The following is a 140228-nucleotide window of genomic DNA, read 5'->3' as shown; positions in this document are numbered from 1 at the left end:
AAACTTAAGGAAAAACTATTTCACTATGAGGGTGACAGAGCACTGGAACAGGCTGCCCAGTTGTGGAGTCTCCTTCTCTGGAGGTTTTCAAAACCCACCTGGACATGTTCCTGTGTGACCTTGATCTAGGTGGAGCTGTTTTTAGCGGGGGGGTGGACTAGATGATCTCTAAATGGTCCTTTCCAACCCCTGCCATTCTATGATTCTTTTGCTGCTTAGTTTCCCCCAAAACTGGATGTGCTAAAGCCTTTCGAAAGTTCAAATGGGCAGTATAAATCAGATCACCTTTACTCTGTTACTTTTCAAAGATGTCAAAGAGGTTTGTAAACTACTGGGACTCTGCTTTACAGAAGCTGCTTTGATACTTTCCACGTAGACTGATCTAGATCATATTTATCCAAGTTCATGTCCTGTAAGAGGTTTCTGGTCCTCAGAAGTTCAAAATTTTGATTTGGGTTATAGTGATCTGTTTGATTGCTACAAAATTCCTTCTAAGCTGCTGTTCTTTTACAGATTTTCTTGTGCTGCACTTTTACTAGGGTCACAGCCAAGTGCTGCATGCATCCCTTATAAAACCAATATTCTAAAACAGGAATGGACTGATCCTTCTTCCTTTCTAAGAGCTGTAAATACTACTGTCATGACACTCACCTGGTAACACACTTGTCTTGCAACACTGACCTCAGTAGACTTACAATATACCTACTCTGTCCCTGCCAACATCTTCTGCAAACACCAAACAGCTCTCCTATACACGTACTGCTCCACTTCTTGGAGTGGGACATTCCTCTCCTGAGCAGTGCAGCAATAAGAAAAAGGGTCTGAACATTCAAATGTGTAAATCCTAGCCTACATGGAAGGTGTATATCATGTAGTTACAGTACTCAATGGATTACAATACTGAATTGTGTATTGTTTATTTGATCTGGCATACAGCAGAAAGCTTGCTTAATATAGAGTCTTATCCCACTACAGAGCTCTGCAACTCAGCCAAGATCTTTCCATGCTCTTCTTGTTGAAATCATACCTTTCTCATTATTCAGCTCTGTGTTTTGCTTGCACTCCTGCTACTTTTCAGTGCCGACTCCGGCACTCTGATCAACATCAGCCTGGAGGGGAATTGTTAGTCATGTGTGGCTGAAGCTGAGATAATAAGCTTCCTTCCTAGTCCTTAGCCTCCCTTATACTCTTGGTGGAACTCCTAATATGCCTACATGGAAAATGACAGTATCGTTGTTATCCCCTGAAGGTTCACACTCAGTTGTCAGATGCTTGTGCCGACAGGAACCTTAAGTAAATACAGACTTTTTTGTTATGGAGTGAATATTGAGAGATTCTACCAGGTTGGACCACCACAATTTCAGTTTCAATATGGACTCACGATGAAGTCTCAGAGGTTATCTTTTTGGTTCTTGCAGATATCTTGCTGGGAACGTGGCAATGTGGCCTAATGGTGAATCCAAATAAAAACACACAAAAGGTAAACTTTACTGGTGCATGATGTTCATTTTCCTGTAGAAAATGAACGCAAAATAATGAGATTTCCCAGTCTATATAACTCTATTGCATGGATTTCCAAATGCAATGAAGTCAGTTTTAGTCTTTCATGTTTTATTAATGCATTGTAGCTAAGTAAAATGACTAATAAACTGGCACTGTAAAGAACTGGATAGAGCCATTCTGAAGACTGAATAATAACTAACCATTCATTTACAAAGTTCCCTCTAGCAGTTTTCAGTACACATAGAATTAAAATGATGGGACTCCTGAAGTAGGTTCATGCTACTTTGCACCAAAGATGCTACTTAGGTGCACAAATTCACTTCAGCATCTTCTGTCTCATTTCTGCATAGGGAAAAGGAAGAAAAATGGTTACTTTGCCCAGATTATCACAACAAAGTCAATACTGGACCCAGAATTAAAAAACATTGAAAGTCTTGCTGTCACTTCCTAATCATTAGTCACCATTCTGCAGCAAATTAAAAAGGAAGACAGTTAAAAAGTAAAAGATCTCCAAAAACTGTTTTGAGGGGTTCTTTCCTTATAAATCTACTCTTTCATTCTAGTTCCTCTTTATAAAAGGACTAAAGAGAGGGCATTTCCTGAAATAAGGGAAAACTAGACAGAAGCACTCATAGATCTGTGTGTTTTCCCAGTGAGGACAGAAAATTCACACATATTATCACTTCATCTGCTCTGATGAGACAACACTGATCGCCACTATTTTCATTTCTACTGAAAATTAACAGAGAGAAACCATATGCACTACTTCCTTTTCTAAGCAAGGCACATTTGTATTGAATCCAGCTACTAGCCTTCATGACTGTTCACTGAAGCAAGTTTTAATGCTACATGATGAAATAAGTAAATTGCTCATTAGAGAGAATCTAAAGGATTTCACCAGGCCTCTCAGCAAAGCAGTGGCAGGCCAGGATCTAAAATACAGTATTTCCTAATTCCTTATCCCATAATCAGTCCATTGGAACAAGCTATTTCTCTCCACTTGTGCTTATTCAAGACTGCCTCTTAAAACCAAAGTCCAGCTGTTGTCACTGAGAAACTGAACTGAAAGCATCTTTTGTGAGGCATTTCCCTAAAGGCATTCCAAAACATCTTTTTTTTTTTTTTTTTTGGTCACTAAACCTCTTCTACCAGCTGCCACAACCACTGAAACTGGAATGACCCACTTCAGTCTCCATCTGATATAAATGTTCTAAGTAGATAACTCAGACAAAAGAGAAATCTCAGGCTGGAACTTTATGACTAGATAGTCTCATTTGTTTTTTTTCCTTTCAATGTGTATGGGATAATAATGCAGTATACAAGAGACCATATTGCATTATTCAGAGTGCTTTATTCATCTTTGATTCCTGTGCTTCTGATACTGTACATTGGCAAGTATATGGCTAGGAACTGGAAGTTTGCATAAGACAAATAGAACAAAAGGAATTAAAAAAAAAAAACAAACAAAACCAAACAAGGAGACAAGGTAGGAGGCACCACTGTTTCAAGGTTGTTTTGCATTCCACATCAATAACAATGAACAACCTCCAAGGCAAACTCAGCAAAGGTCTCTGAGCCCCCATCAACAGCCACTGGGTGTCTCTGCTCCTTGCCAGCTAGATGCACTGTGAGCCACTTCTGTGGGTGACCATCAAAGACTAAATCCTGTGCATGTTGATATGAAAGTTGATATGAAGACACAAAAACTGACAGCCTTCCTGAGGTAATAAAATGAGGATCCTCAAAGCCTGGGTAGCCTTTGTGGAACTGAAACATGCTGCAGTCAATGGAAATAATGATGTTAAAAGTCAGTTATTATCTTTTTGCCCTTGACAGAGGTCAGTCTGGAAATGCTAGAGGTAAGCGTGTGTTTCCCAGAAGAAATGGCAGCACATGCATGATGGATTTATGTTTGTAATTCCAATAATTCTGCTGTCTTGAATTAAACCCTAATTGTACTGTGCCTCACTGATGATTTAGAGCATTTGATTTACCAATCTTATTTTACTCTTCCTGTAATTTTACCTCTTGGATCAGATCTTGCCAGCAGGTTTCCATTACTAAAATAGGTGAGTTTTTTAAATAGCGCAATTGCAAGTCATCATCATGAATCAGTCTTCACAACTCATCTGAGCACTCTATGTTCTTGCAATGTCGTGTGTCAGGGTTCTGCCATGGAGATAACCCCCGATCTGTGTGGCTGCCAGCTTCTCATTCCTTTATCGATTCTGCCCTGTTTACTGTAATTGAGTTTGTATACTCACCTTGTTCTTCAGTATTTAAATGCCCATCAGAGAAAGAAAAAAGAGACAGAGCAGGGATTTCCACTTCTCATCACCTCTCAGCAGAAGAGGGTGCTGTGTAACACTGATTAAAAGAGATGCTTTAGCGACTGAGGCAGTTAAACTGAGGATTGCCTACTGAAGTATCAAACAATGTACTACTCGCACATCAGCAGGTAAGTGTAGGAAGAGGTTTATATTCTTTATTTTCCACTGGATGGGGAAGGGAAAGGAATAATCTGCAATTTTCCAGCACTGATGCATCTGTTCCAAGCTGTCCATGTCAAAACAAGTCTTAAAGGGAAATTTTTGTTTGTTTTATTATACAGGGCTGTTGAGAGGCTCCAGTCACTGTTTTGAAATGTTTGCATGTTTAAAATCCAGCTTCACCTTCAATTTAGTATGGACTCAAGGATATTTATGTGTTTGCAGATACGTGTTTAAGGACTGTGTCCTTAGCTGACAGGCAGCTAATGACCCTGTCACTTCTGTGCTATCCCTACTGTACCTAAATGTCCCCAGTCTTGAGTGGAGTGGTAGTTTTATTCCCTAATAAACCATGTCATAGGGCTTTTTAACTCTAGTTTGAACCAGACCCTGCTGCTTGCCAGATGCTGCTCTGCCTATCCCAGAACAAGACAGCAGCAAACCAGTGGCTGTGTTTGGTTGCTGCTGATAGCTGTGCAACCAAATTAAGCAACTGCCTGCTCGGGGCTGTCTGCTGCTAATGGCAGTAAGAAATTTTCATTCTGCAAAATCATTCCTGTAATGGTTCCTAGAAAAGCAAAAAAATCTCACTTTGAAAGCTTCCAGAATTTAGCATAATGATTGCTCTGACAATCTCAAGTAACACCATGCATACACTGTACTGGATTAAAGTATTTCGTGCTCTTTTTTTGGTACCTTTGATACTTTCGTTTTCCAAGTTACCAGCTTGGAATCAGGCAGCCATTTTCAGGTCTGTGCAGCAAGCACAAGGCACGCACGTATGAGTTTGTTCTGAAGATGCAGAACAGCTCGGGCTTTTTTGTGCTTCTACCACTAGGGAGCAGGAGAATGGTTGTTCCAGCCGACGGTCACAGCCACGGCAAGGAGAGTTGCTGTGGGTCACCGGGGAACTGCTCACATGAGCGAGTTTCTGACAGTCACAGTGCAGCTGGACAACCTTTCAATCCATTATCAAACCCTAGCAGTCACCATTTCCACACAGAAGAAATCAGGCTAAGTACGAAGCAGAAGAGACCAGTCTGCATAGCAGTATTGACACACAGTCATCACCCTATGTTTCACTGAGACAAGCTCGTTCTTTTTCTTTTAACTTATGAGTCCGGTGTAGATTCCACACAAAGGGAGGAATGTGCACTATTAAGTGTTGAACTCTGCCAAAATACATCTGGAACTAGAATTACACAGGGAACTACCTTTGTGTGCTTTGTGGTCTGTGATAATTACCCTGTAGATCTTTTTGCTTAATTAGGAGTGAGCTCCTCTTGAACCATGACATTTGGTTCTAGATTTTTACGAATGTTTAACAAAATAACAGGATGAAACCACATCTGTGATTCATATATCAATCTACTAGATGACAGCTGCTGAAAGAGGAGGGGTCTTCTTCACCCTCCAGCTCTGCTCTCCTTTCCCCTTTCTTTGCACTCATGGGACCTTCACAAGCATTTGTATTCAATAGTCCAGAAAAAGTGGGGGTTGTTGTTTCGCTTCTTTAGTTGTCTGACAGCTTAGCAGACTATGTCAGTTTATTAAAGCACCTGATGAGAGCCAGAGGCAGTAAAAGCAGCAGAGTGTAGGAGGTAGCTGGGGAAATAAAGCTTCTCTCAGTAGCAGTAACATTTTGATTGAGTTCACTCTGATACACAAAACATCAAGGTACGGCAGAGACATCAGCAAGGGATTCCTTGCCAAGAAAGCTGCTGAGATAGTTTCAGAAAGAAGTGTTGGAGGCCCTGAAGAATGTTCTGGCCTGGGCTTTAACCTGGACAGTATCAGGTAGTACCTTTATAGGAGTCTCAGGACTCTTTAATTTCAGCAGCATATGTAATTCCTTATAAAAAAGGCCTTGAAGGCCTTAGTCTGATTGCCACAGACTAAGGTAGTTCTTCAAGCATGAGGTCTGTGTACGATCATCCTGGCTGCCAGTCTGCACTACCCTGCAAAATTTCTGGAAAAGGCTGCTGTAAAGCCAGCTCTTACCAAAAAAAAAGTGTTGCCTATTGCCTGGGCCTGGAGGTTATGGTTGGATCTGTCTGGACTGCACCCAGCAGTCCTGTCGGAGACATGCTACTAGCCCAACAGGAATTGTGAACCACTTAGAATTTCTGCTATTTTACAGTCCAAGAAGTATTTGGCTTATTCCTCTGCTATTTACTTTAGAGCAAATGCACTGTTAAAGGGGAGAAAGGCAGGCAGATACTAAGCAAACCTTCTCAGCTACACCAAAAGTAGCTTTTTATACTAAAGTCATTTTCCTACCAGGATTTATCATCAGATTGTGCTTAAACCCAAGGCACTGATTTTCTCAGCTGCGATAACTAGCTGTGGTTCCACTTTACATATTGACTGACCTATTTTAAGAAACAGGCAAGTCCTGGGGAATGTGCTGCATAAATCAAGTGTGGCAGGCAGGCAGAACAGAAGCTCGATTCCTACTGATAGTGAAGAATGTGCATTTGCTTGTACACTTAAGTTGCAAACTTCCATACATGGTCTGATGCAAGCAAGAGACAAATTATCACCGTTATGGTGATGTGCTCCAGATGAAAGTCTTGTTCAAAGTCCTGGGTGTAAAGCCACCATTTCTCAGGTTTGAAATGGACAGGTCAGACTCTCTGATCTGAGCTTAGTTTATTTCACACATTCTTCTTCAAGTTAATTGAATGAAATTCATTATAGAAATTGAAGCTAAAATAGAATGGAGAAGGAATTAAGATCTAACATAGCTTTAAGAAAAGAAGATGTGGAGTAGGAAGCTGTCCTTAAACTTCCTGACTTGCCCATGATTAAATAAAGTATTAAGCAAGCCTTATATCCTGTTAGTAATAAACTTTAGAGCATTTATAGTTAGTACAAATAATGAGGCCTTTTGCCTCCAATATCCTTAGTGGGAAAGTTTTCCAAAAAAACTTGCCTGCCTTCATGCTTAGAAAGCGCTTTTCCTACTTTTCAGCCTAAGTGTTATCTGTTGACAGTTTATGGCCATGTATTCCTGTACCGGTGTATCTTAGCTCATATGTGGTTTACATGACTTAAATTCCCTTTGCTGCCAGTCCTCAGCACGTTCTGTCGGATGTGGCCTTATTGTAGTTCAAATAATTTAGTGAAGAGGTTATCACTGTGTTCTATTTTTGTAGTTTATTCTGGTTTTTGAAGTGATGGGCTTCATTATAGTGACTTAGAGGAGGATCCTAGCCAAAACCAGGCCCTGCTGTGTTAGGCATTGCATAACATATACCTTGACAGGCAGCTGTTGCTTTAGAGGGCTGATGCTTGAAAGGGTCAGAGAGCAAAGAGAGGATGAGCATGGGAAGGTGATGTAATTATGTTCACTTACTCAGTGGTGGAGGCAGGTGTAGGGCCAAGGTCTCCCGAGTACCAATCCAGTTCAATACACCAACACTGCTCCTCTGTTATGACACTTTGATACGTCAGTTAATTTTCCAGTTTCACCTCGTCACTATCTGTGTAACACTAACATCTAAACCATCTGCAGTCTAAATAGATTAGTTCATACAGTGCAGTCTAGAATGTGTATAGCTGCTTTTGCCAGTAAACTTTGCTTGCCTTCCAAGGGCCTTGCAGACAACCAGCTCTGTTGGGCCTGCACAGTGGATAGATATAAAATTCCAACTGATTCTGTTTAGCTTTCCACAGACAGCTAAAAGCAAGCAGTTTCGGGTACAGGACACTCCTTTGCTGGGAAAGTATTTGCGTATCTAAGGTGTGAGGTCAAAGGTTGATACAGATAATTCGTAACCAGAGTTCCTGCCTTCTGTTCTCAGCTCTGGCCATGACTCATTACCTGAATCTAGTTCTTTTTAAACAGGTATGCCTTGAGGGAGCTCTGTTCACCCTGATAAATAGGACTACCAAATCCTTCCCACACAAAAGAACAATCAAAAGAAGTTGGATTGTTCTTACAAATGACTTAAGGTCAATAGCTTCCCCAAGTCATCCTACATACTCCGTGTGACTACAGGCAAGACCTGAGGCCTTAAACAGAAAATTAGAGGTAATTTTTCACAAAAACATTTCAGCAAAAAAGAAGAGAAAACAATTTTTGAGGGAGAATCTGCACTGGCACTGTATTATGAAACAAGGAAATGGTGAAATATATTCTTTCCCACTGTGGGGAAATTGCATATATAACATGGTATTCTGTGGTGGGTTCCTCATTATGGTCAAGATACTGATAGATTTTGTAGGGGGTTCAGAAAAAACACAACACAAGCGATTGGGGAGCTGAAGGGACTGACTTGTGATGAAAGATTAACTTAACAAAAAGGAGGGTTATAGTAGTAGGTGATTCCCTTCTGAAGGGAACTGAAGGCCCCATATGTTGACTGGACCCATCCCACAGAGAGGTCTGCTGCCTTCCTGGGGCCTGGGTTAGAGATGCTGCCTGGTCTGGTGCGGCCAACTGACTACTACACGCTGTTGGTAATGCAGATGGGTACTGATGAGGTTACAGAAAGAAGCTCAAAAGCTATTAAAAAGGACTTCAGAGCACTGGGGAGAATGCTAGATGGCTCAGGAGCACAAGTAATGTTCTCCATCCCTCACATGGCAGGGGGGAATACTGAATGAATAAGGAAAACTCACCTGATTAACACGTGGCTCAGAGACTGGTGCCACTAACACAGCTTTTGGGTTTTTGACCATGGTGAAATTTTCATGACACCAGGTCTGGTGACAGATGGAGTTCATCGTCTCAAAGGGGGAAAAAGATGCTTGCAAATGAGTTAGTGAGGCTCACAGAAAGGGCTTTAAACTAGTTTTGAAGGGGGAAGGGGATAAAAACAGGCCCACTAAAGTTGAGTCTAAGGGTGGCAAGCCAGTGTTGGGGGTGCATCCTACACGATCGGCTTCCTTCTTGAAATGTCTCTATACCAATGCACACAGCATGGGAAACAAACAGGAGGAGCTGGAAGTCTGTGTATGGGCAAGGGGTTATGATCTGATGCCAATTACAGAGACATGGTGGGACAGCTCACATGACTGGGATGTGGTCATGGATGGCTATGTCCTTTTTAGGAAAGACAGGCCAACAAGGCAAGGTGGTGGAATTGCTCTTTATGTGAGAGGGCAACTGGAATGTACTGAATTCTGTCCAGGTGAGGATGAGGGACAAGTTAAATGTTTGTGGGTTAGAATTAAGGGGCAGGCTACCATGTGTGACACTGTTGTGGGTGTCTATTATAGGCCACCTGATCAGGATGGGGAAGTTGGTAAGGTCTTCTACAGGCAGCTGGGAGCAGTCTCAAAATCACAGGCCCTGGTTCTCATGGGGGATTTTAACTACCCAGATATCTGCTGGAAGACCTACATGGCTAACCACTTACAGTCCAGGAGGTTCCTTCAGTGCACCAATAATAACTTCTTGATGCAAATGGTGGATGTGCCAACTAGAAGAGGAGCTCTACTGGAACAAGCAGGGTCTGGTTGAAGCAGTGACTGTTGAGGGCAGCCTTGGCTGCAGTGACCACGAGATGATAGAGTTCAGGATCTTGTGCAGTCGGTACAGAATACCAAGCAGGATCACAACCCTGGGCCATAGCAGGGCCAAATTTGGCCTTTTCAAGCTATTGCTAGGGAATATCCCATGGGACAGGGTACTGGAAGGTAAAGGGGCCAAAGACAGTTGGTCTATATTCAAGGATCATTTTTTCCAAGCTGAGGATCAGAGTATCCCAGTAGGTAGAAAGTCAAGAGCCAGGAGATATGCTTGGTTAAATAGGGAACTGTTGGGCAAACTGAAGTGGAAGAAGACAGTCTGTAGATCATGGAAGGAAGGGATGGCCACTTGGGATGAATATAAGACTGGTGTCAGAGGATGTAGGGAGGCAGCTAGGAAAGCTAAAGCCCCGTTGGAGTTGTGCCTTGCAAGGGAGGTGAAGGACAACAAGAAGGGCTGCTTCAAATACATTGAAGATAAAACTAACACTAGAGGCAATGTCAGCCCACTGTTGAATGAGGTGGGTGCGCTGGTGACAGAGGATATGGAGAAGGCAGAGTTACTGAATGCCTTCTTTGCCTCTGTCTATACTGCTGGAGCCTGTCCTCAGGAGCCCCAGACTCTAGAGGAAGTCAGGTAAATGAGGAGTTTTGTTTGGCTGATGGGCACTGGGTTAAGGATCAGTTGAGTAATCTGGATGTACATAAATCCATGGGCCCCGATGGGATGCACCTGCAGGTGCTGAGGGAGCTGGCAGAAGTCATTGCTAAACCACTCTCCATCATCTTCAGTAAGTCATGGAGAACAGGAGAGGTGCTTGAGGACTGGAGGAAAGCAAATGTCGTCAAAAAGGGTAAGAAGGAGGATCTGGGTAACTACAGACCAGTCAGCCTCACTTCCATCCCTGGAAAGGTGATGGAATGACTTATCCTGGGTGCTGTCTCGAGGCATTTAAAGGACAAGAGGGTCATTAGGAGCAGTCAACATGGCTTTAGCAAACCTGATAGCCTTTATGAAGATTTAACCAGGTGGATCGATGGTGGTAGTGCAGTGCATGTGGTTTATCTGGATTTCAGTAAAGCATTTGATACTGTCTCCCACAGCATCCTGGCAGCAAAACTGAGAAAGTGTGGGCTGGATGATCAGGTAGTGAGGTGGATTGTTAACTGGTTGAAGGGAAGAAGGCAAAGAGTTGTGATCAATGGGTGTATTAGAAGGGGTGTGGTTCGTAGTTTGAGAGAGGTTCTCCTCCCCCTCTACTCTGCCCTTGTGAGACCACATCTGGAATATTGTGTCCAGTTCTGGGCCGCTCAGTTCAAGAAGGACAGGGAGATGCTGGAGAGAGTTCAGTGCAAGGCCACCAAGATGATTAGGGGAGTGGAGCATCTCCCTTATGACGAAAAGCTGAGACAGCTGGGACTCTTTAGCTTGGAGGAGACTGACCTCATTAGCGTTTACAAATACATAAAGGATGGGTGTCAGGAGGATGGAGCCAGTCTCTTCTCAATGATGTCCAGCGATAGGACAAGGAGTAACAGGTACAAGCTAGAACATAATAGGTTCCAAAGAAACACAAGAAAAAACTTCTTTGCTGTGAGGGTGAGGGAGCACTGGAACAGGCTGCCCAGATGGGTTGCTGAGTCTCCTTCTCTGGGGACATTCAAAACCCATCTGGACAAGTTCCTGTGTCACCTACTCTATAAGGTCCTGCTCTGGCAGGGGAGTTGGACAAGACAATCTTTCGAGGTCTCTTCCATCCCTTAAGATTCTGCGATTCTGTAATTACATATAACTTGACTCAGCAATGACTGGGGGCCATGATAGCCACCTACCCATAGCCTGAAGATTTGAATACCAATATGTGCTTGGTGAAATCCCAAACAGAAATACAGGCTGGGTAAAGAGTGGATTAACAGAAGTCCTATGCAGAAAGACCCAGGGGTACAAGTGGATGAAAAACTGAGTACAAGCCATCAGTGTGCCCTTGCCACCCAGAAACCCAACCGTATGTATCCTGGGCTGGACCACAGGCTGTGTGGGTAGCAGGTTGAGGGAAGGGATTCTCTCCTTCTGCTCCACTCTGGTGAGACCTGCCCCCTGCAGTGCTGCCTTCAGCTCTGGGACACCAACATCAGAAGGATGTGGAGCTGTTGGAGCAAGTCCAGAGGAGGCCATGGAGATGGCCCAAGGGCTGGAGCCCCTCTGCTGTGAGGACAGGCTGAGACAGTTGGGATTGTTCAGCCTGGAGAGAAGAAAGCTCCAGGGACATCTTACTGCAGCCTTCCATTACCTAAAGGGGCTACAAGAAAGCTAGAGAGGAACTCTTTACAAGGGCAGGACAAGGGGAACTGGCTTTAAACTGGAAGAGGGGAAATTTAGATATTAGGAAGACACTCTTCCCTGTGGGAGTGGTGAGACATTGGGACAAGTTGCCCAGGGGGATGATAGCTGTCTACCCCTGGAAGCCTTCAAGGGTAGGTTGGATGGGGCTTGGAGCAACCTGGGCTAGTAGAAGGTGCCCCTGCCCAATGGGGTGGGACTAGATGAGCTTTAAAGTCCATTCTAACCCAAACCATTCTGTGATTCTATGATTTGATGAATACAAGGAGGGAGAGAAATTTAGTTTGTTAGAAGTACTATAATTAGAAGGGAAAGGGAATGGAGTGCAGGCAGTATTGACTAAAGCCTAAGAGAGCTTTCTGACAGTGAGATGTTGCTGCTACATGAACAGTGCAACCAATAGACAAATGTTCAGAACTTGGGGAAATAAAGTCTTGAGCACAAATTCCTAAACAGCTCTGACACACAGAACAGGAGCACAGAAAGGGAAAGCACAGTTATCCTTGAAAGCACTCTGCAGTCACTGCAGAAGTACATTTCACTCACTTCAAGTTCCTGGACAACTGTTTTGAGTCCTTAGTTGCAAACAGGCAACAGGAAAAGAAGCACTGGCTTTTGTGAACTTGGCCAGTGTAACATAACAAATGTGTTCACATCAGCAGGAGGCTCATTCATGCACTGAGTGACAGCATCTGCTGTGTAATCAGAGTCTCACAGTGACAGTGATGATAAGGTGTCTGTATGAAAAGGCACTTGAATGAGTCCCACCTATCGTTGAATGAGGCTCAGGAGCAAAGTCAAAACCAAGGGAAGCAGCATCTATACAAGTGTAGTCTTCAACCTTATGCCTCCATTCTCTTTTACTCAATTTTAGAGCAAACTGAAACTAGCCTAGCACTTGCTAATTGCTTGATATCTCACAGAGATCTCACAAAAGCAGAGAGAGATAGTGTGTGTGTGTGTGTGTGTGTGTGGAGTGTGTGTGGCTTCATAGCTCTGCTACATGTGTGTGTGGTGTCATAGCTCGGGGGGTGTGTGTGTGGGGGGGGTGTGTGTGTGTGTGTCTGTGTGTCTGTCTGTGTGTCTGTGTCTATGTGTCTGTGTGTCTGTGTGTGTGTCTCTGTGTGTCTGTGTGTCTGTGTCTGTGTGTCTCTGTCTCTGTGTGTCTCTGTGTGTGTCTGTGTCTGTGTGTCTGTCTGTGTGTCTGTGTCTGTGTGTCTCTGTGTGTCTCTGTGTCTGTGTGTCTGTCTGTGTGTCTGTGTGTCTGTGCTCTGCTAAAGCATAATTTGGGTAGGAATTTCACCTCAAATGTGTAAGATAGGCAGAATTACATTCCTCTACTTCATCACAATATTATGAACTTGATAAACTATTTGTAAAAAAGTTCAGAAATCCCTGGATGAAAACAAAATGTTCACGTTTGTAGAATTCAGAAAAAGTTCTCCTTACCCTAACAGCTCTGCAGAGAGATCACATTGTGCTATGGTTAAAGGCTAAAATTCTCACCATTCTACAAATTATTCCATTGCCATTAATTGCTATTTCCCAAACCAAGAACAATAAACCTAGTTATTCCAAAAGTCAGCTATTTGTTTATTTCTAGGTAGGAAAGGTATATATCCAGTCACACTGTAGGAGAGGCTTGCAGACATTCCAAGAGGTGTAATGGCCCAAATGTCAGTGACAACAATTTTTTCCAAAGTGTCCTTAGACAGTCCTTTTCAGCAGATTCTGATTTGTAAGGCTGCTGCTCTGGCTCAGAGGAGATCATCTCAGGATATCTTTTAGAAACTAGAAAGTATTGAGTGCACACCTCGGAGGAAAAGCAACACAGATAAAATCGGTATATTGGTTTCAGGTAAAGTGCTGGTATTGTGTTGGAAAGAAATAAAATGCATTGAAATTACCAAACTTATCTCTTGGCCTTGTGTTTTTCCTGTGCCTTGAAGATGTCTGTGCTCAAAGCTTTTCCCTTTCTTTGGACAACAGGAGCTGCAAAGGAGCTTTTTTAGAGTGTCAGGTCGATAGCCCAAAGACTGAGAAGGATTTGTGCTATAGATAGCAACAGCATCAAAGAGACCATTAGATTTTCAGCGCCAGTGATTTCATTCTAAAACCTCCATTTTCTGACTAGTCTTTCATTTGCTTGTCACGTAATCCTTGTTGTTGTGATAACTCAGAAACGAATGCTGTGAGCTTAATAAAGACAGGGACAGAATTACCTCTCCCTGGATTCAGTCAGGATGGTTATGGCCAAGACAGAAAGAAATCACAGACTAGCAAGAAGTTTGAAGATGTCAACTGAAAAACAGGAATAAAGTCTGTGAGAATTACTACTGCAATTATGAAATATCTATTAGACTTTCTTAGGGAGCATTTATTTTCTGATTTCATGAATTGTTGAAGATCTGACTATTTTTTTAGAAAACCTTTCAGTTAAGTCATAAATAGTGGGTTAGATATTGCTGGATTTCTGCAGAAATCAATGTCTGTTCCTAGGATGATGGAAAATGGGTTCTTTTATTAATCAGAACACAAAGTGTTTGTTAATATTTAGATCCTCCTCCATGAAATTAGATTTCTCGGTAGAACAAAAACATGCAACACCCATGCTTTTGGGCCACCAATTGTAGTCTAGATCAAACTGATACAAAGCTCAATGTATGGGCCTACACAGGATTGTTTGGTTTATTTTGGAGGACGCAAACTGTAACTCAAGCAGCCACCTTCTCATTGACCAGTAAACTAAAAGTTAGAAGCAGGGCTTATTTCTCATCAAAAAGGAAAAGAAAGAACAATAGGTTTGTAAGATGATCATGGCTTATCTGTGGAAGAATCTCTGCTTTTCAAAGACTCTTCTTAGTAGCCAAAAATAAGAGGCTGAGAATCAGAGAGATCAGGTGTAAGAAAGACCATGCTCTTGAGAACATCTGTATCTCAAATCCAACCTCTACAGATCAGAGCCCTTGGCAGCTTAGCAAAAAACAGGTTTCTGCAGGATTAGGGAGAGATTATCACAAAGCTCTCTTACTGAGAATGTACTAAAATAGAAAACACAAGAAAGACCAGTTTTGGCACTAAATGTCAGACTGTTTTTAACTCTCAGGTATCTGATGCAAAGTATGTTTTAAACAAACTTTTTTTAGATGCAATGTCTCAGGCAGGTCCAAGGTACAACGATGGTGACTAAACAGCTCCTCATGATGATGAGACCAAATGACAGAACACAGTTTCTCCCTTACTGAACAACTTCTGAAGTGGTTGTCCTATACAAGACTGAAAGGATTCATCACTTAGCTGTAGCATCTGACTGAAACATGGACTTTCTCTTTTGGGGAATATCTTAATATTTCAGTCTTGAATTGGAACAAAGTATCCTGTGGAGCAAAAGCCAAGATGTGATATCTAAAAGGACAGCTCAGCAGTAGCCCATGGAAGAGCTTGTAAGATCTGAAGACACTGAAGTAGTTAGGAAATGTCAGCTACTTGGTTGCCTCAAAAATAAGTAGTTAGGAATTAAGCAAGATAATCCTCACTTCAACTGTGTAGGTACAAAGGAGGGTAAAAAACCAAGTTGCTTCCTTTAGAAAACATTCACAATCCTTGGTTAGTAAATCATATGTGGTAGGGATGAATGCAAATTCTCAACTGCTGCTTAACGAGTGGCAGCTGGAGTACATTGCAGACCAAAGAGAGATAGCTCAATTTTCATGACTAGAGGTTGAGGGAAGGATCATCCTTCACTGTCACCATAACAATGATGTGACATTTCTTTCTGCCTGCAGTTTTGGACACCCAGCAGCTTCAGAAAGAGTAATTTATTACTGCGTGCTCTTCATTTTTTGTATCCTATGAATTGGCAGGAAGGAGCAGTTAAAGAAATGAGAAGATAAACCCGCATTTCAAATTGCCCTGTGATGACACTTTAGAAAACAATAGAATTGCTTTACCATAAATTGCTTGGAATGGTCAGACTGTGAACCTTTAGTAGATTCATTTCATTTAAGTTAAAACAACTTTGCATTCACCATGCCAGCCAGCACTGTGTGAGGAGCCAGAAAAGCAAGCACTCAGCTTTTAAAGACACCAATAAGCCTTAATTGCCCCACCAACTCTACCCAAAAGACCTCTCATATTTGCTCCAGGAGAGTCATTCAAGGTCAGGCCTGAGCCCTCAGTAGTGGCCTGAGCCATATTGTAGGTGTTATCTGTTTTCCTGCTTGTTCCTGAGTTGCTGCTTGGCTTTCCTGGACTGACCTTGAATCTGACTTGTTCTTTGCCTGAGGATGTCTGGACTGTAAGACGGAATCTGCTGATGGAACCACTCTCTCCTTTTGATTACATTCATCATGTAAGTCATTGTCAGTAACAAAATGAAATTATAGTCTCAGGACTAACTAGGAGGATATAATCAAGAGTGTCTTCTGATTTAGGAGAGGGTTAGAAAGAAGACAAACTGAGTAGAAAATGACACTGGTAACTGGAGCCTCAAGAACAAATCTAGCTCACGTGGTCAGAGCAGTAGAGAGCTAGAACCAATGCCATCTCTTGGTAACTGGATAGAGTGCATTACATGATTTCAGTTCTGTTCCCAGACAAAAACTGTCTCACCTATTAAGAACTGGATGAGCAACATGAAGCAAACTTTCTCCCTTTTTAGAGTGGCACATGCAAGGATAGGACAAGTTTTTCTGCTTGAATCATTTGACAGATTTGTAAAAGTCTGGAATTCTTCAGAGCTGTTTAATAGTTATCATTATGAAAATCATACATATTCAACAGAAGTGTTGTAACTTGAAAAGGCTTTTGGGCGGGTGAGTAATCTGAAGGATGTATGTACCTCAGTTTTCTATATTCAGCTTTCCACATCATAGGCACAAACTGCTTCCAATGGAATGTACCACTGACTAAAGATATTAAAAAGGATGAGTGTATGTACTGAAGTATGTTTCCATTCTATAGGCTGAATTGCCTTCATGTTATATTTATTTTAAAGTAATATAATTATAACATCATAGTACAACAGAAAGAGGAATATATTACTAAAGGTACAGAGCTCGCAGCAAATTCTAATCACGTCTCACTCAAGCATATTAATTGCAGTGATGCTCCCTTCCCCAGCAGTCTTCCTCCTAGGAAACTTAATATGTTTTCTCTTGCCCTTCTTCAAGACCAAGATTAATATCCCAAACTTGCCAATAGGGTCATACGCAATTTCATGACTCCCACAAGGTTACACTATCTTGGTTTCCAGTCTAAACACTAGACAATTATTAAGCAAAGTAAATTTATGGTGTAACTATCACATTGGGGAAGAAGTCCAGAAGCCAGGACAGAGCTAACTCCATAAGAATTATTTGGCACAGACACTCACAAGCCATTTGCCTTCCTTGCTCTTAAGTTTACCTGTGTAACTCTATTGACATCAAATAGTTTATGGAACTGTTTGATGGACAACGTAAACTACATCAAACCATGCTGTTCAAACTCCCCTGTACACTGCCACCAAAGCACAGAGCCTTAAAATTAGTCAAAAACCTAGCAGGTTTGTGTGGATCTGGTCTTAAACCGATCAGGGATTTTGGCCCTTTCCCCTGCAATACTTTCCCCTGCAGTTAAAAAAGGCACTCTGTGCACCCCTGCTTTTCAAGAGAGTTTCTCCTCCTTTCTGCTGACAGTGACAGCAGTGGGACCCAGAGCCTTGTGCAGTTGAGCTGGAGCTTTGTGTCACTCGCAGCAGGAACATAGACAGGATGGCCTCTCCCAGCAGTGCAGGAACTGGGACAGAGACTAATAGGGAAAAAGGCTTTTGAGCTCAGGCACTCAACACACCAATTAAACAGGATCAGGACACGTATATCTTTCTAAAAGCTTTTTTTCTTTCCTGCCATTGTTACAGGATTTTTAAAGGTAGATGGATGGATCAGAGTAGTGAATAAATGGGACAGTGGTAATGCTTCTAAAATAGCATCCCTACCACTAACAGATTCTTTTCTCCGTACCTGAAGGGTAAAATATTGGGTTTCTTTGCCTTTCTTCTTCTTGTTGTTGCTAGTTACATATAGCTTTGAAAATAGATTTTACAGCAAACAGCTCTGGAGGGAAAAGGTATAATTAATGATCATGTCTGGGATAAAGAAGCACCCTGTTGATAATCAGACAGAGCTAAAAAACATTTTCTACACCATTTATTTTCCCTTTTTTCTCCCTACTAAAGTGATGTTTTAGGGGTTCTTTTGAGTTTGTTTCAGGTCTGTATGAGCCTTGAAGTATGTGCAATAATACTGCCCAGCCTTGACAATATTTCATACACTCCACTGGTCTGAGTATAAGATATATTTCCTTTTGTGCTCCTTTACTAGCAAGTATTTATTTCTCTGACTTGGTCTTTTAGTTCAAGCTGAACTTAGAGCCGTGGTACAGTGTTTTACCTCAAGTCAAAACCAAGATGGGGCTATTGGAAACAGCATTCTCAAAGGAGTCCAAAGTGTGACATTCATTAAACAGCAAACATATGAATGACAGGAGACCTTCCCTTCTAGTTCTGGCACTTATTGACATGGGATATAGTAAAGTGAGTCTCCTAACTAGACTCTCGATGAAAAATCTCAAACTGCTGAACAATAAATCGCACCCTGGCTTCACTTTTAGCCTGTGAGTGAAATGTAATCCAAGGAGCAATGCTGAGCCATGCAAATTGCAGTATTCAGAAAATACAATGATTCCTCTCTGGTAGTACTCTGAAGTCTCAGTCATACTATCTCCTGATCATATAGGTAGATTGCCAACCAAGGCACAAGCCCAACACTGAGGTTTCATTTCCAGAGTCTATAAAGATATGTATATATGTACACTTATACAAATACAGGCAATGAAATACACATCAGTGGCAGGGTTTCTTATGCAATGCATGCCCAGTCTAAATAGTGCACTTCTAAAAAACCCTTCACATAGATATTCACATCCACTGCGATTCAGATAGACGGATACATGCAACAGAGATACATAGAGCCTCCACTTACCTACTCCTTAGATAGAGAATACCAGAAATTTCCTTAGTTTTGAATCTGTGATAAGTATTTGGTCTTTCTTACAGACTCTACAGTTATCATGAAAAATTACTCCTAGTGGCTACAGAAAAAAAATCTACCAAAGAGAAACTAGGAATTCAACAATACAGCAACAGAAATCTACCTGCTCCTTCCCTGAACCCATGCAGATACAACTTATGGCATAAGACAAGTGAGTAACATGGACTGAAGTCAGTACAAAATAAATAGTTTTGTTCCTTGACTGTCAATGGTATCTCAAAATTTTTAACTCTCCTATCTCACTGCTCCAAAAGAAACAAGTGAATGTTATTGAGTAGTATTCATCCTTTCACATGATACTCTTTTTCTCTCTTCCATCAGTTTTCTATTACCTACAATACAGAATCACAGAATCGCAGGCATTGGAAGGGACGTTTCAGAGATCATCTAGTTAACTTCTGTGCTAAAAACAGGTCCAGCTAGATAGCAGTGCTGCATAATAAAGAAGTGCCTGCTTATCTGCATTCCTGTGTAGGTAAGTTTTTCAGGATCTGTCAACAATAGAAGGCTGTGAGGTTGGTCAAACAGGGTTTCCCCTTGGTGAACCCGTTGACTCCCCCTGATAACCATCTTTTTTTTCATGCTTATTAACAGCATTGAGGATGAGTTGTTCCATCACTTTTTCAGGGATGGAGGTGAGGCTGACTGGCCTGTAGTTTCTTAGGTTCTCCTTCCTGCCCTTTTTGAAGACTGGAGTGACATTGGCCTTTCTCCAGTCCTCAGGCACCTCACCTGACCTCTGTGGTTCTTCAAAAATGGTGGAGAGTGGCTTAGATCCACATCAGCCAGCTCCCTCATCAGTCTTGGATGCATCCCATCAGGTCCCATTGACTTATGAGCATTAAGCTTGGCCAAAAAGTCTTTAACCTCTTCCTCATCCAGCAAGGGCAAGTCCTTTGCTGTCCAGACCATCCCACTGTCCTTGCTGGATTGGGCTTCCCAAGAGCCGGCCTTGGCCATAAAGACTGGAGCAAAGAAGACATTCAGTAGTTCAGCGTTCTCTGCATCCTCTGTCACCAGGGCACCCTCTGTGTTCAGCAGCAGACCCACATTTTCTCTAAACTTCCCTTTGCTGCTGATACACCTGAAAAACCCCTTCTTGTTTTCCTTTACTTTCCTGGTCAGGTTTAATTCTAAAAGGGCTTTAGTCTTCCTGGCTGCACCCCTGCACATTTTGGCAATGTTCCTATACTCTTTCTAAGAAACCAGGCCCTTTTTCCACCTCTCATAGTTTTCTGCCTTCTCCCTGAGTTGTCCTAGCTGCTCTGTGTTCATCCATGGAGGCCTCCTGCCTCCTTATATACATCATACATGTACAAGGATGCCCTCATAGCCTTGCTCAGGTGCAGACAGGCTTTGGCATGATACTGGAGCTACAGTTTCAATATCTTTTCAGAAAGAATTCCTACTTTAGCATTACTACTTCAAGTGCTTTAAACCAGGCTTCAAAACCATTAGATCTGTTTTAAAATAATTACTTCCTATCAATGCACTTGATGTTTTTCTACATCTCCAAAGTTATCTTCCACCACCACCCCCAAAATAAACAATGTGAATCTGTGATGTTTGCCTTGTACTCCTAATTTAGAAGCTACTGCATTTGAGAAGTACCAAATATCAAAATATAGATCTTGTGAGTTTGTTTTTCTTTTGGGTTTCAAAAAAGATCTAACTATACCATTAATGAAACTGTATTTAAACTGCTGCATCTGATGAGCTCAGTCAGAGAGGCAAACTTAAAACATATCTGATTTCTGCAAGTGGATCACTCAATTATATGTGAAAAATGATCCAACCATCGTATCCAGATGGTAAAGATAATTTGAATTCCTTATGCCAACACAGAAGAAAGAGCAATGAACTTTTAAAAAACATGATTTAATATGAGAAATTCTTGAGTAACCCCACCGATAACATCAGGATGAATTCCTGTGCATTTACTCAGTAAGACTGAGAACAGAGTTGAAACCCACATATTCAGACCAAAAGCTGACAATGCTTTGGAAACAATTTTTGCAAATAAGCAGCCATTCAGTCACCAACACCTTTCTCATTAAGGGAGGTTAACTGTTGAAGTAAGAATTTGCCTTACAGACATCAAGAAGCAAAGAGATGAGAGTTAAATTACTGTATTTCAAAGAACTGGCACCAGCGAGAAACGCCTCTTTTGACATCCAAGTCGATGAAAAAGTCTCAGACCAGCATTTATGCTTGACATGGTAAATGTGACTATATATCATTGCTTAAAGCTAACATTCCAAAATCGTTTTATCAGTCACTATGCTTCTGAGAATGAACAGGTTCTTGAGGGCTGGGGCATTTTCTTACAGAAATGGCTCCAAACACTGCTAAGAGCAGGAAAAGAACTGTAACCAAGTCCAAATCCCACAATGACAATGACAATAACCATAGCAAAAGCTATGTTTCCATCACCACACCTCAGTAGAAGAGGAATGAGATAACTAATTACTATACAAAAGCAGAATTGAACAGATCAGGCAACTACCTGGAATCACAAGAAATTCAATATAAGCACAATGCTGAAAGCAACATTCAATTTTATTAACTTTTTGAATACTTAAGAACTGAACCTGCTTTTAAAGATCTGGTTACAGGCCCAGTTATCCTGGCTTTTGTTCCTGCTATGCCTTGCAACTATGCAGTGCTGTGTGCCCAACACATATGCTTGCTCATGTATTTATTCTTTGCAACAAGGACTGAAATTTACTTGGAATTTAGACTTTACTTGGAAAAAAAAATCTATAGGATTAAGATATGTGCAAGTGAAAGGACAATTCTCAAATTTCACACTAACAACATGAATAACACTAGTTGATTTATGTAGTTGCTGTGGAAGAATTTGTGACATGTAAGTTACATCTAGCACTCACATATATGAATATCAGTTAGTAATTAGAGTTTCAAAAACCCCATAGCCTAATTCCTGAATTCTGGAGGAGAGAAAACATTGTGAACTGGTTCCCTTCCCATGCCTCTATACACTGAGTTTTTGTACTTGTATTAACTGTGAGATTCCTAATATCCTTCCACTAACCATGAGACTTCTAATAGCATCAAGTATCTTAATGGATAATCTCTAAAGGAGCTTGATGTTCCTAGAAAGCTGTGGCAGGGATGCAGAGAGTTAACCAATAAATTCCAAAACCTACCATATGCCTAACACATTTTACAGCAAGAAAATGTACAAAATGTCCTGATTCTCCACAGGATTCTCTTTATATTCTAGCTAGAAGGTGTCCAATATATGATGAGGTGGCGGAAACAATTTCTTTTTTTCCTGGTTTGTTTTTTTTTGAGATTATGTACTCTGTCAGGAACTCTTTTGGATTATGACCATGATAAACAGTAAATTCTCCCAAGGGAATCTAACAACCAGAAGTGAAGAGGGCCCCTGCAATCACATCCATCCTGTTAACTGCTGTAATACTTTGTTCTAATTTTTCTTGTGGCACCAGAAAAATAGCTAATGGTTTTCACAGCTATGTATACCTTCCAGAAATACACACTGCTCCATCCACCAGAATGTACCTGCCAGAAGTGGTGACAAATAAAGAGAAACCTTTACGAGTCATAGGTAGAGCTTTTCAGCAGTTGCTAAATGAAGATTTTAGAACTTCATAGAGAGCTAACAGTTACCTCTACAGGACTTTTAATGGTAGCAAGTCTTTCCTTTGACTTTAGTGGCCTTAATGGAGCAACAGAAAAGTAACTGTTCTCTAAGGGGAGCTCACCTTAGTCAGTGTAGCACTCAAGCAGGTTTAATGCACCTTTAAATTTTAGTGAATTCAACAGGAATTCTACACGTCTGTACATCCATTACCTTGCACCACAATATCTTTCAGTAGTGCTTACGACACCGTAAGTAATATCTGTCACTTACTTGTCTTACATTCTCTCAGTAGGGAGAAAAGTATGTCACCCATCTACACATGCATAGATTTGTTGTCAAGAGTCAAGATGACACACATCTTGCATTTGAAGCAAAAAGTCATCAGATTTGTCAAGGTCCTTAGCTTCTTTCTAGAGAACAAGTGACTGAATGCATCACTTGGATGTCTGCAGTGTCAGCGTAAGACACTCACTCATCTCTCCCATACTCAATGGAGACACAATTCCTCACTCTAAAGGTGTACATCTGTATCTATAATGAGCTGGACACTCTGATAGTATTGCCTTCTCTGCAAGGTCTATGAGGTGAGTTATGTTGTGACCAGCCTTGATGTAAATGTTTGATGTGCAGAAACTTTACACTAGAGGAAATAAATCCTACCCTTGCTGCCAGGAAAGTTCCTCCAGTCTCCTGATTCACTAAGTTGTCAAGTGTAGGCAGATGTCTTCAAACAGCAGAGCTCTGAGGAATCACTGAGGAAGACATCTCTCCACCTGCCAGAATCATGGCTGTCTGATTTAGCTTTAACTGCCACCACCTATTCATCCTTTACGGGCTACCTCATTCCAGATTCTGTTTGAGAAGAATGGGATGAGCCAGTGACCTGTTACATGATTATATATTGCCTTAAGTGGGAACCAGAGTCTGGACACATAGAAGCACCAAACAAAATTGCAGTTTGAGAGACTGGATGGATGCTACTGAAATCCCAGAGTCAAAAGAGACACAGGGAGGTTGCAGAGCAAATATTTTTCTTCAATGATTCTTCTCCATATTGTTTTGTGATTAGATAATACTACAAAATGCACAAGTTTTTAGATACTTATCTGTAACTTTTAAGTGCACACACTCTGAGCTGGTTTTATGCAACCTTGGTGTGGGTTTTCAGAATACAGTAGGAGTGTGTTTGACATCTCTGTAACAGTTTTCTGTTGGGAATGGGAATGCCCATTCATAAGGAAACCCTATTCAGTAACCTTGTGTCAACACAGTCAGAATGAATCACATCCTCTGTTACACAGGGGAGAAGTTTCCATATCCCACAGGAATATGCTGCAGCCTTGGTAGATACCCTCTCCTACAGTTACTGATTGTTTTGACAAGTAGGGTCAAAGTGTGTACCACAGTTACCCTGGATTTCTGAACAGCTACAGTGTCTGGTGAGTTGATAGTAGTAGTGCCTGACTGGAAATATTTGCTATATTATCTGGAAACAGATGTTCCAGTTGGAATGAAACAATATATAGTTGGCAGAAAATCCTGACTTTCCCTATGACCACAATAATCAACTGGAGCTGGATTCCTTTTTAATGAATAGGGATCTAATAATATAGTTTAGAGTTAGTTAGGAAGTAGCTTTAGTCTGTTGAGTCATATTGCACTCCATCCCCTTGCAGTAGAAATGCATCATAACTGTGAATTCACTTTAGAATTACTTCCATCTCTTCACAGCCATAAAGCAGAGTGGCATAATTCCCATTTTCAATGAGAGGACAGAGGTACAACACAGACTGAGGAATACCTATGATCTTTTCAGAGCAAAGAATGCTTGGGGGCAAACCAGAAAGTGACACCCAGATTTGTACAGCTCTGTGTTCTCATTCACTCATTTTTAGACTTTTCACAGCTACATGAAAAACATCTGGCAACAGAGATCTGAACAGAAAAGGCAAAGACTCTGCTCTATCTAGCAACAATTATCAACAAGTAGACTTTAGCATCTTCTCTCTTGCCCTCAAATCAATAATGCCAGAGAAATTATGATCCTGCAATTTCCCTCCATGTCCTAAGAACAGTTCCATCCTTCACAGAAATGAAGTGCCTCATGCTACCGGCTTTCTAGACACGATTGCACATTTGGGGCATATACGTTAGTCCAACAAAAAGTCTGAGACCAAACAGACCAGGATTCTATTGACTTACTCACCTTGGTACCGCTGCAGATATATATTACAGAAGAAAAATCCTACAGTGACTTCAAATTTCTGGATAAAATACACTGATCTGTCAGCCTTCTGAACACAAAACTAAGTGGAAATCATTTTAAACTCAATGAAAGCATGTTTTCAGAGGCAGGACATGGATTTTTGAGATTTTGACAGTATTTCAGAGCAAGGAAAGGCTACTGCAAATTGCCTGAGTAGAATTAAAGGACTCCCTTGCTCACAATTTAGGAAAAACTCGCACCTAAACTGCATCCATTTGCGCAAATAATGCTCAAGCTCAATGAATATGGGTGTTACTGCTTTCCAGAGAATGCACAGGTTTTCTGTTTGGCAAAGCTTCAGCACGTGGCATCTTGCAATGCTACCATTTGGGGCAGAACTTAAACTTCTCTGTTCTTAAAACACAATGTGAACAAACAGGAAATCTTTTTTCCATGCAAATCTGTCTTGGTAGAGTTGTTGTCAGGTTGATCTGGGAAAAAGGGACCAGAAATAATAGCTCTGGATCCAACATTTAACAGTGATAGTACAGCAAACAGAAATGTGCATTTGCACACACACACAACTATTACAAAGAAACACATTCAAACTAACTTCCTGAAGACCCACACACATGCAAAGTCTTTGCTGATTCCTTTTATGACTGTAACAAAGACTGGAAAAGAGACCTATAGGAGAAATGCTATAGGCCAGCATCCACTCTTTTCTGAACTAACACATGTACATGCAGACAGAAGCCTACCACTATGTATAAAACAGCAATTGCCAAAGCAAGAGGTTATCCATAGGATCTATTAGTAAAGGATTTGCAGGTAGCAAACACATGCACAAAATGTTGTGTAGTTTAAGTACATTCATTCCCAGTGAAGTTCATATAAACTCTGTGAGCATGCTGAAGAAATAATTTCATTATTAAATACACTCTTAATGGCTATTTCTACCACTTTTATTAAATTATTTTCTAAAAAAACTATGTAACAGTGTTAGAGCCTATGTGCTTTGTACTAATTTGGCTTTAGGTACCTAACAGGCTACAGCCATTTGTGTCTGCCTCACATACCAACTAGCAACTAACAGTCTGAACTCTTCCCGGACAGATAAAATATGCATAAAATATCCTTTTGCTCTCTTCTGTGCATGCTTTCCCTGGGAAAAGCACACTGATTCTCACAAGGTCCCCTGCTTCTAGTGCTGTTAACAATCAATGCCTTGCCTGGCTACAGAGGCATTACTGCCCAGTATGCCATGCATTTAGCTAACAATATGCCAGTTCAAATTACAACTGCTCTGAGGAAAGAGCTTAAAAATAGAGGCCTTACAGGTGGCTGAGCAGATAGATCTATTTGCCATACATGGCAGAACAAGTTAGCCTTTTCAGACTATGCTTTTAGAGTAAAAAGTGTCCATTAAATTATGGCAGGAGTCAACACTGTTTGGACCAGAGGAGGACTAAGTGAATATGTAACTCTGTTTTAGGAGACCGGCTGCCAGCAAACACTGAAGCTTCAGTGTTATACCCCCACAACTGGATATAGGTAACAGGCAGAAAAACAAACAGGTTACTAGACAAAATGCAGGTATCCAGAAGAGTGTAGTTGGCAACTTTAAGACACCCCTTATCTCCTGATCACAATTTCAGGTCAGTCAGGCCCTCTCACGTCCTGCTGTCTCCTCCAGAATGGGGCTGAGCATATGTGCATTTGAGAGAGGTAATAAATCTTGACCTGTACCTGCTCTACAGGACACATAGGGACCATCAGTTTACCAGCTTCTTAGTATAGCAAGAAGATTCCAACTAAATTCCTCATCTGATAGCATCTGCAAAATATCTCAATACAATTGTAAAAATAAATTGTATCCTTCCACTGTGCAAAAGAGAGAAGAAAAATGAATATTGAACAGCTACAGATCCAAGCAGACATAGCTCCTGTCTGCCTCTGAGCCAGATTTATAATTACTTTTTCTACTTTATCAAGTTTCAAGCAATGCACTTCAATGGAGAAAGTTTGCAAGAACAATTCTGAAGTTAACATGACTGTAATGGAATTTATAAACTCTCATATAAGAAAAGTCATCATCTGGAACCTGAACTCCCTGACTTTAATCAGCAGTGACTTGCAGGTGTCTTCTGGATCTTCACACTGTTTCAGAGAGCATTTTGAAGTCCCTAGATGGAGGAGTATTTTAGCTTGTATTTATTTGACTTTAACTCATTTTTGGACATTTCTTGAATGTTCCTCTATATACTTGCAATAATATAGCCATACACTCAATAGTCTAATAACACTATCCCTCTGGCACATGACCCACATTACATTTTAAAAGCTATAAAATAGTTCTTAGTGTCACATCATTAACAGACACTCCCACCTTCCTCATAAAAAAAGAATCGTATTTCTAGAAATACAGTTCTTTCAAACTTACACTTGCAAACTACAGCTTGGAAAACATTGCATATATACTATGAGTGTTGTCATCCTAGAACAAAAGAGATTATGAACTTGTTATAGAAGGTATAAAAATTCAAGTGATTTTATCAAACATTTATTTTTAAGTAAAATTTGTAAGTTAGCATAACTAAGCAAATCTAGGCCTCCTCGGTGAAGCCACTTGGGCAGAGAAGAACACGCAAGAGAAATAAGGCAGAATGAAAATAAGAGTGATAAAGAGGGAGATTGTTTAAATCCATGCACCTGCAAGCCATAAAACATCTAAGAACAATGTTGGGAGTAATTGCTTCAGAGAAAGAAAAGAGTTTGTTATATTAATTATTAGGCTGTTTGCTGTCCTGAGCATCAGGTAACATTCTGGTCCAGGGCATCAGATAAGAGTCTGGTCAAGAGTGCCAGATAATTAGTACCACTCTGGTTCAGAACACCAAATAATCAATAGCCTAAATCAGTTGGCCAAGTAATTTTGAAATATATATGAATATGTATAACTTCTGTAATAAGGGACCAATCAATAAGAGTGATGTAATGTGTAAAAGTAACAAATAACCAATCAAGGTAAAGGGTAAATTAAATGAACATTTCTAAGTGGGCTTTTATGCATGGTGGAAAAAAACAAAAGAATGTTGGGTATAAATATGTTAATTTTAATGCTTTGTTGGAAACTCTTTGGGAATGATCCCGTGCTCCCAGTGCATTGTCAAATAAAGGACATCTCTGCTTATCTGACTTTTGTGTAGATAAGTTTTTCTTCCCCAGCAGATTTGCAGCAAACTGGCTTATGAACTAATGCTAAAAATTGTCTACCTGTGCCTATAAAATGCAAGCAAGATGGTCTTAATGGGTGAGTGGCCAATTGTTCATGCTAATTCCATACAAACTTATGGCAAGATTGAGTCTTCTCATCTCAGTGTTACTTCACAACTAAAGCATCCTGTAGTGCTCATGCAAAAAGGAAATACATTATTCTGTTCAGGCATTACAAATTGCAAGGTTCATCATAACAGGATGAACCCTTAAGTCTCACCTATCTTTTTTTTCAAAGAGCTTGTTAGGGAGAAAATACTATTCATTTAGATATTTCTGAGCAGATGATAGATATTTTAAAAACTGATCAAAGACACTGTGTCATAAAAAGATTATTTTATATATGCTTAAATGGGACAGAATTCCTGACAGTTGAAGTTCGTGAGCTTGCATCCAAGGCTGATCAGTTACCATGATGAATGTAAGCAGCTATTATTCCTGTAGCTCCTATTAGGACAAGAGAGTTACACTTGTATTTCATATTATAAAGACACTCTGTATTCTGAATAGGGTCAATATTGCCTGTTGCATGCACTTCTTAATCCATTTCTGCTTTGGCCCATAGGTATAGGCTAGGGGGGGATGATATCGAGAATGAACTTATCTACACAGATGTAGATAGCAGGCATTTATCATGCAGTGCTGGGAAGCACGGAGGAGATCTCCTCCAATCCTGCTCTGGTGTTAGTTACAATTTTCAAGGTTTTTACACATTTCAAACAAAGAACTACATTTGCCAACAAAAGCATGCATGAAATGTCCATCTTTTAATTTGCCCTTTATCTAGAAATAATTAGAAATGCATGATTTTGAACAAGGAAAAGGATCATGTAGCGTAACAGAGGGGCAGACTAAATATTTATTTAGCTAGAGCCTAGTCATCAACAGCATTAAGTAGGCCTTTCACGATGCAGTTCAGAGAGTCTCCTGACCTCTGTTTCCTCTGAGAAAGAGGGAGAGCAGATATGTTCATTCAGTGTGCCAGACTGCATTCCTTCAGCTCTGTTTTTACCCTCACATTTTGATTTATATGCATCCCGTACAAAGCTGCAAGACTTTCTTGTCAGCTTCTTGATCTTAGCCAAGCCTTCCCTCTGCCATACTAGGAAGTGACTATGAAACCTCACTCAGAATCCACCATCTTGCTGGTGTTTTGAGGGAGCAGTGGGCACTGCTGGGAATGTTTTGTTCAGTGTTCCCATCCATTTCTTGTCCCTATATTTTTCACTCCTTAACCTGCACCACTTTCTCTTTTGTTCATTTATTATCCTTTAGTTTTGCACTTCTTCCTGGTCTTTGTTCCTCGCACCTGTCTCCCTGGTTTTTGGAGGGACGGAAAAAGAAGGTGCTTACTTTCATTAGAGAAAAGCTGCTGGCTATTCTTAAGGGAGGGAATCATGGGAAGACTAATTGGGGATATTTGGGGAAAAGCATAACAGGAAAACACTATAAAAGTATTTGCCGTCTATAATCTCAAAGCTTCTAGCAAGCTACAGCTCAAGAACTTTCTGGCTATAAGGGCTACCTCTACGTTTAACAGACCATCACAGAATTTTTTTGCTCTTGCATTTGTCAAATTACTTGTCAGACTGATGTAAACTTTTGCCATCCACAGCCCCCTATGGCAAAAAGGTCCATAAATGAATTGTGTGCTGCTGTACAGTTAGGTACAAGTTCTGTATTTTTATACATTTTTCTTACCCCCCCCCCCCCTTAAAGACATGAAATAATATATTTTTCACTGTTTTACAAGAAACTCTCAGATTAATGTGGCCTACTCCTCTTTGCTTTTCAAAATCTTGATAACTAAGAGTCTTATAAACACTGTCTGGAGAAGAAAAGCTACAGATTGCATCACCTTGCTATGCTGCTTTGACAGTAAATGAAAAGCCCAGACAGATTCAAAGGATCATTCCTTCTCAATATAGAAAGTGCTTAGATTTACTTGCAAGCATATGAGTCTGCATTTAAACCGAAAAGGAAAATTAAGTATTCTCTGCCATGCACTGCCCACTAATATCTTTAAAATTGCCAAATACTCTCCAACAGCTTCTGTGCTCCTATTCTAAGTATGGAGCCTCTTTGGTATAATGGCTTTTACTTCACTAGTGAGATGTGGCAAAAGCTCTCACGATGGAAGCAGGGTCATCTCATCCAGTACCTTCTTTCTGACATTAAACTATCTTTAAGATATACAGCAAGACTAGACCTTCACTGCCAGGAGCACAAATTCTAAAAACAACTTTCAGGCTGTTACTACCTAGACAAATAGGCAAATCTTAAGTGTGCCAGTAAGCTTCATTCTGTTTTGAAGGTAATTTAATGCAGTACCTTTTATGATACCTTACTTCTAAGAGGTTTGCCTGAACACCCAGGGAGTATGAAGAAATCCTCTTTTTTTTCCCTCCCTCAAGAAATCATCTCTTTTTGGGGAGAAATGCAAGCATGATAGAAAGATTAGCTGATTTGTAGATTTTCTACAGTAGTGGCTTTCAGAGTGACACTACACAGAATATGAAACCGACTCTGAGGCACTGGAAATGTTAGCATAATATAAAACCATTCCCTTCCAGTTCTTCACCCTTCAAGTTGAAATAGTCTCTGTCACCTTCTTAAAGTGCAGACACAAACCAATGCTTTGACAATAGCTCTGTCGTAATTAAGACATTTAACATCTACCTTTATAATGAATGTAGTGGAACCATGTTTTTTTTTTTTTAAGGATCCCGTTTTAAAAAAAAATTACATTTTTCTTGATGAAAAGAAGAGCTTATGTCAAATGACATCTAGAGTTTCCCACTGACAGCTGACTGTTGTTAAATGTTATCAAAGATCTCTGGAATGCTAAGATAGGAAAACAAAAAAATCTTCCATCACAAATAGCATCCCATCTATCATACTTGCTTTTTTTTTTTTTTTCTGAGAATAACAACTAAGATTGTGTTTATGTTCCTGTCTATTCAGGTCTTGTGTAACAACAACAAATAAGACAGAGAGGCTCTCCTTATGTTCTGTCAAATAATATCAAGAAGAAATCAGCTGAAGCTGGCAAAACTGTTCTGCTCAGAATTTGCTGGATGATCAGAATGATACACAGGTTCTGCAAAGAATGACAATATGCATCTCAGTTTTTAAGCAGCAACTAAGACAGACTGAACTAAGCAGCTGCCTATTGTATTAGAATGAACAAAAACATAACTTAAGATTAGACAGATATTCCATATTTATGAAATGCTGATACTATGTTAGACTCAATAAAAACGGGAAAATAAAACCAGCCCGATGGAGGTTCAGAGATGAAAGTGGGTTATTATAAAACTGTATCTTGAAGAAACATCGAATCTTAATCAAGCTTGCCTTGGACAGATGTCCCCAGTAAAATCAGGGACAATGCAGGACAGTTATGTTTAGCCACCTGTATCATATGGGAGTATGAGAGATTGATATTTGCACTTACCACAATTTAACAGATTATTATGATATACAGACAGCACTCAAGAACATATAATACATATGCTACTGATTCAGAAAAGATAATCTCATGGACTGTTCCCTATGTTCACAGTCTTTGAGTCAGTCAAATGCTGAGACACTGTAATGCCTTTCAGCCTCTTATTACCAGTAAGATCTCTTCAATGAAGGTTAAAGGGGACCTGACTGAAAGTACTGACAGGAAAAAAATGATGACGCCCTTGCATTTTAATTAACAACGACAGTGTACATTACAGTATAGCATAATTTGTATAATGCAATCCAATATCAACGCTGCAGTCTTTGAGGGCTGGAGAAAGAATTTTGAATTTTTGTTTTAGGCTATTAGAGCAAGGATTTCCTGTGTAATACCACATACTTCTGATCACTGTTCTTCTACACACAGTGCTTCTATTATCTTTAGTGAGATGGAAATGTCTCCAGTATCTAATATTACATGATTTGGGGAAATAACAAATACTTGATATGCTCTTCCCTGGCTCAAAGACTCCTGGCATAGAATGTAACTAACTCTCACAGAAGTCACTTGTATCCTGCTGCAGGAGATTAAGACTTCCATTTTATGTGTGGTAAATATGAATAATTACATTCACCTTAAGCTCAAGGAGAACATTTTGTTATATAAACACATCCTACCTCCTATAATGCTATTCATATTAACACTTGTGGGGAGATTAAGCAAGTAAATTGAAGTTATTAACATTCTGCTGTTTGCTTCCTGAAGAGTGTGGGATTCAGAGAAGTCCTCTGAATCCCCTGCAGCATATATTCCAGGTACTATGTCAAAGAGACAGATGAATGACAGGATGGGTTAATGTGTACCACATACTATACTTTTTATTGGAAGGCACAACAACTGCTCAGTTGAATGTCAAAATCTCATGGCATGAACAACTAGATTTTTTTTTTCTCTAAATGGCTGTGTATTTGGAACTGGAGGCTTTGAAATCTTGAACCTATTTATCATTAAACTGTGTTTCTGACGTGGGATGTTCAAACTGAAATATTTTTTTCTATTCAGGCACAGAGTAAGAGGCACAGACTAAATCCTAGGTTGAACACATGATAACCCAGTAGACCAGAAAGAGAATTGGGAATTCAGGTAGGGAAAGAATATCCTTCTTCAAGAATGCACAAATGTTCAAGATGTATCTTCTTTCTCTATGCACTGATAACTCTCACTGACTTCAGCTTTGGGGATGACAAAAAGAGAATCAGAGAGCTACTTCACAAGCTCACTGTAAGAACTGCTAAAACCAGTTAAATTCAGACTGAGGGGAAAAAAATCTAATTGTTTTCATTACAAATTCTCTTAATGGCCTGGTGTATGTTGGGCAGAAACAAACTTTGACAGAACTATGTACAAGTCACATGTCCCTTCCATTATTGCTGCTTTTATAACATTATATACAGACTTACATTAGAAAACATACGGAGTTATCAGTCCAAGACTTAAAAAAGCAGAGATAATTACAGCTCCTGCCCATAACCAAGGCTGTCAGGAATTCAGTTTACAGTAATTACTCAAAGTCCAGACTCTTCTCTTCCTGTTAGGGACACTCTTTAACCAGTGGTTAAATGAAAAACACAGCTGATTGGGACAGGAAATCTTGGCAGTGTTGAGAACTATTTCTCCTTCTACAATTATCATCAAACAAGGAGCATAAAACAAATTGTTTATCTCCAATCTGCAATTCTCCCCTCCACCCATCTGTAAATTTGAATTAATAAATAAATGCCCTTATGTTTTCAAGATCATGGAAAATGAAAAGCACACAGCAAAACGGATGCACTGACAGTGAAAGGGGCTTGTGGGTGGGGGTTTTTATGTAAATTGAAAATCTGTGAGGCAGAAGCTCCTTCATCTGTATCAAGAGAGCTAAAGTTAGAAAACTTAAAAGGAAATAAAGGGAGTGCAAATAAATTGTGCTTTGAATAAATCTGACCTCTCTAGAAAAAGTTTAAGGCTTTATGGAACTAAGTCTCAAAACACATGTTAAGTCAGGGGTCTTCATACAAATTCAGTCATGCCACCTTTTGTTTGTCCCTGCTGACTGTGGACAAGCTCTGCTTTCTATTGACACTGGCTGCTCACAAAAGAACTGTCTCTCCACGAGTTGCATCCCAGCCACACAGATCTCACACAGACATACATTTTGGACATCATATCCACTTACCTACTGAAAGCTTCCGACTCTATTTGAAACACTCCAGCAAATCCCATGGCAGTGACGATTAAGATAGGCAGGGAGAATTACAGGGCTACTTTTTTATCACATAACTAAGTGCACACATCAACATATACTGCTATATGAGCTTCTGCAGCGTCCTTGTAAATCTCAAAGCATCCTTCCAAATAATATAATTTAGAGAGTACGACGAAGGTGTCATTTAGGTATACAACACTTAACAAGGTAAGAACATCAATGTTAGATAAACAGAAATAACACATTAACTTAGGGATCCAATTGTTGGAGACACACTAAGTAACTTCTGAAAAATCATTGAAGAGTTCACTAGAGAAAATGTTTTGCCATTATAAAATGAAAAGGGATTGGCTGCTTAAAATTCTGGAAGACACCCAGCTGTAAGAAACCTTTAATTCCTGTTGTGCTCAGAGGTGGATTCTCAATCCAAACTTAATCTTGATATGGTCACTGAAGAGAAAAGAGAGACTGTGAAGTAAATCTGCAAATTACAATTCAAGATGAATGCCTAATACAAGTCATCAGGCTTCACCCCTGCCTTACAACAGTTTTTGAAGTACATTCAGTCAGAAAAGCACCAATTGAATTTCTGGTTTTCACTTAAAAATAGAAATCTCATTGCAAGGGGTAGATTTTGGCAAAGAAAAAATATTAAACGGCAGAAAATGGGTGAGTAAAATTCAGTGACTGCAGTTCACAACAGCTAGGGAATAAGGTCTTCTAATCAGTGTGTGAACATCTGACAGTCCTCAGAACAGCAGAGGCCATGACACCAGAGACCACACCACCATAGTTCTTGGCTTCAAACTTCTGTGTAAGAAAACCCTGAAGCTCATCTCCCTCAATGCTGACATAGGTTGACAGAACTAGATGAAGATGTGAGGGGTATAGAACTGCTACGTAATAATCAAATACGGAGATGCCATCATTTCATTACCACTGCCAGACCTGGGCAGTGAGGCTGCAGACTGTCATATCACATTCCGATCAAAGAAGGTACAACTATGTAAAATGTTGATGAGTGGAATGAACCTGTCAGTTACTGAGGGAGTCTCACAACTACTAGCAACTAAAGTACAAGGTAACACAAAAAATCAGAGCAAGAAATCAAGTGTTCTGAATAGCCCATTTTCACTAGCCTGCTCTTTATCCCATTGTGAGTAATCCTATTTATTCCTTTAACACAGTTGGGCAGAAGCAGATGCTAAGTTGTCAGTACGACAGGGAAACCTCCAGAATTTCATATTGCACCCTTCTAACCCTTAAGATTCTGTGATTTTATCCATTTCATGCATCTGGTAGCCTTTATTCTGTTAATACATTTTTTGTACAATGTATAGAAGTTATTTCAGTCCACTCTTTACTCTTGGGACAAAGGTACTCTCAGACTTGACAATCAACTTGTGGAAATATGATTACATTATTGCTATTATCGCCATCATTATTATTAAAATCAATAATGCAGATGGCTCAGCAACATGTCTAGTATCAAAATCAGCTGTTAGACATAAAACAATTGTTAGAACATTATCAAATTCATATTGTGCAGAAAGAGAACAGACCTCCCTGCACAGATCTGGGGGCTGGGCTAGATGATATCTAAAGGTCCCTTCCAATCCCTATCATTCTGTGATCTCTGCTTTCTGACAGTTTCTCTAACTTAACGGGACTACATACTTCTGCAGTGAGAGAATTAACTTTTACATTCTGCAAAGTCTCAGACAATTCTGAAGTACACCACAATGATAAACTCTCAGCATGGACATAGGATTTGCTATCTCATCCCTGATTAAACACATTTTAATCTCTCAGGCTCACCTACCAGTCTTTCTTCTACATTCTATTCTGTAATTTAAAAAAATATGCAATCTCTATAACCTCTTACAAAAGCATATTTTAACAATCCTCCTACATGTCTAATTTCTGAATACAGAACTAATTGTGCAATTCCTCAAATAAATTAGAATCAGCAAGAGCTTGCATATCGGTCTTAACATCGTACTCACTTCTCCTGGTTCAAACCTTTATACACATGTAAAAATGTAATGCATTCGTGTCCAAAAACTGAAAGTAAACTAGTAGACCACAGTCAAGCAAAAATCTCTTATCAGAAAATTTAAGGGTGCTAGGATCATACTTAAAAGTTCAGCATCTGAATTAAACATGGCTGTGATTGGTATGTCTAGATGAGAGTAACATGAGAATCTGCCTGACTGCCGCTGTGTTGTGCTGGCTGAGCTTCAGCTACACTGCAGGTACTGTATAGGGCACTTAGGTGCCCTAACAAAGCTGTGAAGGAAGGAATTTGTATAGGCTTTTACACACTGCAACTGGCTTTATGTTCCCCTAATAATTCCTTCTTTTCATATGTCATTTCAGTAACATTATTTTTAAAGGATTTGATGGGAGTATCTGATGCTCTTGGTTTACTTTTGCCTCTTTTAAAATGACATGATGACATTTTTGTTTTGGTAAAAGACTGACCTTTGGTTTTCCTCCTGCAGAAGCCTTTAGAACATCTGTCAGAAACCACTCTTGGAAAAGAGATGCTAGAAGACATGCAACGAACCATTTTCTACAAAACTTCAGCTGAATTAGAGGAAAACAGATTCAATATATAAACTCATACTATCTTTTTCTGACAATAATATTTAGCTTCTTCTATAGTTTCCAAGAAAGTCTTATGTCTACAGGCCAATTCTTAGTGTTTGGCAAGCGCAGTTTGAGAAACCCTACTGTGGAAGCCATGATTAGAGAAGGCAACTGTCAGCTAGGAGGCCCTTTTACCTGTTTCATTACTTACTTTTCTGGATGACATTGTCAAATCATTTAATGTCTTTCTGCCTGTGTTTCCTTGTCTGCAAAATATTCAGATAAGCATCTTTTTTTTGAAAACATTGTTAACATTGTTTATTATGGAAACAGATACTCAGATGTTAGCCTGGTGCTCAGAATGTAACATCAGATGAAAAAAAACAAAGGTCACATAACACAAATGTCAGCCTAGTATTTTCTAAAAGATAAAACCATCACAGTTTAAGTAATAGGTCAACTCTGCATCTAAATGTTTTATTTCAGAGAAGATAGTAGTTACTTGTTCCATTTTAACCTTATTGATATCACCCAAGCCAGCATCCTAAGTGCAAACCATAAAAATTACTAAAAGGAAAAAAACAATGGCAGAAATTTCTTTGTTCCGCTTGAGAAATATGACTATTTAGTCAAGGCTCATGTTGGTCATGTATGTGCTACTGGCAGCAGGCAACACTCAGAACTGGGTTTGAAGTTACTGGCATGGTACTAGCACCCCTAAGCCTGTTCAGGTCAGTAGACTCATGGCAACTGGCTCTTCCATGCCCTCTAAGTGACCTTGACTGCCTAATGCACATGTTTGTATTGCTAATCACAGAATCACAGACTGTTAAGGGTTGGAAGGGACCTCGAAAGATCACCTAGTCCAACCTCCCTGCCAGAGCAGGACCACCTACAGTAGGTCACACTGGAACTCATCCAAGAGGGTTTTGAATGTTCCCAGAGAAGGAGACTCAAAAACCTACCTGGGAAGCCTGTTCCAGTGCTCCCTCATCCTCACAGTGAAGAAATTCTTCCTTGTATTTCTTTGAAACCTCTTATGTTCCAGCTTATACCCATTTGCCCTTGTCTTATCATTGGCCATCACTGAGAACAGCCTGGCTTTACCCTACTGACATCCACCCTTTACATATTTATAAACATTAATGAGCTCACCTCCTCAGTCTCCTCCAAGAGCCCCAGCCGTCTCAGCCTTTCATCGTAAGGGAGATGCTCCACTCCCTTCATCATCTTTGTGGCCCTGCACTGAACTCTCTTCAGCAGCTCCCTGTCCTTCTGGAACTGAGGGGCCCAGAACTGGACACAATATTCCAGATGTGGTTTCACAAGGGCAGAGTAGAGGGGGAGGAGAAGCTCTCTTGAGCTACTAAGCACAGTCCTTCTAATACACCCCTGGATGTCATTGGCCTTCATGGTCATGAGGGCACGTAGTATACTTCCAAAAAATCCTACCTCATTATAAGGTTCATTATTTACTTCAGTACTATTTAGCACAATGGAAACAGCACAACAGAAAATGTATTAACAGCTAGTTATGCCAAGAGACTAGGATCTGTTGGTTCAGTTTCCACTTAACTTTCTTAGAAACAGTACATGTGCCAAAGTTAGACTTAACATTTTTCAACATTTTCTTGATTTTTCGATCAAGAATGTGACTTCGACTCTACTTTATAGCAACGAAATATTTGTTACCTCTGTATTTTCCATGAGATTATATTCAGAATGGCGATTTCCTGGACAACATGGAATACCTAAGTGCAGCCTTATTATGAGCCATTTCACCATCACTCTTTTCCTAGAAAACATCTAATTTAACACAACTCTTGAAGAAACCTAATAGCAGAGAGAAGCAAAATAGGAAAGGAGGGCAATTTTATTAACCCAGCTGCACAAAGCTAGGCTAGCTAACACATTCAACAGATGCCAGAAAAGTGCTTTTTGACATTTAACACGTTAAAGTACCACAGAAGCACTGCTGAAGTCCTGCAAAGTGAGCAACAGCAATAAGAAATAAAAAAGGCAGTTTGAGTTTAGGACCACCTTTCTACAAGAATTTGAGAAGTATGCTTGCTGACACCGTGGATACACCGCCGCCTCCTTTGCTGCTCAGCCGTGATGGCTCTTCCCCTCCGCAACAAAATGGCGGCTGCGCGTGCCCCGGGGTCCGCGCTTCGGTCTCGCTCATCGCCTCCGCGCGGTCCCGCAACACCGGTAGGCCCGGGAGCTGCTGAGGGAAGGGTGAGGCAGCAATCGCGACAGGAGACGGGACGAGACGGGACGCGGCGGGGCGGGGCGGGGCGCGGCACCGAGCACCGGTGACGCCACCAGAGCGGCAGCACCGCGCGTCAGGCGCGCGATCGCTAGGGAGCACGAGCCCGAGCGTGCGGCCTCATTGGTCCTCGTTTTTCTGCCGCCCGCTGATTGGTGAACAAATCTCCCCACGCGCTCTCTCTTCCCTTCTATTGGCTGCTGCTTCCCGCTTAACTCTTGTCTGGCCGCCGCCATGTCGCTCGCTGTGGTGTAGCGCGATTCCCTCGGGTAGGGATGGCGGTGGCGGATGGGAGTCGCAGCTCCGAACCGGGCCGCGCCAGCGATACCTTCCTCCTCGGCAGCGCCACGACGTGGCCTTTGAGACGCTACGGCCGCTTCTTGCCTCCGACGGACGGCGCCGAGGAAGAGCAGAACACCTCCTCTTGGAAGGTGAGGGCCGGCGCGGGGTGGCTCCAGTGGGAGCGAGGAGGCAGCTGTGTAGCAAGCAGTAATAAGTGAGATCTTTGCACTTGTCTTTTTGAAAGTCCACAGACAATGCAGGAATCGGGAGAGGTTTTGCTTTGTACATTGTTAGTGTAAACATACTAATGACACGATAGTGGCCCACTTCTTTTTTTTAATTATTATTCCTTCTTATAGCAGTGGCCTGTGGTATTAAAACCTACAGATCAAGTTGGAAGAGTGGTGGTTGTTCAGTGTAGCTAGATCTGTATATGAAGTTATAATTAGTAAAAAATTCTTAAATGTGCCTCCTGTCTGTGGGAGTGGAGAGCAAGTTGCATTGCTGAGAGGCAAATTATGCACCTCACTTTGAGCACTGATCTTTCAAACCTTTTATTTTGTACTAGAAATAGAAAATGGAGATTCTCTGCTTGCAATTTTTGTTTCATCTATCTTTTTAAAGGTTTGGGAATCAAATGAAGAATCAGGCCATCTAATCCTTACCATTGTTGTATCTGGCCATTTCTTTATTTCCCAAGGGAGCACAGTGTTGGTAAGTTTCTTACATATCAGTAATACTTCTCCTGCTGTATTAACTTCCTTTCTCTCCTCAGCTTCGTGTTCTTCTCCACTGTAAGGAAACTGCCAATTTTATTTTGCTCCTCAAAGTATTCCTGCGCTACTTTCTCTCTGCATTTATCAGAATAATACTAAATACATTATTTCAGACCAAGGAATAATGTTCCTTCTGTGGATTAAAAAAATCTAGATTAAGACCTATCACTAAGTGCCACAGATATAGAAAGATAAATTGTTTCTTTTCATGATTCCTCAGCCTAAGAAATCAGAGAAAATACACTGTTAAGAAATAGATACAAAACATAATTATAAATTCCTATAAGATTTGCTATGATATCTATCTAGTTTCTTGTCAGTGACCTGTTAGTATTTTGGTTTTGATAACTTAGTTTATCTGAGATTATGGATTTTTTCTGTGTTGAGTAATGCGATCTTAGATACATTAATGGAGACAAAACAACAACTTGAAAGATATGTCAACTGATTTTTTTCTGTAGCCTGTACTTAAGCATGGCCAGCTACTAAATTATAAAGATTTCACACTGATCACAAATTGGTTAAAGGAAACACTCCACCTAGAAGGAGCAGGTGTGATAGTCATGATAGAGAAGACCTGTGGTGCAAAGTGGGATTGAATAGATTCAGTACATATCAACACTCAGTGATGAGAACAAGTAGTAATTGACTGATAAATATATTAGAAACCTATTACAAACCAGTGAAAGACATTGCAATATTAAGCTAACCAAGACTTAAAAAATACAGAATATATTAAAGAGTATGTTATAGCTTTAAAAATGTATAAGTTTATGAATTAGGTTTTACTGTGCCTCTTAAAAGAAATACTTGTACATGTAGGAAAATCAAGGATACTCTTGAATTTGTTTGTCCTGTGAGTGCATTAAGAACATTGAATAGGTAATGAATGAGTTAACAGAGACCTGTCAGACTGGCTACCTGTTGTACAAGACATGGCTCACATATTTAGTGAGGCCAAGTGGAATGTTCTTGGACAAGGTAAAAATGTAACATGGGAAGTGTTGTGGTTTGGCCCAGCTAGCACAGAAGCACCACAACAGTCTCTTGTTCACTGCTCCCCGTTCACCCCCACCCTCGTTAGGATGGCAGAGACCCCAGCGAAATGGGAGAAAAGATAACCAAGGTTGTTGTGGATTGAGACAAGGGTAGGGAGGGCTGGCTGCTAATTATGGTTCTGTGCAAAACAGACTCCAGTACTTGACTTAGAGAGGAAAGTAAGAAAGTTTATTCTGCTACCTACAAGGAACAGAACAAAAAGCAAAAAGAGAGTAGGATGATGAGAAAATTACAACCAGCACTTGAAGATCTCCCTCCCCCATCCCTCCTTTCTTCCTGGGCCCAACTCAGTGCTCCTGGTATCTCTACCTCCTCCCCCTGTCAACAGCTTGGGGAGGGCAGGGAATGGGGAATGTGGTCAGTCTCTCACAGATGGGCTCTGCCGCTTCTCTCTTCTCAGATGAGAACGACTCCTTGCATTCTTCCCCGCTGTCCTTCCCACAGGACACAGTCCTTAATGAACTTCTCTGGTGAGGGGTTCTTCCCCACAGTTGCAGCTTCTGCAGATACAGGGTCCCTCCCCTGGGACATGGCCTTTTCTGGGCATAATTTTAATGAGCTGCTTTGGCGTGGGTTCTTCCCACAGTTACAGCTTCTGTGGATATGGGGACCCTCACACGGGACACAGCCTCCTCTGGGCATAGTCACTGGCCCTGGCGTGGGGTCTTTAATGAAGTGAGTCACTGCCTCTGATGTGGGATTTTTAGCAAAATGAGTCATTGCCCGTTATGCAGATTCTTTAGCAAAATGAATCGCTGCCCCTGATACGGGGTCTTTAACAAAATGCAAACAAATCTCAGCTTCACCAGTCCTCTCCATAGGGTGCAGGGGAATCTCTACTCCGGCACACCTTATCCTCTCTTTCCTCACTGACCTTGTAGTCCACATGGTTGGAGCCCACATGGTTCTCTCTCTCTTCCCAGTCTTTGCACCATCACCAGCTGGAAAAGAAGGGAGAGAAGAAAGAAGAAACAGGAAGAACCCTCCTCTTCCAGATTATTCTTAAAAAGTGATGTGGAGATGTCTTAATTGCTCCAGAAGTGGGTCTGGCTCAGAGCTGGGGAGAGTTTTGAGCAACTTCTTACAGAAGCTATTTTTACAGCCCCTTCCCCATTACCAGAAATGGCTGTCATGTCAAACTGTGACAGGAAGTATTTTAACAGTTGCATAGAATAAGGAAAAATTGTATGGAGCAATGGAAAATCCAGGTAGTTAAAAGAACTGCGACTGAAATGAGACTTGCTGTCATATACCAGGTTCTTAGTGGAATTGGTGCAGAATGCCTTTCTGCTGGGGCTGCTACTGTTTTCAGTATGATCAGACAGCTGTAACTGTTTAGCAACTAGTAGACATATTAGTCTGTAGAACATCCTTGAAATAACCATATAAAGGATAACTGAAAGTAATTTTTTAGTCACAGACTCCTATAACTAACTAAAATGCAAAAAAAAGGCACAGGCAGAAGCTGTAGCCCTTCAAAGACCGTGTCTGGCAACGACTGAATCTGGCAAGTAACAATGAACAGATAAAAGTGTGCTGTCATAAGGGATGAGTGCAGGAAGTATAAGAAAAGCTTTACAAAGACTTGTCTGAGAAAAGCACTTCCTTGTAGCTCTAGGTTTTAGTGGCTAGTGAAGCTTTCAGGCAGCTGCCTTGCTTGAAATACTAGATGAGGAATTTCTCATATCTAGCAGGTTTGTTTCAGCTTCTAAGAGACACTAAGGTATTGCAGTAACAATTCCAGCCTAAGAGTAGTTCGGAATAGAGGAGGTATGGACATGTTTGGTAAGTGTGACTGAAATATAGTACTGAGTTTAAAAGAAAAAAAAAATTAAGATTAAAAAGAAATATTTTGCGATGTTTTTGTATTAACCTTAAGGTCAACACCAACATTATTTTATTGTGTTTGAGAAACGTTAGCTAAAACTGCTGTTGTATGCATTTAAAACCTGACTGTTGATTCCTTTGAGTAAGTGTAATCGGGATCGTGCTGCAGGTGTGTTCTTTGCATACAGAACTAAACTGGTGTGAAGTGCACTGGTACCCCTATGCCTATTTATATTTTGCTGAGATTGGAGCAGTTGCAGTCCTCTCACCTTTCCCGTTAAACAAACTTGACTTGCTGAAAAACCCAGTAAATACCTGATCTGCTACTTCTGAACCTGGGCGGGAATCTTCAGAACTACGTTAAGTTTCCTCTTTGCCATGGATGTGAGCCAGCACATCTGGCTTCATTTTACTGCTTAGGCTTATTTGTTAAGCACAAGCTTCCCCTCTGTCCCCTCCTGCCTCCGAAATGCATCCCTTCTCCTAACACTATGCAATACTGATATATGGTGAGAAATTTCTTCTCCCTGGGACAATCATAATGTACAGGTATTTTCTCAGTCTTTGAAGAACCATCTGTGGAATCTCCTTAGTAAAGCAGCCATTATCAAATACGAGGATGATGCAGAAGGATTGTGCTAAAAAAGACAGCACAGACATAGTGATGCTGTTGACCAGTAGTTGGTAACAGCTTACAGTGCGATAGACTTAAAGCCAGCTGGAGCTGCACAGGCCACCAGTGAAAGTTTGCAAACTCCTTTCTTGAGATATGTATAAAAAAGCAGTTGCAATGCTCTGCAGTCTGTATTACTGCTGTAGAAATAATCAGCCTGCAGAAATGGTTCATCTCACTGGTTCTGTGTCTCTCTAGTCTCCTGTTCCCAGGAGCTGTCAGAAATCTGTCACAATATTTAAACAGGTTTTGCACCACTAACTACATATAGTGCTTTTCAATCTGTCACAGACCAAAGCTTCTCTCTGGGGGTCCATGATAATGGGCATTTTGTCACAAAGAGTCATGGCACAGGGTTGTGCTACAGAGAGAATGTAACAAGTGTGATAGAATGCTGCCCTTGTTGGAATGATTCAGCTTGTGGTTTAGCTATGTACGCTCATTTCTACTTGCTGGCCTGGGCTAATACACCTGCTGCCTTACTTGCATTGAAATTTCCTCTGATGTACTTACAGAACTGTTTCTTACTATGTAGTATCTGCATCCTTAAAGTTGTTGATGTCTAGTCTTTTGATCTATCTTCTAATCGCTGCTTTTGAGCCCATTTGATGTACAACAGGCTCCTGGTTTTGAGGGGACTGGATTACAGTTATCATGGCCTTGTACCTCTGCCTCAGGAACTCAGTGAGGCATGTGTGTCACAGGGACACCCTTTCTTTCTCAGCTTGAATAATGATGTTATGTTTTTGTAAAACTTCCATAGATGAATAATAAAAGGATTTTTTTTCCTTTCTAACAGTAACCCAAGAATGAATTGAACTGCTAACTAAAGAATTCATTCACTGGCTTTTATTTTTTCTTCTTTCTTACTGCAGCAGTAGTGGGAGAGCAGGAAGCCTCACCCCACCCCAAGAATTTTAAAAGGAACCATCCTAACTAAGAGTTTTTAAAAAATAAAGTCTTCATCCACCATCTGTAACAGAGAAAACTTATTAATTTGATGCTTTTACAATTGATTGATACTGCAGTATGATAGATTGTTCTTTCCTTTGGTTTAAAATTGTAAAGTGTGGTAAAACCAGTGCATTAATAGGTGCAACATACTTTGATTTATACCTCCTCTTTTCTTTAGGAAGGTAGAAGTTGGAGTGCACCTGTTCTTCAGTGGTGTGTACCTTTTGCAGAAGCCAAAATGAACTCCTTTGGCTGCCAGCAAGCTCTGTCTTACACTGGTAATACTGGGGGTGGACACTTTTTAAAAATTCCAGCAAAAAAATTGAAGTAACATACTAAAAAGTGTGAACTTCCAGACTTTGACTGTTCTGTATTTCACACAGAATTTTTCTTTGTTCATTCTTCTTAACAGTCATGTTAAGTGAACAAATGCTTGTCTGAACTCAGTGCTGATGAGCTTCAGGTGGCCAAACATGCTAGTGATGGCTGCCCATGTTTGCTCTTTGTGACCATGGACTCTAGCAATAACTTTTTTGGTATTTTGTTCAGTTGCTGAGTCATTCTTTCATCACACTTTTTTCTGGCCAAGTAATGATTTGTGAATGTAATGTACTCTCCTGTAATGTAATGTACTCTCCTGTAATGTGAAAATAAGAGAAGATAGCTTTCATGTAAATTACTTACTTAGTGAATCCTCTTTGGTTTCTACCTTTCATCTGCATACAGCTTTCACAAGGCTCCATTTGCACAAACCTGAGGTTGTGTAGAAATGGAAATCTATTTCATTGACAGTTGGATTAACGTGATCCATTCTAGAAAGAATAGTCAAGTGTTCCTTACTTGACACCAAAATGTTTTCTCTATAATGGATGTATTTATGTGTTCTCTTTCTCCTTTTTATTTTCTTAAAGCAGGAGTGTTAAAAAACTTATCTTTTTCTTAAAGAATTTTACCTATTTAGAGCTAAGTGGGACTATGACTCTTCTAAGACCTGTTTCTAAGAACATTTATAAAATAGTAATAATATTCACATATCCCAACAACTGGGGTTTTTTAGATACTATAGAATTATTTTAATGAGCAACAAAATAGAATATTTGAGGAATTCTCTAGCAGTCTTTTTGCTAATGGAAGTTGAAATACCATTTTCTTGCCAAAAAGAATGCTGCTGTGTCTGTGCTGAGTCTCAGCACTTATAAACCAGGCAGATCAGGAAATAACCTTGTGCTGCATGTGTTGCTATGCAGTGAGGTATCATAGGTTTGAAACTGTGGATTGCAGGATCTGAGAATGCTCTAGAACCAGCCGCTAAAGTACTTCCCTGCTACCGTAACCTGTAATTGCGGGCACGTTCAATGTTTCCGTCAGTTGTTCAAAGAAAACAAATTATTTACTTCAATGGCTAAACTTTAGGGAATGGGTATACATTCAAGATCACTTTAAACATTCTTTAATGGCACTGCTAGGGACAGATTTGAGGCTACCTTAACTGCTTTCCTTTAAAATTACAATCTACTTCTTGTCATCAGCCAAATGACATATGAGGAGGGTAAATGGAACTTCAGAGCATGCAAAAAATCCCTGATGTGTAATGCAAACGAAAGACTGTTTTGATTGGTTTTTTTAAAATGAAGTTCTTCATTTGGAATTAAATTACATAACATTTTTAGGACCTATTTTTGCTGCAGTGTTGCTTAACAGACTGCATATCTTAATCTAGAAAAATTCATATACTGTAGATAATGGATTTTTACCAGGAATATCTCAATAACATCTATCAATTTCTGGCCATACTTGCAAGATACATCATATTCTGTTTACCGTAACTCTTATTTCATTTTCCTCCTTTGAATCAACACATCATGATTATGCTATTTTGGTGTTTTATTCACCTTGATTCTGGTGCTAGAATTATTAATATCCTACAAATTAAACAAATGGAAATTGTGAAGAGGACTTATTAAATAGGATAAAATTAATCCAGAGTAATTGATTTGTGACCTGATCTTTTAAAGCATAAGCTAGATGTCCTTAGTTTCTTCCTGGTCCCCTCCTGACTTCTAATAAGCTAAGAGTACTTAGGATAAAGTAGCGTCTAACCTCATTAATTAGGCAGCCATTCAACAGACACTCAGATGTTGCTGCTGCTCTGTTTGCCGTGCCTCAGACTTAGGCACCAAATTTTTGAGATGATACTCTCCATAGTGCTTTGGATAGGTGAAGGTCCCTGTGCAATAAATGAGGACACCTGACACGCCTAGAAAAATGACCAGATTCCCGTTGCTGCTTAGTGAATCACTGAATCATAGAATTCTTTTAATTGGAAAAGACCTTTAAGATAATTGAGTCCAACCACTAACTTCACACTGCCAAGCCCACCAGGAAACCATGTCACTCAGCAACTCTGTAGTGGTTTAGGCCCATCCGTGGACAAAGGACCACAATTAGACTTCAGTACCACAGACTTTGGAACTCCAGAAGGACAGGGGCTTAATTGCTGCTTACAATCTTTGTCAGCCCTCCCTGCTCCAGCATAGGGTGCCTCACAGGCCAGGCAGCCCTGCACAGGCCACTCTAACATGTGTTCATCCTGTGGGCTGCAAGTCCTCTCTGCCTCCTGTGTGGGTCTGATCTGCGGCCCGCGTGCTCTGCAGCATGGCCTATGCCATGGCCGCTTCCTCGCACAGTCTCTTGCCCATCCGGGCATACTCACCTGGAGCTGCTGGTGGCTCTCAGTCCTGCCATTGCCCTCCATGGGTTGCAGGGGTACAGCCTGTGTTCTCACCATGAGCTGCAGTCTGGTGCTCCTCCTTCCTTCCTCCTTCTGTGACTGTGGGGTCTGCATGGTCACCTCCATCTTGTATCACTCTTACACTGCCTACTGAGCACTTCAAATTCCCGTTCTTAAATAGTGATGGCAGAGGTGCCAGATTGGCCCAGAAGTGGCTCTGAACCCAAGAGCCAGGGGAGAGTCCGAGAACTCTTTACCAGGTCTGCACTGCAGACCCCTTCCCCCTGTTACCAAACTGGTGTCATTGCAGCTTACCTTAGGAAATGGATAGAGTAAGGAACTGATACAAGTGTATCTCCCGAAATTGAGCATGGCCTATGCAAGTAGAAGACTGCTCTGTTTCCTGGGGAAATGTACCATGGTGTGGTCCAGCCTAAATGGGAATGGTGCAGCAGGATGTCTGAGACCTTTAGCTTCTCTCTTCTGACGCCTTGCTCTGGTTATTGGACGGGACCACTCTGACAGTGATGCACTGGGATGTTAATGAAGTCAGTAAAAGTCCTTTGATCTCATGCTGAACTAATAATTTCTTGCAAGTGCACGTTCCCAACGTGGGATACTCATTTGACTCCTTAATTTCTTACACTATACAATGCATTCAGACATTCTGAACAAACTGTTTATGTGCCTTTCATGAGCCAATAGGCTCATATAAGTGGAAGTCTCATTTGGAGAATGTATATCTTTGTGTGTGGTATTCTGAGCTTTTGTGTGTCTTTTTAGTATTGGTTGTAGCTTAAGAGCAGGGTAATGTTTGTGGGAAAAGGAAAGGGGTTTTTTTTCCTAAGCTATTGTTTACATATAGTTCCGTTTCAGTTGAAATTGTCTGTCTCAGGAATGAGGGGATCCAAACTGATGCAAGCCAGCTTAGCTCAACTGTTACGCAAATGACATTTCTTAAATGTGTATTATGTTTTAGTTAAGATAGAGTTGCCTAAAGGCCTTGCAATCTAACATAAAATTGATTACCTGTTCCCGTGTTCCTATGTTGCTTAGCAATACAGAGTTTCTAGATGATACAATAATAAAAATATTCATAAATAACCTGGAATACCTTGCAGCGTTGATCACGGGCCTCGTTATTCAGCATCTTTTTGAATGCTGAAATGTATAAGCAGAACTAAAGTATTTCCCAGTCAATGACAGACTAGACAGCTGTAAGTCCAGACCAGCATTAGTGGCTTCTCTGCCTCGTGTAAGGTCTGGTTACATCTTGCCCACTTCCACATATTTGGAAAATGTTGTGCTTTTTTTTCCTGCTTCAGATTAATTCCTCTCAGGGTCTTCCCTCTAAGAGGCTTAGATTTTGTCAGAAATGTATGAAACTGTTTTCCTTTAATGCAGTGTTCTTAAAAGTGTTATCGGGGAGAGAATGACATAAGGAGCATAAGCATGGTAGAACAGCAACGATCAGACTTTGAAAAGTGCTGCCATTTACCTCCTCAGACTGTAAATGTTTGAGTTTTTATGTCCCTGCCCAGTTCTAAGTTGCCTTTTTTTCCAAATTCATGATTAATCTTACCCTGTTGCCTCTTTTTGCTCATGCCCAATACTGCTCAGCAGTGCCCTACACTGAATGCAGCGAGGCTCTAGATGGTGCTTCCTCAAGGGCAACAGTGACCACAGCTACTTTGCTATTTCTCTCAGTGTGGTCACAGCAGCACTCTGGAGAGACTACTTCTTTTTTCATTGTCGTTAAATCTGCTCTGGACAATTGAAGAGTCAATTCATTAATCCCTAGAAGACACAGAGTATAATCTAACTATATTGCCAAGCAGTTTCCAGGACCTAGTCTACACTTAGCTCCTGGATGTTGGCAGAGATCCTCTTAACTTGCAGTGATGGAACAGGGATCAGATTTATTTGTCGGTGCTCTGAATTAATTTACCTAACTTCATATGCAGATTCATAACTATGTCATTGTTGACAAAAAAGAGAGAACTGACCTTGTTAGGAATCTTATTTTGTCTTAATTCAGGCAGTTCCAAATATAGTCTACGGTGACTGAAGTAGCATGGAAAAGGCATAAGGAACAGAGTAGACTTTAACATGGTGCAAAATTACGTTTATTTACTGCTTGGAACTGATGAAAATCTAGAGGATCTTGACTGTAGTGTTGGTTACTGATATAAACGATTTAATGATGGAATTCAGCCTGAGTAGCTCTACAGCTACAAGTTTGCCTGAAAGATTCCCTCTCCTCATTCAGGTCTCTTGTATTGCTCAAGTACTGTGTTGAGTTTGTCTGTTTGGTTTAGCTATTCTTAGTTATTTGTTTCTGCTTAGCAATATACAATCAACCAAAGGTGCAAGGGGAGAGGAGATACTTCCTGCCTTGTTCTTCAGTTAATTAAACTTGAATTAACTTAAATTTCAGTTAATCAGATTTGGGGGTTGGAGTTAAATAATTATATATACATAAATAAAAATTCCAAATGCTGGGTTTTTTTCCAGCATTTACCTCAGAAACCAGACATATAAAAGGATGACAACCTGGGGAACATCAGTAAAATAGGTAGTACAAAAGTTAAACATTGTTTGCCTTTTATGATTTCTTTGAAAACAGTTATTATTTTGAAGAGACAATATTTGTTCAGCCTACATCTTACAGTGAAAGAAAAAACACCATAAAAGAAGACTTAACACATGAACAGCTATATTTAAATAAACACATGTGATTTGTTTCAAAACGAGTAGCTATTTGAAATGAACGGAATAAGCACAAGTGTCTGCCAGTTAGAGTGGCCTAGTGAAAGAATGGAATGTTAGAACTGCTTCACTGACAGCAAACCAAACTTTGTGGTTTGGTAGTGGAATTGGAGGAAGACCAAGTGGCAGTGGAGAAATTCCCTATGGCTGAAAGCATGAAGCATGTAAGTATGTAGCCATCATGCTCTAACCCAAAAGTCATTTCCTAGGCTGGGTGGTTGACCAGGACATAGCGTGGCTACGTGCACAGTTCTTAACTGGCCCGTGTGTTTTCAGAAGGTATGGATATTCCCCTCAATACAGGTAAGTTAAAAGATGTTCAACGTTTACAGCTTTAAAGGAAATGAATAGGTCCTTGTGCTAAGGTGAAATTCACCTTATGTTAGTTGTTTTTAATTTCACAAAAATAAATGTAAATGCACTCAGCTTACTGCATTCCAAACAGTGAGAGCAGTTACTGTCATATTATTTTTATGAATGTCAAGAATATACCCTTTCTGGAAGGGAAGAGTTGAAAATGTTTTTTTCTTCTTTATATATTCCAGTTCTACCTATCTAATTTTTCTCTCTGTTCTGTCTTGAGAGCACATCTCCTGACTCATTCAAACTCCTCTGCATGAAGTATGTTTTCTGAGACCAGTTTCCCTCCTTCAATGTGCTGTTGGCTGTACTTTCCTTCTCTAACTTCAATTCTGTTTTCCTTGCTCCCTTAGTAGATCCCTACATGAACACAGCACAAGCTGATGAGCATTGTAGTTGGATGTCACTCCATGTCCTCTCTAAAGTACTTCTTACGTACAGTAGACAAATCTGCGTCTTTGTATTTTGTACAGCTCTGTACTGGGATCTCTTTGTGATGCATATGCACAATTAATCATGATTTTTTTGCTGTCACAGATGCCGCTATTTCCATGGTGTTGTCACAATTGAAATTTTGTTTAACATAACTTCCTGTTGTGCACAATCACTAGTCAAACTTAATGGTGCTTTTCCATTTTCAGCATTAAATAATCTTTTGAGACAAAACTCTGTAGGCATGAATGTCCTTATCCAATTTAAAATGAACATATTCGATAGTGCAAATGAAAATATGACATCAATGCTACTGACTATTCTAGAACTGTTTCAGCACTGCTTCACACATATTCACACATTTTTCTTAGCCTGCTCATCTTATCCCTCAAGCATTCTGCTCAGTATCATCTCCCTTAACCACTACCACACCCCCCACACCCTCTTTCCTCCATAATGGCCATACACTAAGCTCTCATTGGGCAGGTGTTTCTAAAGAGGCTAAAACTGCAGCCCCCCAAAGTATGAGTGTACAGAGGAGGAAGGTATTTCACAGGGTTCCTTACATTCAGAATGCATGACAAACTGACCTGCTTCAGAGACTTCCTACTGTTTGACATCAGAGAGGATTTTGTCTGTATGTGGCAGCCTCAGGGTACTAGAGGAGGCCTCCTGTTCCACTGTTTGAGCAGTAGTGCAGCTGGCAACCACCAGTGTAGCAAGTAAGACACTTTTCTGTTGTGAAGTCTATCATTTGCAGTTTGTCCCTCTTTGGATCCAGATTCCTTTTCTAATTCCTGTAAGAACACAGAATATCTTGGTACTTCCCATTGCTTGCAAACTGAGCTCTTGTTGTTTTTTTGACCTCAAGGCTTCTCACATCTTTGCAAGTTCTATTTTGAGGGATTCTGTGTGTGCCCAGGGCAAATGGACATGCTGCAAGGGACTGGCCTGTCTTACCTGCTGTCAACACCTATTCTTACAGAACAGGGGAATAGTCTTTTGTCCCTCTGATGTGAAATATTTTGGGAATGATACTTGCATTTCATCTTATCATTAAGGGGTCTGTCTTAGCAGGTGTCTGATCAGCTATGTGTCTGTGATCCAGTTTGTCTTTGGTTCATTGCTTGTCAGACATTCCTCTTGTAAAAGTTCAGCTAAAAAGGCACATGCAATTACAGAATCACAGAATGGTAGGAGTTGGAAGAGAATACTAGAGATCATCCAGTCCAACCCCCTGCAGGTCCACCTAGATCAGGTCACAGAGGAACGTGTCTGGGTGGGTTTGGAAACCTCCAGAGAAGGAAACTCTACACCCTTCTTGGGCAGCCTGTGCCAGGACTCCCTCACCCTTACATAAAGAAGTTTTTCCTTATGTTTAGATGGAACTTTTTGTGTTCCGGCTTTTGTCCACTACCTGTTGTCCGATCTGCATGACACTATAATGCCAGTGCAGTGTCTTACCAAGGTGACTTCTTGTACCAAAATTGAATGGCAGATACTTTTCCAACCTGGACCTGCATGAGATGGATATTGACTCTGCAAAACCACACTGCTGACAGTCCAAAATAGACATGACTTGTGGCTCCTGACCCTTGGGACATGTACAAAAAGCACCCCATGAGAAAAGCTGTGGTCATTGAAAACTTGCGTTCAGATAATTTCTGAAACTAGGCAATTTCCTCCCTGCCTGTAAATTTGTTTGGGCCCCCCCAGCCCCACTGGACTTTGCTATTGAATGACTTTGTGGCAGTCTGGGGAAAGTACCTTGGGAGACCAAGGCCATTGTGTTGCAATTTTTATATCAGGTTTTCAGCTTCCTGAGGTATTTTTATAGAATGCTAAGCAGTCTTGTCTTCTTTGAAGAGACTGACAGTTATGGCAACTGGAGTATAAAATCATCTGTATCAAGTTATCAAAGCTGCTTCTTGTTTACCTGAAGTCCACATATAGAAAATGCCTCTCTGGACCTTAAGTAAACCACCTCCTGTCTCATTTCTCAGCTGTGCCTCCCCTCTGCTGCCCTCTCCAGCAACTTCAGGGGATGCAGAAGAATTTCAAGCTGTCTATTGCAGCTGATTTATTATGCATTTCATGATGCAGCACATGCACAAACAGAATTTAATCACATGGACACAGATTTCATCACATGCACAAACAGAAATGTATATGGAAATTAGAATGTACCTTGACATAGTGTCTTTACTGGAGTGATAGAATGAGATTTAATTCCTAGTGGGGGAAGTTGCAGGTATGCAGATGACTAATCTTTGTTAGGGATTAAATTACATCATATACATGTGTACTTCAGAGTGTTGCATGTTTGCAGTGCAAGTAGGTTGTGTTCTGCTTTGTTTCAGGAAGGCTTTTCATTAATCAATTCCCACAAGTGGCTACAAATAGCAAGAAGAGCAGACTGCCTGCTCCTTCGTGCACAGTCAAAGGGAAGTTGAGTTGCTTTTAATATTTCTAATAGCAAACAGTTCTTTATAAGATTTCTTAATATTATATAAAATAAACCCAAAGTTCTGAGATACTGTAAATTATATAAATTAAAATATTTTTTACTCTAGATATTAAACAAGAATGGATTGAATCATCTTAATGTCTTCTATAACTGGGTTATATTTAGGGCTTTCAGACTGCTGAGAGTTAGCTACAATCTATCTGCCATGCTTAACAGTTAAAAAAATGAAGGGATTCTCTTACACATACAGAAGCATGTTAGCTACAAGTCAGGCTTCACTTTGGCAAAGTATCTAAACAAACAATTATTTAGGCACCTGGCAGAGTGGTGGCAAGTATTTGGCATTCAAGGCGGTGTAGGGGGCCAAGGTTTCCTGTCTGGCCCTCAGATCTCATGAAAAGGCATTGGTCAGCCTTTAAATAACTAACTGGCACTTGCTTGTTACCAACTGATCTATAAATCTCAGCTTTCTTACTTTTTACATGAACTGTGAGAAATTCCTTATTCTTTTACACCATGCACTCACCAGGTTTTTCAGGAACAAAGCCTGTTTCAAGATGGGAAGAGCTCTCCCTTCTCCCCTTAGTTTCTAGGCTCTGTTGTTTCAGCAGAAGCAGCTGCCTCTAGTTGAACCATCTCTACTTGACAAGAGAATTCATTGCTAAGGTAGAAATGAGGATTTGGGGAAAAGATGATGAGCACCTTGTTCAGTACTAGAGACCAGTTTATCCTTTTGCACTGTTCACAACACCGTTAAGGCATAAAAACATCTCAACCATTTGGAAGTGTTCTGGCCCTCTCCCCCAAGGGGTTCTTGTCATTGCAGATAATAGCAATATCCAGAATAGCTGAAATCTGGAGTAATTCCCATTTAGTTGTATTTGTATCTTCTATCTAATTTCTTTATGAAAGATGCATAAATATTTCTTCCTGGGGTATTACGAACCAAACAATATAGTCTGCAGTGGGGAAGATGCCTTGCTAATTGGAAGATAAAAGCAAAAGGCATAATAAATGTTTAAATATAAGGACTGGCTTGTTTCAGAATAAGCCCAGGGTAACGGCAGCAGCAGGAACTGCAGAAATAAGTATCTTAAACTGTTACGAATTCATGGGTTATGCTTGTCTGAAAGCAAAATACTTTTGCTCTCTGATTTTTGTCAAATTTTTACAAAATATGGTCTGTCACTGAAGAAGCTGTTGCAGTAATTAGTTCTGATTAATCAGTAGATCATCAGTTTCCATGATGGGTAATCGAACCAGTTCCCCAACACAGATTCTGCTACATTTCACAAGAAACACAAAATCAAAATCATAATGACTTTGAGACTTGAGCCAAGCTCCGAGGGACAGTCAGGAAAGGAGGACCATTAGTGGAGTCTTAAATGAATTTGGTGCATCTAAATGTTGACTTACATAAATCCACATGACTTAAACTGGATTTAGTGGCACTGCAGTGCTTCTCTACGTTCTAAAATGTAGCTGAAGTGATTCCTTAAATGCTGGCAGCATTTGAAGCTCTGTGCTAATCTTCAAAAATATTTTCTAAAAAAATCCAGGAGCCAGCCACTGTGGTAAGGGCTCATGTCTCAGCCCTGCTAGACACAAGTAAGGCAAGAGTCAAGCAGAGGAAGGCAACCCATGTTTTCAAAAAGCAGTTCCTAAATCTGAGTGCAGCTAAGGACGATGGGCAGCTCACTCTTGCACTGCCATTTCTGATTTATCTTGTTCTTGTTTTTTTCTAAGTAATTCGTATTGCATTTATGGTCAAACTTACACCTTAAGAAATAGGATTTGAATAGGACACTCAGCTAGCAGAATGAGTTTCTTAACTCTTTTGAGAAGCTTAGTGTTAATATACTTGAAGGAACAAGACACATAGAGAAGATATGTGTTGTAGATCATATAGAACTCAGCTGTGGGAACTTCTCTCAGTGTCCAAGAGTGCTGCTATACCTGCCGGATGCACCCCTGTCCCTCACAGGCCTGGCCCTGTCTCACACAGCTCCACCGCTACTGATCCTGGCTCTCATTTGCCTTTGAGGTGCCTCTGTGTAGAAAATCTTTTCAAAATGAAACCATTTGTAAACAGTAGCAAGACAAATGTTAATATTCTTGCATTAAGTAATTTTCCTTCTTACTGTCCTCATCAAGCTCCTTGCCTCAGTACAGGACAAAGTGCAAATTTGATGATCCAAGTGACCTCGAATTTCCTTAATACTTCAGCTCTTGTATAGTTCAGGTACACAGTACTTGATGCTAAAACTTAACATCATCTCAGTTGAATTTGAGTGTCCTCTCTCCAGAAAGGAAAAATATCTAATTTACAAAGACTGTTGTTGTTTATAAACTTCAATCTTAAGTACTTAGCATTCCTTGTGAAAAAGCGGAGGGTAAGACAAGTAGCTTGGACTGAAAAGGGATGTTAAGTATTTGGAGGGGTAACTAAAACAAAAGTTCTTTGAAAGTCTCCAAAAGGAATTCAAGTTCAGATACAAGTCACCTTTCTGGCATCTTAATGAAAACTCAACCTGTCTGGCACATCGTCTAGTCACTCCTCAGTTATGTGAAGTTGATGTCTTAGAGGAAGCGTAACTGGGCACTGGTAAAGTAAGTGCTACAGTTCAAAATATTTTGACATTTTTTCCCTTTAAAAGGCACAGAGACAAGCTTTTATGGTTACAGTGCCCTAAAAAGCATTTCATGCAATACAAGCATCTTAAAATAACATGCCTGTAAACATACAGGCTGTCATGGAGACTTGGTTCATCTTTGAGACAAACATCTTTCAAGCAGAAGACATCCTGGTATTCTTGTCATCAGCAGTCCAGCAGCATGTCTAGTCATGAAATGAAATGAAATCCTGGAAAGGTGAAGACTCAAATCAGCTGAGTCAGACAAAAAAACTTTCAGAAAACTTTCTTTTCTAGTACTTTTAACTGGGTTTTAAATTGGAAGTTTTAAGATCAAACTGAAAGTCCTATTAATTCACTCCCAAAACAGGAGCACTCAATATGTATCTGCCTCACATCAGCTGAAGGTGCTTATCACACACAGCAATCTCTCCAGCCTTTTCAGGGCAGTTTGCTGGACCTTGTGTCCTTAAAATTATCTATTATGCTACAGCCCAACAACCTGTACTGGGGGTCAGTTCTATCCAGAGTTGTTTATTTTTAGTATTATTTCACTACTTAACGTAATGCATTGGAGTTTCTTGCACTCCATTAACCATCTTGGCATCTGTGAGTAACAGCAGCACTCAGCTGGAGCCTCAAACTGAATTTATATGTTCAGCTCTGCAAAGGCAGACCAGGTAAGGCAGGCAAGGCTGGGTTTGATGCAGACAAGAGCAGAAATCCTAAACAGAACGTATTATTCCCAGAACTTTTGGGTTAGATTCCAAAGTTAACTTCTGTTTACTTTAGTGTCTTTTAATTTTTTGGCACAAGTAGCTGTTCAAGGCTGGCATAACATGCTAGAGTACTACTTGCAGCAACAGTGAGACCTTAATTTCTGTGCTAGAGATGTAGAATGTTTGTCATCATGGCGAGGTTTGTCCACTTGGCTAGACCTTTAATTTGTTGTCAAGTGGCTGTCCTCACTTACCTTAAACTGATTCTCAAACTGGGACTCACAGTCTTCTGGTTTAGCTGCTAGGAAAAAATGAAGATCCAACAGAGAAAACTTGTTTGTTTTTAAGTCAGTGCAGTGATCCAAAACTTTATTGCCTTCTTACTAACTTTAACAAATAGATATTTAATGAAATGAAACAGTTTGAAGGAATTCACGGTTAATTTCATTTCTCTCTGGGTTTTGAGCAGAATGAGTGCCGCATGTTTCGCATTCAGTTCGGCGGAGATTCAAGAGAGCAGATGCTGGAACATTGCTGTAGTTGTGTTCAGAAGCTTGCAGAGTATGTGCCGGTTCAAGCCCCTGAGGAGCAGAGCCAGCAGCTCTACCACAGCCTCAGTCAGCCAGCCAACGTTGGAAAGCAGGTATACACCAGCACTACTTGTAGTGAGTGAGAACAAAGGGGCAGAAAAATAGAAAAATCATCAACTATTAGATCTGTAACTGGCAGTTTTTTACTTCTGAAGATTTTTTTTTTTAACTGTGAGACCATCTATAGGAAATACAATATGATAAATCAAAAAGTCAGTTTGCCTGCAGGGAAACCTTGTTAGTGAAGAGTAGAGTTGTTCCAGAAGCCAGTGGCTGAAGCTGGCTGTCATCTTCCCATTTACTTGGCACACCTCAAAAAAGTGAGGAGAACGAGGCTCAAAAATAGAGTCTTAACTCCTCAAAGCTTATTGCAACAACTCCCAGAGCAATCCAATCTCTCCATTTTGGCCTCCCAAGAGGTCACTAATAACAAAATTGTTACACACATTTCACGTGATCACAGGAGGAATATCAGCAAGCACATAAAATGAGATTTATAGGTGAGAAAAAAAGCTTTGTTCTGGGTTTTGAACTCCTCCTCAGCTAGGGAGCTTGAAGAGAAAAAATTCTGCAAGGCAAATTCTGCAAACGTAGGAAATTACTACTCATTAAAAGAAATAGCAGCAAGCACTGCAAGCCCAAGTGTTACCAATTCCCAATCAGATGGTAGTACAGTTTAGTGAAAGATCGTATCTGCTGGGTACACAAGAATAGGGGGCAGAAGATGAGACCCAACAATTTTTGTTTCCCAACAGTCAGCAGAAATCCACACTGATGGAATCATAGACATGTTTTTTTTTGTAACTCTTCAGGTTAAGAATACAGGATATGAAAAACAATCAGACACACTGAAGTAAGATTTTGGGGTGGGAATAGAATGTTTCCCCTCTCCAAGGCAAAGACCAAAGGTAAATGAAAAGCCAAAGCCAATTAGTATTTGAGAGGGTGACTCAAATATATGCTCTCCTGGGTATCCAGAGGATCACATTTACAACCTCTAAAACCATCTCTGCAGCTAGTTTAGCCAGGAAAGCTCTGTGGTAAGTGATAAAAATATTGGGACCAAGATTGAGCCCTGTAAAAGGAATGTCAAAGCTTTCAGGTACATAATTTTCATCATAGAATATGTGAAGGTCCTACTCCACTGGACACTGGAATCCTATTTGGTAGAGAAAGGATGGAGGGATAAAAAACATACCTTGCTAACCCGGCTCACACCATTTCCAAAAAGGCATAAGGGAGACCTTCAACAACTGGTATTCAAGACCTATTGTTTGATCTTTGAGTTAATTACCTGTACTTTGGGCGTGGCACATTTCCTCATCAGCTAAAGAACAGAATGAAAGATAAAGGAAGTATTTCATGGCAGAATCTTACTAAACACCAAGAGTTGTGCTGTTGGTGTGAATGATGTCTCTTGCTCCAGAAGGCAGAATGAAAACTTCACTCAGAAAATAGAACTGACAACTCAGGCAAGAAGCCTTCTCCTGGAGAGCATTCATGCACAGCATTTTGTACAGCTACTTCACATAAGTAGTTTAAAAGTTACCTTAGCTTAGACATGACAGTTTTAACTACAGGCTCCTTATTTCATGTCTTTCCTTTTCCAAGCCTTGAGCAGATGTGTGTTCAGGTTCCATTAAAAAAAGAGCCTTTTTACTGCATAAGGTAGCTGAGCACATTCTCTGCCCATTGTCTCTAAAAATGGAAATACTTCCCTTCTTGCACATACCCACACTCTGCTTTGTAACAAGCCCTTATTTGCATTTGGTATTTTGTAGCCAGATGAGCCTCTACCAGATTCCTGTGCAAGTCTTGGAGAAAGAAGATCTGTAATACAGCTAGCACAGGTAAAAAAAAAAAATCAAATGAGTATTTAGATCCTGTAACTGAATCACTTGGGGAGCAAACTATCTCATGTTCTGTAAACATTTGGTAAATGTCTTCACCGAAAATGAGGATGCCATCATCTGTGCCAAAAAAAGCACATGCAATGAGCTGGAGCTAGGAAAGAAACTGCAAGCCCAGATTTTTCACGGTGCAATTATGCCATTTGTGTAAGAAAAAATGTCACGCTGAAAGCCACCAACTACCCAGAGGTCACATCTGAAGAAGCAGCTTTGTCTCAATGCCTTCTTTGCCTCTATCTATACTGCTGGAGGCTGTCCTCAGGAGCCCCAAACTCCAGAGGAAGTCAGGTTAAAGGAGGAGTTTTGTTTGGCTGATGGGCACTGGGTTAAGGATCAGTTGAGTAATCTGTATGTACATAAATCCATGGGCCCCGATGGGATGCACCTGCAGGTGCTGAGGGAGCTGGCAGAAGTCATTGCTAAACCACTCTCCATCATCTTCGGTAAGTCATGGAGAACAGGAGAGGTGCTTGAGGACTGGAGGAAAGCAAATGTCATCAAAGAGGGTAAGAGAGGAGCTGGGTAACTACAGACCAGTCAGCCTCACCTCCATCCCTGGAAAGGTGATGGAACAACTTATCCTGGGTGCTGTCTCCAGGCATTTAAAGGACAAGAGGGTCATTAGGAGCAGTCAACATGGCTTTAGCAAAGGGAAGTCACGTTTGACCAACCTGATAGCCTTTTATGGAGATGTAAGCAGGTGGATAGATGGTGGTAGTGCAGTGCATGTGGTTTATCTGGATTTCAGTAAAGCATTTGACACTGCCTCCCACAGCCTCCTGGCAGCAAAACTGAGACAGTGTGGGCTGAATGATCAGGTAGTGAGGTGGATTGTTAACTGGTTGAAGGGAAGAGGGCAAAGAGTGGTGATCAATGGGGCAGGGTCTGTATTTGGTGGAGTCCCTCAGGGGTCAGTGCTGGGACTGGTACTGTTGAATATATTCATTAATTACCTAGATGAGAGAACAAAGGGCACTGTCAGCAAGTTTGCTGATGATACTAAACTGGGGGAAGTGGCTGACACACCAGAAGGCTGTGCTGCCATTCAATGAGACCTGGACAGGCTGGAGAGTTGGGCACGGAGAAATCCAATGAAACTCAACAAGGGCCAGTGCAGAGACTTGCATCTGGGAAAGAATAATCCCATGTACCAGTACAGGTTGGGGAATGAACTGTTAGAGAGTAGTGTAGGGGAAAGGGACCTGGAGGTCTGGATGGGCAGCAGGATGACCATGAGCCAGCAATGTGTCCTTGTGGCCACGAAGGTCAATGGCATCCTGGGGTGTATTAGAAGGGCTGTGGGCAGTAGGTGGAGAGAGGTTCTCTTCCCCCTCTACTCTGCCCTTGTGAGACCACATCTGGAATATTGTGTCCAGTTCTGGGCCCCTCAGTTCAAGAAGGACAGGGAGCTGCTGGAGAGAGCTCACCGCAGAGCCACCAATATGATGGAGTGGAGCATCTTCTTTATGATGAAAGGCTGAGATAGCTGGGACTCTTTAGCTTGAAGGAGACTGAGGGGTGAGCTCATTAATGTTTACAAATATGTAAAGGATGGGTGTCAGTAGGATGGAGCCAGGCTGTTCTCAGTGATGGCCAATGATAGGACAAGGGGCAATGGGTGTAAGCTGGAACACAAGAGGTTTCAAAGAAATACACGGAAGAATTTATTCACTGTGAGGGTGACAGAGCACTGGAACAGGCTGCACAGATGGGTTGTTTAGTCTCCTTCTCTTGGAACATTCAAAACCCACTTGGATGAGTTCCTTTGTGACCTACTGTAGGTGGTCCTGCTCTGGCAGGGGGGTTGGGTTAGATGATCTTTTGAGGTCCCTTCCAACCCTTAAGATTCTGTGATTCTGTCAGTTATTAGACTGCAGAAGTCACTTTTGAGGTCACAGCTTCAGTCTGACAGGATCAGCTATCCTTGTCCCACAGCCAGCAATCCCCTGGTTCAGCTGTCTGCTTCCCTTAGAAGCCCAGGGTGAGGCCGTGTTTAGGAATAACTGGAAGGTAACTGCTGCCTGTTCACTGTAAATTTGTGAGAAAATGCTCCTGTTTCCAGACTCTGGTTTTGTGCAGTTGCTTCTATGAGACTTTCTTACCCTTTTTCCATATTAGGATGATCAAGTCAATGTTTCTGCACATCACTGATGTAAGAGACAATTGCTATGCTCCCTATTACAAGTCTATCATCTCTTAAACCCAGAAAAGCCTTTTCAACACCTCTCTCAAGAAAGCACAGTTCCCTGTACTTCCCTCTCTGTGTGGAGCACTTGCTCTTTGGTTCCCAGCAGTTCTTTTGTCCTTGCACAGTGCAGTGAGCATGACCCAACAAAGCAGTCTCTGCCTTTAGCCACCATATTTTTCATGACTAATCTATGCTATAGAAGCAATGGGAAATGTACAGTAATGCCAACATGATAACTTTACTTCTAAAAACTGCTGTTCTGTGGTTCTTGTGAGAGCACAGTACCTGCTTCAAACAAGGCTCTCTGCCAGCAGGGCCTCTGCTGCATACATTCATCCACCTCTTGCTTGCACTACTAACAAATTCCCCAGCACAAAAGGACTCCTGGATATAGTAGTTTCCTACATCCTCCTCTACTTGTCCCTCTGCTTCTTGGTCAGCTCAAGGCAACTGTGCTGAGCTGGAATCCTCCCTACATTGCCTCACAGGCTTGCCATGCCAAGTTTTCTCAGGGCTGAATTTCTTTTCCCTACTTGAACTTGAGAAAAGCCCTTTCATCTGCTGCTCTGGAACATGCCCCATTTCCCCACTGCAGGATGCCAGCAGAAGCGCTGCATCTTCACATTCTCATCCTCATTTTAAAAAAGGTAACAATCTTTCAGGATATTTTTCTGTCCTGGGAAGAGAGCAATAGTGCTTTATGAACCAGTAAGATCAGAAAAAAATGGGAGGTTTTATATAATCCTCTCACAAGTCAAACACAGCCATGCTGCAGCTGTGAGTGTGCCCAGCTCATCTGCCCGTTGTCATGCACTGATCTGGGTTCAAGCAGCAGTTAACGGGCCTGGCTGGATGTAACAGCAGTCCTGAGCATCCCCGAAGAGAGCATCCCCAGCACTGCCCCTGTCAGCGCATCAAAGAAAGAGACCAACCTATGTGTGACAAGGCTTTTAAAGCAAGATTTAAAGTGTCAGGCATTCCCCTTGTACTAACACCATTCACCTTGGCTCACCTCTGCACCTCATACCTACCTCACCATGAAAAACATTGGAGTGAGTTTTTTCGCACCTGTTGTCCTATGCCAGGTATCCCAAAAGCATCCATAACTGCTGCTGTTTTCATGACCTTAGCACAGACAGGTAAAGCAAATTAAAGGCTGAGGAGCCAGTGAGGTCTGAATCATAGAATCATCATAGAATCGTTACAATTGGAAGAGACCTTTAAGATCAAGTCCGACTGCTCACCTCACACTGCCAGGTTCACCAACTAAACAATGTCCCTCAGTACTTCATCTGCGCATCTGTTGAATATCTCTAGGGGTGGTGACTCCACCACCTCCCTGGGCGCCCGTTCCAATGCTTAATAACCCTCTTGGTGAGAAAGTTCTTCCTATTGTCCAATCTAAACTTTCCCTGGAGCAACTTGAGCCCATTTCCTTGTGTCCTATCATTCATTACTGGAGATAAAAGATTGACCACCCACCTCACTACAACTCCCCTTTCAAGTAGTTGTAGAGAGTGATCATATCTCCTTTCAGCCTCCTCTAGGCTGAACATCCCCAGCCCCCTCAGCAGCTCCTCATCAAGCTTGTTCTCTAGAACCCTCACCAGCTTTGTTGCCCATCTCTGGACACGCTCCAGCACCTCAATGTCCTTGTAGTGAAGGTTGTAGAATTGGACACAGTATTTGAGGTGTGGCCTCACCACTGCTGAGTACAATGGGATAATCACCTTGTTGGTCCTGCTGGCCACACTATTTTCATACAGGCCAGGATGCCATTGGCCCTCTTGGCCACCTGGGCACACTGCTGGCTCATGTTCAGCTGGCTGTTGATTAACACCCCCAGGTCCTTTTCCACAAGACAGCTCTGAAGTCTGGGCCAGGCAATCCAGACAGTTTTTTACCCATCTCAGAGTATGTCCATCCAAGCCATGGGCAGCTAATTCCTCTAGGAGGATGCTGTGGGAGACTGTGTTAAAGGCTTTACTGAAGTCCAGGAAGACCATAGTCACAGCTTTTCCCTAATCCACTAAGCGAATCATCTTGTTATAGGAGATGAGGTTGGTTAAACAGGACCTGCTTTTCATAAAGCCATTTTGACTGGGCCTGAACCTTTGGTTAACCTGTGTGTGCCTCACAGTGGCACTCAGGATTATCTGTTCCATAACCCTCCCTGATACTGAGGTCAGGCTGACAGACCTGTAGGTCCCAGGATACTCCTTCTCACCATTCTTTTAGATGGGGGTCAATTAGCCATCCTCCAGTCCTCTGGGACCTCCCCAGTCAGTCAGGACTGCTGGTAGGTGATGGAGAGTGGTTGGCAAACACTTCCACCAGCTCCTTCAGCACCCTCAGGTGGATTCCATCTGGCCCCATTGACTTTTGCCTGTAGAGGTGGAGCAGCAGGTCACACACCATTTCCTCCTGGACTAAGGTGCCTTCAGTCTGTCCCCCATCCCTGTCTTCTGGCTCTGGTGGACGAGTGCCCAGAGAAGGCCTGGTTTTAGTACTGAAGACTGAGGCAAAGAAGGCATTTAGTACCTCAGTGTTTTCTTCCTCCTTGCTCACTATGTTTCCCTCTTCATACATTAAACAGTGAAGATTCCCCATCGTCCTCCATTTGATGCTAATATATCTGTAGAAACTTTTCTTGCTGTCTTTTATACTAGTGGCCAGCTCAACTTCAAGCTGAGCCTTGGCCCTTCGAATTTTCTCCTTCACAACCTAGTAGTTCTCCTGGGCTGCCTGACCTTTCTTCCAGAGATCATAGATTCCCCTTTTCCTCCTGAGCTCCAGCAGAAGCTCCCTGTTCAGCCAGGGTGGTCTTCTGGCCTGCTGGCTCACTTTCCTGCACATAAGCACAGCTTGATCCTGCACCTTTAAGATTTCCTTCTTGAAGAATGTCCAGCCTTCTTGGACTCCTTTGCCCTTCAGGACCGTCTCCCAAGGGTCACTGGCTACCAACTTCCTAAACAATTCAAAGCCTCCCTCCAGAAATCTAAGCTGGCAGTCCTGCTGATCATAGAATGGTCATAGAATCATAGAATGGTAGGGTTGGATGGGACCTTTAGAGATCATCTAGTCCAACCCCCCTGGCAGAAGCAGGTTCACCTAGATCAGGTCGCATAGGAACATGTCCAGGCGGGTCTTGAAGACCTCCAAGGAAGGAGCCTCCACACCCTCCCTGGGCAGCCTGTGCCAGGGCTCCCTCACCTCAACAGTGAAGTAGTTTTTTCTTATGTTTAAGTGGGACTTTTTGTGTTCCAGCTTCATCCCATCACCCCTTGTCCTCTTGCTAGCGACTACAGAAAAAAGGGATGTCCCAACCTCCTGACACCCACCCTTTAGATATTTGTAAATGTTGATAAGATCTCCCCTCAGTCTCCTCTTCTCCAGACTAAACAGCCCCAGTTCCCACAGCCTTTCCTCATAAGGAAGATGCTCCAGTCCCCTGATCATCTTGGTGGCCCTGCACTGGACTCTATCCAGCACTTCCCTGTCCCTCTAGAGCTGAGGAGCCCACAACTAGACACAGGACTCCAGATGAGGCCTCACCAACAATGGGAAGATTTTGTACAGCCATTAACACATTTAGAAGGAGTGGTAGTCCTGGCTGCAGCAGGGCCTCTGAACTGAAGTTACACAATCCCAGAATGGTCAGGGCTCAAAAGGACCTCTGGAGATCATTCAGTCCAACCCCCTGCTAAAGCAGGTGCACCTCGATCAGGTTGCATGGGACGTGTCCAGGTGGGTTTGGAAACCTCCAGAGGAGACTCCACAACCTCCCTGGGCAGCCTGTGCCAGAGCTCCCTCACTTCAGCACCAAAGAAGTTTCTCCTTAGGTTCCAGCAGAACTTCTAGCTTGTGCCCGTCAGTGGGCATCGCAGAAAAAAGACTGGCACCATCCTCGTGACACCAGCCCTTTAGGTGATTATCAGCATTGATGAGGGCCCCTCTCAGCATCATGTCTTGCAGCCTTTCCTCCTAAGAGATATTCCAGTCCACTCATCACCTTTGTAGCCTACTACTCCTTTAGCCCATCTTACATCCCACGGGAAAGCTAGCAGCCCCCTCCAGCCCCTCAAGTTTGAGTCAGGACTGTTGCACAGGAGCAGCAGTGCAGGATGTGGCAGTGCTGGGAACTGCCTGATAACCTACCAATCTGTTGGACTCACGCATCTCTCCAGCAGATCTGTGTCTGATGGCAGTGATGAGTCCTGGGGGTGCTCAGGCTTCCACCTCCTCAGCTCATGGGCATCTGCTCTGCGCTGCCACTAGTTTTACACTGAGAAGTGGCGTCATGCATGTTGTTTGCCCAGCACAAAGGGGAAAAGCTGGGGGAGGGGGTTACACAGGCATGAAAAGGAAGTTTTAACTTTAAAAGCCCCATCATTCATTTCATCAGTCATCTCACTAAGCTGAGACACGTATTGGGTCATCCTTAACACAGGTGAAGTGCCAGCACATCTGCTTCATATGGGGTCCTTTGTCTCACACAGACCAAGTGCTTATGAGGCAGCTGGTCACCAGGAGACTGACTTAAATAAATGGCAAAGGGTTGAAAGGTGTGTAAAAGCTTTCATGTGATCAGTGCCAGGTGCAGACAGGATTTCTCTGCCAGACAGGCTGTGCACAAGACAGAGGTCATAGCAAAGCCTTGTTCTATAGCAATGTGGGCTCTTGATAGCTGCAGTGCCATGGAACCCACACAGCATCACTTTTGATGGCAGAGATCAGCACAGGACTTTTGGGTTGTTTTTGTTCACTTCTGCAGTCGGTGCTGAAGACATCTGCTCTGCCACTCGTGTACCAGCACTCAGTGTGGCAGGCCGGAGAGCTGGGGCCCTTCATTCGCTTCTGTCTTATGGACCAGAATTTCCCAGCATTTGTGGAAGATGTGGAGAAAGAACTGAAAACACTCACAGAGGGCTGAGAAACACAAGCCTGTTGCCTCTGGAGCGCGGCTGCCGGGCCGCCCAGCACTCGGGATGCGTAAGCCTAAGTGTGATTAAATGTTTGAAAAAGTCTCAGGCAGGTTTTTTTTTTGGTCAGTGTTTTATTTTTAAAAACAGGTGAATCCACTTTTTATACATCATTGCACTTCAACAAATACACAGAACACAAGTTCATGCATCTACAGTTACACACATCATGAGAACCCTGTTAGGTCTATTTCTACAATCTTTAAATCATGGAAATTACAGTGTCAAACTAAAGAGTGTAACTAATTGCATAGAATATCACCATGCTGTAACATTTCATCATTTAAACAAAACCAAAAAAAGAGAAAAACTTATAAAAGTTTGCCTGAATTGAATGTACAAGAATATGTTGAACACATCAGTGCAAAAGGATTTGAGAATTTACGTGAGTTAACAAAAGAGAAAAAAAATCACTTAAAAAGCAATCATATATATATATATTTATAAACTAAAGGTTTGTTTTTGTTTTCAACTGCATTCCACTACCACGTCCAACCGTTCCAGCCTTTGAAGTCTGATGACACCTCAGTCTCTCCATAGGTTAAGCCCTTGAGATAATTTCGATTTGTATTATTTCTCTAAGTCCCAGAACAGTACAATTCTCTCATCTTTCAGACATACAGTAAGGAATGAATATCAGCAGCTTAAAAATGAAACACAAGTACTGTATTTGGTTTCCCCCCTCCCCCAAATATAAATATATACCGTATATGTTTATTAACTTTTGCTGTACTTTACAAAAAGAATCACGAGATGGCAGCAGTGCGTTTTAGAGCTTTGCCAATTTTAACAGCGACAGGAGGTATAAAACGGCGCATGCGTGAACAGACTGACACTACTTCTAATGTTTAAATAGTCAGGGGGGGAAAAAAAAGAAGTAACATTCACAGCACATCAAGCCCAAAATAGTTTACGCCTTCTACACTGAAGCATTATTAAAACTTATCTGGCTAGGTCATCCTTACAGGAGAGGCTAAATAAGGCATGCTTTAGACAGTCATATTGTTGCTCACTTGAAAAGGAAAATAAAGTAAATCGGACAGAACTGGAGTTCTAGAACCAAGAGTTCCAACCCTTAAATTTAGCAGGTCATATTGCCATCAGTCTCTCAGAAACTTAAAGCTCTAAAAAAGAAACAAGAAAAGGTGCTAGTCAATGCCCGTGCCCGTCCCGTCCCGGCGCGCAAGCCAAGTGCAGCTGCCCTTCCAGCCTGTGGTGGGGAGAGGAGAGGCTCCTGACTTGGGGGAGTGCCCAGGTTTGGGACTGAGCAATGAAGGGATTGGAGATTTTCTTTTATTAGTAGTAGTAGTGATTATGTGGAGTTCAACAGCTACTGACTCATGAAACTACCCAAGTAGTTTATGAAAATAATCTCGTGGTAACCCCCAGTGCCCTGCAGAATGGGGCAGGAGGGCCAGAGCCATCCTTGGAGCAGCTGGTAACGTTTCAATATGTGGAGTAAGTGATGTTTACGCACCCCAACCACTACAGAGAAAGGAGGGCTCTAGCCTGCCCATTTCCAACTTGTCTTTGAGTCATACTTACATGATAAGCATTTTTAGTTTGTGTTTCTCTGGCGTAAGTTTTTATCTTTATGATTGTTTGTAGAATTGGTTTTCCTGGAGAAAGAAACAATAAAAAAAAAGCACCAAAATCAATCACAAGCAGGGGAAAAAATGTGTGTGTACATAAGAAGTTAAACAGCATTTCATTCTTCCTCTTAACTCAGGTGGCTACAGCCAACACCATTTCAAGACTTGGCCTCTTGCCACCTTCTCACATGGTGCAGTCCACCTCCTACAGCTGCCGTTTTGCATCCCAGTTTCACCACTGAAGCAGCTTTTTGCTTATGATATTTGCTTATGATCAGCCACCCCAGGCAGTCAGGAGATCACATCTCAGGCTCTGAACAGTCCAGACTGGAATGAGCTTCCAAAGATCATCTGGTCCAGCCTTTCATGGGAAAGGGAGCACAGGTGAGACCATCCAGCACCCTGTCCAGACACAAGATGTCTTGAAAACTTCCAGTGATGGGGATGCCACCACAAACCAGGGGAGGCTGATCTCAGGAAGGATTGTGCTCACAGTAAAAAAAAAAAGTCTTCTATGTAAGGGCCTCCTCTCCTGGCACAACTTGTTGCTGTTGCCTCTCATCTGCTCCTCGTGAATCATTTCTTGAATTCAATAGTGGACCATACAAGAAACATGCCAGCAGCATGTGACTGTTTAGTCTAGGTAAGACTACGGGGGCAATCTCATTAATATTTACAAGTATCTAAATGGTGGGTGTCAGGAGGTTGGGGCATCCTTTTTTTTTCCGTTGCATCTAGTGACAGGACGAGGGTAATGGGATGAAGCTGGAACACACAAAGTTCCATTTGAACATAAGAAAAATCTATTTTACTGTTCATGTGAGGGAGCCCTGGCACAGGCTGCCCAGGGAGGGTGTGGAGTCTCCTCTGGAAGTCTTCAAAACCCACCTGGACATGTTCCTGTGTGACCTGATCCTGCAGGGGGGTTGGACTAGATGATCTCTAAAGGTCCCTTCCAACCCCTACCATTCTATGATTCTATGATCTGTATAAAAGCCAACTTGCTGAATGAACTGAAGCTCCACAACTAGTCTGCAGGGGACAGCTCGTCACCTTTGCTGCCACCTCAGCAACCAACTGATTATTCCCAACTCTTTCAGCAACGTTTGCTCTTCCATCCAGGACCTGCAGACATCCCTGTCCTTTGCTCCAGTGCTAACAAATGGCACATTGAAGGGCCCATTACCATCGGTATTGCCCCACCTCACATTGTGTAAACTCACACAAACCCTCTGGAGAAGCTCAGTAACTTTTTTTCTTACATTGCACTTACATTGGCCCAGCTGGTTCATCATCTGCAGCACGATCCCGATGCAATCCAGGGCAAAGCAAGGCAAGGAAAGAAAAGGAAAAAAGCATTAGTCTCTGCCCTGCACGCTGGCCGAGCCGCAGACAGCAACTCCCACCTATAACAGCGATACAGGCCATTCCACTGGCTAGTGCAAAGAGTCATGGAGTTATTTCTTGGGACTCAAGTTTTAATGGCAGGTATGTTGCTTCAATGGTTTTAGTTAACACTTTGAATGCTTGTCATGAAGAACTGCAACTGTAGCGGACAGATTGTTGCAATATGGTCAGGCTTATCTTGTCCCCAAGTTCCAGTGGTTCAATCTCATAAAAAATAGATGAGAAGACAAACCAACGTTTCAGTTGTAAAATCCTGCTGGTTGTTTTCTTGCATTGATTTTTGTAATTATTATTTTTAAATTTTTTAAAAGCCATTCTTCAACTGCTGATGGGTATTTACTGGTATTTACATATACACCACATGCTTGTCCTCCCCCATGGATGATACAGCCTCTCTGTGTTCCATTGTTCTCAAGGTCTGATTAGAGTGGACCAGGGTAGGAGGAGCAGTGCTTGATTTGAGTGCCTAAATGGCATCCCTGGCCAGCAGTGAGCTCTGCAGCCGATGGGGCACAGGGCCCAAACCAGCAGGACTGCTCAGGGGTGTTGCAAACCCCACACAACAGACTTCAGCAACAGCAGGCTGACAGCACCATTCTGCCTGTGTGTCTTGGCAAAAGTATTCTCTTGTAAGAATTGGAAGAAAAGCTGCCAATGAGAAATGTTTCGCATCAGCTCTTTCATGAGCGATTGAACTTCATTTAATTATAAGCCACCTTATTTTGTTCCCAAGCTGCAGTACAGAAAACAGAAGCACATCAGTACAAAAGAATCAATCCAGAAAGTTAATGCTCCTGTAGAAGTATTTTGTGTGGGGGACCAATTCAGGGCCTGCTGGATTTTGGCAGTCAACAGTTGCTGTTCCCACCTTGTGCTACAGGGGGTTTTTCACTGAAGTCCTTAAGAAACTCTCAGCAGGATTCCACAAGGGTGCTTAGTGCACATGAAGCAGTTATGGAAATTACAATCTTAACAGTGTGGGCATCCGCATGAGCACACGCCAGGAGTAATGTCAGCCTGGGGAACATTACTCCACCTGTATCTTCAGGGCAACGGATAGGCAAAGCCACCGCTAGCACAGACAGTGACTGGAACAAAAACAGATTTTTTAAAAAAAGAACTAACCACAAACCAAGAGCTTACAGCCAAAATAACACACTAGCGACACACTAGTGTCCACAGAAGTCCAGTACCAGCAACAGTACACTAGTGGACAAGATACAGAGAGAACTAGGACTAGTAAGGACAACCAGACATCAATGTGCTGTTGTATATACAACGGAGATATACAGAGACACATTGGATACTGAAACACAAAGCACGGTAAATCTAGAACTTCCTTCCACAGACAGCTTGGGATTGACAAAAGATCTTAAAGCAGGCTGCTTCACTGGGCACTCCCAGAGGGGTGGTGAGCCCTTAGCGCCCCCAGCTCCGAGCAGCACTGCTACCCACAGCCCTCGCCTTCACCACTCCCTGATTGCAGCTAACAAGCACATCAACTTCACTTGGAGACTTTGTGTGGCCAGCCTACAGAAATAGCAAACTGCACTGTGAAGATACAAGCTCGCTCTCTCATAAAGTAATCATTTTTCCTTCTCTTGGAATATTTAGATGCTTATTTCAGTTCTGCGTATTTTAAAAAACAACAAGCAGTAAGCTTCACATTGATAAGGCTGCCATTGAGTGTTTTCCTAGCAAAGATCCAAAGTGCCCGTTAAACTACTTAAGATTACACTGTGGCTTACCACCACTCGTCCCTTTCCCTTCTACAACCTAAATGGAGACAAAATAAGACAGAAGAAAACGTCTCTGTGTGTTACTATCCTGGTCAGCCACTGAACTGCTGGAAAAGCGTCCCCAGACCAGTACAGACAAAGACCGAAACCGTAGCGAAATTGGGGCAACAGACCAACAGAAAAGTAAGTACAAAATTAGACTAAATCAAGATTAAAAACAGCAAACTGAAATCCAAATTAGTTGTGAAGGTGAATGAAGAAGTTTTAAGGAAAAGTGTTAACATTATGACTTGTGCATTGTATAGACTGAAGCGGAGATTAAACAAACTCCAAAGCATGCAGATCTCACACTTACCACCATTTTTTTAAGGGTATGATGCAATTGAAGGGGAAAAAAAAAAAAAAGAAGTCATAGTAACCGACACATTTCAATATAAGGCAAACCCTTAATGCCAGAGCCCTGCCCTAGCAACCGGTCATCTCTAAGAGTGGGTAAAACCTGTGGCCATGGAGACCATCCTTCCAGTATGCAACTTCATTCCATCCTATTCCGCATCCCAAAAATTGCCAAGGGAGCTGCAGTTTATACTTAGCTCCACAAAACCCCTCTTTTTGCAGGAATCTTCTTTTGAATCAGGAGGGGATCTGCAGACTCCAGAACCCCCATTCTTTATACAATACGAGATCACTTCCCCCGCTCTGCCAAGCCTTCCTTGTGGGACAGCGATCATCAGTGGAGCGTTGCCCTGAGATGGCCCGTTTCTGAACAGAAAGAACTGCCAATGCCTTTAATGCATTGTGTAATGTGTGCAATCAGTCTTGGGCAAAAATATCTGTGTGTTCAAATAGCAAAATGATGACAAATAGATTTGCTTTAGCTCCTCTGCTTGCATTAACTGTCTGGGAATGTAACCAGTGCTTCAGCAGTCTGAGAAGGGAGCTGTTTTGCGTCCCTCCCCCCTAATCTTTAAGTCTTAATTTATAAGGCGTTTTAGATGTTACTCAGTTTCTTTTACTTTCTTTGGCAAGCTAAACTATTTGTTTAATCTGGAATTAAATCTGTGTAGCCTCTTATGACTGGTGGAAGTCAAAGTTGGAACACTAACGAGCACCTGCAGCATGAAGATTTGAATTTTTGCATCTAAAGGGACTCTCAGCATCTGCTCATGCTTTATACAACCTGCAAAGAGATCTGCAGAGAAAGAGGTCGAGAGCAGCAGCTTCAGCAGTGGTCCTTACACCAGCACACCGCCACCCTTAGGCTGCCATTACAGACCAGTAGCGAACTGGAGCATTATGAAAGTGAAACTTCTGGTCCATTTCTGTTCAAATGTCCACAAGGAGAAGCCAGTGCCTGCGGCAGCTTCAGAGCCCTGGGTTACACACTAAGACTTCCACAGTCTGCAAGAAACTTGTTGGATCTGCTACAGAGGCTGCTGGGGAATTTCTCTATTTAAAAGCTCCCTTAAGATTTTGCATTCTGGGAAGAGAAAATTTGACCATGGCTTGAAAACTTTTGAGAACATTTATAAGGATGCAGATGCGTTTGCCCATGTTGGAAAAATCCAATTTTTTAAAGTTAACATTTCAAGTTGTTGAATTGTAAGATGTGAGGAGACTGCGAAGCCAGCAGCCGTGGCCGGGCAGGAGCAGCGGCAGCAGCGTGCAGCGCCGTGCTCCCGCTGCGCCGCGGAGGCAGCACTTGCCACCACAAGATGCAGTGGGCCAGGAGCAGCGCTCTTCTCCTTGGCTTCATTAAGAGGAGCACGGGGAAGTGAATGGAGATACTCGTCTTGTGCCATAAAAGCAAACCAATAAAACTAAAGCATTTGCTCTGAAATGAAGGCACAAGCGTGTTGGAAGTGGAGATGCATCTGGCCACGATTACTTACATCAGGCTGGAGGAATTCTGTTCTCATAACAGTGTCTAACAGATTCTTATATAAAGGCCCAGAGCAGCCAGGCTATTCCACGTCTCCCCTTGATGAAGGGGAGAGAAAGGTGTGGGTAGTAGGAGGAAAAAAGCCCCTGCAATTTAACTTGTTACAAGGTAAACCATATCAGTGAAAATATTTTTTCTTTAAATTACTTACAGTAATAGCAGGAACAGGGAAAGTCAAGAAAAGAAAAAAGAATATTAGAAAGAATGTGGGGATATGGATGGAGCTTCTGCAGAGGCAGGGCAGAAAAACATTTCCAAAGAGTCTTTGTTTTAAGCTGAGAAATTAGAAGGGAGGAATGAAAATAAGACACATTATAACCCAGTCACCTCACAGCTTTGAGCTAAATATCATGTGGAATATGGATTTTAAAGTAAAAACTGTTTACATTCCTATGGGGGAATGTAACCAAGAAGTTTTTACTTTCTACTTACCCCAAAACACACCCTTTAAAACAGCATTTTTGCTACTTTTAGGCTATTTGATCCAACCACAACAGAAAAAAACCCCACTTTCTTTAGGAATCTTTGATGTGCTACACTCAAGTCACAAGGCTGATCACTACCTCTATCAAAAATAAGCAGCTTAAGCTATACCACAAAGGAGTAAAGCGCTATTTGCTTCCTTTTCCCAAGCAACTTGCATTCCAAGCAAAACGCATCAGCAGTCCCCTGCTGAAAACGCTTCCTTCGTACATGCAGTGAGGCGCCAGTGTCCTCAGCCTCGACATGCCACGTTCATATGCAGCTTCCATCTCCCAAAGCGGCATGTTATTTACCCATCTTGATTTCACAAAACCCTGCTGCTCTCTGGGAAAGGTATGTAATCCATACCTTGCTTTACCACTTGTAAAACAAATCAAAACTCTCCTTTTGAAAGGATGCAGAAATTGAAGTGCAATCTGTCCTCCCTTCCTCCTTCCTGCACATAATTTGGATGCAGGTCAGGTTACTGGAGGTACTTGCTGTGGTCACTTTCCCTCCCAGTAGGATGAGAAGGTCCCAAAATCCAAAGGCACAACAGCAAGAACTTGCACTGGGCATCCACTCTTGCCATCCTTGCACCAGGTCTGGAGTGAATACAGACTTCACAAGTGCAAAGTTCATTTTTCTGCTATACAGCAGCAGGAGAAAAGAAATTAAAAAATGAGTAAACTCACAGATCAGAATTACGTGAGGGAGGAAATATTAGCAAAAGAACTACCGAGCAGCCCTGTTCTGTGGCATGAAAAGCAATTCAACAGAGCACAAAATGCAAGGCCCATGCAAAACAAAAACAACAGAAGAAATGTAGTCAGAAAATGCCAAAGTTAAAAAGGAGCATCCTCAGTCTTCCAGCATGGCAGCACTTCTAGGCAGAGGTGACATCTTTTGTAAGGCCAACCGATAACACTGGGCAAGTGTCTTGTAACACACAGCCCTTCATCCCCCCAGACTGAAACCCAAGCAGCCTCGCCCTGCAGCTAAACAGTAAATTGAGAAGTGCTCCAAATTTAACCAGCACTACCCGTCTGCCAAGGGATGAGGTTGTTGGCATGCTGAGGCAGGTAATTTTTAGCCTGTTGAACATGCTGATGAGAGAAAGGGAAAGGGAATTAATTCAATTGGCTTGATTTTGGCTGCCCAGGTAGAGTTCCCAAACATGCTGGAAAGCATCCCAGACACCTTCCCAGACAGAGTCTCTCTCTCCAGTCACATTCTCCACTAGCGACTGGGTGCTTCTGTTCACCATCAGTTACCAAAAGTGGTTTTCAGTACATCTTTGTTTAGACTTACCAAAAAGGTAAGCCCTCAAGCCTTGCTTTTTTGGTTCATTAGACTGATGCAGCTGTAAGACCACTCAGGTTTTTACAAAGTTCTTATATACACATGAGGATATTTGTAAGCACACTGCAAGTACACACATGGAAAGTACTGATCCGATTTGTCAAAGGGTTACATGCTCCTGAGGTTTGCCTGAGAAACATCATATTCCTCTAAAAACAGTTCTTCCTCAGTCAGGATGGAGTGGGGAGGCCCTCAGGATTTTCCATCTCCCTACCTTACGCTACAGTGAAGAGGGGCATTCTTTGGAGACGTGAAAATGCTATATAGTTCAGCACAGTTCTCAAAAAAGAGCAGTTTCTGGAAGGTAGCACCTTGGTGGAGGCAGGCTAGCACAGCTAAGAAAGGTAAAAGGATTTGAGTGTACCTGTTATTAGTGGAGCCCAGAGCAATTCTACTCCAGCTTTCAGCTTGGGTTGTTTTTGTTGGAGGTGATGCAACACAGCAACCCCCAAGGGCTGCCTATCACTTTGTGTAGGCTTAACTGAGCCAGCCCTAGGAACAACATCACCTGAGTACTGCATGAGGAAAGAGCTCAGCATGGGCAGTGAGACTCCCAGTGAGACCCAAGAGAAACGCAGCTCAACTGCATTTCATCCTATGCTGTTACCAGTTGGGGTCTGCACCAGCTGCAGGTGTGCTTCTAGATTGGCAGTTTCCTTCAGCTCCAGGAAGGCTTTCATTTTTCTGTATACGGGGGAAGTCAGCATGTTTAGCATCACTGATTTTCTCCCAAACACTTTAAAAATATCCTCAAAGTGTGCTGATTAAGTCTTCTTTGCACTAGGTCTGTGTGGACATCCTCACTCCCAAGATCCTGTCAACAGGACTGACATTAGCCTGTCCATCAGAGGATTCCCAAGGGCAAGAAAGTCTGACTGAATGTGGCAGACACCTTTCCCTAAGGTGGGATCTACGGCACCTGTTCAGCACAAGTCTCACTCCAAAGCACTGCAGAAGGGCAAGATGTCAGGTATGAAACTTGCACCCCAACATTTCAGCTGTCTACAGTTAGCAGACACCTTATCTGCAGGAAGAGCCAGCCCGTGGCAGGAGGACATGCCAAGCTGAATGAATGACAGGGATTCACCAGACAGCCACCCAATGTCAGATACAAATTGGCCTTAAATGCAGATGGGGTTTTTTTGGCTGCTTCTACCTGCTACTCCAGAACAAAGGAACAATATCAGAGAAATCTGGTGACTAAGGAAGGCCCAGAATCACTCCACCATGGGACGATAAGTGGGAGTGGGGTGACGGTGAGGGATATGAAGGAATCTCAGTGTCTAAGGGAAAATTTGGAGTGGTTCAAGGGCGAAATTCACAGCGCAGCATCAGTGAGGTCACTCTGTTGATGAAGCTAGCATTTTTTTCCCTGTTAGCAAGGAGCACGAACAGCTGAATCTTTATTGCTGCAGCAGCTTCATATGAAGATCTGGCACAACCACAACCTCTGTCCTTCAAGCTTAACACATCAAACCAATACTAAAAAAAAAAAATTCGAAAAAACAGATGACAGTTGGAAGAGATCACGGCTGTTGCCACACAGCATCTATATATGGTGCTTACCACTAATATCTGCATGATTTGCTGCCTCATGATGTTTGCTGTAGGCTCACTCATGTTACCCCCACAGCTGACTGCAGCACGCAGAGGTGGAGGCACGATTTTGGAAGCAGTCTTTAAATTCCAAATGATGAGCATGCCATTGCCTTAAAACATTAACTTTGGCATTTCATAACAATAAATTTTAAACAATGAAATGGAAAATAACCTAGGTAAAACATCCAAATGTGAAAATGGGCAGGCCATCAATGATTTCTCAAATATACATTTGTAAAATGCCCCTGCTTATAGGGTGCTTCCCACCACGGTATCACAGAAAGCTTCAAATGCCATTACAGAAAATGCAAGAGTATCCAAGGGAATGTAGGAATGAAGTTGGCCTTTAGCTGAGAAGATGTCAGGCCAGTTGTATCCCTTCATCCAGGCAAACCCAATACACACATATTGACTGTGATATTTTGTATTGGATTTTGTCTTCAAAGAAAGCAGACAGAGAAAACATTTGTCAACCGCAGAGGTACATCATTCTCCAAGACTCAAGCTTAGCTGCCTTTAAAATAATAGCAGACTGAGCAAGTAAATTTAGTAACCTCAGTGACTTGCCTTGGTCACCTCTACCAGAGATGATGAGCCTGGATCCCTCCAGGCATCTGAAGAGCAGCCAAATCAGCCAGGAAAACTTCAGCCTTTGAAACTTCACCTCCAACATGTGCTTAATCATACTAAAATGGTAGTTGGTCACATCAAAGCCAATTTCTATTGGATTAAGTCCATTTGAGGCTGCTTGCGATGAATATTTAGATGTCAAATTACAATTTGTTCTCTTTGTGAAACTTCATTAAATCCAACTTTGACATACAGGGAATAAGCAGCCACCAAACAGAGGCATCTATCCCAACATCAAAGTTGGCCAACAGGGCACAGCAACATGGGAGACGTGCAAGAGAATGCTTAAACTGTCTTTGACAAAGTTTTCTGGGCTAGTTGAGAACCACTTTGAGGACAAACTGCTGTCAGCATAAACCCCTTAGGAACTGTGAAGCTGATCGTTATGCAGAGGAACATGCATTACAGTTTAAATTGCCAGCTACACACCTAGCCCAGTGTTGAGGCATGCTCTATAAGCACTTAGTAAATGCTACTCAAGTGGTTAAGATCAAAAGCAAGTTTTGTCTAGATGTGCACTATTTAAGACAGTTTTGATATGCTGTGGCAGTGATCCAAGCCTCTTCCATTCTCAGACTATTAACATTTATTATCTGTTTTGGAAAGTCTGGAGTTTTTGGTTTCATTCTCTGAAACATAGCTCAGGAACTGTGAAGCTGGTTTTGCCCAAAGTTCACAAGCAGATCACTATTTCAGCACCTGTATTTTCATCCCAAAAGGCAAACATCATCTGTGGTATCAATCCCTTGTGCAGCTTGACAGCCACTCATTGCCGGTGCACAAGGTACAAGGCATCTGCCTTTGGAAGTGATCTACCATGCTAGAGGGCCTGTCCAACCCAGGAAGACACAAATGATTTGGTGCTTCCTGTACTGGTTCAGCACATTGTCCCACACACACACTGAAGTATCTGCTCTGTTCCTTGGATGCATCATGTTCCTACAGCATGACAGCTTACAAGCTGCTTCTCACAAGGATTACTTGCATAGGTTTTCTTGACAAACACTGTAAGCAGCTAGCTGTCACATTAAAGCCTATTCCTTAATGTGGTTCTTTCAAATACTCATTTTAGCCTCAAACTGTCCCTTCCTACCGTATTTTCAAGAGGGAAGTATGCAGAAGAAGCTCCAAGATGAAACTGCCACTACTTTTTTTGTGTACCAAACAGATTAACAAATTAGCGCTACCAAAGTTGATACACCTTGGTAGCTATTAAAATTTCCAGAGCATTCCTTAAATACAAATTCAGTTACACAACAAAATAAGAGCCCTAACCGCCACTCTTTTAACATAGAAAAGATGGTTTATTTTTGAAGTGTCCCTCCAGTCCAGATCCTTTTAAATGTCATGTTTTCTTACAAACCCTGCCCAGTGTCCAATCCAGGTGTCACATGGAAGAGGGAGTGCCATCACAGATTAGAGTGTTTCCAGCTCTTCCCCTGTGCTGCTCTATGCTCCTTAGGGCTGATGTGCAGGATTTCTCAGGGTTGCTACAGCAGGAAAGAGACGGGAGTGCCAGACCCCTTTGTACAACAGCAGCTTTGAAGATACTGAAATAACTGCCCTCCTGCCCCATAATCTGAGATCTTTGGGAAATCCAGTGTTAGGGCTTTGCATAGCACTTGGACCCTCTGCACTTGCTGAGCATAATGTTCAGAAAGGGAACAGATGAGAAAGCAAAGAGCTTAATTCTGAACAAACTGGGCTGACAATCCTTTCTGCCATTAATTCCCACTCTGTTCCCCTTCCACAAGTTTTGGGGTTGTTTTCTCCTTATAAGTGGCTTTGAGCACACTTACCGTCTGGGACTTCATCTGGCCGCTTCCTTTTCTCATAAATAACTATGATGACAACGAGGATAACGATCTCTGCCAAGATCCCCAGAAAGGGCCAGAGGGGAGCCAAGTGGCTGCGGACGCGGAGGATGGTTGTGACTGAGACAGAGCCGACCTGGTTGGTCGCATTGCACTGGTACTCGCCAGGATCTTCATTTATCTGTAGGTTTGTGATGCTGAGCTCAGTGTAGTTATCTTTGTTTGAAATAAAGAATCTTCCAGAGGAGTTGTTGATGTCCTGATCAAAGGGGAAAGGTGGAAAAGAGCAAGAGTCTTAGTGTGGTGCCTTTTCATTTTTATATCATGGAAACTATCAGAGTTTTGAGGGATTTTCACAAAGAGGCTGGTACCTTAACACAACAGAGAAGCCCCCTGGTGATTTATTCTCTGTCTCTCACTAAAGTGAGCTGTGCTTCAAAACAATAAAAAACACCAGCTTAACTACTAACCTGTACTTTTATCCTGCTTTAACAGCATCAGATTGTGTAAGCTACTGTGTTATGTTCTCAGCCTTTTGCTTAAAGAAAAATTGTTACACTCCCTTCACCAGGTAACACCGGTAAGATGAAACGGGTCAACCTAAACAGATAAGACAAGTAACAGGAGAGAGGATACATGCCTTGGCAGGGGACAAAACTCCAAGGCATGGCTGGGGAAGGAAGGGGGACAAAAGGACAAAAGGGGGACTTACAATTCTTCTACCTTGCATTAGATAGCATCTTCTGATTATTTAAGGCATCACAGACCTACTGAAACTTTGCCTTTGCAATGTTTTTAAAAGAAACACGCACTGCTCAGATTTGGGATATGGACAGCCTAAGCCACTGATTTCAGGAATATTTAGAGAAGCTGGAATTCAAGGCACCATATTCTTTCTACATTCGAAAAAGAGACTTTCAGAGCTGCTTATGTTTAAAGAACTGAAAAGGGGCATAATTTGACAAAGTATGGATGTTTAATCTTCCTGGAAGTTAATCTTAGGTGAATTTTATCAAATAATTCCACCAGGAAGATAGCATGAAGGGAAATCTGCACAGCCCCACAAAGGACTCTGATGACTCACAGCACTAAGTCACCTGTCTCAAAAAAAAATTAAGCTTGTGCTTAATGGTGAACAATCAACCCACACACTTATTTATTTAAATTTTTTCTTCGTCTGTCATTCAAACTGCTGCCTTTCTAGCAGATCACACAGGAGCATAAAAACAGGCAAGGTGAAGGATTTAGCAACTTCCAGCTTCTCCTGCTATTCCAGCTGCTGATAAAATGTGCTCACTAGATCAGTTGCTACATGGAAAAAACACGATCACTTAAACACTAATAGGTATCACTGCCACATCTTCATATTAAGTGTTATGACTCAACCAGTAAAACTGAGGAATAGTTCATAACCAAATGCATTTTAAATCACATTTCATAACTCATGTCTTGCAATTCGTAGCAGATATCCCAAGCATCCTGACCTTCTGGACAGCCCAAAACTTTGCCCAGTAGAAATGCAAGGAGTGAAGTCTGTTCACATTATGACAATATAAATATACATTTTATACTCACTGCTGCTAAAAATGTCATCTTCTCACTAATGAATCACATTTTTGAGGAACTGCATTCCGAGAAGTGCTTGTTTCCTCCCTTCCTGAGGGTTTTGGCAGGCTAAAACATACCTGACACCCCAGTCTTCTTACCTCAAATACTCCATTGACCTTCTTGCGCCAGACCCACTCAGGATGTGGGAAGCCCACAGACTTGCAATACATGAGTGCCTCCTGCCCCTCATTCTTATTTTCACTTCGCTTGTGGCCAGTGATGTCAGGAGTAGCTACAGAACAAAAGAGAAAAACTCTTGTTTACAAGCTGCTCATTACAGAGAAAGATTTCAAGCTCTGAGAATCTTAACGTTCCCTGGAAACTTCCTTTCCCATACTGAGCCCATCTTACAGAAGTAAAATAGTGATTCCCATGTCTCACCGAGCAACATCCCAACTGAAGATCTGCAAGAATGTCCTTCACGCCTGGTGTGCCAAACAAACTGATGGACAAGGGAGGAATCTCAACATCAAGGTACCTACTACAAATCCATAAAAATGAGATGGCCTAGCTGCTACCCAATGCAGGAAGCTGAGAAACATCCACGTCTCCCTCCCCAGTGCTCAGGAGGTCCCTGCAGCTCTGCAGTGACTCTGGTTACAACTTGCCCAGCACATCAGGACTCTGAACTGATACCATCCAAACATGAATTTCTGAAAGCTGAATCAAGGTATTCATCCTTGCAGCAAGGTTTTAGATTTGTTCCACAGTCATGCTACGACTTCCTACACTCAACACTTGTTGCACTTTACAGCGACACTCTTCCTGGATACCACTGGGTATCAAAATCCCTCCAGCACAAAACAATTGTTTTGCTTAGACTATACACAATTACATACATTCTAACAAGGGTTGCAGAGCAAGCTAGGTGACCACAGGCAAAACACAGCCCTGAATATCAGCAGAGGGTCTTCTGAACTAAGTTATCTATAAATAACATCACTGCTTTTTGCCATGTTTCCCACAGCAGCCTGTTGCAGCCTAATACCCCGTGAGAGATTATGATGGATCAATGGACTGCCTGAGCTGAACCTTAGCTTAAGCAGATGGCTTTAGTGCTGTAGTGACCACCTTTAAAGCCCATTCGCTTTCTAGCTTGCTAATTTTGTCACACGTGGCCTGCTGTGTGATCATAGGACACTGATCTGTTAATCCAGTCAAAGGCCAATCCAAGTGCTTCAGGAAAAGACCCTCAGGCAGGGGAATTCATTATAAGGGTCTATTCAAGGAGAGTTCCCTTCATGAGTAGCAACCTCTGCATACAGGTATAGAGAGGGAGCACAGGTTTGTGACATCTTATCTGAAGCTCCAAGTTAAAAGAATCATGCAAATTTCAGTTCTGAGCAGTCACAGCAAACAAAAATAAGCAAAATATCTTGTGCAAGCAGACAGTATGAAGCAGACCTGTTCTTCCTAAAAATTACACTGCAACTCATTGGGAAGATGTCCAGCAAGTTTAAGTGCTAAAAGAATGATCATATTTCAAAGGCAAAGGCTGTTCAAATGCAGAAAGAATCCCATGCTTTATTCCTGCAAGATTCTTTTCGGACAGTAAAGCAGCTGATCGATAATGTTGTTATAGAGGCAGGATTAAAACAAGCTTCTGAACAACAACAAAGAAATCATAGTTATAAGACTACTTGAGCTACAGCATTCCTTAGTATGTGTGTATTCACTTGGAAAGACACCACAAGGATCAGCCCTGGCTTTTCTCAAGGTGCCTGTGTAAATTCACACAGGATTTCGAATACATGCAGGAGCTCTGCAGAAGTTCTGACCATTTTGCCATGTACAGAAACATGCACCTGCTGTTTTCAGAATTATCAACCCATAGCTGCATGATTGTCTCCAATCTGGGAGCATCCAGAGCTGCCAGTACACCCTGACAAGCTGAACAGATCCTGCATGCTGGATGCTGCTGCAGAGGACTCAGAGACCAGTTCCTTAGCAGATATATATTGCTCACAAAAAAACCAGAACTAACTCCAAGACTTTGGGTAGAACCATGAAGGAATTTATACTATTTTAAAACATCAAAAGATGTTAAGCATGTTCTCTTTTTTTCCTGACTTGAGTAAGTATTTTTTCAGCAGGAAGCTGAAAAAGAACTAATCACCTAAGAAAAATACTATGATTGTATCATTCCATAAGGAAGAAGGTGGAGGAAGTCTGCAAGTATCCACACAGGCAAATAATGGCTTTACTAACAATATTCAATATACTCATATTCATAGAACAAGACCAATGGAGGCAGCTGGATAAGTGCAGACTAATTGCAGGATGATGCTAACCACAAGAATGACATCGAAGAACAAAATGCTAGGGGATTATTTATCTTTTAATGAAACTGATACCTGAAATGTATCTTCACACATCAAACCCAAAAATACTCTGAGACATGACACATGAACTGAGTGAAGATACCAGATCACAACAATTCTCTTGTTTTGTGCACAGTGAAATTGCTAGGTATAGAAACTCAAGCAAGCTGGAAAGGAAAGAACATTCCATTCTTGCTCACTGATCACATCCTACCTGTGCCTACAAAGGGCAATACTACTTGGAGGAAATAAATTCATTTTAGGGTTGAGTGTGCTGCATTACCTCTTCAGGATATTAAGCACTGATAGGCACCTGCAATATCCTTTCAAATCACTGTCTGCAACCTCAAAGAGGAATGAAACATTTACTTTAAAAGACATTGGCTCAACAAGAGCGAATTTCACCTCATGACTAACAGAAAGGCATGTCATTTCTTCCTTGCTGGACTGCGAAGATCTTTTAGGAAGGAGCTAGGTAAGGCCAGTGACTTTCCTTCACTTTTTGCTTATTTGAGGATGACACACAGAGATCTCATCCAAACTAATGAACGTGAAAGACCAGTGGAAGCAGGGCACAACAGACTCAAAGTGGCAAGGTGTGGGGCCCAAAATTCATTGACCAGCTGTCAAAAATGAGAGCCAATTGCCACCATTAGAAAAAGAAGCAATAGGATTCACCAGCTTAACCTTGAAGCCCCACACAATCTCCAGCTATCAGCACTTTGTTTTTCACTTGCTACCAGCAGCCAGAGAGTCCCAAGAGAGCCTAGCAGGGGAAAAGGGTACAGCAAGTTGGTGTGCTGTAGCTGGCCCACTTTATCTATAAGGTTGCTGATAAAGAAAGAAAGAGGGAAAGCTTTCTAGGACACCTTAAAATGTACTGCAGGGTGACCCAGTGTTCTCCTACACCCAAGAGATAATTATATTTCTTTAAGAAGAGGACATCTTCACCGGGTTATCCCAATGACAGCATAAGTGACATGAACACATTTGGCTTTCTCCTTGCTGGGCACAGTTATGCAGCAGCCATTTCCAGCTCTACTGGGACGGTGACTATTTTTGTACACAGTCTGAGGGTAGTACTACATGGAACATTAATATTTCAGGGCATAATACCAGCCAGTTTCAATCCATGGCAGAGATGTTAATCCAGTAGTTATTCTACTACACTGTTTGGCTAATGGTGTTCTGCTGTACAAATTACAATTAAAATATGGCTGCAATTGACCTCAGTCACAGATTTAGCAACAGCATGAGGCCTTCTTGTGAAGCTTTTCAAATCAAGGTTTTTCTCATGCCATTCTGTTTCAGTGACAGCAACAGATGAAGCACACAATGAAGCAGCTTTTGTTCAAAAAGAATTGAGGTTTCACTTCAGCTTTTAAGCAGTAGAATCCACATCTCTATTCAAACACAGTTGGCTGTGGAGATGTGGACGCAACATGCTATGACAACTCCTACAACATTGAAACCAAGATAATGCTCCTAAGAAGAAAAAGCAAGTTTTTTATCCTTACAACATGAAACAGAAAAACTAAATATTGAAGGTTTGCATGAAACAGCACGAGGCAGAGTAAAAGGAGGCAGGGCTAGTTTAAAATAATTGCTACCAAGCACAAAAAAATGATAATAAACACAGATTTAGCCATTCTTAACACAAGTGTAGACTTCAGATAAGCAGCAGTATTTTGATAGTTTTAAAGTGAATCACAATCTGGTTTGTGCCAAAATAAACATGCTCCAAGGACCCTACAGGCACAAAATACTTTGTACAGCACCTTTCTGAATTGTATGCTTTTAACATAGCCTTGAAGAGAGATTTTTTTTTCTTCTTCTTCTTACGGGGTGTGCAAATGCCATTCCTTCATATACAGGAAGCATTCAGCACTTAATTTAGAGGTATTTCAAGATATTTTACGAGCATTACTAAAAAGGAGAGAAGAGCTAATATGCCAAACACTTCTGTGCCATGTCCCAGTTAACAAAACTCCTCTGAGTTTTCCCATTAACAGACAAAATTAAAGCACCTAAAAATATTCTTGCAGGTAAAAACTATTATGTCTTCTGAGTGACCCAGTAAAAAGGCTCTGGAAGATTTCTTTTTCTGCATTATAATTCTAATCCATGACTGCCTTTAAAGCCTGGGCAGAGAGCTAAGACACCAAAGCTACTGCAAGAAGGGAGAATATGACGTGTATTTTCTGTGCATTGCTTACAATCATAGAATGGTAGGGGTTGGAAGGGACCTTCTAGTCCAACTCCCCTGCTGAAGCAGGTTCACCTAGATCAGGTCACAGAGGAACATGTCCAGGTGGGTCTTGAAGACCTCCAAGGAAGGAGCCTCCACAACCCCTCTGGGCAGCCTGTGCCAGGGCTCCCTCACCTGAACAGTGAAATAGCTTTTTCTTATGTTTAAGTGGAACTTTTTGTGTTCCAGCTTCATCCCATTACCCCTTGTCCTGTTGCTAGATACTATAGAAAAAAAGAGATGTCCCAACCTCCTGACACCCACCATTTAGATTCTTTTAAACGTTAATGAGATCCTCCCTCAGTCTCCTCTTCTCCAGACTAAACAGCCCCAGTTCCTGCAGCCTTTCCTCATAAGGAAGATGATCCAGTCCCCTAATGATTTTGGTGGTCTCATTACAGCAGTTCTCTGTCCCCCTTGAGCTGCGATGCCCAGAACTGGACACAGGACTCCAGATGAGGCCTCACCAGGGCAGAGTAGAGAGGGAGAAGAACCTCCCTTGACCTGCTGGCCACACTCTTCTTGATGCATCCCAGGATGCCATTGGCCTTCTTAGCCACAAGGGCACATTGCTGGCTCATGTTTAGCTTATTACCAACCATCACTCCCAGGTCTCTCTCTGCAGAGCTGCTCTTCAGCAGTTCGACCCCCAGCCTGTACTGGTGCAGGGGGTTGTTCCTTCCCAGATGCAGGACTCTGCACTTGTACTTGTTGAACCTCTTGAGGTTCCTCTCTGCCCAACTCTCAAGTCAGTTGAGATCCCGCTGAATGGCAGCACAGCCTCTGGGGAATCAGCCAGTCCTCCCAGTTTGGTGTCATCAAGGAACTTGCTGAGGGTACACTCTGTCCCCTCATCCAGGTTGTTGATGAAGATGTTGAACAAGACTGAACCCAGAACCCATCCCTGTGGAACTCCACTGGCCACAGACCTCCAACTCAATTCTGTGCCACTGATCACCACCCTCTGGACTCTGTCATTCAGCCAGCTCTGGATCTACCCCTCACCCTCCACTCATCCAAGCCCCACTGTCTGAGCTTTCTGACGAGTATGATATGGGAGACAGGGTCAGAAGCCTTGCTGAAGACAAGGTAGATGACATCCACTGCTCTCCTCTCATCTAGCCAGACGGTTATGCCCTCATAGAAGGCTGTCAGGTTGGTCAAACAGGATTTCTACTTGGTAAATCCATGTTGACTGCTACTGTTTAAGAACAATAATGAGGATGAGTTCCATCACTTTTCCAGGGATGGAGGTGAGGCTGACAGGCCTTGAGTTTCCTGGGTTGTCCTTCCTGCCCTTTTTGAAAACTGGCGTGACACTGACCTTTCTCCAGTCCTCAGGCACCTCACCTGTCCTCCAGGATTGTTCAAAAATAATGGAGTGGCCTAGCAATCACATCAGCCAGCTCCCTCAGCACTCTAGGATGCATCTGATAAGGTCCAATTGGCTTAGGCGCATTAAGCTTACCCAACAAGTCTTTAACCTCTTCCTCATCCATCAAGCGCAAGTCCTGTGTTATCTAGACTGTCCTACTATCCTTGCTGGCCTCGGCTTCCTGAGAGCCAGCCTTGGCTATAAAGACTGAAGCAGAGAAGGCATTCAGTAGTTCAGCCTTCTCTCCATCCTCAGACATCAGGGCAGCCTCTGTGTTCAGCAGCAGACCCACATTTTCCCTAATCTTCCTTTCACTGCTGATGTACTTGAAAATCCCTTCTTGTTTACTTTCCTGGCCAGGTTTCATTCTAAAAGGACTTTAGTCTTCCTGATTGCAAATGCACGTGCTCTGGTAACGTTCCTATACTCTTCCCAATAAACCAGGCATTTTTTGCACTTCTTATAGATGGCTACTTTCTCCCTGAGTTGGCCCCGTAGATCTTTGCTCATCCATGGAGGCCTCCTGCCTCCTTTTCTGTTCATGGGGACATACTGATTCCAGGCTTGTAGGAAGTGCTGCTTAAAGATCAACCAGCTCTCTTGGGCACTTCTACCATCTAGCATCTTATCCCATGAGATCCCTGCTAGCAGGTCTTTGCAGTGACCAAAGTCAGCTTGCCTGAAATGCATGGTCACAATGACCTGCTTCTTCCACACAGGATCTTGAACTCTTCCATCTCATGGTCACTGCAGCCGAGGTTGCCTCCAACCTTCACATCCCCAACCACACCCACCTTATTTGTCAGTACCAGGTCCAGCAGCACACCCCTCCTCAATGGTTCCTCAATTACCTGTGACAGGAAGTTGTCATCAACAATCTGTAGGAACCTCCTGGACTGCGTGTGCTTGGCTGTGTGGCTGTCCCAGCAAATATCAGAGTGCTTGAAGTCCCCCATAAGGACAACGGATTGTGATTGTGGGGCAGCTCTCAGCTGTTTGTTGAAGGCCTCATCCACTTCCTCCTCCTTAATTTTACCCTGTCCCTTAATTTTCACCCACAAACATTCCACCCACCCCTCAACCCCATCCAAGCAGACCCCAATGCAGACAAGCTGCTTTCTCATATAATGAGCAACTCCACCACCTCACCTTGCAGGCCTGTCTTTCTTAAACAATCCATAGCCCTCCCTGGCTGTGCTCCAGTCAGGGGAACTGTCCCACCACGTCTCAGTGACAAAATGAGGTGGTAGCCCTGCATCTGCACCCACATCTCCAGTTCCTCCTGCTTATTCCCCACGCTCCATGCATTGGTGTAGAGGCAACACAAGAGGTTTACTCAAACACACAGGTTTTCCTGGATGGACGCAAGAGGATCCTCCCTGATTTGATACTCCCTCAAAGTGGTCAGCTTTCTGCATCTCATCATGGCGTGCAGCTGAGGAGCACTTACCAGTGCATTCCCTGCCCTGCTCTGTTTCCCTGCTAGACAGGATGGCTTGTTCTTTGCCATTTCTCCACCCACCAAGTCCTTCATTTGAGCAGCCTATTCCAAAATATTCCAGTGCCCTTGTGAGAGATGTGTATTACATCCTACCCTATCCAATTACAGTTCCCCAAGAAGGTTCCATTGTCATAAAAACCAAAACCTTCTCGCCAGCAGCAACCTTTTAGCCAGGAGTCAACGTGTGCAATTTTTGCGTTAGTGACTTCACTGTTCCCTCTGGTGGACAGGATGGAAGAGAAAAGCACTTGTGCTCCCCCACCCTTCACTTGCTCCTCCAGGGTTTTGAAATCCTTCTTGATTCTGGAAATATAATGTCTTTTATGTCATTCATATCCTCATGGAAGAGGAGTTGGGGATAGTAGCCTGTGTTCCTGACCAGCACAGATCTTAGCTCCAGGCAGACAGCACACCTCATGTGACTCCTTATCTGATCAATAGATGGATCACTCTAAGGATCACTTTAGAATCACTCTGAGGTGCAGCTGTGCTAACAGAATGCTTGATTTCTTCATTGATTTCTAGTACAGTGTTGTGAAACTGCAGCAGAGGATTTTCAAGATAGCCAGGGGACAAGAAACCAAGATGTTCCAAGGCTGCTGAAATAACCACTTGTTTTTCAGCTCACTGCTTAGGCTAGACCCAGACTGAAAGTAGAAGATCAATATTCTGATTGCAAGTACTGCATCTGAAACAAGAACTCCTGTCTCATCTTAAGTTAGGGGTTATAATAAGCATTTTTCACATGTGGTTTTATATTTTTCAGAAGCAGTGAGCGTGACTGGTCTGAACACTTGCTACTGGGAAACCAACAGCTACTAGGGAGGATAGAAGAGTAAGGTGCAAAATGAGCGAGGGGTGAGGAGGGAAGTCAGAGGAATCTCCTTGATAATGGCAGAAATGCATTAGAGGAAAAGGTATCAAAAAGCTCTACCTGTCCAGGTGCACAGAAAGAAAGGAGTCTTTGATGGGAAGGCAGAGTAGAGATAAAAGATGCCCTCCATTAGTCATGCTACCTACACCAGTATCTTTCTTGATGCTTGTGCGTGTGCCTCTGAGCAGCCAGAGGGAACTGGAAGCATGTTCTTCCCCATCTGGTTCTCACTGTTGCTCTGCATCAGATGATGGTTTGGAGTAAAAGAAGATAAACTTGTTTCCCCCTCCTTCTCCCAAGGTCTTGATAACAGCAGAAAGACTACAGAGCAATAATTCTTCAGTGTTGTGGTTTAGTTTTGTTGTTTGTTTTTTCTTCTTTCTTTTAATCTTCAAGTTGTCAGAGCTCAAGCATCACAACACACAGCAAAAACAGGTATTTCTACCTCACGGTAATAGAGCAATTTAAAAAGTCTACCTCCAGATGGGGAGGAAACAGCACACTGTGTTTTGGCTAGTGCCTAGCAGGATCACCATCACTGTTCCCACTGAAAATAACCATATCATACATCACAGCTTGGTGACCCACAATGCTCTTAGCCTGCTGACTGCAAAAGTAAAAGGGAGGGAGATTATTTCAAGACAGAATCTTCTGAATACCTGCACTTGCTCAGGCTGTTGTTTCAGGCTTAGTGCTGCACTCACACAATGCTCCTAATAGCTCTCAGGATTTGAGCAAGAATACTCAAGTCTCCACCAGAAGCTTCATCCCAAAGCCAACTGTATGTGGGAAACCAGACTTAGGCCATTCCTGGAAATTCTGGGAGACTGACATTAAACCCCAAGTATTTTCAATTGCTGTAATACTAGTGCTGCCCTAGTAATTTCTTTTTAACCAAAAAAATGTTTTTTAAACACCTGAACACACCTAGCAGTTTTAACAACGATGCTCACGTTCTGGTATTTTTTTATTACAAAGCCCATGTAGAGATTCAGGAAGAATATAGGCAACATTACATAAAAGGCAAATGGCACTGGTATATCCTAGATTACATCTGCTGAGAGGCATTTGTTAAAGTTGTTCACAAGTTGTCAGAAAGTCACTATTTTTGTCCACAAGCACTTTCATACTCGTTTCTACATGCATCAGCAGTTAAGAAATTCAATACAATTACAATTAAGCAATTAACTTTATGTACAATTGCTTCACTACAAATACTGTGACAGGCCCCACATACAGGTAAGCACTAAATTACAGCATCTGCATGGTCAAATAAGAGTCATGCATCACTGATACATCACATATGCTTTGATTAACAGTGAGGTAACATCTATCCACATGAACTAGTATCAAAAATCTGTTTGCTTTGAGAATGAGAACTGCTTTGGCAGAATGTATAGAATATTTACTCCAAACTGCAGGAATTGTAGACAGTGGCTTCCTTTGTACGGTTAAAAAAAAACCCAAACCAAAAGCCTGTGTATTCTTTGCAACTATCACAGATACTATTCAGAGACATTTACATCCAAGAAAATACATACAATACCATACAAGTTTACCTACATGGCTCTTCCAGGAGCCATAACTCAAATGAGTGCTCTGTGATCAGACTGATTTTATGTATAGTGCTAGAACATCAAGGAGACTTAAATGTTCTCTAACTTGTGCTTTAGATGTAGCCTCAATTTACGTAAGTTTCCATCTAACAGCAGTTAGACAGGAAAATGTCTCTGCCACTATGGACAATCCCTGGTACTTCTCTCTATCCTGCAGAAACTTGAGGCCCTTCAGCCACTCTTGTGATACTGTAGGGAGAAGCTGGAGAATGGTGTTATCAAGTCCTCAAATTGTAACTATTGGGCAAGCTGCAGGTGTAACACCTCCCAAGAGTGGTGCTGGAGACTTTTTTTAAACAAATATTTATTTGTATTTCTATACAAATTACCTGTGAAAAGTTGTTAGCAGGATTAGGTATTATTCTCTCTCTCCCCATTGTGCCAATACTTCAATCAGCTTTTCTTTTTGAGAACTCCCAAATCCAAATTTGTTAAACCTCTGCCAAATTCTCTCAGTGTCCCCACTCAACCCTGGGCAGCAGAGAAGCCCTAAACCAAACAATTCTGACAGGTCTTCTGAGAGATTATACAAAGACAAGAAAAGTCTTCATCTATTACCAAAGTTAAAATTTCCCATCTCTGGTTTGTCACCCAAAGCAGCCTAGAGAAGGCAGAAAGTACTTAAGATCTTAAAATAACATGAAAAGATTTAGCAATTAAAGCTTAAGAGCAGAATGAAAAAAAATCCCCCTAAACCAAGAAAAACTCCACACCTATGTACCTTGGACACCCAGAAGACAAGCTCACCAGAAGTAAAACACAAGTTTGTGTGCAATTTGCTGTAAGTGAGGCAATAATTATTCTTAGAGGTACAGTCAGATTTTTTTTAATCCTAAGTCAAAAGGAACTTGCTGTGCATTCACATAAGTAGTTTAGGTTCCTTTTTTTCTTGCAGAGAGTGCTTCTGCACCAGATTTGGTAAAATACTGGCTATATTTTGATAGGTTGTTTTATGCAAGACCATTGAAAATAACTTTTTTAATTGACACAGGAAATCAGAAAGCTTTCTTTGGTACAGTATCAGTCAGAATGTTTAGTTATAATATTTCTCTTTCTATAGTTCAAAAGAGAGTGTTATCTACAGAGGAAAGATGGTATTCAGGATAATACTGTGCATTTCTCATTTCATTCAGATTACTGAATTACTCTCACTTTGGGTTCAGGAACCTGACCACGAAGTCTTCAGTGAGGCAGCAGAAAGTCCCAGGAAAGTGGTCAGCTTTCAGCTTTTGCTACAGATCTATGGTATCTAACTTAAACAGTAGTGATCACAATATAGATCAGGAAAGTCTGCATTGCTGCTGCAGGGAAACAGTGTGAAAGAAATAGCGTGAAGCATACTCCCCCGTTTGCTGTTTTCAAACAACTGCTGAGGAAGTTCTGCAGTCAAGCTGAGGATGTAAGGAAAATGGTAAATAACACTAATTTAGGCTTCAAACAAATTTACAGTACGCCTTCATAAAACAAGCACCAGTATAGTCCCAGACATGTGCAGGTTGGCTGAAAGAATTTTAAACACATTTTTGCATGAGCTCATCTGCTTTTGACTAACAAAGTTGACAGAATGCATCAATTCCATCTTACTACAACACATAAGGGGCAAACCAAAGCTACCAGAGAGCAGTGGACCAGTGATTTCTACATTATTCAAAGAACAAACGCCTGTATTGTGGCAGCAGTTTAACACTGTATAAGAGACCACCACCTCCATTTTACCTTCATGTCAGACATCCAAGAGAAACCCTGTTCTTTTGTTCATTGTTGAATTACAGTTAAAAAAAAAATCAGTGTAAATCTTTTGCATTTTGCAATTTCAATCCATAGTTTCAGGATTCTAAAGGCTGAATGTCAGAAGGCTACTAATATGCATAACACAGGAAAAAACAGCTGCATGAAAGTGAAAAACCCCAGTCTGCCTCAGGACATCTCCCGTCCAAACACAGGCTTTCCTGGCAACCGAAAAGAAACAGTTCCAAGCTGCCACAGGTGCGATGCTCATTCTTACTTTTTTCCTATCCAGAACAAACAAATTCAAAGTACATTCAATGCGTTCAGATGGCTTCATTTATTGTGAAACATGGAGGAGACCACGGCTGGCTTTGCATGAGTACAGATATATTCCACAGCAATCTTTACCCTGCTAGACAGCCATGTTCTCCTGTGATAGCCAGATTTATCAATGAAGTGCAGCAGCATGTGCTAGAAGGTGTTTCAGTACCCCCTCTACAGCCCACAAGTCCAATGGTCATATTCCCATATCTGTGAGGTATTTCCCCTGACTGCATGCAAGTCTTTCCCTGAAATTATAACCACAGATTGGACACAGGAAAGACCTCTTGAGTTAGCTCTCTTGTACAGACACTGAGTGAGATGGCAGAGGCAGGGAAAGCACTTCACTTTCAGGGAAAAGAAACAAAAGAAAACGAATAAGCAAAAAAACCCAGTACCTCTCACTTCTATAGTGGCGTTGGCTATAGGAGAGTTTGAAAACACAAACACGCACAAGTATTCCCCTGACTCTTCTGCTCTGGGCTTCAAAATCCTGCAGATAGGGAGAGAACACATAGGCTGTGTTAAGTACTCTGTTAGCAACCAAAAATCAGCATGCTAGGAATTCCACTCCCCACCAATACTTTAATCTTTTAACTGGATTTCACAGCTATGATTTCTTAACTCAAGCTACTTTGTATAGATGAACCTACTTGAAATAAAGGATGCTGCTTTCCTAGAAAAAGGGTGAACTCTAGTCTGGAAAGTTAGTACCAATTTAGCTTTCATTTAAAAGCAAAGAAGGAGCTAGACACCTTTTAATTATTCACTACAGTTAGTCTGATGCAAGTCACTCTCAACTCACTAGCCTATTAGGCAGATATCACCTCTCACTGAGGAAGAAACATGATCTGTATATGCTATCTGCATTGAAAAAAAAATCATATATAGCCAATTGGAAAGTGGCTCCAAATACTCCAGGCAGACCACAAATACAAATCAAGGCTGGCATTATCATCTTGTAAGTGGTTTTCTTTTTTTCATAACCAATAAAAGACTGGTCCATTAACAATTTGATTCAGACTGGATGTGAAACAACTGCAAGCTAGTCAGCTCATGAAGGAAGGCACCACACAGGAATCTGCTGCCTCTTAAGAAAGACTAACTACAATTAGTAGAGAGAAATCAGATGCAAGCCATTCAAAAGAAAGTCAGAGCTGCAACAAATGCAAAATAATTTTTAAAAATTAAGATTAACTTACACTTAAGATAGTGGTACCTTCAAGTCTACTAGCTTTTGCTGTCCTTTGAAAATCTTTTTGATAAAAATGACTCAAAAATTCTACACATACGTTCTTCAGATATTTACCTACAAAAGAAGTCTTAGACTAGAGAAGCATACAATGGGATGCAGATTTAACATTTCCACACAGCACAGAATAAGATAGAGTTCTCTTCATTCTGCCCCCTCCCTTTAATGACAGGTTTCTTGGCTTTGTTTTTTATTATTAATTTTTAAAACACACATTAAGTAGTGTGCTGATGAACAGAACCCTGCAGAAGAGCACCGTAATAAAATAATTCAGTTACACATGGAAACTGCTTAGACAAGTGGAAAAAGCTGCTCAGTTTAACACAATATTTTGACTCAGTTGTTCACTGTGTTTACAGCACTTACTCAGTAGCATCAATAGTAAGAGTCTGAAGTTAGCTATAAAGTTATGTCTTTCAGATGAAGAATAACATACCCACTTTTCATAGAGTTACAATCAAAGGTTATCTTAATGACAGAAAGAAAAACATTTAGCATCAAATATCAAAGCAATAGCTATATTTAAACTGTAGGCAGAGAAAGTATCCTCGGGAAGCATGCAGCAACCCTGAACATTGGTGTCTACTGACCCTGCTGGCAAAGGTGAGTCCTCACCGGCCTTCAATGGAACAACTCCACCCAACCATTTCCATTACTAAACTATCCTAAGACTGCAACAGTGATGGAAGGCTGTCTGTAGTAGCATTTAGGAGCTTAACAGCTAAATAATCATGCTCCAACCACTGCTTTTTATCCTCTGTAGTCAATGCTTAAAGAGTGGAAGGAAGAGATGTAAGACATTGTATTCTTTCAGTTCTACATAAGCTTCTTTTTAAAGTGTGAAACTATGGCAGCTCCTACTAGAGTATTATTACACTTACTTTAATGATTTATGTTAAGTTTTATTTATTTATGGTTTTCTAGACAAACAAGTACCTGAAAGAAGTTTGCTCAGACAACTTCCCTCAGTCCAGTGGCTTTAGGAAGAACCCAACTTTTTGCAGATGTAGATTTTTCAGCAGATGCAAAATGCCAAAAAACCCTCTTTTTTTTTTTTCAATTGATCTCAGTAACTTGCTACTCAACTGTGAATTAACTGATGAGGAATCTGGAAAGAAATCACTACTTTTCCCCTACAAACCATGCATATAGACTAGGGGACAGGTCTCCAGACTGACAGCACAGGATAGCCAGAATCACTTCCAGGCCCTTTCTTCTTGTAAAAGAATACATTAAGAATAATCCTTGCCCATTTTTAATTAAAATTGTTAACTAAAAAGCTATACTGAACTTTGAGCTTTCTGACTACAGCTGTCTTCCAGCAAGAGCAGCTACGTCAAGTTTTAATGAAGGATTACAAAAGATATGTTCAAGTTCCAACGTGGTAAGCAGCAGAACGTTTAAGGTACAGTTTAACTTACTAATTCTAAAGCTTTCTAAACAGTAAACACTACACTTCAATTAACTAGTTCCATTTCATAGCAAAACAACATATAATGACTGAAACACCAAGAACCTGAAGCTTTTTTTGTTTTTCAAGGACCAATAAATTAATTTAAAAAACCATGGAATTTAGGAGGTTATTTAACTGACAACTATGTTGACATTGCTTCCATTAATTTGCTATTTTTGGATTTAAAAAAACAAGCAACTAAATCAAGCTAGAAGTTAATGAATAGATCAAATCCACCATGACCAAATGCGATGAAGCAATACCACAGAGTCTCAAACCATAGTATACAACCAAGGAGCTTATATACAAGCAGGAATTTGAGATCTACAGTGCAAATGCAAGTTTTGCCAAATTCTCTTGTGATTGCAGCATGCTTTACCAACCTTTTGTTCACTGGGAACAGAGTGGCTGTCTTGCAATCTGCCCACCTTACTTCTTCCTTCTCTAGGACATTAAAACTGATCTCAAGCCTAATTATTCCTTTACTGGTGAAGTGGAAAGCAAAAATCCACCCTATTTTGGGACAGATTATAGAGATACTTAGCTTCCCAAATAATAATGAGCAATTTTCAGTAATCTTGCTGCAACAGACCTTTAGAGCCACTCAAACTAGTGCTTTTGGGCAAGACCGCTCATCAAGTTAATTGCTAGATATGAAAGTAGAGCCTTTAAAACTCAGTCCCAGCATTAAACTTTGCACTGAGGAAACAAGATATAGTTATGGAACTAAATAAGACTTTTTAACCGCAATACTGAACAGATGATGAAAAAATGAGCTGAACTAAAAAAAAAAGGAAAAACATGAACACATCTTTATCAAACACGACACTCTTGTGGATAAAAGGATGCTTTACTACAGCAATGAAAACCTAGAATATGTCTTAATCTTGTGCCCATAAGCAACACTGGTGTTCTGAAGAGCCCACAGTACTCTGCTAGAGACAGAAATAAGGTCAGTTGAGAGCACAGGTATGTTTCCTTGTTTCCTGTGCTCTATCTCTGCACTAAAATCAGAACCACTATAATACAGTGGGCCTTGCTGAGACATAACCACCTGTTTCTGAATTTACAGCTAAGTAAGAGGGTCAGAAGTGGTCTAATGTCTCCAAGGAGTAAGTTACCACCAGTGGTTAAGACATTCCTTAAGTGTTCATCTCAGCTTAACACTGAACAAAAAGTTCTATTTGCTGTCTATGCTGACATCAAGAGAAGAAAATGGAGGGTGGCGGGGGGGGGGGGGGGGAAACCAGCAAGAGAGGTACGCATACAAACCAGATCTCCGATAGCATCACTGAGCAAGCTTCATATGCTCTTGTCAACTCCATGTCAAGAAAACCTCATTTCAAGACTACAGAAATCCTCAAAAGATTTCTGGTTAATGCTAGAAGACAGTGAAACAAGATGTAGCTGTACACATTCTTCATACCCTGAGATGGAAGGTAGGAACAAAGCCAGAGCACGTGCATGTGGAACAGATTAATGCTGAAAAGGTGGATGGACCAACAAGTGAGACAGCTGTACTGGTTTAATCAAGATCTGGTATCATTCCACAGTAGTGGTATGACAAATCATCACTAACAACTCAGACAACACCATGTTTCATCTCTCAAGGCCAGAAAATGACTAACACATTTAATTTCAACAGTGACTTATGTGCTGTATTTCCCTGCATGATTAAAATCCACAGCTGCAGATTCATCTTTATGTAGGCATGATCAAAACAGAGACTGCACAATGTAGTTAGAGGAAAAGGAAAGTGGATTACATGTCTGTGTCACGTCCACATATCACGTATACTCTAGAGAAGAACTAAATGAGTTTAGATTGAAAAAGAGAAGCTTGCAGTACATTTTTGTTGATATTTTCATGAGCTAACTTGGATAGCTGTAGGCAACAGTTTTTCCAGAATTGTTCTTGTAACATTTTTCAGACATACTTTTGGGGGATTCTCTAATATGGATGAACTCAATTTGTCAGTGGAGCTGAACCTGGGACCTTGTAGTCCCAACATCCAGTCATCTGGTCCAAAACTATACTTCTATCAGGTTTGTTATTCTCCACTGTAATATGAAGATTATTCCAAAGAAACTTACTTGTATTCTGTAGTGTTTGAAGATTTTCTAGTGCCAGGGATCTCCTCTCCGTTCTTCACCCAGTAACTGGCAGAAAGGGGGCTGGGACTTGTGGTGAGGTTACACTGCAATGTGACAGCCGGACCATACAGATGAATGACTACATCCTCGCTGGCATTGATCCTGGGCTCTGAAACAAAGGGCACATTAAATAGCAACAAATATCCACTGGCAATTGTGCCACACTAAAATTCAAAGGGGAGTTGGGAAGGGAAAAAGACTACACAAGGAACATCACTGCACTAATTTGGAAGACATCAAGAAAGTCACAATAAAAGAGCTGACCGCTAGTGAAGGCCGCACCTTATGGAATAGCAACCCTATACAGAGAAAAGATTTTAGACTATTTAATATTTAATATCACTACAGATTGCTATGCAACACCATTAATCATTCTTTATACACTACTAATCATAACATGGGAAAATGCTTGTCCTGAGAGATCAGTTGGTCCTTTAGAAGCAACTTCTTTCTGGCTATTATTTGTTCTCTCTACTTAATTTGGGGTTCAAAACAAAAAACATTTTCTACATAGAACAGCTGTCAAGGTTAAACACTCTTCTGAATAATTTTTCTGGACTCCCTCCTGCAATAAGACTAATGCCTACTTAAGGAAAACACTTGGTGCACACAAAATATTTCAAAGAGCACAATTTTTCTGATGTCTGAAATTCAAGCAAGCAGCCAGTGTGAATAAGGCATAAGTCTCATGTAGCATGGCCAAAATCGGTCTGTGATGCTTAGCAATAAACAGTGAGAATACACATACCATGTTAAAATTAGAGTCGAGAACTATGCTGTTTCTAAAGTAACTTTAGACATAAACACTTATGAAGAAAAAAAAAAAAAATAAGATGAGCCTCATTGCATAAACTGACCACAAGAGTTACTTGCTTGGCTGGTTTTATTAGGAACTGAACCCAGGCTGTTTCACATTACAATCTTACCTGGTAACATCAAATTCACTTTTGTTTTTTTAGGGGAAAACCTGTTAGAAGTGATTAGTATGAGGGCACTGTTCTTACATTTGATATACACATTGTCTTAAGATCATGCAGATGCCTATTCTTCCTTAAAAATTAAAGCTGATAAATTTTTAAAATAGTTGGAGACAAGCTTCTTTCCCAACTTGGAAAAATGACCTTTCTACTGAAGGTCTCACAGCTGCTTTCAAGTAGTCTGTTAACAAAAAAAAAAAAGAAGCCTTGAACACACAATGACAGAGCATAAAGGAAATTCAAGAATTCTTGTTATCAGTCTTACAAAAATATCTAGTTTTAGTACTGGCTATAGTTTCAGCTTGAACTATGTGCCACAGTTGAGCAGTACAGCACCCAAATACTACCTGTCTCCTCTGCCTTTGATGCATTTCCTTAAATAGCGAAATGAATTGCAAAGACATAGCTGTTGCCAGTTGCTCATTTCACTGACCACACTCAGTAGCACCAACCTCTCCCAATGCCAGGGCTGCCTCATCTGCACTCTGGTCAGCAGCAAAGGGCAGAAATGTGAGGAAGTCAGTCAGTAACGAATGTCTTCATGATTACTTGCAAGTCAGCAAAAGATTTTTAATCCTATAAAATTTTGTTATGCCTCGTGGTAACATAGTTGGAGTATTAACTGAGTCATATAATACATTTTTTTAATATTCATCTGCAGAGCACTTAGAATACAAATTATGAAACAGAAGGAGGAGTGGAAAATACCCATACCATCAGAAATGTTGCCTTTTTCATAATATAAAACATTAATCTATCCAATAGTAAAGTACGTAGATTATTACCCAGGGAGACAAAACCCAACTACCTACTAACAACATGGCAAAGCCACTTGACTCCTGTATATCCTTTTCCTCCTGTCTTCAGTAGGCTGGCTACATATCTTCTTTTCACAGCTATTTAAAACTAGGACTATCATTTAACTGCAGAAAAATTGACAGATACTGTAGCAACAGAGGGGGTTTTGACACTTCTCAGATACTTTGCTACTACTGCACTTTTTTCAACCGGGTTTCTGCCTGGTGATTTTAACCATACAAGGATCTATGAGCCCTACGGAGTACAGAATTGTTTTGCTGAAGTTATATCATTACTGGACTGCCCTTGATGCTTCTCCATCCTCAATAAAAAGCTTGTGTGCGTTCTCATAAAAACACTGAGCTCTGGAAATATTTTTAGTAACGTGTTTGAAATAGTAATTTGGTGTCAAAATACTTATCTAGAGAAATAACTTTTGCCAGAATCCACTGATCAAACTTGGTTTTATTTTAAACGTTTCTCTTTGATGATGAAAACAAGTCTGTAGCCTACAAAATAAATGCAGTCTGCTTTTTAAAAGGAGGAGGATGACAGGACAGGCTTCAGGTTGCTGTAACAGAGACTGCAATGCATTTAGCAGTATCGTTATAACAGATGCTGATGCTGTTTATGCTGTGCTGAGACCCAACCTGAAGTGGTGATCAGCCTGCAGCAATCCTGGAAACCAAAAGCATCCAAGCTGCCATCAGAAAAGCATTACACAAATGGAACAAGAGGAAAAAAAGTCATCAAAAAAAAGAATCTAGTCCCTGCAAAAACCAGAAGGTTAAAGACTTAATCCAGAAGGGGTTTGACAGTGGTAATCATCTGGCTTTCATATTCTGTTGATAATAGACTCTTCAGCCTCTAACACTGATGAATCAGAACATACAAAAATGCTCCTGCCTGGAGCTCCAATGACTGCTTCTGGTAATTCACACCTACTCTTGCCTACACCTTCCCTAAGCTGCTGTGTCCAGAAAATATTTACAGCTGTTCTCAAGGTTGCTTTGCTGGAGTTTGCTGGCATCTCTAATGCCTGACTTGCAAATTACAAGCTTTAGTTTAAGAAAATTAAAGGCAACTGCAGTTTAATTTACATCTTTTACCCGCATATCAGTCACTTATTAAAAAAAAAAACAATTAGTTAATCCTATCTTGACTTAATTCTAGAAGGCAAACTGCAAGGATGCCTACTCAAGAGAGTGAGATGCTGAAGAGTCTCTTTTACACATCACTTAAGCTGATCATTTTTTGCAAGATCAGGTTTCAAAGTTAAAAAACCAATCACCTAACAAAGCCCACCAATAAGTGAAATTCTTTAATCAAATTAGGAATGAGATGGAAGCCAGATGCTAGTTCTTGGGTGTTGACTCTTAACAATGAAGTTGCCCTTGACCTCTCTGCATTCAAGTTCTGATATTTGAGACAAGCTGTGATTTAAGTGAAAAAACAGTGAAAAGAGATTGTGTTCTTTTGATAGGACAAGAGGAAATGGGCTCAAGTTGCTCCAGGGTAGGTTTAGATTGGACATTAGGAAGAACTTTCTCACCTGGAGGGTTATTAAGCATTGGAATGGGCTGCCCAGGTAGGTACTGAAGTCACTATCCCTAGAGATATTTAAAAGATGCATAGATGAGTTGCTGAGGGACATGGTTTAGTTTAGTGATGGGCTTGGCAGCGTGAGGTTGGACTTCATCTTAAAGATCTTTTCCAAGCATAATGATTCTATGATATATTTAATGTTCCCCTTCAGTTACACTGATGTAAAATAAGGCCAGCAGCAAAATGACCACTATTGGCTGGAAACTCCCATGCTGTTTAGTTAGAAAATTCTCATTTATAAAACAAATTGTGCTTGTGCACATAATATAGCAGCGGAGATATCTGGGCAGCTTCAGACGAGATGTTCTCCACCATCCAAAGATGGTTTGGAAACCTGCTTTCCTTCTTATCTCATGCAGTTAATGCAGGACTTTGATGCTCAAGTGGTCTGTTTCCCAGACAGTAGTTGGTCAGATCTCTTAACATACATAAAATTACAAAGCATTAGAATATTTAGTGCAACATTTCCCTCGCCTGTCATAAGTTAAACACAGAAGCATAAGAATTATCCCGGGTACAAGGCACTTAGAAATGAAGTCACAATATACACTCCAGAATTAGTAGCACCAGATACAACGAGATGATGTTAACTGGGGGGGAAGAAAAAAAGGTTAAACTTCAGTCTCTGGAGCAGGTTAGTATCAATAGACTGAGAGAGGAAAAACCCACTTTTCATATGGAGACATTCTCAACAGTTCATTCTCAAATGGTGACTTTTCATATGAAAAGAATTTTCTCCCTTGGTATCTTAAAACTGACTGGATACAAAGAGAGAAGCAGAGGACCACCATAGACTTGCCATTCTCAAGCAAAGCTAAATGTCTTAGCAAAGGGCAGAGGGGATTTCCAGGAGGTATTACTTACTAGAAGACAAATTTTTAGCTTTGTCTTAAGGTAGCATCATTTCCCAAAATTACATGGCTGTTGCTATTGTAGGCCATGAAAGCAATCTACCCATGAGTCCTTTGGGGACCTCAAAGGACAAGAGGGGAAATCAAGCATTAAGACTAGAAGCTGAGCAGGTTTGAGATGAACAACCCAGTGCCACTTAACATTTCAAGTCAAAACACATCATTAGGTTTGCTGTCTATTTTTCCACATATATCAATGTTGTTTCCATTTTCCAGAGGGAAGGTCTCTGATCCAGCAGTGCCCTCTGCAGCACCCTAGAGTTTGTTGTGTTTTTTTTTAAAGGTAACCAAAAACATAACTGAGACATAATTACTGAGTATGACATTTTTGTACCCAAACAAAACTCAAAGTGGTACATAAAAGGCTTATTTGTGCACAGAGGACAATAGCAAAAATAACACTTAGGACACTGAGAAAAACACTCTTAGGACACTGAGAAAGCATTGAGAAAGTAAATTCTCCTGTATCTCCATGCAATAGGTTCACGTTGCAGATTTAATTCACTCTACCTACAATTCATTCACTTCATCTTGTTAGCAAATGCAAGAGTTTAGCATCTTACACAAAGTGAAACAGGGTTCTTCTCTACTGACTGATGATAATATGCATTTCCAAACTCATCCAGGACTGCTTTAAAAGCAAGCTGAATGCAAAAAGTCTTGTAACAACAAAGAAAAAAAGCAACTTTGGGTCAACTATATTCTCTATTTTTTAAAGCTTTTCTGCTGCTCAAAATTGCATTCTCAGATGAAAGTCTTTTAGCTAAAGTTATTACTTCAACATGGGGGAAGGACATTTTACCCCTCTCCTTTCATAGGCTAGATTAAGAATAGCTGCCTCTGTTCAGTCCTGCTGCACCAGAGAACTCATTGGGAACATGCTGCTGTTCAGAAAGGAAAAGAAACACCATGAAAAAAAATCTAAACATGAAAGGTCACAAGTAACTGAAAGGAAGGGATTTGTACAGAGGCATATATGCATCCAAGACCACGTGAGAAGGCATTCAGAGAAATTCCAAGAGAACAGAAGAAATAAAAATAAAATGGTTAGATCTGGTAAGAACACAGAAATCAAACAGAAAGGCACTCATGGAGAAGCCAGCATTATGGTGGCTGGAAACCTACTACAAAGTTAAAGGGGGCAGGGAAGAAACACAAATTTAACACTAGGCTTGTTTTCACACAGAAGCTACAGAACAGATTCACAGATTGTCCCAAGACCTTTGATCCCAAAGAGAAGAGACACATATGGCAGATAACACCAGCACTACAGGTGGAGCAGTAGTCTTGGGTTCAAAACACCAGGACAGGTAGCAGAGGGTAACAGGAAGGGAAGGGTCACTAGACTGCCTCTAGATACTACAGTACCACTACTGTAGGGTGCTGGACTCACTCTGAAGGACGCTTATAGTAGCCTGGGCTCGAATCCACGTTATGGAGGGATTTTGTCTCAAGTCATTCCTCCTGGGATCGTTGCTGGCCCTGCACTCGTAAGTCCCAGAGTCTTCCAAGGTAAGGCGGGTTATTCTCAGCACACTCACCCCATTCGCCCCGTAGGCAGTGTTAATGGTGACACGGCGCTTCCGAGCGCCATCCCACAGCTGTTTGAAAGACTCAGCCCGGTTGACTTCAGCATACCACCACTGGATCTCTGGAGTGGGGTTCCCAACCACATCACAGTACAGTTCAAAGGCGTCCCCCGTGAGTTTAGTTTCTGACATGGGCGACTTCACAAACCCAGCTAGAGGGAGGGGCAGCAGAAATGCAGTGACAGAGCAGTAGAAAACAAAATATCTTATCAAGAACAAAGCAATGAGGTGCAGAAAAACAAAGTTAGATAAGACATTAGCATCTACAATAACACAACTTTCATAGAAAAACCATAAACACAGAGCAGGTGGAGGTCCATAGTTTGAGAGCCGCACACTGCCATTCAGAATATTCAGGGGGTGGGGGGAAGCACAGCTTCATGGCACAAAGTGCTTAGCCCCAACACATCAGGGATCCACCTGGGGCAGCTGTACTCAGGCAACCACAACCTGTAACCCACATCAGCTAGGAGGTACCTCCAAGCCTTAGAGCAGACTGATGGGTTTTTGAGGATTTTTCACTTGTGTGGACCTTGTAATTGGCAAGTATCCATGAACACTTAACAGATGTCTTTTTCTCTGAAGAATTTATGTTACCTACTTACAGGAGGGAAAAGGGTAAAATCCAAACCTTCTGCTCTATGTAGCTCACAACTGTGAACTCTTTGATGTTTCACCTATCTGGGACTTCTGAGGCAGGGAATTCCCCAAAAGACAACTGACCCACTTTTCCTGAAGTAGCTGGATCACCACAGCTCCAGGAATCTCACAACTTTATAAAGTAAAAGGGAATTCCAGTGGTATATACACACAGGCCAAAAGATCATTTCATTAGTTAGAAAATGGACACTGAAGGTACTTCAACAGACCACACTGTTTTTGCCTTCTGAAATGAGATGCTGTGCTGACATTCATGATCAGGTGAAAATATCCCTATAGAGTGAAATCCTTAAATACTTACCAGCTTCAGAGCTGTGTTAAGATCACAGACATACCTTTGAAAATAGGATTGAAGGACAATGTAGTATCTGTTGAAAACAGTGTTGCCTTAAAGCTAGTATCTTCCCCCACTAGCCCCCCCCGTTAAAACTAAAAGATTAGAATACAGCTGGCCAGACAGATTATGCAGCAAAAGCCATCATATTGCTGTGCTCCCTGGGCAACAGGACATCTCATCAGCAAGCAGAGTTTGAGTACCACACAGCTGATAAAACTCACAATTGTTTCATTTCTCTCCCCAAATCCATGGCTAATTTTCAAGAAGAGAATTGAAAGACAATTCAGTGGATTTTAGAGAACAGAAAGGTGGACTTAAAGCCTTGGAAAAAATATGATGCACACTCCTTAAACATCATTCCCCATCCCAACCTTCTTTGGCCACACTCATGAAACAGTGAAACAAACATTGAAAAACAAATGTTTTACATTGACAGACAATTATATGGGAAGTTTTCGCTACAGATGCATCCCTAGAGGATAATTTGGACAAGAAAACAAGGCCAAGAGTCTCTAGAGCACACGCAGAAACTCTTCCTTGCTGGCACAATCTTGTTTCAAGAGTAACCGTGCAGTAGCTGCAAGTAACAGCTACAAGATCAAACACTCAAACATAAAAAATAATCATCCTCAGAAACTGTTTCAAATGCAAACTCATTTTACAAGGAGTACAGTCTTATACTCCAGCACTAAAGGAAGTGAACTCTATACTGAGCACAAGTACTACAGCAAAAAAATGCATCATTGCAGGGAGAGAGGGGAAAAGCCCTAATTACTAGCAGTTACCAACTCCACTAAGATCACTGTTGTCAATTTTTGAGGTTAACAAGGATCACACTGTTTTGCCATTGCTGCTTGAGGTAATACAGGAGCCGAGGTTATGATCTTCTTCTGCGGGCCTGTCCTCATTTCAAGGGATGACGAACAAAGAAGATGTTGTATTCTCAGAGGCATAAATCTGTAAGGCTGGCACCTATCTCCAGCAAACCTAATGTGGTTTGCTATCCACAAGAGGCTTAAAGTAGTAACATGTCAGACTAGCTAGCTTCTTTCCAAATCTTAGTGGTTCTTTCCCCTACAACATTTTTCCTACCCTACACCATAATACTGAAGTGCCACACAGCTGCAGAGATGACAGTAACTCGGAAAGCAACCCCCCTTCTACAAGCTTCAGTTTCCATTATACATTGACGGACAACAACTCCCCTGGTGTGAAACGCATCTCTGAGGTCAGAGGCCATGTGACTCAAAACCTTAAAGCTGCGATTCAATCCTGCTTCTCCAACTACCCTGGCTACTAAGCAACCATTTCTGAAAGAAAGGCTTCTTACCTAGCCTTTGTGGCAAGGGTGAAGGGGTGTAATTGTATATTTTATAATAACTGTGAGCTGCACAGCTGCTGTGGCTAGACAATAGACATACCATACGTCGCATGAAAGAGTACTGTATATCCTCTTATTGAAAAGAGTATGAGTAATCTGAATAAAACAAGTTGACAGAAGCTTTAGGTTTTGAATCTGATTCTGCATTTGCTAAGCAAAAAGTATTGGAAATTTTTCACAAAGTAAAAAAAATAATTTAAAAATATTAAACTGGACAACTGCATCAAAAGGTCTCTTTAGAAAATATTCTCCAGGTTTCAATTTTAAAACCTACATCTCCATCAGTTTCAAATCCTCCTGAAAAACAAGGTCTCAGATGCCCATGTAATTCAATGCAACATTCTATCTTCATATGAGTAACTGTGTCATCAGCACCAATAACTAGAAAAGATAAAAACTCACCAACTGCATTTGGTGCCACTCCACCTTCAGCCCACCAAAAGGTAAAAGTGTGGTCTTTAAAAATTAGGTATCCAGGTTAGTACACTAAGTCTGAAAGTCCAAATAGGAATGAAGGTGGTAGAAAAGCCTCCCTATACAAATTAATAATAACCTTGCATTATAAAAGACTGACAGTGCTATTAAAAACTCTACACAACAATCTCAGGTTAATGTTTTGCATGCTGAGTTGTTGAGAAACAGCAAAGGCAAATACATCAAACAGAATCAGTAAGTTGAGACAATGCTTCCAACTACTGAACATCTGCCAGAGGGCCATTTGTGATCAAGATATCTGGCAAGAAGTTGCAAAATAACCTGCAATCTGCCAGTACCTAGCAGATACTTCTGAAAAACAAAAAAATATGGCTAAATATTACAGAGAACACTCTCTGTAACACAATAGGAGTCTTGAAACTTAATTACTCCTGCTTTCATTGATTTTCATAATTGTTCAAAACCAAACAGAAAAACGATAATATACAGATTTCCTTGCTACATAAGAGACTTTTGAAGCCCAACAGTTTTCTTATTTGATGTTCCCCAAGCACGGCACTTGCTGCTTAGTTATTACCATGTTCTGTAAAATTCTACAGACAGGAGCATCAAAACGAAAAATGTGTATCAAAATACAAACAGCTCGAGCCAAGAGGTCAAGGTTTTGTTAATGTGATTGTACTAGATCCGTTTAACACTGAAAACCTGCCCTTATTGTAAGTTATAGTTGTTTTCTTTCCAAAGTGTAAACTGCACTAAGCATTATCACTTTCAGAAACATTTTCAGCTTCAGCTATGCTGAAGGAAGGAGGCAATAATCCAGAGATGATACCTGAAGATCATATAGACCTAAGGGAAGTAGCAGAATAGCCCGAATTTTAAGTAAATACTTGATGTCAAATATAATATGAATAAGCACCTTCAAGTGCTTACAAGAAAGCATTCTGATGAAGTTCTGATACTGTAATTTTTCCTTCTCTTGACAACTAACTAATCTATTACTATAATAAATATAATCAGTTATACAGCAAGTTTTCCTCATTAAAAGAAATAACTATTTGAGGTGGAGGGGTTGTTCAGGTTTTGGGTATTTTTAAAGCTAATTGCTATCATGCGTAAGAGAACAAGAGAAAATCCATTGTTAAAATACCCTTCGCAAGGTCTTTATAAGTCTTCATGATATACCAGAATACAAGAAGAATGATGCACGATGGTCCAGAAGGTGTAGCTAGCCAAGTACATTTTTATGTTTCCAAGCAATTATATTTTTGTTGTTATTAATTGATCGTTATCTGCCTGAAGGACAGAATAAAGAAGTGGCAATAATATAAAGCCATTTCTAATGTGATGTTTGTTTATTGAAGACTCAATCTCATCCACCAATTGTGAGGATAACAGGTGAGGAAAGCAAAGGACTAATGCTATAAAACTACAGAAACAAATTGGTCTCTACATACAATTCTGCCAAAGAATAATGAAATCCAGTGCACAAGCAGAGCTCTTCACATTTGCAAACTGTAGATGTTAAAATTTCTATTGTAGTGAAGAATGACTAAATCCAGATTAAGAAAAAATGCTTTTTGAAAAAAGATAGATGGCATTTTAACTGGGAATGGGGGAGAATTTCAGAGCTATTAAAAAGGACAACCAAAAATTTCCCTATGCAGTCACAGAAACATATACAGCAAACTCCCTGAGTCAGAGAGCTGGAAAAGCTCTTTATTACCTAAATGTGGAGATCAGAAAAGGAGAGTGCGCAAGAAGCCTAAAGATTGAGAGTTTAAGTGAGCATAAAAGCTTAGCTTTACCACTTCTGAGCAACCTGTTTTTTTGTTAAAAAGGCTTTATCAACAAAAGACATCTTTTTAGATTATTTTTCCTTCTGCCAATATTTATGAACTACCTGCCTGCCAAAACCAAGTGAGGCCAAGTCAAACTACATTCCCGCTTTGGTATATAAACGAATCACAGCTCTACATATCTGGAATACCCCTTCCAACTTCACACAAATCAGTACTCTTTCCAACTGCAGCTATTTCCCTCATTGCCAGAAGCCAGAGAAGAGTTGGTAACAGAGTACCTCCGGAAGAGTTGAGGGTGGAAGAAGGAACGGGAAGAAGGAACCTCTTGCTGACATGTAACTTTAGGATTAAATACAGCATCCAACCAGAAATTTATACATATTACAAATGTGCAGGAATATTTAACTCTAATTTTGATCAACTGCTGACGCTTGTAGAGCCGTTTGTGTTCTACTATGGCTGGAGGCCTGCCCTGAACAGCTTAAAACTACTATTGCATGACCAAAGAGCTTCATAGCTTCCTTGCCTGCTAGAAAAAATACATAAATAACACTCTTGACTGAGAATTTAGAAACTATTATAAAATGCTAGCAGTAATATACCAGTCTAAGAACAAATAGAAAGCAGTATTTGACAAAATCATCCTTGAGGTGCGGAAATGATTGTGTTATTGATTTAAATATCCTTTTGTTACTGAAATTTAACACAAGATAAAGTAGATTGCAGAAGATTCAATGACAATGTCACTGGAGAGGCAAAGCAGAAAGAATATTGATTTTCCCAAGTTAAAGTCTGGTCTAAAGTAAGGGTTAAAAAATAAAAAGCTACATTTTGCCTTAAGAAAATGTAAATGCGTGCTAGCTGCAGAAAGGAAACATTAAACCAGTCCAGGCAAAGACACAACTAGGTTTAAATGAAAGGTAGTATTGTGAAGCATCCTAACAACACAGAAAAAGCTAATTTCCCTTAGTTTTACATACATCAAGCGTGAAGATTAAGCTCAAAAGAAGCACAAGACCATCAATATCAGGTAGCGAGGGGAGACCATCTTAAAAAAAAGTCTGCAAAGGTCAAAAAACAAGAAGCTATAAAACCCAAGAGCACAGAGGTCTGTTCAGTGATTGTCAAAGCAGGACACGTAGAAGAACACACAAAGGTAACCCAAATGAAGGAAACGTAATTTATTCCCAATGATGTTTTCAATCATGAGGAACATAACTAACAAAGCAATTTTACAGTCTGAGGAAAAGCAGCATACCTCTCCATTAAGCAAGACAATGCTCCTATCCTACCCTGATCATACCTTTATCTCATGGTAGATTCCAATTAGATGAAGAAAGAATAATGGTTTAAACATCAAAAAAAGATACACATAACATGTGGACTGTATATGTCACTGCACCTCCACTGCCCTCAGGCTTCATTTCAGTGCATTGCTTGAGAACTGCTGTGGTTTGGCCCAGAAGTGGGTCTGGCTCAGTGCTGGGGAGAGTTTTGAGCAACTTCTTACAGGAGCCATCTTTACAGCCCCTTCTTCCTCACCAGAAAGGGCTGTCATGTCAAACCATGACATATGGAAACACAGATGATCTTGGGAAGCCCACCAAATGCTTCTCAATGGGCTTTGCTCTGCCCTCACTTTAGCTTATTTTCACCTTTATTCATAGCAACAGTCTCACAACTTGAACCAGAACATCAAACTACAATAAGAAGCTCCCCTCTTCCCTCTCCGTTTCCCTACTGCATCCATCATCCAGGCACTGAAAACTTGAGCACCAAGCATCTGATGAGCACCAAATTTCTAATACTTAAGCTGGTACTTGGTCTAATGAGCACTTTTCTTCACTGAAGGGTGTTAATTAAGTGGTACATTTTTTGAGAGCAGGAAAAAAAATCCATAATTACTTTGTCAAAGTGTTGCAATTTTACCTCATTTAGGACTGAAAAAAACCCAATCTAATTAATGTTTCATTTCTTTCCAATGCATACTTTTACTAAATCAAAGTATTTTAAATTGGTCAAGCCCATAAAAAAGTGACAGCTGGAGAAGGGTGAAGATAATTCATTGGAAAGCACTAAAGAATTGTTTGTTTTCACCCACAATCTAGTAGGCTTGATGGCTTCCCATTCTTTTATCACTAGAAAATATGCTTTTTAATCATACCACTAGTAAGAGATGGGTTTACTGATAAGAGATGTGTTTAAGACTAAAGTAAGTTTTAAAGCACACTCCCTTTTTGTCAAGTATGACTCACTAGCTGCACTGGGAACCATCACAGACAGCCTTTAGCTATAATCTCCAAAATGCACCACAGCAGTTCCATAAACCAAAATAAAAGACATTTATTTTCTTGGTCTATGTTGCCTTATTCTTCAGGCAACTATAGAAGTTCCTTCAAAAACAGCACTTTCACATACATATCAGATACCCAGATAAGTCTATACCCTCTATAAGCATACTGAGAACTGGAGCAATACACAAAATTAATTCTTGTAATCTCATCTTTCAGCTTTATATAGCTGAAGGTAGGTTATGACTTGCTACAGAGAAAAAATTACCCAGAGAGCATCATACAAAATTCATGAGCTCATGATGTAGCATCAGATTCATTTCACAGAGAGGGAAACCTTAGGATTACTTTCTTCATTCCTCGTTTCTCTGTGCATTACAAACCCTGCTTGGTTTGACAAGCAAAAATTTATGGACAAATGAAATGTTTGCTGAAGTAAAACTCACAGATAAAATGGTTCTAGAGCCTTTATTGTTGCAAGCCCATCCTCAGAATATGCCCCACATAGCCAAGAGACACTTTGTTGTACACACATATGGAGAAAAGATAGTTATCAGGTTCTGAGTCATAAATCAGAGAATTCAAACTGGAAAGGATTTCTGAAGGTACTCTGGTCCAACTGCTTCACCCAAACATAAACCCCTTAGATCAGATTGAGGCCTCCAAACTGCCCCTTCATCTTATCCCTATAGTTTCACTGTGGATGCTTTTACTTAAGGATTTCCTCAGAGTAAAAAAAGTAATGCTTAACTCCACATCACAGTGACTCTCAAATTCAACTGTTATTTAATGGCCACTTGCACAAAACCTGATCTCAGTCACTGAAAAAAGCACCAAAGCACAGTTCATAGTAGCACTTCTGGGTTGAAAAGAGACTGGCTGTGTCATAGTAATTATAGGCACACAGTCCCAATTACAGGAAATTGCTTTCATCCCAAATATATTCACATTCTATAAACCATATGAGCTCAAAAACCTTCTCAAGATATCCTTCTCATATTCACACACAATTTCATGCATTTGTGGACAGTGCTTCTACTTTTGTAACAATCCCATACCTGTATGTTTGATACCATAAGGTACAACACATGAAAATTTATTCATATCTGAAACATCCAATAAGAGAAGAATAGTTAGAAGAAGAAATTAATATCTACTCCCTCATTTAGACTTCATATTTATGTCAGTCTGCTGGCTATAGCCACATATTTAAGCATAGGACTTCACAGATCTTTCTTCCCTGTTCTTTAGCTGGAAAGAGCAAAGTTCTTCAAGTTCTCTAGTACCATAAAGAGTAAAATCAGAAGAATTAACAACAATAGTGACTTAGATATTTTATAAAAACAGCTAGAAAACTGCTATTTCACTTAGTTACTGGAAAAACAATGAAACAAAACTGAAATACATTCCACTTTAAAACAGTAAGCAAAGCTTGATATCAAGATTTAATTGCTCTCTTTACTAAGGATTTATAGCTTGCCAATTTATTTACTTCTGTACAAAGGACTTAAAAGTGCTGATAACTAAAGCAGTGGTTTATATGTATACACTAACCAGATGATATACTAAGAGAAGACATTCTATTTTTGCACAAGCTTGTCCCTAAAGTGTGTTCTGCAGTCCCTGTCAGAGAGCTTGTACTCTCTAGAAATGAGCTATCTTCAATTTATAGCTTCTTTATCAAAGACTGTTTTTTGTTTTAAGTCCATCTGCTTAGAGGTATTGACGGGGGTATAAACTAGAAAGCTCCAAGTCTCTCTGTCCTGTGGATTTATATATTAGTGATTCTCTCTGCTTCAGACATCCCTGGTTGGGGAGACACTTTTAAACATCGCTGCGGACATAATAAAGCATTAACTTCTGTAAGAAGTATAGAAAAATCTCTCACTTGCTTGTAACAGACCAATGCTCTTCAAATAAACAATAACCCAGAGATGTTATGAAGCCAACTTTGATCTGCAGCACGCACTAACTTCCCCATTAAACAGTTAATGGCATCAACAGCAAGTCCATACACTTGTTAAGTGCTTTTAAAAGCAAGTTTCTTCATACTTAAAAGACAATATTAAAGGAAATCAGTTAGGAACTACTCCTAGTCATTTTTTAAGTAGCTCACATACATTGCAAGTAGCAGAGAAGACAACACCCTAACCAGAATTATATTTAGCTATGGTGGCACTTCAAACATGCTTTAAAAAAGTCTGGGTAACTTCACTGGACAGCTTATGTAGACCAAAAACCTACAAAGCACCAATTAACCAAATGAGGACAACAAAGCCATTTGAGCATTTTCAGGAAAGCAAGTTGTTCCTCACAGAGGACACATCTCAATGCAGGGCACTGTGAGCAGAACATAAGCCGATCTTAATATTAAAATATCTTCAAATCCCAAAGAGTTTTCTCATCATCGTGTTCCTGAATGCTACACTAGAAAAAGTTCCCCTGGGCCGAGTACAAACTGAAGGGCTTGGTGTTGCAGGACTGATGTCAGAATTAAGTGACACAAGACAGTTCCCATTCTCTAGTAAACTGTTTAGAGATTCAAAGAAGCCATATAAGCAGTAGAAGAAGGGTTGGAAGAGATTGCTAAAGATCATTTAGTCCAAACAAACTGCAAAAGCAAGTTCATCTCAATCAGGTCACACAGGAACGTGTCCAGACATGTTTTGAAAGACTCCAGAGGAGACTCCAAACCTCCCTGGGTAGTCTGTGCCAGGGCTTCCTCACCCTTAGAGTAATTTATGTTTAAGTGGAACTTTTTGTGTTCCAGCTTTTGTCCATTGCCCCCTATCCTGTGACAAGACAATGGAAAAAGGTGCCACCCCATCCTCTTTACACACACCTTTTAAAAACTTGTGTTAACATCATCCACTTTCTAGGCTGAACAGTCCCAGATCTGGGAAATCAGGTTTACTGATTTAGGTTTTCTGAATGTACTGATTACTTGACAACCAGGTAAAGCAAGACATTGATCTATAAACTATTCTAATCTGAAGACCAAAAAACCCCCTCATCTACAGATACTTACAGAATACGCACACAAGCTGGTTGTTGGTACTTAACCTAATGACCTGAAGGAGATGGGACCATCACTTGCCTGCTGCTAGCATGCCATAGGATGCTACACTAAGCCTCTTTAAAACTATGGAATTGTGTAAAAAATGCTGGGTTTTTTTGTGCCTGGTTGTTCTGAAGATTGTACACTGTCAGGAAGCTGGTTTGAATGCATCAAGAAGCGTTTATCAAGAGATTCCCTTCCATGGAAAATGTGTAGACTTATTTCTCAAAGATCTTTTTCCAAAGACAAAAATTGCGTCATCCTCAGAAAAGGAAGGCATTATTCTCCTGTTCTTTCCATTTATGCTTCTCCTTGGCACAACTTAGGGACAGAAAGACTTATTCATTCACGCCAGGAGAAAAAAAGCGCTAGTATTTATTAGTTTTAATTCCCTTTTAAAAGTCACTATAGAAGCAATATTGTTGCAGCTCAGAATCTCTCTGTAGCAGAAAGACACTGGAGCACAAAAGCTACCGTGTACTGACAAAAAATAATTGTTAACAACTATGAAACCACTTCCTGGAAATACAGAGGGAAAGGACTCAGCTTCACAACACAGAAATGTAGACTTACACTAGACAGAAATCTAGTGTTCACATGTAACACCAACTGAAGCCTGCATGCCAAAGATTACAAAAATTTTCAAGACCACTAGATTTGCATTTAAAGATACTGAGGTCACTATAAAAGGTTAGCGAGGATAACAAAAAATACCTCGCATTCAGTTTATTTAAAACCCTCAGACAATGACATTAGAGAGCTGAAGGTTTAAAGTACTCTTCAATTTCTGAACTTTTCTGATCCAACAAAAAAAGTGTTTTTGAGGAGACTGTTTATATTTCTCTTTAGCATAAAGAAAACACACGCTGAGACAAATCTCTTTCTTTCCTCCCTTTTATGCATTCTGCAGAAGTAAAAGCTGCTCCATCTTGTCCTTGATGGAGAAGTTGGTGCATGAAAATGTCCTGCCTTTTAAAAGAAATGCAGAATTGTTGGATTATGTAACAGGTCTCACACAATCTGTGGCAAGGCTGAGAACAAGTCATTCAGCAAAAAAACCCATTCCTTTCTGCACAAGAAGTGCTATCAGCAGAAGTTAAATACTTTTTAGGTTCAATACATTTAAAAATGCAAATCAGATTGCAACTTTAAACAGGGCATCATTTGCCTAATAAGTTTTATTTATTTCAAAAGTTTATGCTGGAGACAATTACTGCCCAACACCTGCTAACTTCCAAGTAACGTATCTCTAGCAGGTTAGGTCTTGTTTTCCCTGGTCAGACAAGCAATCCAGTGTAGGGAAGCAGCAGTGGCCAGCCTATATAGACAGGCTGCTCTTGAGAACACCATTACAGTATTTTAGCCACAGGGAAGAAGGTGGCAGGAAGGAATTGTATTAAAAAGATGCAGAGATGCTCTAATTTGTTTGACAGACCTACTCTCCTCTGTAAATTGAGAAGATTGTTTCAAGATGCATTTTTTTTTAAATAATCATAGAATGGTAGGGGTTGGAAGGGACCTTTAGAGATCATCTAGTCCAACCCCCATACAGAAGCAGGTCAACCTACATCAGGTCACATAGGAACATGTCCAGGCGGGTCTTGAAGACCTCCAAGGAAGGAGACTCCACAACCCCTCTGGGCAGCCTGTGCCAGGGCTCCCTCACCTCAATAGTGAAATAGTTTTTTCTTATATTTAAAATGAACTTTTTGTGTTCCAACTTCATCCTATTACCCCCTGTTCTCTTGATAGATACCATAGAAAAAATGGATATTCCAACCTCCTGACACCCATCCTTTAGATATTTATAAAGCTTAATAAGATCTCCCCTCAATCTCCTCTTCTCCAGACTAAACAGCCCCAGTTCCTGCAGCCTTTCCTTGTATGAAAGATATTCCAGTCACCTGATCATCTTGGTGGCCCTGCACTGGACTCTCTCCAGCACTTCCCTGTCCCTCTTGAGCTGAGGAGCCCAGAACTGGACACAGGACTCCAGATGAGGCCTCACCAGGGCAGAGTAGAGAGGGAGAAGAACCTCCCTTGACCTGCTGGCCACACTCTTCTTGATGCATCCCAGGATGCCACTGGCCTTCTTGGCCACGAGGGTACATTGCTGGCTCATGGTTAGTTTATTACCAACCAACATTCCCAGGTCTCTCTCTGCAGAGCTGCTCTCCAGCAGGTCAATCCCCAGCCTGTACTGGTGCACGGGGTTGTTCCTTCCCAGGTGCAGGACTCTGCACTTGTCCTTGTTGAACCTCATGAGGTTCCTCTCTGCCCAACTCTCGAGCCGGTCGAGATCCCGCTGGATGGCAGCACAGCCTCTGGGGAATCAGCCAGTCCTCCCAGTTTGGTGTCATGAGGGAACTTGCTGAGGGTCACTCTGTCCCCTCATCCAGGTTAATGAAGATGTTGAACAAGACTGACCCCAGAACCAGTCCCTGTGGAACTCCACTGGCCACAGGCCTCCAACTCAATTCTGTGCCATTGATAATCACCCTTTGGGTTCTGTCATTCAGCCAGCTCTCGATCCACCTCACTGTCCACTCATCCAAGCCACACTGCCTGAGCTTTCTGATGAGGATGTTATGGGAGACAGTGTCAAAAGCCTTGCTGAAGTCAAGGTAGATGACATCCGCTGCTCTCCCCTCATCTAGCCAGCCGGTTATGCACTCCCAGAAGGATATCAGGTTGGTCAAACAGGATTTCCCCTTGGTGAAGCTATGTTGACTCCCCTTGATAACAGTCTTATCCTTCATAAGTTCAGTGATAACATTCAGGATGAGTTGTTCCATCACTTTTCCAGGTATGGGGGTGAGGCTGACCAGCCTGTAGTTTCCTGGGTCATCCTTCTTGCCCTTTTTGCAGACTGGGGTGACATTGGCCTTTCTGCAGTCCTCAGGCACCTCACGTGTCCTCCAGGATTGTTCAAAAATGATAGAGAGTAGCCTAGCAATCACATCAGCCAGCTCCCTCAGCACTCTAGGATGCATCCCATCAGGACCCACTGACTTATGAGCTTTAAGCTTGGCCAACAAGTCTTTAACCTCTTCCACCCAGGGCAAGTCCTCTGCTGTCCTGGCCATCCTGTTATCCTTGCCGCACTGGGCTTCCCGAGGGTCAGCCTTGGCCATAAAGACTGAAGCAAAGAAGACATTCAGTACTTCAGCCTTCTCTGCATCCTCAGACACGAGAGCATCCTCAGCATTTAGCAACGGGCCCACATCCCCCTCACCATCCTTCTGCTGCTGATGTACTTGAAAAATGCCTTATTGCTGTCCTTAACTTCCCTGGCTAAATTTAATTCTAGAAGGGCTCTGGCCTTCCTAGTTGCACCCCTGCATGCCCTGGCAATGTTCCTATACTCTTCCCAAGAAGTCAGCCCCTGTTTCCACCTCTCATAGATGGCTGCTTTCTGCCTGAGCTGTCCCAGCAGATCCTTGCTCATCCATGGAGGCCTCCTGCCTCCTTTTCCTCCTTTCTTGCATGTTTGGACACACTGATACCAGGCTTGGAGGAAATGGTGCTTAAAGATCAACCAGCTCTCATTGGCACTTCTGTCTTCTAGAATCATATCCCATGAGATCTGTCCAAGCAGGTCTTTGAAGAGGCCAAAGTCGGCTCGCCTGAAATCCAGGGTCACAACCCTGCTTTGTGTCCTGTCTCTTCCACACAGGATCTTGAACTCTTCCATCTCATGGCTGCTGCAGCCGAGGTTGCCTCCAACCTTCACATCCCCAAGCAGACCCTACTTCTTTGTCAGTACCAGGTCCAGCAGCACACACCTCCTCGTTGGTTCCTCAATCACCTGTGACGGGAAGTTGTCATCAACAATCTGTAGGAACCTCCTGGACTGTGTGTACTTGGCTGTGTGACTATCCCAGCTAATATCAGGGTGGTTGAAGTCCCCCATGAGGACCAGGGATTGTGATCATGAGGCAGCTCTCAGCTGTTTGTAGAAAGCCTCATCCACTTCCTCCTCCTGATCAGGTGGCCTGTAGCAGACTTCTACAACAACATCACCTGCCTTGCCCTGCCCATTAATTTTTACCCATAAGCACTCGACCTGCCCCTCATCCCCACCCAGGCACAGTTCGGTACACATTAATTGCTCCCTCACATAGATAGCAACTCCTTCACCCCTTGTCAGTCTGTCTCTCCTGAACAATACATAACCCTCCATGGCTGCGCTCCAGTCATGGCAGCTGTCCCACCACGTCTCTGTGGCCGCAGTGAGGTCGTAGCTCTGCATCCGCACCCACATCTCCAGTTCCTCCTGCTAAATTCCCAGGCTGTGTGCACTGGTGTAGAGGCAAATATTTATCCCCAAGTCGTTTCTACAGTGCAGCTCAGCTTCTCCCCGTTTTGAAATGTCTATTCCTCTCAAAATATGATTTTGATGATAGGAAGGCTTCACTACCTCAGACATCCACATTACAGTGTCCATCACACTTGTATATAGGACATGCCAAGAGAAGTAGCTTTACCTTTCCCACTGCTGTGTGCCAGTACACGCAACTGCATCAGGGATCCTTACTTGGACTGGTGGTTTGATCTCACATGGCCTACTGACATCACTTAGATTATTAGTACAAATATAAACTTCCGAGGACAGCTCCTCTACAGTATCAAATGTTATCATCATTATCAAGAGATGAAATTCAAGTTCAGTATCATCCATGATTAACACAACTGGTGATTACCCACTGCGCCTCCAAAGGCCATTCTTCACAAGGTAACAAGCCAGTCAGATCTCCTCACTTTGTCCTCATGCCTCAGACAAATTAAGTGCTGAAGGAAGAACATCCCCCTCTCCCATTTCCCTCTCTCCATGGTTAAAAGGTTCATTTTTTGAGCTTCTGGGTTTTCTAGATAAGAAACTCAGACTTACAGCTTTAAACATAGCCCAGAGCCCTCTTCAGTAGGCTCCCCTGCTCATACTTGTTTTGCAGCAAAATCAGCAATCCAATTGAGGGACAAGCAGATTTGGACTCTTAAAGCAGGCCACATAAAAGGGAGCTGATATAAGATACAGAGAAACCCCTCCCTTTGTTCATTAGTCATAGTTTGACATGACAGCCATTTCTGGTAAAGGGGAAGGGGCTGCAAAGATGGCTCCTGTAAGAAGTTGCTCAAAACTCTCCCCAGCTCTGAGCCAGATCCACTTCTGGGACTGAGTCAATTAAGACACCTCGACAATCACTTTTTAAGAAAAAGTTGGAAGAGGAGGCTTCTTCTTGTTTCTTCCTTCTTCTGTCCTTTCTTTCTCTTCCAGCTGGTGGTGGTGCAAGGAGTGGGAAGAGAGAGAGAGGCAACCATGCGGACTCCAGGGTCAGTGAGGAAAGAGAGGAGGAGGAGGTGTGCTGGAGCAGAGACTCCCCTGCATCCTGCAGAGAGGGCTGGTGAAGCAGTGATTTGTTTGCATTTTGTTAAAGATCCTACATCCAGGGCAGTGATTCTCTTCATGAAAGACCTCATGCCAGGGATAGTGACTATGCCCAGAGGAGGCTGTCCCCCATGTGAGGGACCCCATATTCACAGAAGCTGTAACTGTGGGGAAGAACCCATGCCAAAGCAGCTCCTTAAAACTATGCCCAGAAGAGGTCATGTCCTGTGGGAGGGACCCTGTATTTGTAGACGCTGCAACTGTGGGGGAAGAACCCACGCCAGAGATGTTCACTAAGGACTGTGTCCCATGTGAAGGACCCTGTATCTGCAGAAGCCACAGCTGCTGGGAAGAGCTCACACCAGAGAAGTTTGTCAAGGACTGTGTCCCATGGGAGGGACCCCATATCTGAGCAGGGGAAGACTGCAAGGAGTTGTCCTCATCTGAGAAGACAGAAGCAGCAGAGACCATCTGTGAGAGACTGACCACATCCCCCATTCCCCACCACCCTGAGCCATTGAGGGGATAGAAGGTAGAGACATCGGAAGCAGTGAGCTGGGCCCTGGAAGAAAGGAGGGATCGGGGAGGGAGATCTTAAAGTGCTGGTTGTCATTTTCTTATCCTACTCTCTTTTTGTATTTTGTTCAGTTCTGTTTCTCGTAGGTAGTAGAATACTTTCCTACTTTCATCTCCAAGTTGAGTACTGGAGTCTGTTTTGTCCAGAACTGTAATTAGCAGCCAGCTCTCCCTGCCCTTGTCTCAATGCACAACATTCTTGTTTATTTTTTTCCCATTTCGTTCAGGCCTCTGCCATCCTAATGAGGGTGGGAGTGAATGGGGGGCACTGAGCAAGAGACTGTCATGGTGCTTCATGGCTGACTGGGCAAAACCACAACGACTATAAAGAATAAAACTGACACGGCAACATCACCATACTACCAATACTAATTATAGAGGGGAAAAAAAAATAACCCAAAACTGTACCTGCTACAATGCTTCTGCAAGAATGAAAGAAGTGGAAATTCTCCTCATTTTTTGAACTCAGCAGCAGCACCATCACATCACCAATACAATGCATCTTTGCAGATAGCTTGATGGGTGTAATAACTAAGACCTTAAAAGGCAAGAATTTGAGATGACTTCACTATAAAACTGATGAGATACAAAAGAAAGTACCACAGAGAAGTCAGTGGCAAGATCTGGCATACCTTAATGAGAACCCAAGTCCAGTCTGCTCAAGATACCAGGGAATCCAGACACATAGCTGAGCTGTATTTAAAAGAGTGTTTAAGAGACTTTTTGGTGTTTGAGAAGAGCATAAATGGTGACCTAAAGAATTTAGTATCCTCATGTGAAAAAGGTATTTCTATTTTATATCACAGCACTGTTAAAGAGCTCTCATTAAATAACATGATACCAACACTAAGAAGTTTTTCAACTTCAACAGAAATATTGAAAGAATTTATTCTGTAACACATGTAGTGATCTTTTCCAGCCTTCAAGAGTTTGTTGCTAAGTGTTTTCCTAGACCAAAGGGGATGTTTTCATTGTAATCTTTGAGCAAGCTTACATTTCCACAAAGAAAACAAAGTTTTATTTAGCAGTTTTCCATCTCCAAGAGTAAAGAGCTCTGCTTCAGTTTGCAAAGAAGACAACAGTGTAACATTTGGGAAAGCCTTTGAGATTTCTAAATCCACTTCATTTTGTCACACTGAGGCCCCAAAACAGGAGAGCAGCCATGCAGGACAAGACCAGGTTACTATTTGGTAGGTGTTGTTAAAAAGGATAAATCATCTTTGCAGTTAATTTGCTGTCTAGAAGAGGCATAAAGGGATAACAAGAAAGAATGTGATCATGCTTTGTCACTGACACGTAGGCCACCGGCAACTGTAACTCCCGGACACTTACTGGGTACTAAAAAGCCACATACCTTATAGCATCTACTTAAAGCAAGATTTGAGAAGATGGAGGTACAGGAAAAGAGAACTGTATTCATCCATGCCCTTTTACAGTTCCTGCCCTGGTCGTTATTTCTAGTTTTTTAAAAGCTATTTCTCTCTCTCCTGTCATTTTTTGCTCCATTCTCCCAACTAATTCCCTTCCTAGAAATCAAAATGGACTTTTTTTTTTTACTCCATATGACTCAAGATTGGGGTCACTAAACTGATCCTAGTATTGCCAAAAATAGGAGCTTTGGAAGTCTGAGATCCAAAACATGCAGTTTTGCTTATGAGCACTACAGAATCTGTAGCAAAGAGCTGAAAAACCTATTAGCTAAAAAAATTAACAAATTAAGCTTGAAAGTAAGCATCAATGCTGTATATCTCATGTTCAAGTAGCCTCAAAACTGTCCCATCTACAAACAGTTTGTTTTTTTAAAACAACCAGAAAGAGAATGTTGGACTACCACACACTATGCTCTCTGCCAAAGCTACAGAAGACAAAATTGGGGAAAGTTAAACTATAACCAATCTAAACATAAAAAATACAATAGAAAGAAATTAAAGCATTTATATTACCATCATATTTGACAGCCAACAGAAAAGCTCTCAGTACCAGGTGGTTAGAGCCAGGTATTCAGATATCCTTCCCAACCATTTTGCATAAAGAATTCCCACAAAAAGGATAAAGCTCAAATAATTCCAAAAATACAAGGGTCTGAGGCAATAGCACTTACACTGTAAGGGGAAATCCAAAGATGAATACCACCTAAAAGCAGCATATGATAGTTGCTAGTCATCTACAGAAACACAAACCCAAACACAGTAGACGGAAAAGAAGATAACTTTAGGAAATGCAGTGTTCTGAAAACACTGGTGTTGGACCAGAAACTGATTGTCATCCCCAGGCCTGAAGTAAAAGGGCAAATACCTCAAATTAAAAAAAAAAACACCACACAACACACCAAATAATTGGCAGTGTCAGTTTTTAGATTATGAAGACTACACAGGCACCAAATATACAATTTCTTAAAGTAAAATGACACACAAAGAGGGGGTAACCCGAATGTATTTTTCTTTTGGTACAATTGCTCTATGTCAGCACTAAAAAACTCTCTGCAATTAGGAAGTACCTGCACCAAATCCTTCACATGGGGATGGGTCATATACATCGTAGCAGACAAAAACAGCTCTGCTCACTTTGTCAGACTTTTTATTTTCTCCTCAGCATGAAAATGTACAGAGTGGGGAGAAGCCAAAGCAGGCAAGTCCTAGCTTCCCAATATCCATAAATAGTGCAGAGTCCATCCAGAGCCAACTTCCAAAGACCAGGTTCAGACTGGCCTTGAATCACAACTCAAAGAGGCTCAGCCACATCTGGATTTTGAAAACACTTCCCCAAAGCAACTCTCTGCTTCTCTCTTCAAGTGGTAAGCCTCAACAGCAACCAGCTACTGAGCTTGCTGTTTATGTAGCCTGGCAGTCATAACAGGAGGAAGGAGTAAGCTGCAGAACTTGTCTTACCATATGCAAACACTGAATAAAATGGTATCTCCAAATAAGGACCTCCATAATAATTTGCTAGAGTTATTAAGGTAATCTATCACAACTATAAACTAAACTGCCTACACTGCAAGTCCTCTGCTATAAACATGTGAGATGTGATAAAGTCCCGTGCTTGGAATAAAAGTTTACTTATTTGGTGACTATCTGGCTTAAAACCACAATTCATACATCCTATTACTACCACTTACTACACTAAATTCAGTAGACTTGCTTTCTATACATATATATTTCTTTCCCCTATGTCATTAACTCCTGGCTTGCTTTGATCACAATCTTTTCATTCTCTCCTCAAATTTCACTTTTTTCTGCTAAGCACTTCCCTTTCTAAATAAAGATTACACAGCACTGTACAGAGTAAGAATCAGCGTAGAACTAAGAAACACTTCAAGTTACATACTGTAAGTTTTCTCATTCCAAACTAGACTCCAAAAATCGTAGAATCACAGAATAATAGAACAGTAGGGGTTGGAAGGGACCTTTGGAGACCATCCAGTCCAACTATCCTGCCAAAGCAGGTCCACCTAGATCAGGTTACACAGGAATGTGTCCAGGTGGATTTTGAAAACCTCCAGAGAAGGAGACTCCACAGCCCCCCCGGGCAGCTTCTTCCAGTGCTCTATCCCTCTCATAGTAAAACAGTTTTTCCTTATATTTAAATGGAACTTTTTGTATTCCAGCTTCATCTCATTAACCCTTGTCCTATCACTGGACATTGCAGAAAAAAGTGTTGCCACATCTTCTTGACATGCACCATTCAAATACTTTTAATTATAAATAAGGTACCCCATCAGTCTCTTCTTATTTAGGCTGAAGAATTCCATATCCTGTAGCCTTTCCTCACAAGGTAGATGTTCCAGTCCCCTGTCATCTTGGTGGCCCTGCAATGGACTCTCTCCACTGTCCCTCTTGAGCTGGAAAGCCCAAAGCTAGACACAGGACACTAGATGAGGCCTCACCAGGGCAGAATAGAGGGGGAGGAGAACCTCCTTTGACTTGCTGGCCACACTCTTTTTGATGCATCCCAAAATGCCATGTGTGCATTAATATATTATCACACTTCTACAAACATCATTTTAGCCTGGAGAAGAGAAGATTGAGATGAGACCTTATTAGTGCTTATAAATACCTAAAGGGCAGATGTCAAGAGGATAGGGCCAGTCTTTTTTCCGTGGTGCTCAGTGACAGGACAAAGGATTGTGGGCACAAGCTGGAACACAGGAAGTTTCACTTGAACACGAGGAAAAACTTTACTGTTCAAGTGAAGGAGCCCTGGCATAGGCCACCCAGAGAGGTCATGGAGTCTCCTTTTCTGGAGATTTCCAAACCTGTCTGTAGAGCTTGACTGAGGTGAACCTGCTTTAGCAGAGGATTAGACTGTAAGATCTCTAGACATTCCCTCTGACCGCTTTAATTCTGTGATCATACAGATACAGAATATCACAAAATGTAAGAGTGGAAGTCAGCAACTTGTAACCTTGGATGCTTAAAGCAAAGGAGAGAGGACAAAGCAACATTTAAGTTCCCTGCAAAAGTATGCATTAGGTAAACTATACAGAGGGTAGAATATCTGAAGCAGAAGCGATCAACCAAATTATAACAAACAGAAATTTGCTACTTTAGCATCACTTAATTAATTGTTAGGAGTTTTGAATGAATATGACAGGAACTCAAATACTTTAACATTTACAACTGGAACCTACTAATATAGATTATCCTAGTTAAGTACCACAAAACATTTCTAACAAATTAGCTCCCACTCAATGAAATCCAAGAGTGATCAGCCGATACAGTGTCTACTCAGTTTTTAAAAATGCACTCAAGTAGCTGTTTTTTCAAACCCCTGCTGTATCCCTTCACCCAATTATTTAAGTCTGCCTTTGGTCTGCCATGATGTCTGTTGGAAGCCTACTGCATTGCCAAAATCCTTGTCAAGCTCTTTTCTAGGCATTTAAGTTATATTTTAAAGTTTAAAAAGATAAAATTGATTATTTGTCAGTTTTACCAACCCCCCAGAATTAAATCCTTTTTTCACCATTTTTACTCCTGAAGTTTTGGACTGATTGCATATTTTCATGCCTTCACTTTTCTAGTCCATTATATTCCCTTCCTCCCATTTTCTCTCTTCAATATGCTTGTTAGAAAATGAATTTTGTTTAGTTTTCCAAACAAATGCACACATATAGTGGGTTTGTGTGGCCAGGTTTTGGTAGTGGGGGGCCACAGGGTCGGCTTCTATAAAAAAGCTGCTGGAAGCTTCCCCTGTATCTGACACGGCCAGTGCCAGTCACCTCCGAGACCTACTGCTGACCAAGGCCGAGCCAATTAGTGATGGATGCCTCTGGGATTAATATATTTGAGAAGCGGAAGAACTGCAGCAGAAGAAGAGCGAGAACAACATCTCTGCAGTGAAGAAGGAGGGGGAGGAGTACCCAGACACTGGAGCAGAGCTTCCCCTGGGACCTGTGGTGCAGTCCATGGTGAGGCCCTACCCCTGCAGTCCATAGAGGCCATGGTGGAGCAGAGATCCACCTGCAGCCTGGAGAGGACCCGACATAGGTGTTAGCCTGAGGTAGGCTGTGACCCTGTGGGAAGCCCAGGCTCAAGCAGGCTCCTGTCAGCACCTGCAAACCCATGGAGATAGGTTTACTGTCAGAACTTGTGACTCCATGGGTGACCTACATTGGAGCAGTTTGTGAAGGAATGTAGTCTGTGGGAAGGACTCACGTTAGAGAAGTTCATAAAGGACAATTTCCTGCAGCAGGGCACACACTCTGTACTAAGGAAAGTGTGAGGAGCAGCAAAGCAGCAGCAAAGACCATCTGTGAAACTGACCATAACCCCCATTCCCCTCCCCTGCACAGCTGGAGGGGAGGAGGCAGAGACTCAGGAGAAAGGAGAGGTAGGGGGAGGCCTTTTTAAGATTCAGTTTTTAATTCTCATTTCCCTACGCTGATTCACTGTTAATAAATCAAACCAATTCTCCTCAAGTTTGAGACTGTTTTACCCATGATAGCAATTGCTGAGTGATCTCCTTTTCTTTATCTCAACTCATGAACCTTTTGTTATATTTCTCTCTCCCTTGTCCAAGTAAGGAAAGGGAGCAATAAAATGGCTTTGGTGGGTACCTGGCACACATCCAGGGTTAAACCACCACAATATGCTATAGGGAAAGCCAACATGATCTCTCTAGGTGTACTCAAAGCTAGTAATAATTCACAAAATGTCAGAAGTAGTTACATTACTTAGCTACCCTAAGTAGCACTTTGGCTTAACAGATTGTTTAATGTAACGTTTTTAAACATATAATGTAAAACAAGTCTATATGAATTTGAGCAATCTAAGACTTTTTTTTATTATTTAAACCAGAACAGGACACTATGATCTAATTTTCCTTTATAAAAAGGTCTCATAATGCAAATCCATTTAGTTACCTACCACCTTGGCCACTTTCCTCCTCCTCATATTCTTTAAGAACATCCCTGCCCCTGCTTTTTCTTTGAGTTATCAAAAGGCCTCCAGCCTGCTACCTAAAGCTAACAGTTGTGAGAAACATCATGTTCCCAAGACAAATCTTACATGCTCAAGTTCCAAGACAGACACCATGCCTTCCTCTCTCCTTCAAAAGCAGCTGCAAAGCAGAGATCTCTGCTATCCCACCCTGTTTCAATATCAAAGCCATTAAGAAAAGGATAAAGGCTCTCCTATTCTACAGGTCTTCAATAGGGTACCATTCAGAGTCATATTTACTCCTCATCTACTTCCCAGGATCAGAGCCTATTACGTTGACATGATAGTGCCATTTTCCACTCAATTCTGAATAGGAATGGTGGGGGAAAAAAACCCAAAAATAATCCCATCTCACTTTAAAAGAAACTTCTCACTCTTAATTATAGCAGTGTTCTACAGCTTCTGGCACCATACGATACAGAAACCTTCACAGCTTCAAAAGTTATTGTCTTTATTCTTGAATGAGTTTGCATCAGTGCCTAAGTGGTGACTTCAACCACACAGATGACCCAAATAAGCTTCATGCTTATCAAGGGGGCATGAATTTTTAAAAGTCCACAATAGTTATCTTAATAGAGGATAAATACTTTGAAGTTCTGACACAGATACTGATATTCAATCCAGGATGAAATTGTATTTAGTTTAGACACAATTTCCTTCAACACCAAAAAACAAAACAAAAAAAAAGCCAATGCAGTATAAGACACCAAAGCAGCACTTAACTTGATATGTTAAATTTATTTTCACTATAAGTAAGAATTTTGAAGACACATAAGTAATGTTTAAGATTATTGCTATTTGAACAACTGAACCATTATATGCGATATGGAGTTTTCATAACTTAAAAGTTCTGTTCTAACAGCCATTTTCCATTCTCCGGTTTTATACAAATCTGGTTTCATATTCTAGAATTAACTGGGAAAAAAAATGACAAGCCAGTACAATCATTATAAAATACTGATAAGCAGCTTGTCCTAAGAAGTTTGACTGAACATGCAACAGTTATCCTCAAGCATCTAATGGACTGTGTGCAGGATCAGATGCTAAATCTGCACATTCAGTCCCCAGCTCTGGCAGCAGGAGCTGCATCTTAACCACTGGCGGGTTTCTGCAAACAACCTCAGCACAAATTTGGCATCAGCAAAAGGCTCAGGTGCATGGGAAAGACTGGAGGGAACCGATGCCATCACATATGCCCTTTAAAACAAAGTATGATCATAGTGATCAACAGTCTTGGGAAAGAGCTCTAAAACCAGATTATAGGTTGCTTTGTAAAGATTGGTGGTGCCAAGCTGCTGGGTTCAATTCAACTCCTGCAGAACTCATGGATGATGAATCAACAGAAAAGGGCAGGTAGTGCCCAGGTTTGAAATATTAAAACAGAGGACCATGGAATTGTGAACCAGTCAATCCAATTTCAGTATCCAGAAAGAAGAAATCAGCTTGGAAATATTAAAAAATTGAGACAGGCTTGGGGAATGGAAGAACCAAGCTGTACCACCTACCTGTGGTTTGATACAACTTGCCCATGACAGTCTGACCTTCTACCATAAAGTTAATCAAAAAAAAAACCAAAAAAACAGAAACCCAAAGGTGACCCTAGGGGAGAAATAACAGACGTAGTTTTACTAATTTTAGTAAAGCTTTTAATACTGCCCTATACAAGAGCCTCACAACCAAAATTAAAATCTCATTAATGTAGCTTGGTGTACCATGTGTACTTTTTAAATGAGACAGTACATCAACAAGTAGATGGAAAAGAAAATGAAAAAACACTGATGATGGCCTAAAAGGTCTCTTAGGCTGATAAAACCAAAGTAAGCTAAAGCACTGGTATATGCTCAAGAAGATAAAATAGGACTTTTGACAGCTGAGGCAAGACATCAGAAGTGAGATGATACTTTGTAAGAACATCTAAGAACTATTTGGTTCAGGCAGTAAAGGAATGCAAAGTAGCAGTCCTACAACATAAGGTAAGTATCTGACTACCATAAAGGATCCAACTGGATATGAGTAAAAAATATTTTACTGTAAGAAGTCATTTATCTTGTGACGCAAATGCCATATGCAAAAAACATTGAGGGATCCTTTCACTCCACTGAAACTTGGTCTCATCCCAACTGGAAGCACAGTCCAGTTTTCACATATCAAGAAAACATGACTAAAGAAAATTCAAGAAAAAAAGAAAAAGCACTAGAACAGTCAGGAAAATACAATTTACTGAGAATGACCACAACAATTAACCTCAAGAGGCACAGAAAATAGTTGCTGATGAGAAGGCATCACTCTCCTCCCCATTCTAAATTGCATGGCTAAAAGGAATAAAAAGCCTAAAACTATTGGAAAGCAGGAATAGGTTGGAATTACAGAAGAACCTTCCAGTTAATGGATAAGCAAAGTTTATCTAACCTTCAGTCTTCACAGTGGGAGCTGCAGCACCTCCAGCACATGTAGTTAATAAGAGTTTGAACATTCTGGCTTTACAATCAGAGGATGAATCATGGGCTAATATTGCCCTTCACAATGTAAGTTTTTACAATTCCCTCCTCTAAAGTACTACTTATGGCAAAAGAGTCACCTCATTGTGAATAAAAGAATGCACTTCATTCATGAATTCAAGAAGAAGTAGTCTTCCCACAGTAGTATGTTGTAAGGGCCAGCTAACACTCACTCTATTTCATCATTGAAATCATTGAAGTCCCACCGAGTCCCTTCCTTTGAGTTCTTTCTCAAGAAAACTGTAACTATTGCTTGAAATGTCAATAGCAGTTATTGCATCTTTACCTGTTAGCTGAGATCGGTCTGAATTAGGTGCAACTTTGGAGTGTATACACTGGTCCCTTGAAAAAAGCCTGAATCTGTTAGTTCTTTTGTGGTAGCTTTGTTGTGGTTGCTTGAAAAATTTTGAGACTTTTTTTAAAATAAGTAACAAGACATGTGGATTGACTCTGAATTGTCACAAGAGGTCTCAGATAAGATTGTAACTGGCATGTCTTGAAGGGATGCAAATAACCCAACACGGCCAAGACAAGAATTAAGATAAGGACCCCCACAGAAGACTACTGAAGATCCACGCTGTCTGTGAAACAACTATGTAAACGTGATCCTGGAACTAATTAATATGTTTAGTTATTTCTGGAAATGTAATGTATATGTATGTAAAAGGGTAATATAAGCTGTGACTGATGCACCATATAGCAAGCGCTTTAGGTGGTGGGATCCCCCATGTGCCCAGTGCAACAATAAAGAATGTCTGCGTTCTAAGACTTAAAAGAGTTACAGGGTTCTTTAAAGTACCAACCTATACAGTAACAACACATTAGTCATATTGCTTGCATTTAACTTTCCTATACGTGAGTTGTAGGAGGACGGAGAATAGCAGTGGTGGGAAAGAGAACAGAACTTTGAGCATTTTCCTTGATGCTCAACCCACACTCATGCTCCACAAATGCTGTATGAAACCGTTTCTTAGTTTTATCTGGGGACTGGTAAAATCATGTCAGAACACCATCAGTGCAAACTGAATGAGAATCAGTAGTCAGAAACAGCATTACAAGGATAATAGGAAGGTTTTCCACTTTGTCTTTTAAGAAACTCGTTCTAAGAGGTTATTCTTTCCTGATTTTATGGTCATTTCTACATTGGTTTCTGCCAATGAAAAAGCCACACTCTGTTTTTAGCCAGTTAGTTGGCTCCTTCTCATTCATCTAGAGGATGAAGAGAGCAGACTTGAACAAGTACCACACAATTTGCTTTTATTTCCACTTATCTACCTTTAAATAACTCCAGATATTTGTCAGCTTTCAGTTTCAAAAATGTGATGACCTTTAAGAATTCCCTCTTTTACATAATATATGATGTCTGGTTTCAAGGGCCCTTTGCTGGATTAAAGCTCTGGAAATGGAAAAACTTGAAAAATTGCTAGCAATTCAGGTCACATGTTGGTGTGCTGAAGAAACTGCAGATTTCATAGGGGCGGTCCAAGCATCAATTTTAGACAACAGTAAGAACACAGTCATATTCCTTTAAATTGAAACACTCTAAGGTGATAGTATTAATATACTGAAGTTTTTACTTTTAAAAAAGCAGCTGGAGAAACAAAGATATAACGAAGGTTAAAAAATAGCAATGGGAAAAGGCATGTTAACCATCACCAAACAGCAAATCAAGCACCATTCTGTAAGGCCAACACTGCTTTGAAGGGCTCAAGTGATTTTCTAACAAATACCAGTTGGAAACTACAGGTTTAGTGCATATCTTCTTGACAAGATGGCTTTTTCCAGCTGTTACTTCTCATGTTTCCTCATTTCTCTTCTAATCCTCCTTTCTGTCACTTCATCTAAACTTTGTGCTGGATACAAGCAATGAGCTAATGCACATCAGCAATGCAGCCTCAAAGAATCTGACAAATTTCTCAGAAGAATATTCAGAAAAAGTTACATTTCTGACATGCACATTTTTCTGTGATCTTTAGGTGTTTATGCAAGGGCTTTAAAAATAATTCACACATGTCTAAAACCTATTTTCAGTTTTAGTAATTTTAAATCTATAGGTGAGTCCGATTCAAAATATTCTGAATTACATTAACTCTGTCACCGGCAATTCAACAGCGGTCTCTTGTCATAACCAGAAAAAAGGCTGCTTCCCACAGACACTTGGGATTCTACTGAATATGTGCCAGGGGAGTGGTGACCTGCCCTGCAGTTTCTTAATGTTAATGCAGTACATTAACACTCCTTTATCTTCCTAAGCTCACATGCTGTTACTGTATGTTCAACAGCACTTGGAGTATCACCTTGCACTACAGATGGCTACATCTCACTAATGAATAATGCAATTCTTACATATACGTATGGGAATCCTTCTGTATGTCTTCAAAGCACACAGCAGTGCAGTAGATATGCTTGTTTTTAAAGCTGGCATTGACATACTTGCACATGCCCATTCAAAGCACAAACATAATTTTCCTAATGACTTTCAAAGTGTACACACAATTGGGGAAGTGGTTGTACCTCGCACCAAAGTAAAAGTGGAATTCTTCTATTTCATAAAGCATCTCATTGGACATTATTTGCTGAAAGAAAACAGCTCCTCTGCGGCAAGGCCTATGATCTTTAAATTTCTTTCCCTCTGTTACAATAGCATTTAAATTGGATTAAATATTCAACAGCAGCGATAAACCTTATTCGGAAAGACATCCACCTTTCACTTGGCTTCAAAGTGCTGAAATTTTAGGCACCTGCGTAAATCCCTACACAGCACAAATACTCAAGAGGGGTTTTTTTAGCATTTAATTGCTTGGATGACCCTAGTTAACCAAATACAATACACCTGGGGTCTGCACTCTTACCTCATGCCAAGAACTGCTATTGCTTGGTTAGCTTCAGGTTATGAATGGAAGTCATGATTAAGACACTGAAAAGCTAAAGGCTTCCATGTTTCCCAAAAATTTATTTCATTGTTGACCTCCAGCCATGTAAGTACTGTCAAACACCAAATGTCTGCACTGCCTACCAGCTATTTAGAATTGTTATACCAGCTGCCAGCATTTGACACCTTGCCTACTAACTCTTTGCAGGAACAGCTTCAGTCACACAACCCAATTAACTTGCTGTCAGAAGGTTGCTAACCTCACTCCAGCTAAATACAAGGAGAAACAGCACAGGCAAATTAACCCTCATGATGATCTTCAAATGATGCTCAGTTGGCATACCCAACATAGGAAGCAGCATCTCTCCAACAGAGAACCAGACTTTACCCACAACTCTGACTCTGCCCAACTAGCACATTCCTGGGATCTAACTGAATTCAGATCCCTAATTCCCACTGAACTCCAGTGGTATTTGCCCAAATTCTTTTAGGCTCCACAAAATGTCCTTCATATTGCAGAAAGCCTGCAGTTTTCATTCATATACTGTGTATGCCAAAGCATCTTCTGCTTGTTTGAGAAAGACGTGAGACTCAGAGTTCTGATTTCAGACTGCAAAATCTGCACAGACTAAGGCAATAGTTCTATCTGGGGTCTTTAAGAGATTATTTCTTTCAGCTTCATCACTCCCATCATTGGCCAACAGGCTGAAAGCAAATGCTGTTCCCTGTTTCTTCTACAGCAAACAGCTAACAAAGCTGACTTCATAATGCAAGGCAAAATTCATTCAATAGAAGGAAAATGCTAAGATCAAATAACATCTGCAGAGCAAAAAGCAGAGAGAAAGAAGGATGAAATGATGAAAACTTGTATGGGATTGGGATATCAATAAGGTATCACTTCTAGATGACTTTTCCCAATGCACATAGACTGGAGTGTCTTGTGAGCCTACCCATTACATTACTGAGAGGCCAAAGCATCCCTGACATTAGTTTTACCATGATGCTGCAGAAGAAGCCACTCCTGAAAGACAGTGCTAGGGCAGTTCTGGAGTAGATAAAACCTGCCTTCTCGTGCCTTCAGATGGCATGATAAGATATGCATTTTTATAAGTGCTGCAGGACCTTCCTTCAAGTAGGAGGCTCAAGCTTGGTTAGGCCAGCCTCTTGGCCCTACCTCGTTCTGCCACTAATTGTCATGCACTTGGCTGCAAACTCATCAGGGAGGAGGCATGCCATGCTAGATTTAGCTCATGATATCCTACAAGGAAGAAAAAAGGGTTTGGGTTGGTTTGGGGTTTTTCCTTCTTTTATGCTCCTATCAGAGGACCTCTTCAGTTGCTAAGGAACTAAGGGTTTATTGCATTATAAATGTTTTAAGACAGCCCGGCAGATGATGGTTTAGTAGGCGGGAGAAGATGAGGAGCTGTTCCATTTTACCAGCAGCACAAGATGCCTCAGCCGAAACGAGGCGGGGGCAAGGGATCGACACAGTACGGCACTATAAGCCCCCCTCCCCCCCTTTCTCCTAAGGGATCCGGAAACACAGACGGGGATCCCCTCCAAACCTGGGGTCGCCGCCTTCCCTCCCACTCCAGGTTCCCTCGGAGGACGGCTGCGGAGCCCACGGCCCACCCCTTCGCTTGACCCTCGTCCCCCGCCTTAGTCGCCCCGGTACGGACGCCCCCTCCCGCCCCGCCTCACCACCCTCACCGTTCTGCGCCGCGGCGGGTCCCGGCAGGAGCGCGGCCGTCGCCAGCAGCAGTGAAAAGGCGGCGGGGAGCGGCCCAGAGCGCGGCATCCTCCTAACCACGGCCGGGGCTGAAAGCAGAAGGAAGGGGGCAGTGGGAGCGAAGCAGCTCTCACTCCGTCCTTCTCCACCGACCTCCTACCGCAGCACCCGCTCTCGCGACGCCGCCGTCACCTCTCGCGAGATTTCAAGGGGTGGGGGGAGGGGCTGAGGCATCGTGCGGGGCGGGGGCGACGCGCGTGCGGCGCCTTCTGGGGGGAGAGTGGTGTAGCGGGTCACGCCGGCCGCCCTTCTCGGCAGCCATGTTGCGGCTGTTCCCTCAGGCCCTGAGGGGCCTCGGGCTACAGCCCCCGGCCTGCCCTCCTAAGGCGCCGAGCTCCCGGGCTGGCGGCGGGAGAGACAGGCGAACGCGGAAGCGGGGTGCATGTGCCTCGCGCCGGCCGTCAGGACCCCGCCGGAGGCTGCGGTCTCCTTGGGGGAGCTGTGGGCTGCACGGCTGAAAGCTGTAGTTTGAGGGGCACCACGCGCCTTCTCCCTCCTGTTCTTCATGGGCCAAAAATGTCGGCAGATACAAAGGAAGGCAGGTGAAGAGATAGTATTTTGCAGTGGCAAGAATCATAAGGATAACTTACAGGAGAGCCATTATGCAGGGGCCAGGGCATGTTGAAGGAATGCAAAATCCATCCCAAAGTGCACGGCTTTTAAATCTACACACCTATAAAGAGTAAATATGATTTTAAACATCACTTTAGCAATCATCATGGCTCATTTTTATTTTAAAAAGTGGTTTTTGAGGGCCCTGGCTTTTTTTTGTAGGAAACCAAGGCAGCAAGAAGCAAAGGTGTTTGCATGGAGTTATTGGTGGAGTTGGAGCAGAAAGCACAAAAGCTTGCTCCCAGTTCACTGGAGCTGCTAAGCTTCCAGCGAAACAGCCTCGTTTATGTGTTGTACAAACAGGAAAACTTAAAAGATAAAAAACCTGCTGCTGAATGTCCGTCATTCTAATGCACACCCAAAGTGAGGAGATAGATTATATGCAGAAGGCCGTGGGACAGACCAAGAGAGAAGGATGCTGGGGGGAAAAAAAAGCAAAAATCCTTCAAAACCAGATTTTCTGCCTTCTGCCAAGTTCTCTTTCCAGTCTCCTGCAGGCATCAGTGAACTCACAGTGCAATGGACTTGAGGAGTGGGTGCAGCACCTGCTTGCCTTCTGCTGGTAACATCTGAAACAGTGGCAATTCTTTGCACAGTTTCACTGCAGCACCAAGAGCTTGTTGGACTAGGGCACAGCCTGCAGCAGCTGCACAGATCACACCTTTGCTCTGCCTCTTCCCTCAAAGCAACCCTTTGACTTAGCATCCCTCATTCTTTACCCTGGCCTGGTTATTTTCAGGTGATAATTAGCAAACAGACTCGAGTCCTTGTGTTGTTGGTGTGACTGAAAGACTGAAAAGGAGGATCAGACACACCTTTTTCACGAAAACCCTATTGCTCTCTTGAATCCAGTGAAATTCCTGTTTGAGCACTTCAGGACTTTGATGAAGATCATGGTCTTAAAAACTTCATCTTCACAGAGCTGACATCACATGTGAGAAACATTTGGGCATGTGCTAACAGTGTACTAATCCTGTCTGCCCCTAACTCTCCAAGGATGCTGTCATGCTGGTTTTTGTGTGTATCAGATATGCCATTGTGCCTTGCATCCTTGCGCTGGAGAACTTCTTTGTGGTGCATTTTTATGACTTGCTATTCATGCCAGCTGAATCATCTGTGACAATACTATTTGTTTTCTTACCATGATGCAGAAGCCTCTTTTTCGCACTGTGGAACAGTTCAGTAGACCTTACAAACCAGAATAGGCAAAAAGGTAAAAAAATCAAGGTTTCGCATGGCAATGTCCCTCTTTCTTCTCTTTGCGTGCTGTTTTGCCCGGTAAATCCAGAGGATTTTGCTGTAACTCTCCTTTTTGCAAACACCCACTTGGTATTAGGCCTTTACCTACACTTGTCTGTTTTCACAGTTTGGAACTAGCTAGCGATGTACTTGCCTCTGAGCATGGTTCACATCTACACAGTAATACTTGTTTCGTAACCATGGCAGCTCACAGTGACTCATCCTGCCAGAGGCCTGGGCCCAAGTTAGCAGAAGCCTTTTTTTTTTCCTGTTGTTTTTCCCTCTGTAACCAGCTCAGCACGCTGTTGTTTTGCTAGCTCTTCTACCCACAATTGCATAACTTGCTCATCACGTTTGCATTCCTCTGATATTGTCATAGGGACAACCCTAGGACATGCTGCCCTGCTTACCACTGTTTTCACCCTGGTGCCTGCTTTGCTGTGCTGAAACACAGCCGCAAGAGTTTCTCTGAGATAGTTACACAGAGTGATTAATGAAGATGCTGCACAGAGCTAAACAGTGAATTTATGATTGACACAGAGGAGCTGTGAACATACAAGAAACCAAAGCAGGAAATTGGATGGCCAGAGGAGTACTGCGCTGATGGACCTAATAATAGAATCATTATGGTTGGAAAAGGCTTTTAAGATCACCAAGTCCAACTGCCTTCTTGTTGCCGTTTTGTCTTGTCTTGACATAAACAGGGTTCCTACAGATCCCTAACATATGTATAGTGAGATCTATTCCTTGCAAACTCAAGTATGCAGCTGTGCCTAGTACAGGGTAAAAACCATTTGCTCTACTGTGCACAAGTGCATCCTCTTGCAACAGGTTGCACTCATAGTAGAGTTGTGGAGAAAAAGAGGATTCAGTAGCCATGGATTCAATGTAGTGGCTTAGTAGTGAGGAAAGAGTTTTCTTGCAAAGGCTGGTATTCTAGCAGATTGAATCTTTACAGGTTTACAGGTGAGGTGTTTTGCTGTGTGGACATGGTGATTCCTGACCTCATGAGTGGCAGGGAGAACTCAGACATGCCAGTTTCCAAATACAGTAACTCCCTGCAATCAGTACTCGTCTTCTTTTCAGTTTGGTCTCTGATTATTCCTTAGGACTTGAGCAAAAACAGGACAGAAAATCTTGGATTCAAAACAAACCAAGAGAAAGAAAAAAACACAACAGCAAATTCAGGAAAGAGTTTAAGTTCTTGCACTGCAGAGCAGCAAAGGGGTACAATCCTTTGTATAATCTTGAAGCCTGTCTTGTTGTAACTGGAAGTGTTTTGATGCATTTATTGATAAGCTTTGGCACTTGAAGAAAGCATTGCCTCTAGAATTCTTACTTGCAGTCATCTTCTTTTGAATCTATTACTGGCAAGTTGAAAATGTAGAGTAGTGCATGAAACTCTTGCTGACGTCTAGCAGTGAAACTCAGCTATTGCAGCTGTTATTGAAGCTGAGAAACGCTGGATAACAGCAGTTAATACTTTGAGGGTGATATAGTAGGGAATCACAGATTTGTGTCCAACAGGTTCAAATCAGCGTGGAGACAGACTCACACATGTGGTGTATTTGCAAACGAGAATGCATCAGCGCTCTAAGACTGCATTGTTAAGTGCAGGATCAAGATAACATGCTGCATTTTGTGTGCGTGGGGGAGACATGAATGAGCAAAGACAATGCAATACATGTGTGCATGTATATACGTTATATAAGGCCAGCCCAATTCAAACTCTGGCCACTGGCCCTTTCCTGCCTTGCAACGTGGCACAGATGCGCAGCTCTGCAGCAGGCAATACTGGTGGAAGTAAAGCATCCCAAAATGCAGCTCTGGCATTCGGGTTATACATATAATTAATGCATATTAATCCCCGCAAAGTCACAGCGTCAGGTGGGAACACCATTAACCTAATCAGATAATAAAATGAAGCCACCAGATAGAGGTGACACCCATCCCGGCAAGTCACTAGAAAGGCTCTTTGGCTCTTCTAACAGCTACAAGTGTGCTGCACAGTCAGAGAAAGATCAAAATGAAAAAGTAGTGCTCTGAGGAACGAGGGGCAAAGGAAAAGCTCTTAAAATCATAGAAAAACTTCCTGTGAGAAGTGAGAGTCAAAGTAAAAGCTTCAAAAATCGTAGAGGAATGGGCTTTCTGAAAAAAAAGAGGAAAGATCCCAAGGTAGTAATAAGAGAATATATAAGTGCTTTCTTATGTTGCAAAAAGCTGGCTTTACACATCTCAACCCCACTGGATAATGGCTGTTTGGTTATTTTGAGCAATCTCCCATCCTCCTACATATTCAAATATTCCTGTCAGAAAATATTTTAAGTGATTTTTTTTTTGCTGAGAATAAATGTCTATTTGCAAAAAAACACCAAACATTGTCACAGAAAGAGTAATTTTAGTCTGATTCATAATGTAAACAAAGAGTCCAATGAGAAATATTGCCATATCTACACATGAACAAGGTCTACAAGGAGAAACATCATCAAAAACTTCATCAGCAACAGGCAGCAGACACTGTAAAAAGTAGTCACTCCTTGTGTAAAAACTGGTGAGTGACTCCCTGTTAAAAGGCACTGAGAGATCAATTTGTCAGCTGGACAAGGAGTCACATGAAGTCTGCTGCCTGCTGGGAGCCAAGATCCCTGATGTTACTGAGAGAGTGCCAAGACTCATCAAGACCATGGGCTACTATCCGCTGCTGCTCATCCACGTGAGCATGCATGATGCAATGAGCCACAACCTGGGGAGAATCAAGTGGGACTATAAAGCCCTGGGGAAACAAGTAAGAAATAATGAGGTCCAAGTTATACTGTCATCCATTTTACCAGTCAGAGGAAAGGAGGCTGACAGAAATAGACAAATAATGCCTGTCAAATCCTGACTACATGGTTGGTGACATCGAGAAAGTTTTGGCTTTTCTGACAACAGGAGGTTCTTTGATAGCTATGATCTGCTAGGTTGGAATGGAATACATGTGTCTGGAAAAGGTAAGAGAATCTTTGGGAATAGGCTGGCTGACTTGGTAAAGCGTGTTTTAACTGAAGGACTTGGAGGGTGAAGTGAATAAATGGCAATGGAGGTTTGCTACAGGCCACCTGACCAGGAGGAGGAAGTAGATGAGGCTTTCTACGAACAGCTGAGAGCAGCCTCATGATCACAATCCCTGGTCCTCATGGGGGACTTCAACCACCCTGATATTTGCTGGGATAGTCACACAGCCAAGCACATGCAGTCCAGGAGGTTCCTACAGAATGCTGATGAAAACTTCCTGTCACAGGTGATTGAGGAACCAAAGAGGAGGTGTGTGCTGCTGGACCTGGTACTGACAAAGAAGTAGGGTCTGCTTGGGGATGTGAAGGTTGGAGGCAACCTCGGCTGCAGTGACCATGAGATGGTAGAGTTCAAGATCCTGTGTGGAAGAGGCAGGACACAAAGCAGGACTGTGACCCTGGATTTCAGGCGAGCCGACTTTGGCCTCTTCAAAGACCTGCTTGGACAGATCTAATGGGATAAGATTCTAGAAAACAGAAGTGCCAATGAGAGCTGGTTGATCTTTAAGCACCATTTCCTCCAAGCCTGGGATCAGTGTGTCCGAACATGCAAGAAAGGAGGAAAAGGAGGCAGTAGGCCTCCATGGATGAGCAAGGATCTGCTGGGACAGCTCAGGCAGAAAGCAGCCATCTATGAGAGGTGGAAACAAGGGCTGGCTTCTTGGGAAGAGTATAGGAACATTGCCAGGGCATGCAGGGGTGCAACTAGGAAGGCTAGAGCCCTTCTAGAATTAAATTTAGCGAGGGAAGTTAAGGACAGTAATAAGGCATTTTTCAAGTACATCAGCAGCAGAAGGATGGCGAGGGGGGATGTGGGCCCATTGCTAAATGCTGAGGGTGCTCTCGTGTCTGAGGATGCAGAGAAGGCTGAAGTACTGAATGTCTTCTTTGCTTCAGTCTTTACGGCCAAGGCCGGCCTTCAGGAAGCCCAGTGCGGCAAGGATAACAGGATGGCCAGGACAGCAGAGGACTTGCCCTGCGTGGAAGAGGTTAAAGGTTGGCCAAGCTTAAGGCTCATAAGTCAATGGGTCCTGATGGGATGCATCCAAGAGTGCTGAGGGAGCTGGCTGATGTGATTGCTAAGCCTCTCTCTATCATTTTTGAACAATCCTGGAGGACAGGTGAGGTGCCTGAGGACTGGAGAAAGGCCAGTGTCATGACAGTCTTCAAAAAGGGCAGGAAGGACGACCCAGGAAACTACAGGCTGGTCAGCCTCACCTCCATCCCTGGAAAAGTGATGGAACAACTCATCCTGAAAATTGCCACTAAACACATGAAGGACAAGATGATTATCAAGGGGAGTCAACATGGCTTCACCAAGGGGAAATCCTGTTTAACCAACCTGATATCCTTCTATGAGGGCATAACCAGCTGGCTAGATGAGGGGAGAGCAGTGGATGTCATCTACCTTGATTTCACAAAGGCTTTTGACACTGTCTCCCATAATATCCTCGTCAGAAAGCTCAGGCAGTGTGGCTTGGATGAGTGGACAGTGAGGTGGATCGAGAGCTGGCTGAATGACAGAGCCCAAAGAGTGGTGACCAATGGCACAGAATCAAGTTGGAGGCCTGTGGCCAGTGGAGATCAACAGGGATTGGTTCTGGGGCCAGTCTTGTTCAATATCTTCCTCAATGCCCTGGATGAGGGGACAGAGTATACCCTCAGCAGTTTCACTGATGACACCAAACTGGGAGGACTGGCTGATTCCCCAGAGGCTGTGCTGCCATCCAGCGGGATCTCAACTGGCTTTGGAGTTGGGCAGAGAGGAATCTCATGAGGTTCAACAAGGGCAAGTGCAGAGTCCTGCATCTGGGATGGAGCAACCCCCTGCACCAGTACAGGCTGGGGTCAACCTGCTGGAGAGCAGCTCTGCAGAGAGAGACCTGGGAGTCCTGATTGATAATAAACTAAACATGAGCCAGCAATGTGCCCTCGTGGCCAAGAAGGCCAACGGCATCCTGGGATGCATCAAGAAGAGTGTGGCCAGCAGGTCAAGGGAGGTTCTGCTCCCTCTCTACTCTGGCCTGGTGAGGCCTCATCTGGAGTCCTGTGTCCAGTTCTGGGCTCCTCAGCTCAAGAGGGACAGGAAACTTCTGGAGAGAGTCCAGTGCAGGAAGATGATCAGGGGACTGGGACATCTTTCATATGAGGAAAGGCTGTGAGAACTGGGGCTGTTTAGTCTGCAGAAGGGGAGACTGAGGGGGGATGATCTTAATATTTACAAATATCAAAATGGTGGATGTCAGTAGGTTGGGACATCCCTTTTTTCTATAGTATCTATCAAGAGAACAAGGAGTAATGGGATTAAGTTGGAACACAAAACGTTCCATTTAAATATAAGAAAAAAAACTATTTCACTGTGAGGGTGATGGAGCCCTGCCACAGGCTGCCCAGAGGGGTTGTGGTGTCTCCTTTCTTGGAGGTCTTCAAGACCCGCCTGGACATGTTCCTGATGTAGGTTGACCTGCTTCTGCAGGGGGATTGGACTAGATGATCTCTAAAGGTCCCTTCCACCCCTACCATTCTGTGATTTAAAGTTTCAACCATGTGTCCTGCCAACACATCAGTACTCAAAACACACTCCTTAATTGGAGCAACTAACACCATAGCAGTAAATGGCATAGCATTTCCTACTGTTAAGGCAAACTTAGCTTGGAGGGCAGGGTCGAACTCCTCTGCAATCCACATATCTGTGATACAGGTTTGTATTACTCATGTCACTGTAACAATACAGCAACTTCAACTCCAGTGTCCAGGAGAGGGAATATATATAAAATACTGACATCTCATAACCTATCGGTGTGCCATCAGTCAAATTTTCCATGGCTTGCTGAGTACAAGGTCTACATACTCGGTCTTCCAAATACAATACTGTGCTGGCATTAACACTGTTTTTATAAGTGCTTGCCGGTCCCATGGGACCAATTGATACCTGCTAGAGATTCCCTCCAACATACCTGTTGTAAATGGGCTCTGGAGCCCCTTCTCATTGATGCTT

At 41.7% G+C, this 140228-nt stretch overlaps 2 protein-coding genes across 2 annotated transcripts; one reads left to right on the top strand and one right to left on the bottom strand.

Moving 5' to 3' along the window:
- Positions 1 to 38850: 38850 nt before the first annotated feature.
- Positions 38851 to 65878, top strand: REC114 (REC114 meiotic recombination protein). The gene is made up of 5 exons (XM_061999716.1): positions 38851 to 39006; positions 39482 to 39571; positions 56727 to 56900; positions 58629 to 58697; positions 65720 to 65878. Exons 1-5 carry the CDS (start codon positions 38851 to 38853, stop codon positions 65876 to 65878), a joined length of 648 nt encoding a protein of 215 aa, XP_061855700.1.
- A 109-nt stretch (positions 65879 to 65987) lies between these two features.
- NPTN (neuroplastin) lies at positions 65988 to 132449 on the bottom strand. Its single transcript, XM_061999666.1, has 8 exons — positions 132248 to 132449; positions 96865 to 97033; positions 92465 to 92559; positions 80181 to 80314; positions 78460 to 78733; positions 68793 to 68814; positions 67473 to 67546; positions 65988 to 67051 (listed from the first exon to the last, which is right to left on the bottom strand). Exons 1-7 carry the CDS (start codon positions 132333 to 132335, stop codon positions 67486 to 67488), a joined length of 843 nt encoding a protein of 280 aa, XP_061855650.1. The 5' UTR covers positions 132336 to 132449; the 3' UTR covers positions 65988 to 67051; positions 67473 to 67485.
- Between the last annotated feature and the right edge of the window lie 7779 nt (positions 132450 to 140228).

Source organism: Colius striatus, chromosome 7 (assembly GCF_028858725.1).
Source record: "Colius striatus isolate bColStr4 chromosome 7, bColStr4.1.hap1, whole genome shotgun sequence".
Classification (NCBI taxonomy): domain Eukaryota; kingdom Metazoa; phylum Chordata; class Aves; order Coliiformes; family Coliidae; genus Colius; species Colius striatus.
This window is presented reverse-complemented; position numbering and strand designations above follow the sequence as displayed.

Excerpts from the sequence above, each read along its gene's own strand:
- REC114 (XM_061999716.1), top strand. The coding sequence starts at position 38,851 with ATGGCGGTGGCGGATGGGAGTCGCAGCTCCGAACCGGGCCGCGCCAGC. Across the intron at positions 56,901-58,628 it reads CAGCCAACGTTGGAAAGCAG|CCAGATGAGCCTCTACCAGA; the intron begins GTATACACCAGC and ends GGTATTTTGTAG. Across the intron at positions 58,698-65,719 it reads CTGTAATACAGCTAGCACAG|TCGGTGCTGAAGACATCTGC; the intron begins GTAAAAAAAAAA and ends TCACTTCTGCAG.
- NPTN (XM_061999666.1), bottom strand. The coding sequence starts at position 132,335 with ATGCCGCGCTCTGGGCCGCTCCCCGCCGCCTTTTCACTGCTGCTGGCG. Across the intron at positions 92,560-96,864 it reads TCAAACACTACAGAATACAA|GATTTTGAAGCCCAGAGCAG; the intron begins GTAAGTTTCTTT and ends CCCTATCTGCAG. Across the intron at positions 68,815-78,459 it reads GCCAGATGAAGTCCCAGACG|ATGATGAACCAGCTGGGCCA; the intron begins GTAAGTGTGCTC and ends ATCGTGCTGCAG.